Here is a 105,952-nt window from a genome sequence, read left to right as displayed (position 1 = left end):
CCCCTGCTCTGAAAGTTGTCCCCAGCTTCAGAACCAGCTTGGTGCTTGGGCTGCTGCTGCTTCAGCGGACTGCTGCCCTGCGTGGGAGCCCTGGCCCCACGGTGCGGAGCGGCTGCCTGCGTTGCCCCCATCAGGAGCACAAAGCTGCTATTCAACGGGCCTGTAATGCTGGGACTGACCTCACAGAGGCCCCAGAAAGCTGCCTTTTTTTTTTTTTTTTTTTTAATTTTTGAGTTGTGCCCCGCCCCCCCCCCCCGCCCGTTCATTTTGGGGGGGGGGGGGGGGTCACCTCTGTGAGTGCAGCTGCACAGGCTGAGCACTGCCCTCAGTCTGGGTGCCTGAGGACGCAGCGGTGGCTGGAGCCCTGCCGTTAGGGCTGTGGCCCTCTTCCTGCTGCTCCATTGCTTCTCCAGGTTGGTTTTGCGCTACAAACTGAATTTGATTTGTAAAATCTGCCACTTTTAGCCAGTATTTGCATGACATTATTGAACCTCAGACACGCCCTTCCCTCCTCCTCCCTACCCCAGCCACTAACACCTAAAATTGTACCACAGTAGTTGGAGAAAACAGAGTCCAGTAGTGGTGTCTGTGCCGCACGCAGCTGTCCTGTCCTCCCTGACTGCCAGCACCAGCTTCACCCTAGCTTCTCTTCATGACACAGAGCGAAGTGGCCAAAAAGAAAAGAAAGCTGGGGGTGAAGTTGAGCCAAATTTTAGTAGAAAAACACACTTTATTGCTTTTCAACAATAATACAATTTTTTACAACAGCTAGGAGCTGAGGAGAGATGCTTTTTTCCACCCAACTTCACTTGCATTGCTATACCCCCAGCTTGGTCCATTCGTACATGGCTTAGCCTCACCACTGTCCCCTCCCAGTCCGCTCCTAAGGCTGCAGCGACAGCAACAGCCCCATCCCAACGATGAAGTGCTTCCCTCGAGTCTCTAAGAAGTATTTCCTGCTGGAAACACTTGACTAGCAGCACCATCAGCACAGGCTGGAGCTGCCCGGAGGTTTCTGTCTTAAATTCAGTAGAGCTAGAAGAGAGCAGTAACAGCTGCTTGTGTGACAGCTAAGGACCTCCACCAGCTGTCTTACATCACAGCTCAGCAAACGCCCTTTTCTGTGGTGTCGAGACAAATCAGTCTGGTGTAGGGCTAATGTAGCCCATGGGACACAGTAGAGCCAAAGCTCCCAGCATCAGGTAGCTGGCTTGGGTGTTACCCCTACTGCAGCCATTCCGGGTGCATTACACCAGGTTCTGGTTCTGGTCTGCGTTCAGCTGATGATCCAATTTTCAAGTGAACAGGAGAACTCAAAGCCATGGTACTCAGCTTTGTAACAGTTACCAGTAAACAACCACCACCCTTCTCTGCTCAGAAGAAACAGTACTTTACCCTCACAAAGGGAAAGCTAGGACCAGGCCAGCAGTCAAGAGCACTTGGGGAGCGCCGGTGGGCTCAGAGCAGCCGCCCACGGCACTCAATAGCCCCGCAACAGCACAGCAGCTCTTTGCCTTCTACACTGCCCACTTCATAGTTGTAGTCCCATGTCAGCTCTGTGCCAGCTCGTATCCTCCTGGAAAGAATCAACAAACAAGTAAGTGCACAAGGAGGACAGGCTGGGGGAATAGGCTGTTCCAAACAGGAGGACCTCCTGCTAGCAGAGAGCAAAGCTTACATACAGCTTCTCCGGCCAGGGCAGGGCAGTCCAGCTTTACCCAGGGCAAGAGTGAAGCAGCCAGCAGAGCTGCATTTGGCTCCAGAGTGAACAAGGGACAAAGTTCCCTGATAAATCACTCCCATGGGGCTTCACTGAGGGGAGCTCATGCTTGTGGCGCCAGAGAGGCACACAGCAGGGGTTCACCCCTGCCCGGTGCTGCCTGTGAGGTGGCGGCTCATCCTGCTGCTGTTGGTGACTCAAACACCCCAGGCAGCCAACTACTCCGTGCTCACCTCTCCCCTTTGGAAAGGCCCCAAACTGATGCAAACCGCACCAGAATCTATCACAGGAAGAGAAGTCCTCACCCAACTCATCTCCAAGCCCATTCTCCCTGCTCAGGCTGGTATGAAACCAGGGCAGTGGTTACCAGGAGGAAACAGCCCACACTGGTCACGCAGCCCCAGCCAAGGGGCTGGATTCAACCAAGGCCCGCAAATTGTCAGTGGGCACTGTCCACCCGCCCTTCCCCAAGCGCTCTGACTTACTTGCTAGCAAAGAAGGCGACCCAGGGGAAGCGGAGGTCATGTGTGTCCACAAAAACATTCTGCACGAAGAGGTTTGGGCTGCAGCTATGCTGCAAAGGGACCAGAGACAAACACTAAGCAAGTTCCTGTGTCAGGAGGGATGCAGACCAGCCAGCGATAAATATAACCCTTTATAAACAAGCAGCATTCCTGATTTGACTGCTGTGTTCAGTGAAATCCTGATGAGACAGGGCACGCTCCTTCCCCTGCCTGCATGACTAGGGATGAGTCATTAGATCCAAGTAGGCAAAGGTAACGGTCATTGGAAGGACTGACTTGGCCATCCCACTTACCACACGTCATTGGGCTGGAACAGACTCCCCTGTTTCGCTCTGGGGGTGGGGAATCATCCTGTCAGCCCTGCTCTTTTCTCTTTTTGTTTGTGTTTATCTACTCCTGGGCAGGAAGAGGCCCGCTAAAAGCACAGGTTACCTCAGGTATGTCCCTTTCTCTTCTCAGATGCCAAGGGTGCTAAGAAAACCAGAGACATTCCCTCTTCATCCCCTATTTTCAGGGCTTCCATTGCCACCTTGAAGCAAGGGGCAAACAGGTTTGTCTGCTATCCACAATTCATCCAGGAACGGAGTGAAACCACTGTACTGGAGCAGCAGGGTTAGTTTCACCCCAAATACATCCAAAATCTTGCCCAAATCAGCAACAATCGTCCACTTGTACCCTTCGAGGAGGGGCCGGGGTGGCCAGGAGGTGGCTCAGCTCCTAACCAGCATCACACCACACAGTAGCAACCCAACACAACAGAGACTGGCAGGGACAACAAACCAAGGTTTAGGGTGGTTATCCAAGGTCAGATTAATTCAAATCCCACTCAAACAGCGCTCCCACAGAGCTGCTGAGGGCTGTGACTCACATTCAGGTAACGGCCCAGGTTCCCCTCCAGTTTGGCATCGATGATATAACAAGACTCCTCTCCATCGTAGAACTGCCGCGTGGTTCTGCGGACAGGTACGCTCTCCCCCTTGTCGGCCACTGCCATGTTGGTTGACTTGATGGCAATCCCATGAGTAGATTTCAGGGCAAAACCTCGGGTGGATTTCACTGCCACCTGCCTCTTAACAGGACCTGCCACAACAGAGGAGCAAAGGCTGCCACTTCCTCTCTCCACCTCTCAAAAGAGGAACCCCACAGTAGTGTTGCCAACCCAAGGTGCTCTGCTCTCACAAAGGGGTGATAAGCCTCTTAGAGACGCAGCTCAAATCTAAAACACAACCTTGGAATGGCTCCTGGAAATCTCCCAGCTCTCCACCCAACCCAGGAGAGACGGGAAACCCACCATAAAAAACATCACACAGTTGCTTTCTCTTATATATTCACTATTATGTAGAACTCGAAGACTGGCTTTTGCAGAGTTGTAGCACAAGCAGGGCACTGGGAAGCTTCCTGCCTTGGCTGTACCACTTAGCTCAGAGGCGTCTGGAGCAGGACATGAAATACAGCTGCTATGCCCTGCCAATGGGGGCAGCAACTATCAACCCTTCCCGGTGGTTTCTCGCCAGTATTTCTTGCTACACCTCTCATTTCTCAGTGTTCCGCACCCAGTGCGGTGCAGGTATCCTCACCTGAGCCGGAGGAGTTTTTCTTGTCATCCCCTTCTTCTTCCTCAGAGCCTGACGAAATGGTCTGGATGTCATCGCTGTCATTGGTGGTGCCCTGGGCCTGCCCTGCCGCTGTCTGCCCGTTCTCCCCCTCGCTGTCTGTGCTGCTTGACAGGGTCAGCACATCCTGCAAAAAGGCATTAGCATCTCGTGAGTGTAGCCTGGGTAGGGGAGAGCATTGGCCCAATGCTTTCCAAATGACATTCAAGGCTCCTTTTTCTCTAAATAGTATTTTACTCTTTTACTCCATACTCTAGGAAGCCCTTTTGCAAACACACGTGGACACTGAGCCACAAGGGGACAGAAACCCCACCTCACAGGCCAATCTGCAGTGGGGCTTCAGGGGGCTTCTTAGTCCTGTGGCACCAGTGCAGAGATGAGTCCTCTTTGGCCCATCAGGTGCTCTGGGTTTTGCAGGGAAGGGAGAATAACCCCAAAACAAAGGCCAGCGATGACTATCCCCCCAACAGATGGCTTCCTAACCCCAGCTCCTCTGAGCAATAGATCCCTGGGGTGCTGGGCATGCAAACCAAGGTGCTACATCCCATTCTAACATGAAGACCAAACACAAAAACTCTCCTAATTTTTGGGCTTTCAGAACCAAGAGAGATCCACACTGTCTGAAGGAAGTCAGAATTCTCCAAGAAATCACAACTAGGAACCAAAGGCACTGCTCCGGTACTCAGCTGGGAACAAAAGCAGCATACACAAAACCCTGAAGTTCGAGGCTTTCACCAAATCAGTTTGGGACTATAAGGCAGAACCAGGCTCACCCCTTGTAGCCCATGTCTGAAGCTTGAAGGGTCAGCGCTTACTTCTGTGGTGGGCTGCAGGGGGACAGAGTGTCGTCGGCTCTGCAGCAGGGCTGTTTTGCTCGTCGGTCTCCGGATTCCTTCTAGTTTGGGAGGGCTCGGGTTGTAGCCATACATCCTTCCCAAGTCGCTTAGCCTATGAGGTGAGGAGAAGAGCAGGTCATACTTCTGTCTCCACCAGGCCTGTCTGCAAGCCAGGTAGAGACCCAGCAGCTGAAAAAAGCAGAGCTGGGAGAGACCATCATCTCCAAGTGTTTAAATTTGCCAGTGCACACCAGGGCACAGCCCAGGCCGTCCCAGCCTCTCAGCTCCCTCTGGCAATGGCAGTAATAGAGTAGAACCCTAGAATTGCAGCAATTCATTCAGAGGGAAATTTGGAAATAAGAAGCAGGAAAATATGATTTAAGAAACCTTACCCAGGAAATTTGCTTGAATCTTCAGGTTCCTGCACAAGAGACAAACACAGAAGATTAAGATTTCTCCTTTTTGGAGCATTCTTCAACCCTTCTGGGGATATGCTTGCAAAATATCAGCCTGGGTGTCCCTACTGCTCAGAGCGACACCCTGTCCTTGGGGTGCTCCAGAAGAGCCAAGTTATCATTGTAGGTCCCCCGTCCTTAACACCCCATTGGTGGGGCTCTGGGTCCCCTTCTCCAGAGCAAGAGGATGGACAGAGACCACCTCCGTCTCCACACTGTCCCCAGCCCTGACTGAGCTCACCCCACACCAGCTCAGGCAGCCAGGCAGGGGCTGTGGTGGTTCCCTTTCTCGGGACTGCACACCCTCTGCCTAGGCACGCAGCACCCTGGGGCAGGAGTGGTGCTGAGCTGGGGCAAGCTCAGCCCAGCTCATGCCGAGTTACTTGTTCACAGCCTCTGTACCACCACGTGCCCAAGGAAGGGAAAGGGCACCTCCACATCCCCCATGGTGGCAAAAGCCAAGTAAATAGGGCAAGGGGACACACATCAAACAGCACCACAGTCGATCTAGTTGTGCTGAAAAGCCATTCAAGCAAGAGCACAGTTAAGGCACATCTGTGTCTTAGTTTCTACATCCATGCCTGCAAAGCAGGCTGCAATACGCATATTCCAGTCCCACAAACCTTCCTTACATCTTTCTTCAGTGCCTTTGACTCTCCATCCACATCGCCCAGGACAGGAGCAGATGCTTTCTCTCTCTCAACAGGGAGATCTGTTTTGCAGGCCTTGACTTCACCACCCTCGCTCATCTTGAAGGATGAGGCACTGTCATTGTCCTGGAAGCCATCGGACATGCTGTTGGAGCTTAGCCACGAGGCTACTTTGTTTTTGGAGGTCTCCTCCGACACTGGCAGCTTACAGGAGGCAGCTACTGCGATCTCATCGTGGCTGATTTGCCGGGTGAGCCCTGAGTCCTTGGAGGCTGTCTCCGACAGCCCGTTCTCTTTCTGGCCACGTGTCTGCCGTCGTGTCGCATAGCTGCGCCATACCGAGCTGGTGCTGAAGTCCTCATCCTTGCAGAAGTTGTCATCAGAGCTGTCCTCATTGGACTCCTCCTGCTCCTCAGTGCCTGTGTTTTCCTCCTCTTCTTCCTTGAGGTCAACTCCACTGCTGTCAGATGAGCATTTTGCATCACTCTCGTAGCCCTCCTTGAAGTTCTCCACGCTCTCAATGTGATCCAGGTTTGCAAAATATTCATCACCCATCTCTAATCCCTCTTTGTCAGCAAAGTCATCTGTGAGAATTTTCCCTGGCAGTGGTAAATAAAAAGCAAACTGAGTTTTCCACAGATTATATTCCTACCCCACCCATTTTGTCCTCTCCAAGGGCTCAGTGATGAACAAACAGGACTGATGGCACCTTATTCCAAAGCTGGGCTGAGAAAGGAAAACATATTATCCTAATACTTGAGGTAATAAAAATCTGAAGCACATGCCTGACCTGAAGTGGACCCTTGTTAACACACAGGCTTCCAGCAATGAAATCTCTGAACAGCAATTCAAACATGGTGACTGCCTTTTTCTCTGAAGGCTTTGGACTGGAGGTGAGGGTGTAGCACAGAAACAATATTAAGGGCAAGAAAACAAAACGCAGGAAGTCAGGCAATACACATGGTTAGTTTCTTTCCAGAGTTAATGCAACCATGCTGTGCAACTTCTGCATTTTATTGGTTGTGCCCATGTCTCAGGGACTGGTTCAATGTAAACAGGAAGCAGGTATATGTTGATTCACCCTCAGTGCACAGAGACAGCTCTGCGGATCTGATCTCTTCTCTTGACACTGGCGCTGCAGCCATACCAGTTTCTGCAGCATTTTGTTTCAGAGTTGGGCAAGGTAAGGGCATCAAAATGCTGCAAATTCAGCATCTAAGTTTTTACCTTCCTGTTTCTTTAACAAGCACAGGAAGAGCTTCACACCCATTCTAATGGGTTTTGCATTTTGAGATAAACAAAGCATACATCTCAGGCCTGACACAAACCGGACACAACCAGGTCTTTTCAGTACTTATTTTTTCCCTCCTGTTAAGCAACACAAACTAGTTTCGTATCTGCATACATATGACCACCTGGAAGAACACTGGCTCAGCAAAGGCTTTTCATTCACGGCATCTCTTTCAAACCTAAGAGGTTTCTAACTCCTTGTTCAGCGGGGTGAGATCCTACCTGCATAGATGCAGACAAAAGAGCCTTTAGCAATATCATCAAGGCAACGAATGCCCCAGCCTTTGTTCTGAGTCTTGAATAACTGTAGCCGGACTTGGAGCCCATGTTGGACCAAGCGATTGGTGCACATGTTAATGTTGCACTTGCATCTCTTGTTACACTCATAAACCCTGAAAGAAAGAGAACAGTGAAACCTCTCTCTGGGACCTTAATCATCTTCCCTGAGAAAGACATATCCCAAGATTTGACGCTATGCCAGGAATGACGCAAAGGGACCTGCAACAGCAGTGACTTAAAGCTCAGCAGAGTAGGGAGACTGTGAGACTGCAGTTGCCAGATACTGCAGCAATGCATAGACACCCTAGGCCACACGTTAACAGATGAATCAAGAACAGAGAGGCAGGTTTTCAGTATCTGCACTTAGCTTCAGGAAATACTGCCTCTTGATAGCATCAGCGGCCAAGTTTCTGGGGCTGGTATTCGTGAGGAGAAGAGATCGCACAGCTCTACTCACCCTGTTGGGAGGCATTCTTCCAGCCTTTTGTGTTGGTATCCTGAATTGGGGTTGATCTGCCCACCTGGAGTGCAGCCAGTTGCTTGGACTGTCAGCTGGTGACAAGCACATTTTGATCTAGAGACAGACACAGAAAAACCCACCCAGGCCCCAGAGGTTAGTTTTACACACCGATTTTGCAGGAATTAAAAAAAAAAAAAAAAAGTTGCATCTTTCTGCATGTATATACACAGAGTTGAGCGCCCAGGACTTAAACCTGTGGCCCACCAGGGCTGCATGGGCTTAAAGTCCACTGCAGGTCCACCTTGGACAGCCCCTGAGGAAGAACTTCTGCTCAGCACAACTTTAAAACAGCAGAATCAAATGCTGCATCACACAGCAGAGATCAGAAGCATAAATGCTGTAAAAGAAAAGACTACACAAACAGAGCATATTGAGAGCTCAGCTTTGCCACAATGGGACAAGAAGGTACGCTGATATTCATCACACATAGCTAAGGTTAATTGGGAGGCTGAAGACATCAATAATCTTTCCGAAGGTCACACCAAATGCTGCAGTTTGTTCAGCTGAGCCAGGAAAGGGTTGTTATCAGGGCAGGCAGCACAGTCCAGGTGCTGGCCCCCACCCACCAGGCCCAGCAGCAAACAAGGAGCCACCTACTTGTCTCTGCAGCCGTCTTTGCAGTCACAGCCCACGAGGAACTCCCAGCTGGTGTTGATGTACACCCCTTTGCCTGGGATGCGCTCTTTGCTGTAGGCCACCTGTGGTGGCGGGGTGTTATCAATCTCATTGACACAAGACAGTGGCACATCCTCCCTTCCCTTGGTAATGTCTGCAATGTAGTAGTAGGGTTTGTAGGGCTGGAACTTGCGATCTACCAGCACATATGGGTCCAAGCAGAACATCTCCAGGAAAAGGAAGTCACAGTCTGTCTCAAAAAGGTAGCGCTCAATTTCCTGCATGGTTCGCAGGCACAGCCCGCACGGTGTCTTGTAGATGACATGGAAGCCCATCTTGCGGTTAACCCGTCTGCGGGCTGTCATCCGCCTGAAGTCGTAGAGCAGCGGGATGAGCAGGGGATTCTTGCTGCGGTACTGATCGCTGCGGATGGGACGGACGCGGGACAGGCAGGTGTAGCTGCAGACATGCGGCAGGTAGAATAGTTTCTCCAGCGGGGCTCGGTAAGAGGGCTCATTGGGCACACGGTCCATCATGCCGTGGAAGGTCTGTGCTGTGCCAGCGCCTGCCTGGCCACTTGAGAACCTGTTACATTAAAAGGAACAACCTGAGTAACTGCAGCTTAAGGAAGAGCAGTGCTTGCTCCTAAATCTGCAAATGGATTTTAGACACTTAATTCCTAACAAAGCAGCTGCTAGTTATGCACTGGGACACCTCACTGGCTTTCCTACCTGGTTCAATTAGACACAAGCTCCAGCATTCCCTTACAGTAAGGCAGCGCATGTCCCAAAGGGATGGTTACCAGCCACGGTGAACACACACACAAAAAAAAAACAGAACTAAGGAAGCAGGAACAAGCCAGCTGTGATCTCAGAACAAGGATCAATGGCTTCTGTACTGTGACAAAGCCACCACTGTGGAAAAGCCACCTGCAGATATACATTAATACTGGCTCCACGCTCAAGCCCCAGAAAGCTTGTGGAAACAGGAGTCATTCAAAAACAAGCAGGTCAAAGCCTTTGGCCAGGGCCCTGCTGGGGTAATTGCTGGCCAGTGCTGAGAACAGACCCTCCAAGCTCAAGTCAATGACAAAATGTACCAAACGGCTGTCTGGGAGGGAAAATAAGGTAAGACGACAACAAATGCTCAGGACCAGACAATCTGGCAAAGGTTTCAGTCCATACCAAAAGACAGACCTGCACGAAAAGAAACAAGCCCCAAATGTGTATCAGCACCCCCAAACTCTGAGAAGGACCCAGGGATTCTGCTGCACGTGTACCCCGTGTGAACAAGCTTTGTTTACCGATGTTGCTGGGATGCGCCGGTCCTTCCGGCAGGAGGTGTATCACTTAGAACAGGTGAAGAAGGTGAAGACTGCCCAGAGCCCACAGAGCCAGGACGGAAGGAAGTGCTTTTCTTGGCCACTTGCTTTCTCGACTGGGCCAGCTGACTGTCAGAGCATCTGCACAAGGGAAGAAAAGAGGTGATTTGCAAGGTGCATACGTTCATACAACTGGTAGGATTCAGACAGGCAGGAGCAGCCAAAATAATCCTCACCCACTGAGGTTAACAGTGCCCAGCCAAAAGAAACTGAACAGGTTCTTCCTAACAACTGTGGAAATTAGCACACTTCCGATTACATGTGCTGTTTGCAATCCCACAATAATTCCAACCAAATGTCAGAATTCAGCCACTTTTAAAAGTGACTTCTGCTGTAAAGCTATTTATTTGAAAGTGAGGCATGAGGGTGAGAGGGAATGTAACGAGCACATCCAAGGCCTTCACTTCAGGAAGCTGGACAAACCAAGGCATGAAGAAACCCCTGCAACAGCAGAAATGACTTTATAGAGGCTCAGTCAGTGCTACAGTACTGAGCAGTGGGAGGAACAAGAAGTACAGAAGGCTTTTTTGTCCCTAACAAGCACTGAGATAAGACTGTACAAGGGAATGTAATAATATCACTGACAGAAGGGCTATGAGGGGCTCCCAAACACCTCTGCAGCCCAATACACAATATCAGGACAGTGGGAGTGATCTGGAAGACAGCAGTCCTCACACTCAGAGAAAACAACAGTGGAAATCTTCAGTCCATTTATACTGATAAAACAAAAGCCACCCCAAGCAAGGCACTAGTTTTTCCACAGGTGGAAAAACGCAGTTATGTTATCAGGGCATAAAAGGAAGAGAGAGTAAGAGCAGGAAGGGGTGACAACTTCAGCAAACATCTGCCTTACAAACAAGGTGTTAAACACACATTTAGAAACTCAAGAGCAAGAGAAAGATGCTTCTGTCAACAGGCTTTAGACAGCCAGAAATGGCTGACACTGGCAGCTCCCTGGCACTGTAAAAGAGCCTGAACAGAGGGAAGAGAACCAGGCCTTCCTCAGAGTAAACAAAACACTGGAGCAAAGAAATCAATCTCTCAGTTTTAATAACCTAAAACCAATGTTTAATTAACCCAAAAGTATCCTTCAAGACAGTAGTATGCTGCCTTCCTTCAGTGGTGTTAAAAAAAAAAAAAGTTGTCTTTGAAGCAGTTCAATACTTAGTGACAGGGTGGGGAAATGGCTGTAGTGTCTGCTTGTATTAAATCTGAAAACAAGATCCTAAAGTCAAAGCCACTGTGGGGAGAGAAAAAAAGTGTTTCTTGTAACCACTGCAAGGACTGTTAAACGGAAAAGGAGATTTGTCAGTCAGCAAGACTGCAGGATGGCAGATCCCAGCAGTACAACTTTATTGTCTTCATGTTGTGCTTTTGCACATCCTTCCTACACCCTCAACAGGGTGCCTTAGTGTTAGGGTGACAGCACAGCTCTTCTTCTGTTCACAGGTGGAGCCCTAGACTGAAGGTCTAGGAGCCAGCATTGCATTCCTCATGCTGGAGCAGACCTCCTTTGGCTCTGGGCCTCTCTTCTTGGTTATGAAAGAGATGAAGAACAGGACTGTGGCTTCAATTCTCAAGTCTAGGTCAGAACAGAACAGGAGGAGCACTTCCTAGTTAGTCCCCACATCCAGGGGCAGAATGAGTCATATTGCACTGGTATTTGGAGAGGAATCCAATTCTGAGAATGGAGGCTGGGGGCACACAGGGTTTCTGACACGCTGCTACACCTAAAGAGCATCTGGTGAGTAAAACTTCACTTGCTGCACAGGTTCCTTACAGTTGGGGCATCTCCTTTCTCCCTTTTGCCCATGTAGCAAGGCACAGTCACGACAGAAAACATGCTGGCAGGGAGCCAGGCGTCCATAAATTCGGATGGGAAATCCACACTGGTGACAAAAATGAACTGGGACAGCATCTCTCTCCCCTACAAAGTTATTAAAGTCCCAGAGCACATGCTCAGGTACCCTGGTGTTCTCAAACATGCTCCCTTCGTCACAAGGCTGAGTTCCTCCTTCATCCAGGCCTCCTTCAGCACAAACCCGCACCTCTGAGAACATCCCACTTGGGCCCCTGGTGGGAGGAGGCATGTGTGTGACTTGGCCGTAGCTTAGTTTTATCTGGTTTGGTTCGCGACCACCAAGACCAACCACTGATCCTGAGTTCTCAGTGCCTTGTAAGTCATTGAGGTCTGTGAGCAGGTCAGTCCAAGTGGAGGAATGCAAGGCAGCCGGAGACCAGTGCCTGGACGTGACACGAGGGAGCAATTCAGATTTTCAGAAGAGAAGCAGCAAATGTTCTAACTTGGAAATACATTAAGCGCGAAGCTTTAGCCCTGGGTAAGAACAAGGCATTTGGCTCAGGGGGTGCTGGGCTGTCAGCCCTCCCGCCCCCAGTTAGTCATCCAGCAGCCCTTATCTACAGTTTTCCCCAGAAGCACAACTGAAAACAGTTCGTATATCCAGGAAACAAGTCTAGCCATGGAGGAAACCTGCACCTGAGGATTCCTCTACACAGAAAGGGTAGTGCCTGAAAGAGCTGAGCACAGGACACAAAACAAAAAGGAGGTAGTGGCGGAAGCAGACAAATGACTCAAGTACTTACTCCATCTCAGCATGCTGTGGAGAATTGGACCGTGCAGCCAGCGAAGCTGCCTGCATTTGCTCTAGGGGTTTGTACTGAGTACCGGCTCCGGTTAAATCTTGTGTATATTGTACTACAGGCCCTTTGCTCCGGACAGCACCTAGTGGGGAAGGAGAAAAAGCAAAGTATCAACGAGGAAAGTCTCTGCATCGAACAAAGTTTGTTGCACTAGTCGCAAAACATTGACTTAGTTCATGAAGGCAACCAAAACACAAGCATTTGCAATTAACAATGGGACACTGGCTGATCTCTGAGTCACACCCAGTCACCACAAACAGATTCTGGCCATTTCACACAACTGCAGTCTGCTTTTGCTACATCCTTATGCCAGTAGATAAAGCCCTTTGTAGATCTCAGACTCCAGGAGTTCTACTAAAAAAAAGCAAAACAATAAAATGCACAAAAAAGCCCACAATGCATTCATTCAAATTCCAGGATACACATTAAACATACCGACATTGGGACGAGTTCTTGCTTGTCCACTTTGCTTCTTTTCTTGGGTAGAGGCTGTGGAAGTTTTCATGCTAAACATGGGCTCGAGGCGTGTGGAACCCCGGTAAATCCACTCACAGCGTTTGTCATCCTGCAAAAAGGAGAAGGCAGCACCACTCACAGAAAGCAAGAGCTTCCTAGATGAAGGATATAAACCCAGGAGACAGCAGTGATGCTTTTAAAGTCAGCAGAACTGAATTGAGAGGAGACAAAGCATCAAACTGAAGGACCATGAAAGACCATGCAGCCAAGGCAGTAAATACTTCTTCATGTCCAGGGGAACACTGACTACAAACCCGCTTTTGCCTCCAATCTAGAAAGAGGCCCTCCACCAAGACCTCAAACTTCACATGCAGCTCTCTTCTCAGTCCAACAACTGATCAGCAAGGCACTGTTGGAGGAATCAGACTACCCCAGGTGATACGCAAACTCCCCTGCATGAAAAGGAATCTGTTCTAGGACAGTGAGGTTAAAGTCTGAAAATACACATCTTTCTCAGCACCAGTGGCTACGCAGTTATTTCAGCAGAAAGGGACCCAAGCATGCACAGAAAAGTATCTTTTTCTGCAATTTGTAGAACTTGAGCAAGCAGAATATTGCAGATTCTGTTTCTTTCCTGCTTCTCAAACCAGCACTTGGACAGAACACATTGCTAGGAGCTTACATCAAGAAAGGACCAGGACAGAACATGTGCAGATGATAGGTTTTGTTTCTTGTTCATCTGTTAATTGCAGTTTGCTCTTAAAGTTTTACACGCAAAATACTTTAAAGAGCTTTTGAAGTTTTCATCAAAGTCTCACCTTCACATCTATACAGAGTAGAGATTAGCAGAGTAAGCAAAACACCTGCTTGGTCCAAAACTCTGTCTGACATTAGCAATGAAACTGGATTTGATCAGACCCACAGAGTCAGACCCCTCACTCAAATTTAAGCCCATCTTCCCCTTCTAACGGGAGAGGAGAAATTGCCATACCAGGAAAAGGATTTTGACCAGGCTGCCATCCACTTCTTCCACTCTGGATTTCCACCAGGTCCCCTCCCATTCTGTTTTGATCAGCTGGCCATTCTTCAGCAGCACCATGGGACGGTTGGGGTAGGCTGTGATGTACTCCTCAATGAAATCACGACAAGAAACATCTTCTATGTCTTCCCAAGTCTTTTTAACTGTTCGGAAACGGATGGACGGGAGAAAATGAAGATGATAAAAGACTTTTACAAAGAGGATCTTTGACTCTTTTTCAAAGAGATCCCGTACAGATTTTTACATAAGAACAATCAAGCAGCAATCTTGGTAGGGCATGTAGCCATGTTAAGGCACGTAGAGTGCAAGGAGTGCACTCACTGTGCGGGTAACAAACCATTATTTTCTCCCGCTTCATATGCAAAGCAAATCTCCACAGGCACAGCACTGGAAGGCGACATGCATAACCTCCACTTTTGAGTGAGGCTCCTTCACATGCCCAAAAGCCCTCCATAAAATTTCAGTGTTAGGACATAGGAGAGGCAGAGATCACTCACGTGGCCTGCAGATTGGGTACAGCTCCCACTCCTTGACATATGAAGCATAGCCATCATCAAAGAAGATCAGGAACCTAGAGAAAAGCAAAGAGAATGTGTGCTACAAGTTGGAAATTAGAAATGCAACTAAATAAAATGCAGCTACACATCATATAATGGAAGCGGAGAAACCCTCCTCTTTCTTCCACCTATCACAAAGGCCCTCAAATAGGTATGACAGATGAAGACAGAAAAAAAATTGTCATTTCTGCCAGGAGCTCACGAGCTTCCCAGTACTGCCACTCCCACTGTTTCCAAACAGCCCAGAGCTATGCCTGTGCTCCCAAAGACAACAAAAAGAGAAGCTGCCTAAAGGCTTCCCAGCAGCATAGCACAGCCAGGCCCTCTTCCCTCAACTCCAGACTCCTTCTGCGCCTCAGCCACAGGGAGGGAAAAGACAGTTTAATTGCTCTTAATTTCTGCAAGCAAAGATATTTTTGGAGTCTTTGGGACAGAGCAGCACATGAGGCTGCACGCCATGACTCAAAGAGCACCACAGGAAGAGAGCTGAGGGACACTGCCAAGGCTCCACCTGCAGACAGGAGATGAGCATGGAAGAGGTCTCAGTGCCTACAGGGGACCAGGAGCTCCCAGGATTATGCCCACAAGGCTGACACGGCACCAACTTAGTACTGCATGCCTCCAAACAACAACGTCAGAACACAGAGCCAGGTCAAGGCTGCATTACAAGAGATCAGTATTACAGCTAGTCTAGCCAGGAGGAGTGAATTTGCAATATGACTAATAAATGCAGTTCATTTTCAGTTATTAAACACTTATCAGATAGGACTTTACACAATTAGGCATTTATGGCAGAGCCACATTTGAACCAGGCAGGGTGATTACACCCTTTATGAATCTTCTTAGAAAGACCACAAGCCAAAACCACATCGAAGAAGCCCTGCTCCTTATTTATACGCAGCTGAAGAGACTGCTTTAAACATGCTGTTTCTTCTCCTCAAGTGTTTTGGCAACGTTGCTGGCAACAAACACTTCTAGGACTCATATTTGCTAATGCCGTATTATATGCCTTGAGCAGTGCAGAGTTACCTTTGTGTGATAATTTGAATGAATTACCAAATATAATTTCTGACTCAGGGACATGAGTAATAGAAGAGAAACTCCACCCAAAGCTTTCATAGATAAGAAAAACTGAAGAAAAAACATTGAGAACTAAGTCCCTGGAAAGGTCAGAAAAGAACGTTGCTTCCACTACAGAAAATTCCCTTCTAATTAGCGAAAAAGGGGAAAAAAAGAGGAAAAAAGAGAGGGGTACATGACTGTGGAGGAGAATTAATACCTGTCTTTATTCTTCATGTTTGGGGTTTCAGCCACAATGCCAGCGTACAGCCAAACCTGATTCCCATCTTTGTACTTTGCCACAACCCTGCTCCCAACGTAGTGTTTCTCCGGGGAGGGGTGATAGTCATAAGCAATATGATTGCCAGAAAGCAAACTCTTCCCTTTGTTGTCAAATTTTACTTTGTACTTCTTACCAGCACCTGAAAGACATTTCAACAGGGCAAGATCAATAAAAGCTATGTGATTTCATACATGAAGTCTAGCACCATATACCACTCTGACCACGCTCAGAACTTTTTTGGAAGCCTCTCACAAATGAATTTGGATAGCGGAAGGTCATTATGGTGATGTGTCACTTTCACAACATTGTATTAGCGTCCAGTGCTTTTCACTGCATCTTCTTTCAAGTGGCATTAGGTGCTCTGACACATAGGGAACTGCTCAAAGTGATTAGCAAACCAAAGCTTAGTGAAAGCCAGAAGACATCAGCAAGCACAGGACATACCGACAGACTGGATGGCAATCAGAGTTCCTTTGTGCCATGTTTTGGTTCTCTTCTTGCCCAGGATCCTCATGCCAATGTTCAGATCACCATCATTGCTGAGATCGCTCCCAGCTGCAGCAGGTCCAACAGACGGGAGAGTGGCAGGAGTTTGCTGAGGGGTCTGCACATCTACCCAAAGAAGAACAATCAGAAGAAAGCTAGAAACTGCCCAAAGACTCACTGTCTTACATATGCAATGGCAGAGTATTTGCGAGACCTGAGACAGGAAGCACTCCTGCTATTCTAGTAATTTTAAGTGCCTCTGGATGGAGTAATCAACAAGCGAGGGTTAAGTAGCACTAAAAAGCTCTCATGTTATGGGAACACCACCATTTGTAGTTGGTTTTGGAAAGGTCATAAAGAAACAAAACAGAAATTTGCAATCAGTATATCCTAATGGGTCTTTCCATCAGGGAAAACAGAAAAGAAAGAAACTGTAATTTTCTTTTTCAGGAAGAAAACAAACAGGCCCAAGATTCAGACAGGACCAAGGGTAGGGCACACACAGGTGTCAGCCAGTATCTGTCAGCTCCAGGAAGCTCTCACATGCTGACCTTTTAGTGCATCCTGGGCATTTGTTTTCTTGTTCACAGCATCCATAAATTTCTGAACATCCTGGGCAGATTTTCTCATTGCAGCCATGGCTTCACGCAGCTGAAGAGAAGGAAAGATAAAGAGAATAAGAAAAAGTATGCAACTTTTCTTTCCCCACCAAATACAACGATGTCCTAAGTGTTCCAGCAAAACTCAACTACAAAAGTAGACCATAGTCAAGTCTCTGCCAACTCACCAGAGTCTGATCCTTTACAATTTTGGGATTAGTATCACCTGTGTTTAGAGAGAAAAGAAGAAGTTTAAAACATCTTGGGGACGAAGAATCCATCCTACAAAGTCACTGAAAGAAAAGGGAACAGAGAAAAGCAACCGTTCAAAAGCTGCCTCTGTCCTTGGCAGGAGATCCACTCAAATAAGACATTTACTAAGTCATCAAGTCATCCTTTCTAGATGCATAACACGCTGCACTTGCACCTTCTCCACAGCAGAGGCAGCATTTGATGGGGACAATAACCAGGTAAGTGGAAAAAAGGGAAGGTCCCAGCTTGGCACCTGAACAAATCTAAACTCCAGGAACCATGGAACAGTTACAGGGGCCTTGGCAGACCACGCAAGTGGCAGTGTTCCTCACACAAACTGAAGGCATTTACCATTCAACCTTCTGCCTCAGGACCACTGTGGCTTATGGCCAGCTTTACGGCACCCTTATTCCTCTCATTCCGCCCCTGCTCCAAGACATGCCCCTATCTCCACCCCTTCCTTATTATCATGTGGCATGATGAGATACTGAACTGTTCTTCCAGCCCAAATCGATACTCATGACATCATCATCATCCTCATCTGGGATCTCAATCACTTCCGTAGGCTTGGCGGCCAAGTCCTCGTCTTCAGAACTGCTCTCGCGATACTGGAGGCCTAGCTTGGAGTACAGATCTTTTACCAGTATCTCACATTTATCAATGGCTCTGGGGGGAAAAAAAGAGACAGATACAGCAAAAGACAAGGTGAATCCAACTGTACATCTCACAATACTACAGAAAAAACACTGGGGAGCTACTAATTAAATACAACTGTCATGAGGTGAGGTAAGAATATTCACCTGAAGGATCCAAAGCCACAGGGGAATAATTTTAATTATCCCTCAATAACCACATAACAAATGAATCAATGCAGAACCAACCACAGTGTCAGTCTACGTGGAAGGGAAATGGGCAGCACTCAAAACACGGGACTCTGCCACCTGATCTGCCCCTCCTCTACTCTCTGAGGCCTCACTCAGACACAATTCCAGGGCTACAATTCCCAGCACACCCACCTCGAAGCATCATCAAAGAGCCGGTCAACATGAGCCACCTCTTCTTCCTTCTGTTTCACACACTTCTCCAGCTCCTCCAACTGCTGCTTCCTCTGCTTTACGCATTCAAACTTCTCCAGCTCCTCGTCGATGATGTCCTGGAGCTCTTCCATGGAGATCCCCAGTTCCTCCATCACTTCTTGCTGCAGCTCTTTGATCTCCTGGGAATCCATTTCTGCCGCACCCCTAAAACCACGGAGAGGTGAGAAAAGCCCAGTGAGACCCTATGGCTGTAGCACACCCTCCCTGAGGCACAGCCCTGGCAAAAGCACAAACCCCGTTTTTTGAAAGCTAGCGGTAAGGATCGTTATAACGTCCAGTCCCAGGGACGTGCAGACCTGCAGCCCCGTTTGATCCGGGCCTGGCAATAATGCAACCGGTCTTCGCGATTTTCTTCCTCTGCCCTACGGCTCCTGTTTCTCCCCCTGCTGCAGCCGGGACGCTCCGAGCCACAACCCCTCCCGCCAGCCCCGCGAACGCAAAGACCGCTTCTGTCGATGTGAGTGCCGGGTGCGAGAAGGGGGAGGCGGCAGGGCGGCGATGGGGACGCGACGTGCTGGGGAACGGGGGCTGCGGGAGGGTGCCTGGGGCAGAGCGCTGCCTCTGGAAGGCGCCTCCTCACCGGGGCTGCCGAGCAGCCGGGAGGCGCCGGGGGGCGGCAGCTCCAAGCGCACGGCGCCCCGGCCCGGGGCCTCCGCGAGGCCCCTGCAGCCCCAGGCCCGCCCCCTCCCCTCGCCCCACAGCTCCCCGCTCCCCTCGCCCCGACTCCGCCGCCCCGCGGCCGCCTCGCGGGCTCCCCCCGCCCCCACCTCGGCGCCCAGGCCCGCCCCGACCCCGGTTACCGAGGAGGAGGCTGGGGGGGGGGGGGGGAGGGGGCCGCGGCGGCAAACAGGAAGCAGCAGGACGTCACTTCCGGTAACGGCAAGGCGAGGAGCCCAATTCTCCCCCTCTCGCCTGCGCGGCGGGGAGCCGCGGCACTGCGCACGCGCGAGGGGCGCGCCGCCACACGCCAGGCCCTGGCGGCAGGGCGAACCAAGGCGCGTGCGCGAAAGGAGGGACCGGGGGGGGGGGGCGTTAAAGGGGCCGCGGCCCGGGAAAGGCACGGTGCTGCCACCTAGGGGACGGCGGGGGGTAGGGCCCCGGGGGGCCCGGCGGGGGTCTGGGGGCCTGGGACGCTGGGTGGGCCTGAGGGATGGAGGCTGGCTGGGGGCCCCAACGAGAGAGAGGGCCCTGAGAGGCCGGGTGGGCCTGGTGGTGCTGGGGGCCCTGGGGGCGATGGAGGGCCCTGGGGTGCTGGAGCGCAGCAGGGCCCCGGGAGCCCCAGAGCAGGCAGTGGTGAGGGGGGGCTGCGGGACCTGGCACCAGGGGACGCGGGGGCCAGCGCACACCGGCTCAGTTGATCTACTCCTCTTCCCAGGTGGAGGCCGAGAAGGCGCTGTAGGGGTCCGCGACGAGCTTGGCGCACCGCATCACCACGGCCAGGAGGAAGAGGCACATGAGCACCACAGAGGCCATGGCGAAGCCCTCGTCCACGTCAACAGCTGGCGGCGCCGCAGTGTTCTCCATGCGGGTGGCCCTCAGGTGCTTGGCCCCGAGTTCCAGGCTGCCGGGGGCATCTCTGCGGGACAGAGGCAGGTGAGATTCATGGAGGGTGAGTGAGATGCGGTGCAGAGGAGGTACAGGGGCCCTCCTCACTTCCCAGGAAAATGCAGGTTAAAATATCCCATTACACTTTTTTTTTTCACAGCTGCATTGCCCAGGCGTCGGGACTGCGCAATCCCTGCAGTCTTAGGTGCAACAGGGACACCGGGACTTGGCAGACCCTTCACAGAAAGGACGGTGGCTTGGGTTAGAAGTGGGCCGGGAGTTTTTGTGGGCTGGGAAAAAACACCGGTAAGCAAACAGGGGTGGTAACGGAGGGTGTTCTGATTGCTTAAGAGACCTTTGTAGCAGTGGACGGATAGATTTATACAAGGTTGGAGAGAAGTGGAGGCTTGTTCAGACTAGTGCCAGGAAAGCCACATGGACTGAGCTGTGTGTATACAGGTCTATCTATACATATATTTATGTGTTTATAAAGCTAACGTATGCTCCAGGAGCAAGTGAGCACAGCCTGGACTATACCAAGGATGGCACGTGATGCAAGAGGATCTGCCCAGTGCTGCAGTGCCCAGAGATTGCTGGAAGTCCCCCAGGTCTGAGTCTAGTCCCATGTGTGCTGTTTGGGGCTGTTCCTTACCTCCCCACGGATGGATGGACAGATGGGCTGGTTGCTGTGCCCCGCTCGCTGCCCCGCTGTCTGCGGCCCTAGCGTTGTCCCTGACCGTGGCTGCCTTCTGTCACCAGGGCTTCATGAATACTGCAGGAATGTGGCGACATCACCTTTCAGGCACTCCCAGTAATGGGATCCTGTGGATTAAATTCTAACCCCCTTGAGCTGAAAGTATTTCCAGTACCTTCTTTGCCTCGCGGTTGAGGATTTGTGGGTTGCTTTGTGGGTCTTGCAGGGCCTGACAGGGGCACAGTACAAACTGGGGAGTGTCAAGGAGGACAAAGGTGGCTTGTTCCCAAAATACAGCAAGCGCTAGGTCCCTAGGCTCCCTCTTGGGAGATAATTTGGAGATGGTACTTGGCTGGCTTCAAAAAACGGTGACAACTTTTTGGAACAGCAACGCTTTGGGCTTTGAACTGAGCCACCCACTTGGCTCTTGTTAAACAGCCTTGCAACACGGCCCAGAAACAGCGTAAACACAGCAGAAGCGTTTGTCCCCGCAACAATCTCTCTGTATTTTTTTTCATTTTAAGAGGAGAAGGCATCACCCTGACAAGGAGGAGGGGTTTAGGGCAAAGCCTCGCCCCTGCCACGGGTGCCCCCCCGTCAGCGCAAAGCGTTTTGCCGAGCGCCTTTCGGCAGGGGGCCGGGTTTGGGGATCGTGCGGGTGCTGAGGCAGCGGCGCCGGGCGGGGGGGGGCGGTTGGGAGGACTCGGCCCGGCCCGCCCCGGGTTCCTGCCCTCCGACAGAAACCCCCCCCAAACAAACAAGCCCCCCCCGTGACGTCACTGCCCTGGCCTTTAACTGGCCGCGCTCGCCAGTCCCCCCCACGCCCCCCTCGTGGCCTCGCCCCCCCCGTGGCCACGAGGCCCGCCCCCTTCCCCCACCGCCGGGCTCATCCCAGCCTGCTCGTTGGGCCGTTGGGCGCGCTCGGCCCGCCCCTGCCGCGGCTGGGCCAATAGGAGCGCAGCGCTGCGCGGCTCGCCCCGCCCCCCGGGGCGGGCGGGTGAGGCTGCGCGGCGGCACGGAGGGTTTTCCTGCGCCGCCATCTTGGCGGGGGGCGGCTGCCAGCCCGCGCGAGCCATGGCCGCCACCGCCGCCAACCCGGGTGAGCCGCGGGGCCCCGTGGGGCCGAGCCGGGGACGTCGCGCCCGGGGGGGGCCTGGGCTGGGCGAGGGGGCTGCCTGGGGGCGGCGGCGCCGTGAGGGGGCGGTAGCTTTGGCTGGCAGCGCCGTTAGCGGGGTCGGGGCTGGGCCCGGGGTGGGCTGAGGGAGGCTGTGGGCGGGCAGGGCCCCGTGAGGTCGGGGCCGGGGACAGCTGCGAGGCTCGGCCGGGGGAGGCCCCGAGGGGGAGCCGGGGGGTGAAGGGGGAGGCCGAGGGGCTCGGAGCTGAGCCCGGAGGCTTGGGACTGGCTCGGGGCGGCGTGGAGGCTGGGAGGAGGGAGGAGGGGAGCCCGCGCGGGGAGGAGGGTGCTGGGGGCTCCGGCTCGGGGAGGGTTTGGAGAACGGGGCCGGTGGGGAGGCGATCTGAGCCCAGAAATCCAGCCGATGGCCCTGGGCTGAGCAGGCGGTTCTTTGGAGGTGCTGGGGTGGAGAGGGGAATGTCATCGCGTCGCGGTGTGGAGGAAGGCGTCCGTGCTCGGCTTTACTGCCTCAGCGTGAATGGTTTGCGTGGGCCCTGCGGATGCCCCGTCTGGTGGCTTTGGTGCTGGGGTCTGGCTTCTGTCATTCCCCTTCTGGTTGGGAGCGAGTCCAATACTTGCTGTCCTTAACGGCTGACGTTGCTTTTAGACCCTTTCTTGCTGTGTGCTTCCTTAAGTTTCTTTTCTTAATTAGCAGCAGACAAAAGTTGATGTGTTGTTTTGAGAAGCCTTTTTTCATAAATTTCCTCTCCATCTCTTTAAACAACTGAGCTGAAGTGAGCACCTGCGGGCAAAAAGCAGGATATTCTTTCAACGTTTGCTCTCTCAGGTTAGTAACCAAGGGGTAGCCCCCTGTTTGGAGGAAGCTGGAAGTTGGTGATATCTGAAGCTTGATGGAAAAAAGAATAAACGAATCCTTCAGGCTTTCTTCAAATTTCTGGCTAAACTGGTCTGAAATCAGCACTTATCTGGAATAACCCGATGTCTGTGAAGTTTGCTGTGAGTTTACAACGTGGTGACTGAGATCAGAATTTGAGCTTCAATGTCTCTTTTTTTTTTGTTGTTGGTTTGTGGTTTCCGACTATTCTTGCATGTGGCTTGAGGCTGAGGAGGTCTTGGGCCACGTGACTTGTTCAGGTTTATCGAGCACTGTTCAATGCAACTTGTAAGGTTTGATTTTTTTCATCCTAACTTGGTATAGGAAGCTTTTGTGGCTTTAAATATTGAGAAAACACATTGGGTCGTTTGTCTGTGGTGATTTTGAGGCAAAGGTGCAGAACTGGTGTCTGGAAATGCTTGGCTGTGGTGTCACATAATGAGCTGAAATTCTTCAGCAATCAGAAGGTAGAAATCGCTTTAGAAGAAGCAAACGTTCCTGATCCCGCTTAGCAAAAACATATCTGAAATGGAAACTGTCAAACTTGTGTTCTAGTCTTGTGGTAAAACGTTCTTTTGGCTCACAACAGCATCCCATTGAAACAGTGAAATCATTCCAAGTAGTAAAATCTTAGTCGTATGCATTTGTGGTGGTGTGGAGTTGATCAGGAAGCTCGCTTCTCCTGCTAGTGTAGTGCTGATCGAGGTTCTGCAGATTGGCAGACAAAGGATATGTAGCTAAATTTAAAGCCAGAAAAAAAAAAAAAGCTGTTGCCTGGGGTAAGAATGGAAAATGTATGTTATGGGCCAACTGTGTAAGAATTCAGTGAATGAAGAAAGGAAGATACACACTGCTTTAAACTGTTCCTGTATTAAGAAGTGTTTACACAACTGCAGTCTTCAGAGTTGCATGACATTTTGGATAATGGAAAAGTTTTAAACAAATTCACAAGGAAAAGAGAGGGAACTTTCAACGTTTGTGTTTAGTATTTGTAACTATCAGTAAACAGACTGACCAATGCTAACCTAGTCCTTCTAAACAGAGAGGCCATTAAAATACTTAGTCTGCATAAGCATTATATACATGGAGATTATTAGTTTGATAAATTACTTGTGAAGAGTATTCTTTAGAATGCTTTCCTTGATCTTGAAAAGTAGACTGTAGAGCTCCAGTGAGTACTGCATAATGCCCGAAAAGACACAAAACGTCCTCGCAGGTTGAGCAGGCCGTGGTGAAAGATGAAGAAGCTGACTGCAAAATAAGTTAGAACTCCTTTTAAGTGTTCAAAGCGTGGTTTGTGTTCGGTCTGGTGCCGTCCTGGGCCTTCTGTCCTTCCTCTAACTGCTACACGGGCAAAGCAGATCACCTCAGAAACCTGTGAGAGATGGGTGAACACTTCTGCATTTTCAGGTAAAGCAAACTGAGAAATAAATCTGCCAAACTGTTCGACTCATCTTCTCAAGGGCGAGGTGAGTCACCACACAGACTGTTCGTCTTATTTAACTGAGAAAGACTTAAGTTGTGAAGTGTTATTCAGTTGTGCCTATTTAAACAAGCTTTATGTTGTTAAAATTTCCTGACTAGGAGTGAAAAGAAAATAGCATTCGCTACCTAGGGGGAAGTATGAGAGAGGGTGGGGTGGGGGGAAAAAGGGGCTTGTTTTACTTGAATTAACGTGGAGATTTTAATGTTAAGATTATTAGAGCCCTGCTGACTGGATAAATATATGGTTTATCAGCTTCGTTTCAAACATTTTGCTTTTCTGAATGTAGACTTTCAAACACTTGAAGGTGGAAGATGTATTTGTGTTTGTTTTCTGCATTGATTTCTATAATGCTTCCTGGGGAGGGTTCCCATGCGTTGAGCTGGCATAGTGGTCCTCAGGTGACAAAGCGGATCCTTTACTTCATGTGCAGTAAGCCAATTCCCACACAGCGTTGCATGGGAATTTCAAACAACTGAAAACACCTCAACCAACTGAAAAAATAAGTCTTAACAAACCAGAGATGCAGAAACTGAGACACGTGAATACAAAGCCATGCGTGTTGTTCAGGCTGAAGCCTTATAGTGAGCGAATTGCAAGCGTTTGTTACTTAACGTATGCTGTTTTATCCGAGCAGCTATTAACTGCTCACAGACCTGCTCTGAAGCTCCTTGGCTTTTGGGGGAGCTAACTGATGATTAAATTTAACTAATCTTGTTAAGCAAAAAAGAGCTGATGGGTGCCAGGCCTGGGAAGCAAGCAGATGCTGCTCAGGTTAGAAATTGCAGTAGCAACTGCCTTTTTTTTGCTGTGCCTTGTGCAGTGCCTGGTTGTAGCAGGCAAAGTGGTACAGTAACAATGCGTTTCAGAGCTACAACAGGCCTGTCTCGTAAATCACAGTTCTGAATATTTTCAGTGACTTTTTTTTGAAGTTTTTCACTGTTGAGATGCCAGTAGTTGCAATAGAGCCCTTCCCAGGGGAGCTGGGGTGGAAGTCTGGCTCTCGAGATTACATTCCCTTAGCTGTTCTCCAGCCTACTCTATTCTGGGTCGTAATTGTTGGCTGAATTGTGGTTGTGCTTGCACATTTGTATTCAGTTACAAATAAGGATCCTTAATTTTTCTGCTGCCTCTGCTTATCTCTTCTGGCCTTAATTAGATGTAGCATGTGCTAAAGGCAAGCGGGGATTGATTCTGGAAAGGCTTGGAACAGAGACCTAACAGGAATATTGCTTGTTGCAGCAGTGGCCATATAAAACACACCCTGTTCCCAGAAGGACTGCCTGGGACTCCTGGTGACACATTGGATTTTTGAAGAAACCACTTTCAAACTGAAAATGAATGTTTGTCCTGTTGCTTGCTCTCAACATTTATTGTTTCAAAGGAGTGTATCCATTGCCTTTTTTTTTGTTATTCTGGAGAATTTGAAAGATGCTGTTCTTACCGCCTTGTGTACTGGTGTGTTGAGTCAGAGCTAAGCACCCTGGAACCTGTGACCTGCTGATCGCTTTGGGTTGGCAGCTTTCCCAGGGCCTGTAGTTTTGAATGAAATCAGCCTTTACAGATAATGACGACCCAGCTTTTCTCCTGAGAATCGTTTGAGTCTGGTAACTGGGACTTTTGCTCTGCTTGCTCCTGCCTAGCCATGGCTTGCCTTTTATGCTCAGACCCAGGGACTCTCATGTGCAGCTGCGGAGGGATTTCTGTTAAGCGCCTCCGTTTCTCAGGACAGACATCTGGGCCGCTGAACTTAGCGTATGTGGCCACTTCAGACCCCCTCACCACAACCCTCATTGCCATGTACGAAGTTGGAGCTTGTATTAACAGTTAGAGCACGTTTGTGTTCTACCAGGTCTTCTCTGATCCCCACGTAAAATTGTTATATGACCTGTGTTTGGACTGGGGAAAAATTGCGAGGGTGAGGGAGGAGTTAAGACTTGAGCTTAATGTTTGCTTAATGTTTTGAAAGGAAGCTTTGCATTCATGTGAGTGCCTAACTTAGAAATACTGAAGGATGAAAAAGCTGGAATGTCCTGCCATCCCATCGGCCTGCCCCATGAGCTCCTTTCTTGGGGTGAGGATGTGGTGGGTCGTGTGAAGGAGTACAGAACCATTTTGATGCTCTTTTAGTGTGCAGAGCAACATATTGTCGGTTTACATTATCAAATGTCGAGATACTTTGTGTTCTTTCGTTTGTGAAAGGGCACGTTGTACCCTGAGAGGCAAATGTTTTGGAGTAGGAAGCTGAAGCATGAGGCAGAGGGATTTAATGTGAGATGCTAGTCCATGCAGTAGGTTCCTTGGAAGTAAAGTAGCAAAGACTCAGGTGAGGCCTTCAAAAACAGACAGACGCCTTCCCCCGACTCTAGTTAGAAGTTGATTTGCAGAGGAACAGTACAGTGTCACTTCCTTCCCCTGCCCTAAGCCGGAAATTCCTATCTTCTTAATAATAATAAAAAAAAATCTGCAGTGCTCCAGAAACTTTATTTCTGTTCAAATTGTGGTATTTGCATGCATATGTTGAAAAGCCACAGACTCCTTGGGAAGCTGCCTGTTAAAAAGGAATAAAGCATCTGACCTGGTTTGCTTGCACTCAGGGCTGTGCTCCGCTAAATGAAGACCTTTGATATCGGCGCTCTCTGCACCTCAGGGTTTCCCCTGGGAATAAGGGAAGCAGCACAGAGGACAGCCATCGGTAGCAGTGCCCAAGCAACCCCAAATCAAATAGGAAGAGGGTAAGGAGATGGGAACCTCTCTGGGCCCAGCTTGGAGGATGGGTGTAAGGAAGGCCAGCTTCCAGTTATTTCAAGTGCATCACATCAGCTGGCTTGAGCTTATCGTGTAGGGACTGATTTCCTGGCAGAGACCTCATGTATTCACATGTTGAAAACCACTAACCCTGCATGGTGGAAGTCTCTGTATCCATACCTGACTTTATTCTCAGTTTTCTTTTTGGAAACTTTGCAGAGCTGTTTGTATTTTGTTGCTGCGGCTAGTGCTGAGGTTGTGTGCTCGTGCTCTTTGGATCTGTCTGTTGGCCCCTTGAACTGCCAAGTGCTGAGCTGGGTATTTGTTCCATGGTTCAGTCACCCTTAGGAAGTTATAAGGACTGGAAAGGAAGAAACTTTCTCTGCAACGCCGGTTGCTTAGAAGGAAGCAAATCAGTACAAGTGATCCTGCATCTATCTGTGTAAGTACTGCTTAGATTAAACTGCTGTTGGATTGAAAGCCGACTTCAGTAACAGTAAAAAAATAATAAATAAAAATAAAAACTTGTTAAAGCCTGATCTGTCTACGATGCTGAAAGTAGTTTTGTGTTGTTCTTTTCTGGGGAGGGTGGGGGGTGGGTGCCGAAGGTTGTGTTTTGTTTGATGTGGGAAGTAAAAATGGGCATTGCTGCAGAGTTGCTCTCCACACTGTGGTTCTCCTTTACTTGTCTAGGAATATTTTAGTGGCCTGGGCTCAGCTGAGATTTGACCTCACCAGAGCTTCAGGCTCGATTTGTTGCTGTATTTGTTAAACCCAACTTTGATTGTTTTGTCCCTCCGGTTCTGGCAGCAGTTGCTGTGTAAGCTCTCAGTGTCAGTGTACCACTTTGCTGTGGTCTGGGAACCTCAGCAATAGGCTTTTAGGGGTGTGTGTGTCCCTTCCACTTTGATAAAGCAGAATTGTTTTTTCTACCTTCAAGGCACTCCGCGCAGTGCAGTTTGCAAAGATTGTGGGGGAGATGCTCTGGCTGAAATGAGTGTTTTGGTTGCAGTCTAGCAGTTGGTTAGCAGCAAACTGCGAAGAACCACAGCCGTTCAGACGAATAGAGTTGGCTTATTTCGGAAACATGATCAAATGCCTTTTAACCTGTGTTTGAAAAGCTCTGGATCTGTTGCAGATCAAATTGCGTTAATGTAGAAGAATGTTGAACGCAGCTCTTGTGGTAATATCCGATGATGAGGTTTCAGTTGAAAGCATGCCGAGCCAGCTATAACACTACAGAGCTGGTTTCTGTGTGCTCCTGAATTCTAAATTGGGAGTAAGGAAAAAAAAATCCTGCTGGAGAGTCAGAAGTCAGGCTCTGTGCTATCGAACGCTGCTTTCTAATGTCAGGTCTTGGCTTGTGGGGAACTGAGGAAGTCAGCGTTGGCTTTGGTGAGAGCTGGGAGCCGCTGGCTGGGCGCACGGGGAGGAACGGGCGGCATCTGTACTGCTGGGTCTGGGCACGGACTGGGAGCCAGGCTGCCCACGCCACCATGGGAGGGTTTCAGTGTGTGCTAGCGTAGAGAGCCGGGGCTTTTGGCTTTCGTTGTGGGGGAAAAAGTGTAATGTGTAATCTTGGGCCTGCCATCTGGCTTGTGAGGAGGGCAGCACGTTCAGCTTCTCCCTTACAGACTTCTCTCTTTCCCATACCCTGGAAGGGGTGTATTTTCACCTCTTTAAGCATCCCTTTCCACAGATCTTGTGTCCGTGTGGAACCTCTTCTATACGTTACGCTGTGGTATTAGCGGTGTATCTTAGGATTCATCAGTTCTGCGCTTTTTGCAAGGGTTACCTGCCTGTTCCATCTCTTAAAGAATTCATTAAGTTTCTTGCTGCTTGTGGAACTTTTCTGTGCATAAACCACAAGGTTTCTAGCTCCAAGAGAGCCTGCTGGGGTACCTAATAGAGGCCGTGTTGTTTGGGGGCAGAACGACTGCTCTGCCCTGGGTGTGTGGCCGGTCGTGGAGGAGCACAGTCAGAGCCTGGCAATCTCGCCCCTTCTGCCCGCAGGTCTGGACTGCTGAACAACAGCCATGTCCATCTGAAAGACCATCGTTTTCAAGGTGCCTTACAGGCACCTTGGTTAACTTTTTGTCTCTTACGCTGGAAAATGCACCCTCTTAAGGAGGTGGTGGTAAAGTCGTTCAGGCGAACCCATGACTCTTCTCCCCTTCTGCATGCTTATGCAGCTCGCATATGAGAGTTGTTTCAGCCCCAACCCGTGATCACATCAGACTCCTCCCCTGTCTAAAGAGGAGACCACATCTTTTGGTTTAATGAGCTAAGCCTTTGAGCTTATGGAAACAGCATGTAGTCAAAGCTTGAAATGGACCCTGAGCGCAGGCCGTGGAGCAGCAGTAGATAAAAGGACTAGAAGCATGCTGCACAAAATCTCTCTACTTCAGACACTGAAATGCCATCGCTCTCAATGAGAGCTCTGTGTTGAGACTGCTCTGTCTGAACTAGAGGAGGATTTGATGTAACACACTCTTACGGTGTTTCTGACCCTCCTGTTTAGAAATGGCATCAGATGTTTCCTCGCTGAATGCAGCTGTCAGCTCTGGGAACCCTGGGCCGGGTGCACAAGCTGGAGGAGCCATCGTTCAGAGAGCCAACAAGAGGCGTCCTGGGTGAGTGTGTACTCCGTGGGTGGTTTTTTTACTTCTTTTCTGGATGTGTGTGAAGTGTGCTTTTGAGGAAACTGCTCTCCTGAAGAGCGGTTGGACTTGTGATGAGGGAACTTGTCTACTTTTAAGGAGTTGCCAGATTCCTTCAGGTGCACTGTATGAAGTCCTTTTCCTGTGGAGTGGTATGCTTTGTGCCAGTCGTATCCAATAAAACCAGGGTTCTGCGTTGCATACAAAAACAGAGGGTTAGAAAGTAGAGTTAAAACTCAGAGGATAATGGGAGTTATTTGCCAAGGATTGAGACGGGAGTCACAGAAGCAGTGAGACAAGCCAGTTGCTGCAGGAGCGGTAGAGGAACGGGGAAAGTCTGTGCCTTGCTCAGACCTTTACAACTGCGCCCTCTTTGGGATGGGGTGGGGGGGAAGCCGCAATGTGCTTGTGGTAGGCTTTTTGTTTGCTAAAAATGCCTTTGCAAATTAAAAGGATATTGAGTGGCTTCTTTTAACACAAAAAAAACTTCCTCTTAACTTTCAAGCTAATTAAAATCTCTCTGCGCTCTCCCTGTCACTCACTCTTTCCTTCACCTCCGTTTGCTGATTGATGCTCCCACTCCCCTGCAGCTCCTCCCATGCTGTCTGCTGCTTGTTCCTTCACTTCGTTTACAAACATGCATGCTGCTGTGCTGTCTCTACATACCAGTGTTCCATCCTGAAAGGAAGCGTAGTGAAAAGCTTTTCCTCTGCCATCCCACATACACTTGTAACAGGGACAAAACATGCTTCTAACAGCACTGTGACATTGTCATTGCTGAACTAAGGATGGCCGTGCAGGTCACCAGACTGAACTGTAACTCTTGAAATGTTGTGCCCTCCTCTTTTTTTCTCTCTTAACGCAACTGGTCCAAACTTTTGAGTTGCAAATGCTCTATTTGTAGGTTGTTGATCAGTCACTTGAGCAACAAGAAGCAGTTGTGGCAGCCTGTTGTGCTTCAGATTGCTGCTGTGAGATCCAGAGCATTTGGAGTAGGAGTTTGATGCAACGGGTGCTCAGTGGCCTGTCTTTTGAACTGTTTCCTTGCTCTGTGTCTGTTAGACACATAAAAGAAGCCCCATTCTAAACCTTGGGGATTGTTTCATGTTAATATTTGGGATTACTTAAATCTTCCTTTCAGGAATCATCTGCATCCCTGCAAGGACAGAGGAAAAAATATCCTGTAAAGGAGAAACTGCTTGGTTAATAATTCTCTTATTGCTTCTGTTTTTCAGGCTTGATTTTGATGATGATGGAGAAGGGAACAGTAAATTCCTCAGGTGAGGGAGAACATCACATCCAGAAGTTTCTGTTGTGTGATCTAAAGTGTCTCTGCATTCCCCTCAGAGTAGGAGCTTGCTGCTTCTGTGGCTTTTCCTGTCCAGCAGTGCCGAGTAAAAGAAATGGCTGTGAAGGAGAGGAGGCAGCAATCCACTTCCTTAAGCTCTTCCCTTTCTCTTAGTAAGCAGTATTTCTCCATCTCTGCAGCTGATGCCAAATCAAAGCTGCTGTGCATATGGGGTCTGTGAGTCTGGAGAAGGGACTGTGGTTGGGAGGAGATCCTGTTACTGCCTGGGATATTGTCTCTACCTCAAAACTCCCAGGGCCAGCCCCACAATGCAGTGAGGTCAGCTGTAGAGGTGAGCCTTCTGAGCTCACAGCAAGGGCGGTAGCAGTGTTGCAGAACTCAGTGATGATGATAGTGTTCAATACCAGCACTGCGGAAGATTAAATATTTTCCGTGAATGCTCCCAGCAATCTGTTGTTTGTTTCAGCACAGCACTGTAGGAACACTGCTGCTGGCCCAAGCCGCTGTTTATTGTAGAGAAGAATCTTCTGCCAAATAGTTTGTCAGCACTACAGTGAGATGCTGAGCTTTTGTTAGGGCCTTAGATATGTATCACTTAATTCTCATCTGTTGTGAGGATGTTCCAATTACAGAGACCTCCTTGTTCCTGAGGAGTTGGCAAGCCTGCAAGTATCTCCTCTCACGACCCATATGGAATGCAGAAGAGTTGGAAGATCTCATGTAACTTATTTGTAGTCTCACTACATGGTTTGGGATTGGACAACTAATGTACGTCAATCTGCTAGAGGTGACTTCAGGATGGCTTCAAGATAATTATGGTCCTGATGATCGTAGGATTTACCTATGAGATCTTTTTGGATGAAGGTGTTGGTCTGGACTAATTGCATCTTCAAAGCTCAGTTGAACCTATTGCTTTGTGTGCGTTCACTTAAATTACTGAGTGAAACGCCATTGTCTCTGATAGGAATGTGATGCGGAAGACATCTATGTTATAAAAGTCTACACTCTATTTTAATTAGATAAAGGAAGAGTATGGTTCTGGATTGCCTAAGCTCAGCAGAGTTTACATTTTCTGCATGTTTTGTTAAACCTTGTTGTTCTCTTTGTCTTTGGGAAATAAGTGTAAACACTTTTTTTATCTTCCTCTCCCCTTTCTCCTAGGTGTGATGATGACCCAATGCCAAATGATAAGGAGAGATTTGCCAGGTAAGAATTTGTTGTGTTGCAGTTTTGGAAGATTGTGGTGCCAAACCACCGTAATGTAAGAGATCCTGCAGCAGCCTTCTAATTAGCAGCTAGGTTTTTCTCTTCTTTGAAGGAAGGTGCATCTTGCACCAAAGGACCGAGATATTTTCCTTTTTTTTTTTTTTTTGGACCAGTTCATTATGAGTATGATAACTTTGTCTTCTTTCTTAATATCTATTTCAGCTGTTGCCTTGGACTCTCATGCTTTTCTCCTGCCAAGAAACTTGCAGAGACAAGTTTCATGCTTAGCTTAGGTTTTATTCGAACAGGGTTTTCTGGCAATTTTTGTGCTTACCTGTGTGTGTGTGTGGCTTGTGTGTTCTGTGGGGGAGTAAGTTAGGCAGAAGCTTCCCTTAAATAAGGGATTTCCTAGACACTAGAGTGTACAGTAACATTATAGGCAGTATTTTGGTGCTGATTTTCTACTTGGTGGTGTCTGAGACCAGCTCTATACTGTCTAGTAACTTCATGGTATTTTTCAGTTTTCTGAAGCCCATGAAACTAAATTTAAGTATTTTATGGGTTTCATTTATGTTGCAGTATAACGTTTTTGTCAAATTAAGCTTCTTTTGTGTATATTGAGTATTATAAATTTCAGATTGTCCCCTTAGTGCAAAGGCTCATCATCTTACGTCTTGCTAGGAGGAAAAGTGAGCAAATACACAGTAATGGTCAAGATACTATGCTTAGTCGTGTGTCCTAAGGAGAGATCAGACTTCAGAAGTTCCTGAAACTGGAGTTAAAATAAAAGTGCTTGAGAACAAGGGGGAGTGGACTGCCCAGCATGTTGTGTCAAGGACCCTGAGGATCAGCAGGGCGTTATGTTGATTGTGGGGGCCTCTTTCTGCAATTTCCTGGAGGTGATGCAATGAAACTACTGGTGTAGAAATAAAGGCTTTATAAAATGTCTATCCATGTTTCAGCCAGAGCAGTAAACTTCTGTCAAAGTTTTAGTGCACAGAGGGAAATACTGCAAAGCCAAAATTTCAGGTCACAGTTACGCTGATCGTCTGCCAAATATCTAGGAGTGACTTCTAAGCTGAGGCTCTCTAGCTTTTAAGTGGTTTGACTTGATCTGAAATTAAGCAAATTGGAAATGTATTTGCCAGCCCACACCAAATAACTTTATTCCCTAGTGCAAGTCATAAACTCTGGAAACTTAAGGCATAGCAGACCCCGATAATTTAAGTGGTAGGATAATGCAAAATACCAAAAAGGCATATTCTGTAGGTAGGAATTGCGATGTTGAATGGTTTCATAGTCTCTAAAGTTAGAAGACCTACTTGTTAACTGTACACCGGTACCATAGCTGGAGTGGGGTCTCAGTTTCCTGTGACTCCTGTTGTGGTGTGCCCTTTGATTACCTTGGTTAATATGCACGAGGTTGGAGAAGAAAGGAGGAACACACAACATGACAACCAAAGAACAAAACCCCAACCAACCAAAAAAAAACATCACAACCCCAGAACTGAATGTTATACACCCAAAGTTGCTAAGGCCCAGACCCGTTGTCTGCAGCATTTAGGACGTCTGCAGTACCTGTGCACTTTAATGTAGAGGTTATCACTTGCAGTTGCTGACTTGGGCAACTCGCTAAAGGACAGTAGCAGGAGGTGAAGAGTACTGACAAAGTCTTCAGCATTCTGACACCCTGAATGCAGGTGTAAGAAAAGGGTGCCACAGATCCTCTCTGCATCTGTCCCCCTTGGCCTGCTCACAGATCTCTTTTCCATGACTGCTGGTATCATATGCTCTTCGTAACTTTCTGGTAGCCTACGTCTTTCAGTACATTCTTCATCCATCCTCAGATGATGTGAAGCAAAACAGAGCATAAAGGAGAACATCACTTTTTAAGTGCTGTATTAGAACCTGTATTAGAACCTGTTTGAAGTGGAAAAGCGTCACAGCTGGCTAATGCTAAAATACACCTATTAGACTCCAGAAATGCACATTATATGTCTTAGATGCTCAGCAATTGAGTGATTGCCCGCATGCCTCACTGAGAACACATGGTTACCTTCACCTTTCCTGGCAGTAGCTCTTGAACGATTATTTGTTATCCAAGGCAGCCGAGCCTCAAGTGGAAAAACTTACTAGCCTTTTCAAAACATGGTTTGCAGATTCCTCTTCCCTGAAAACTGAAAGTGCATGCAAGTTGGTGGGAATGTCTGCCTGCCTTTTTGTAAATGATGTGCGTAACATCTGTGTGTGTGTAACTTGTCGTGTAGCCATCTTGACTGTGTTGTCCCGAATGGTGTTTATGTAACAGCATTACAAAAATGTGTTATCTGTGAATCTTACACTCTTTAGATTTTTTAAATCTGCTTTTCTGATTTCTTAACCTCAAACAGGCTGTTGATTTTTTTATTCCTCTTTAAAGAAAGAGCAGTTTAATGTAGTCTAGACCCTCTTCTTAGTTTTGCCATTAACCTTTTAATCTCGCACAGAATGATCTGCACCTCAGTTACATGTAAAATCTACTCCTTACCTATTTTATGATTCTGATAAGCATTCTAAAACTTTAAAGCAATGTAGATTAGTTTAATGTGTAATAATGCAAACTGACTGCTTTGTTTTATGGAATTAATCTTCTGCAAAACAGGCATATCTGTAGGCTGGGTTTCCTAGTACATCTTCCCATTTTTCATTTCTTTAAACTTTTTTCCATTTTAGCTTAGCTCGCTGATTTTATTTTTAGGTCTGATGATGAACAGAGTTCAGCGGATAAGGAGAGACTTGCCAGGTAGGAGAACGGAGATTTCAAGCATGGACAAGCAGAGTATTTCCTTTCCTTTATATATCTCTAGGCATCCCTTCTCCTTTTTTTTCCCCCCTCCTTCCCTCATCTGCTGCAGTAGAGGACTTGAAAGTGAACAGACTTCTGGAAATCGCTGTGTAATGCAAATTAGGAGGGGAAAGGCATCTAGTTCCCTTGTAAGAATGTCTTTGGGGAATACACAAAAGGATTTGTTTGCTGAAGGCTACAGGGAAGAACATGGTTGGACCACTGCTTTCACTGAGTATTGTAGCTTTGCTAACCTGTGCTAAATACAGTTTCTCTTGTGCTGGATCAAGGTGGCAAATGCCTTGTTCTGGCCTTGGTAAGGTTTTCTCATGGGAATGCTATTATACTGTCAAAACAGGCATTAAAAAGTGTACTATTTATTTTTTTCTATTTCTTAATTTCACGGCCCCTTAAAAGCTTCCAGGAAAGTTGAAGAACAATTTAGGCTTACTGAAAACAGGATTTTTTCTTGAGTTTCCTGCTTGGAGTTTCTTAGGAACCATGACTCTCGCTGAAATGACTGCTTCAGTCATTGTGAATTCTGTACCATTAATATAGAAATGTGCCCTGAGAACATGTGTTCCCAGCTGCAGGTGGTAGAGATGGTGTGTTGTCAGGACTGCATTTCTCCAACAGCAAAACACTGACCCTGAACGTATCCTTCCCTGTTCTGAACTGCAAAAACAGCTTAACTGCCAGGGTTTCTGTTGCTTGCCACTCACGGCTTGTTACTGCTGCAGAGCTGAGGGTTAATTCATGAATTAATGGCTTGTATTGTGGTTTGCCGTCCTGCAAACTTACCTTGTAACTTTTTTCGATTGTTTCACCCTAGATTGATTCTTAAACAGTGTGCAGGACTAAAAGACTGTTCTGAGTGTTGAGAATGCCATGGTTCTGGTCAATTTACTGCCTACTTTCTGGTTTTAAGCCAAAAAATAACCCTCAGACACAGTCTTTCCTAACTGCGGTATTGCGTAGCTTAAATATTTGAGGAGGTAGGGAAGCCTTATAGGTGAGGCTTGTGACTACAGCAAACAGCAGTGTCTTTCGGGAATTTCTCTTCCAATGAAATAGTGGCTCTCTCCCCAGTAGTCATTTCTTGCTGTCATGCAAGAGCCTGAAGTAAAGAACATTTGGCAGTGGGGCAAGTAAAATGTCTAGTGATTTCCCAATAGCCTTTGTAGTGGAGGTTGTTTAATTTTCACAATTGAGCATGCAAGTTTGGAGAAACTGAATTAAAGGTGAGTGTGATAATTGAAGCACTTTTTCTCAGTATCAGTTTCTTGCAGCAAGGAGCAAGGTCACTGAATGATTGCACGCACCTGGGTGTTGATAAATGCTTCATTTTTTATCCTCTTTCCCTTGCCTGTCTGTTCCTTCAAATGCTCATGTCATTTACATTTTTCATGTGCTTCCGTGCATCTGATCCATCCTTTTGTATAGGAAACCTGGCTTTTAAGTTCTGTTTTGAAAAACCTGTGTTAGTGCTGCAGTGAAATTACATGTACTAGATAAAAAGAATTGAATACAGAAATTATATTCTGACTTCTGGGGACTTGATGAGGAATGTGCCTTGTGAGCACACTTGCAAAAGGCATGTGAAGAACATCTGTAAGGACAGTAAATGGGCAGCATTGTTGTACTGCCTCAATGGAAATGTGTGTGCACCACCCAGGTCCTTACCTGGTAGGTGGGTTGTCTGTGTTGGCCTTGATCTGTAGAGAAATGAGGTGTACATCTCCCCTCCTCGGAAGTTTTCCCTTCTGCCATATTGCCAGCTTTCAATGTAACCGAGAAGTATCTTCATAAAGGCACTGTAAGGTGAGGCCCCTTTGTTGTAATTTAGGTGTCCAAGTCTTAATTGCAACCCTGGCCTCCTTGTATGGTTATTGGAGATGAGTGAGTGTCTACAAGGGTGGGGGGTAGCATTTGTTTAATCCTCAAACAGGGGCTGGGATGAGTATTCTTAGCCTGTCTGAACCAGTGCTGATGGGGCCTAGCTGCTTAAAGGCAAGCTTCCTCCCTCAAGTCTGATGAATCCCACCTTGAGAACAGAGGCCATGGTAAAGGAGGAAATCCTCTGGCTTGCTGAAGTGGTATGGAAATGGTGGAAAAGCTTCTCTCTGTTTTAAAATAGCTTAGCCTAGCTCATAGATTTCATGAGGTACCAGAGAATCAACGTGATTTAAAATGAGGCTCTCTTGTCTGCAGCGAAGGAGGTCCAACTGTAGACTCTTCTCCTTGCACTTGTTCCTGCGTTCCTTTGTGCACGACCAGCATGCGAGATGCTTGTAGTCCTCCTAACTCCTGATGACCCTGGTGAATCTCTGTATTTTGCACCTTGGCCTTGTGGAAGCATTGCCATAGGAAAATGTCTGAGCTTTCTGGCCTGTTAGTAACTTTGTCTTCCTCCTTTTCCCCCCTGGCCTTTTTAGGGAAAATCACAGCGAGATTGAACGTAGGCGAAGAAACAAGATGACTGCCTACATCACAGAGCTGTCAGACATGGTGCCCACCTGCAGTGCCCTGGCCCGTAAACCAGACAAGCTTACCATCTTGCGCATGGCTGTCTCTCACATGAAGTCTCTGCGTGGCACAGGCAACACCTCCACTGATGGCACCTACAAACCCTCCTTTCTCACTGACCAGGTCTTGCCTTAATGCTGCTTTATGGGAAATACTGCAATTACAGGGGGAGAGGGGGGGAATTAAATTGTGGGTGGGGGAGTTAGGTGCCTGGGGTGGGTTTAGAGGGTGTCACCTGCTTGTCTGTGGAGTTAAGAGCATGTCTGTCTGTTGTGAATGCAGGAGCTCAAACACCTGATCCTAGAGGCAGCCGACGGCTTTCTGTTCATAGTGTCCTGTGAGACTGGGAGGGTGGTGTACGTCTCTGATTCTGTGACTCCTGTCCTGAACCAGCCCCAGTCTGAATGGTTTGGCAGCACCCTATACGACCAGGTGCACCCAGATGACGTGGGCAAGCTGAGGGAGCAGCTTTCCACATCAGAGAATGCACTGACAGGTAAAGCAGCCTGAGAGAGGATTGGCAGGGGTGGGCAGCGTGAAAGCCAGCAAAGGACTTGGTTGGATTAAAACCTTCCCTTTGTAGAAGGAACCAAACCCTGGTGCCTTTCTAACAAGGATCCTGCAGCCCCCCCTGAGAATGCATCTAAAGGTACCATTGGTGACACTTATATCTCACTAGTTTCCTAATGCGTTACCTGGTGCCTGTGTTGGGGAAAGGACTCAAATTGCGATAGCATCTTGTTTTTACTACTTTCTTTAGGTCGCATCCTAGATTTAAAGACAGGTACTGTCAAGAAGGAAGGCCAGCAGTCCATGAGAATGTGCATGGGTTCACGAAGATCTTTTATCTGCCGAATGAGGTAATGGAGAGAGTCCTTGGAAGTCTCATTTGAGCCTGAAGCTGAACTTGCCAATGTCCCCTTCATGCCTTTATTCCAGCACTTTTTGCTTATTCTGCCAGACAAGATATAACATGGGCTGAGCTTTCCACACAGAGCTAGCAGTTGAGTTGTAGAGGTTTTTCTTTGCCCTGTGGTAAAATAGCTCTCAGCTGTTGATGTAGGAGACCCAGTTTCAAGTAACAATTTATTTTGCCCCGATGTGTCATCACAGTTCTAGAAGTCTGTAGAATGAGTGCTTTTAACTTGTGTGATGGAGCTTCAAAGGTTTATCCCCATTTATAGAGTACTTTGTCTTATTCGAGGTTGTTAGATTGTTTTGATGGTGACCAGGAAAGACAAAAGCCTTTCCCCTCTCACTTCTAATTCTGGTACAGGTGTGGCAACAGCTCAGTGGATCCGGTTTCTGTAAATCGTCTCAGCTTTATGAGGAATCGCTGCAGGTAAATAACACAAGGGTTAAGCCCTTTGCATTGCTAGGAACAAAAGAAATGGCAGCTCTGACAGTGGTGGGGACACACTGTGGTTGGTGACTGTATAGGGTGCGCTAATACAGCTCATAGAGTTTGGAGACAACTGCTGGAAGATGAACCAAAGTACCAGTATGTTGATGAAGATAATCCTGAGAAATGTTAGTTCTTCTTTACTCCATACTTGGGTTTGAAGTCAGTCTAAAATGTGTTCTTCAAAACTTGTTGTTGTTGGGTTCTGGTGTATGTTATCCCAGTGTTAATTTGAAGCTGAGACAGATTCTCAACTACTGGGGGCCACCCAGATGGAAAGCAGTTCTTCAGGAAAGGACCTAGGAGTCCTGGTGGGCACCAAGCTGAACATGAGCCAGCATTGTGCCCTTGCTGCTAAGACAACTGATGGTGTTCTTGGCTGCATTAGGCAAAGTATTGCCAGCAGGTCAAGAGAGGTGATCCTTCTCCTCTACTCAGCATTGTTGAAGCTGCCTCTGGAGTACTAGCCTCTTTTTGTACAGGACACAGACATACTGGAAAGAGTCCCATAGGGGGCCACCAAGATGTCCAAGGGATTGGAGCACCTTTCTTATAAGAGGCTGAGTGTTGGGACTGTTCAGCCTGGAGAAGAGGAAGCTTGGGGGGATCTTACCAATGTGTCAAAGGGAGGGTGCAAAGAGGGTGGAGCCAGGCTCTTTTCAGTGGTGCCCAGTGCCAGAACGAGAGGCAGTGGGCACAAACTGTAACATGGGAGGTGCCCTCTGAACATCAGGAAGCACATCTTTACTGTGCAGGTAACAGTGCTGGAACAGATTGCCCAGGGATGTTGTGGAGTCTCCCTCAAAAGCCACCTAGACTTGGGCAACCTGCTCTGGGTGGCTGTGTGTGAGCAGGGGGGTTGGACACAGATGGCCTCCAGAGGTCCCTTTCTCCCTTAGTGATTCTGTGAGTTTTGTCTTTACACCGCTTGGGTTTGTGTCAAGTCTCTTCTTTACCCTGAAGATGTTGCGTGGATTTTTTTTAAATACGAGTATAAAACTTGTCTCAGCCAGTTTAATATATAGCACAACCAGAACTGTTTCTCTCTCCCAAGGAATGGCTTAGGTGCAGCAAAAGATGGTGAACCTCACTACGTTGTGGTGCACTGCACAGGTTACATAAAAGCCTGGCCCCCTGCAGGTAATGACTTAGTGAAAACATTCAGCTATGTCCGTTTCTAAAAACGTGGTCTGAAATCATCCATTCTCTGAAGTGAATGTGCAAGCAAATACTTTCTAAATGTATCTATCACTTTGTCATTTTAGGATTGAACTAATTTTTGCAGATGCTGGAACAGAAGTGTGTGTCTAAACAGTATTCTCTGTAGAGGATGAAAATTACATTAGGCTGTAATTTACTAGCTAATTCTGAAAGTTACAGAGATCTTGAACTTTTCTGGCAAGAAAAGGGAGGGGGGAGGCAGCTTAATTTACTGAATTCCTTCATGGGAAAGGATATTGAATTACAAAACAGGGTGGAGAGATGTATTGAAGTCAGAACTGCATGCCTTTTTCCTCTGAAATCAGCAGTTCTTCCTGTATTGACCTTGCTGGAATTTTTGGCACTCCCCTCTCAGGTGTTTCACTGCCTGATGATGACCCGGACGCTGGCCAGGGCAGCAAGTTTTGCCTCGTGGCTATTGGCAGACTCCAGGTGTGTAGCATCTTTCAATGGTTCAACATTGCCTTGTCCTAAAAGTCCGCAGAGTTGAACTGTTCTGTCTGAAGGTGTTCCCTGATTGCCACAAATCTGACTGCAGGGCTGGCAGGCCAGGAGAAAGCAGCTCTCGCAAGATCTGATAACAATGTATGTGTCTTACCTTGCAGGTCACTAGCTCGCCCAACTGTACAGACATGAACAATGTTTGTCAGCCAACAGAGTTCATCTCCCGACACAACACCGAAGGCATTTTCACCTTCATAGATCACCGCTGTGTGGCTACTGTTGGCTACCAGCCACAGGTGAGAAAATGACAGGGGCTTTCTAAGAAAGAACTGCTGTTCAAACTTGCTTTTTCCTACTCCCTCTTTCGTAACATCATGGTTCTGCTTGTCTTAACAAATTTGATTAAAACAGTGCCCAGGCACTGAACCAGGCCTGTGTTTCTTCTCCACCAGTTGCTTTTTCATCTGCTTTTAAAAGTGCTTTGATCATTTGCAGGGTGGGTGGCTCTGGGTTATGTCAAATGTCAATTAAGATTGTTTTTTCCTACTTTTGAGTTAGAGATCAAATGTTAGTCAAATACTGTTGTGCTTCTCTCTAAAATACAGCACGCCAGTTCCTGCACTTGGTTTGTGTAACAATGATTAGGAAAGGGGGAACAGTAACTACCTGTCAAAAATAGAATTAATGGGGCAGACCTGAAAGAGGAAGCGTGCCTGCCAGATGAAAACTGGTTTGATCTCTCTCCCAATTCCTTTAAAATTAGGAACTTCTGGGGAAAGACATTGTGGATTTCTGCCACCCAGAAGACCAACAGCTTTTGCGGGACAGCTTTCAGCAGGTAAAAAACTTAAACTACCAATTTGCATGCATAGTGGTATCCAAATTGGAATCTGTCTTGTTGCTTGCAAAGCAACAAGACATAACTGGAAAACCAAAAGAATAAACCTTAGTTACTTCTTCTTTGTCCAATGGCAAGTGGTTACAGATAGTCACGTAACTGCAAATGTGCAAAACAAAGCAGAAGCATCTGATATCTAACTCTTGAATTCATCCTCTGGCTGCTGATCCAGTCTGCTTTTAGGGCCAGAGACATGGCTACAAAGTGCATACCTGAATGCCATGCTTCTGTGGCTGAAACACTGGTTCATCTCTAGGGCCCAGCCAAGTGGTGCAGAACTCGAAATGGATGTGGTTTGTTTGTCCTGTTGTGGTTACTCTTATTTCTGAGGGCGTTGGACTTGTGGCAGGGCAGGTAAGACTGCCCATGTGCTTTCATGACTCCAAAAACAGCTGCTCATATCCATTTGTCCAAATAGCTGGAATCAGAAGCAACAGCGTGCGCTTCATTTGCTGGAGGTTTTCTCATACATCTCACCAGTGCAAAGAGATAAATAAAATATAAGCCAAAATGGTGATATTAGATTTAATACCCCACCACCACCACCATCATTCGGGATTCAAGATAGCATAAGGGAATGGTAGCAGTGCTGTTTAGCTGGGAAAAAAGTGAGATGTGGTCTTGTAGGCTTTCAGGGAAAGGGCCATCAAGTTTTTAATGGGGGGTGGCTTGTGCTCAGAAGCAAGTTGCTCTTCAACACCTTCTTTTATCAGGTACTACTGATGGCATTACGTTTTTTTAGGTGGTGAAGTTAAAAGGCCAGGTTCTGTCAGTCATGTTCCGATTCCGATCCAAAAACCGGGAATGGCTCTGGATGAGAACCAGCTCCTTTACCTTCCAGAACCCCTACTCGGATGAAATTGAGTACATCATCTGTACCAACACCAACGTCAAGTATGTACATGGAAATGACTTGCCAACCATCAGTGATAGCACATGAACCTGATGGGATCTTGTCCCAGAAAAATCAGCAACGCAGAGCCACAGGAGCTTTGGCCTCTATTTCTCACCAAGCTTCCCATCAATTTGTGCTTAGGCCCTGGAGAAATCACTAAGTCCCTTGAGTACTCTTTTCCTGGGCCATGGCAGGCACTAGAGGACTATGGAGTGCAAGAAATTTAATTCCTTTGGCTGTCTCAGTTGTATAGCTTAGCAAGCTGGCAAAGTTCAGCTGTACCAGTGCCTTGTCTAACTCTGTTTACTGGAGCAAGTTTCCTGTCTGTTTGCATTCAGAGCTAATATTAGTGAATATGAGTGAAGTCCAGATTTGAATGCAGCTCTTGTCTTCCTGTGACAGTCCAGGAGGGCGGCTGGTCCAGAGTGGTTTTTCATGTGAGCAGAGCTGTCTGTAGTTGATGGCAGAAAGTAAACACTTTTTTTTTTCCTCCACTGCTGTAGTTTGACCTTGGACTCAGAAATGAGCTCATGAGTGATGCTCTGGTCAAGCTGCCCTCATTTCTGCTCCCTTCTTTCTCCTCTTGACTATTTTAGTAGGTTGGTAGTGCACATTGCTCTACAGCTGCGTCTCCCTTGGGAGTGATCAGAGCTGCTGTCTTTTCCCATGAGTGAGCTCCAGGCACATTACACAAGAGCAGCAACTGAAATGAAGAAAAAAATTGCCTGTACGTTGTTCATAGCTTCAGACCTGGTGGGTGCCCCAAATGGAATCTTTCCAAACCAGGCAAGCAGAAGGCTAGATTGCTTGTGCCTGTGGGCAGGTGAAAAGCCTGGATTTTTTTTTCTTTTTCAGTGAGGAAAGGTCCTGGAGTGCAGGTAGCACTTCTTCCCTTCCTCCAATTAGCAAGGTGATGCTCTCTGATAAGAGTATTAAGAGTTGAGCACTTTGGCTTTAAAGAGCTGCAATCTGAGTGCAGGGCTGAAGTCTGATGCAGATCTGATACAGGCCTTAGTTCCTGTCCTAGCGTTAGAGATATCTCTTTGAATTCATTTGTTCCACGCACATCCATTCTCACATCCGTATACAACTTTGAAATACACGGCGCAAATTCAGACCAGATAAGCACTGATCTGTGTCTGATTGGTTGTGATGCAGTTTATCTATGTGCATCTTTGGTAGGGTATTTGTATAAAGTTGTTTCATCTTTGGGATGGGGTACTACTTCAGAATCAGCAGCTTACAAAAGAACTCTTGAGAAAATGCTATATTTCTCTCCCTTTCTTGTGGGAGGAAAATGTGTTTAACTAAATTCTGACAGTTAACAGAAGAACATAAAGAACTGCACCAGTGTCTTGGGCTTAAAAGCTGAAACTGCTGGTGGTTCCTGCAGGCTCCAGCTTTGGAGTGTCTGATGTAGATCTGAATAGAAAGCTTTGGGGGTTTTTAGCCCCCCCCAACCTGTGCTTGTGCTTTAACAGTGATGCAGAACTGGCCAAGCTTCTGGCATAGGTTATTAATTGTTCCCCTGCTCAGTGACTGAGTTGAAGGGGGCAGACAGCCATCTGGCTCACAGCCGTTAGCATTGTATTACATGATCACCACCACCCCTTTCAGAGACAATGGAAGTTGAGTGGAAGGATCCTTCACTTGAATAGGTTTTGCAAAAATGGCTTCCAGTCCTGTCTGAGACAGACAAGTTCTCCTACAAGCAGTAGCCAGCTGTTTGCTTTCATTTGGTATTTTTTAAATATATATGTTTTTCTCCTTTGCTTTAAGGAACTCAAGCCAGGAATCTCGGCCTGCCCTTTCAAACTCAATGCAGAGGCCCCAGCTGGGGCAGAGCGTCAGTCTTCCCCTGGAGATGGGCACAGCACAGCTGCCCTCAAGGTCAGGAGGTGCTCAGCTCCTTTTACCGTGCCTCTCTTGCTGGTTCTGCCCTCCTGTCAAATAGCCTTCCTACCCAAACTTTCCTCTCTGCAGCAATGAACTCCTCTGGGCTATTGAATCATTGGTGTAACCACAGAGTATCTGTTTCCTTGGCAATCGTTTTTAGCAGACACTATTCTCCTGTTACAGACACTTTCTATTTTAGGCAGCAGCAGCCGCCACAACAGACAGAGTTGGAGGTGGTCCCAGGAAGAGAGAGTCTGTCTGGTTACGACCACTCACAGGTAAATCTATAGGGGTTTCAGTTACTCCTTATATTTTTTGTCCTGCATATTTAAATTGCATTTCGCTGGGGCTTTAAAGGTGGCCACATAAGACTGATTTGAGATTGCTGGAAACTTGGATAGGAAAATATTCTGACCTGAGTTCTGCAGATCTGCTTGCTCAATTTTCATCTACCCTTGTTGGACCCTCCTCACTATTGTCTGTGTCAGTTCTCTGCCAGCCTGAAACGGCCGTGCTGTCCTGATAAAAACACCTAGGAGTCAGGAGAGCAGCGTGGCCTCCTGCATGTGAGGTCTTTGTGTACAGAGCCCTCAGCTGTTCTCCTTGCTTGCTGACTTTCTTTGTGCCTGATGTACTAATGGCTCACACTTGTACCTGCTTCCAGGTTCCTGTTCAGCCTGTGACTGCTGCTGGCCCAGAACACAGCAAGCCGTTGGAGAAAGCAGAGAGCCTTTTTAATCAGGAGAGGGACCCAAGGTTCAGTGAAATCTACAGCAGTATCAATACAGGTAGGGAATGCTGGGCTTGTGAGATGTGTCTGGGGGCATGTTGCATGTTTATCCAATTTCAGTTCTGATTCAAGTGCTCTTTGCTGTCACGCAGAGCAGTTCTGGAGGCAGAGGTTCAGCATGACTCTGTTGTGGCAGCCCAGGTCTTGCAGAACAGTGGTGACTTCGATACTGAGTGAATAACTCCTGTGTACCCGAACGTGCTGTTGTGACACTGTTGTCCTGCAGCCAGTTTGTTGCTGGAGAGGTGTGGGAAGGGGGTGGGTGATAAATTGTTTCCAGCTGTGTATCAGACTGCTTGCCTTAGCCTGATCTTTTATGTTTGTCCCCAGAGATAATTCCTAGTCTGAACATAGAATATAGTGGATGCTTTATCCCCAGCAGGCCTTAATACTAAGTTTATTAGAAAATGGAGAGGAAATCAAATTAAATGGGATTTTATAAAAGCATCTGGAGTCCGTGTCTGGATAAGGAACAGTCACATACGACGCTTTGGCTCAAAACAGTCTTCCTTCACATAGGCATGTCTCTTGCTGGCTCATTCTCTGTCCCTGTTCCTACTGGTGACTCTCTTGACTTCTCTCCACAGACCAGAACAAAGCCATTCCTGCCAGCACAGTCCCTGCCAACCAGCCCATCTTTCCACAGGGAAACACTTTTACTCCATCACGGCCTGCCGAGAACTTCAGGTGAGGCTTCCTGTGCTGTGCATTGAATGGCCTCGAGTTAACTTTATCTTGTCCTGCAGTTGTTGCAGTTCAGTTTGTGCCTCCCTCCGCAAAAGATGCGGACTCTCAGCCCCAGTCTGCATGGCAGTGATTGTCCATACATTCCTACATAGTGTGCACAGAAAATACAGGGGGAGCCCATCCAGGCCTCTTTCCCTGTGAGGGGTGGGGAGACGGGCTTCTGCACCCCTGCTCTACTGTCTGGTGCCACTTGGCTCTTGGTCAGAGGTCCAGGAGCTTTGAGGGGGCCCTCCTCAGTTGGCCCAGCGTCTCCTCTGCTGTACAAGTCCTCACCTCATCATCACCTCCTCAGACTTTTTTCTTGATATCCCTCTGCTGTTCTGCTTACTGAAGTTTACCTGTGGGGTAGCTATACCTCTTGGACGTGCCTAGGCTGTAGTCTAAGAATTGAACTGGGTGAGAGTAGTCATGCTCACAAACCCAGCAGCTCCTGCCAGCTGTCTGCAGCAGGGCAACATGTTGAACACTGGCATGTGAGCAAAGTTACTCCATGTTACTGGGCTCACTTTCCCCTACCAGTAACTTGCATGGATAGCGTTTTTGCTTGCTTGTCCTGTATGTGATACCTAGCATCCTTCTGAGTGCCTCTTCCTTCTTCCAGGAGCAGCAGCATGGTACCTCCTGTGAACATTATTCAGCAACAGCCCTCATCAGCAGGCCGGATCTTAGCACAGATTTCACGCCACTCCAACCCTGCTCAGGTCAGCGGAACCAACTGGGCTCCGGGGACTCGGCCACCGTTCACACCCCAGGTAGCAAAGTCTGAACCCTCAGTGCAAGCCCTGAGCTCCCGCTATGCCACAGGCCCTTCTCATCAGCATGAATCAACCTGCTTTAACTCGCTAGCAGCGCAGTGCTGTATGTTGAGCACTTCTTACTGCCCACATTGGTATTTGAATGGCTTGAAGAGTTGCAGTGTCAATGGCTGTTGGGGTGAATTGCTGGGCTACGCTGTGCTCTCCACTTTGCCCCACACCTCACCGTAGTTGTTGGTTTTAATTAGCTCCTTTCTAGTATTTTCTCAGTGGAAATATTAAAGGAAGGAGAGATGAGAGGGAATGTGTTTGCTGCTTTGAGTGCTTGAAGTACTCTTCAAGACCCTTCTTCTCCTTTCCCATCATTGTCAGCTTCTTGTTGCATTAGGTGCTGTGCAAATGCAGGCAAAGATAAGCACTTTGCATTGAAGAGCTCTTTGGCACAGTTTAGGGCATATGGGCAAGAATGGAAGGGGACATACTCTGTGCATGTACTTTCTCCTTTGGAGACAGGTCATTAGGTGTGAAGCTAGGCCAGTCCAGCAACTTCTCACCATAGTTAAGATCAGGGTGAAAATAACAGGATCTCTCCTTCCTCTCCCATTTCTCGTTGTCTTTCAGCAAGTGGCATCCCAAACAGTGAAGACTCGACCCCCTTCATTCAGCATGGGGGCTTTCCAAGGCACCCCGTCCTCCTTCAGCCCAATGACAGCACCTGGCTCTACAGCTTCCCCCAGCGGGACCGCTTACCCAAACCTTGCTAGCCGTGGCACTGGCTTCAGTGAGTACAGCTTGTGGGGCTGGGGAGGTTGGTGGAGTACCAACAAAATCTCATCAGAATAGAGCTGGGTGCATCAGTCAGATACCGTCTTGATGTGATAGTGCTCTACAGCATTTGTTGTACGTTCAGAAAGCCCAGATGTTAAGAGCACAGCTAAATTCTTGCTTTGGCAGATGCTGCCCTTAACAGAATTAACAGTAGGCATAGTGTGAGGGTCCTGGGCAGATGATTTTCGATTTTAAGGCTAAGTGTGAGAAAACAAACCCTTCCTGGACACCTGCATCTGTTGTTCTGCCCCGTAGACGGGCAGAAGCAGACAAATGCTTTAATGCATCTGACAGTTTAGTGGCTCTCCCTAGAGGGGAGATCTCACCCTGTTCCCAGTGTAACAGCTAGACACCACAAATGAGTTGCACACTTTGAAATACTAAAAACCCCAGGTTGCACCTAGAAATACTTGCTGGCTTGTTCCCTCTTGAACAGCAACAGAGGCAGCGCAGACCCCCACTCCATTCCAGACACGGGCAACAGAAGGTGTGGGAATGTGGCCGCAGTGGCAAGGACAGCACCATGGCCCGCCATCTGGGGAGCAGCACGTGCAGCAGCCGCAGCCAAGCCAGCCTGAGGTCTTCTCAGTAAGATGGTGCTTTTTTTTAACCTCCTGCGTGAGGACTGGTGAAGGCCAAAGTTGTGGGGATGAATGGTGTTTGCTTAAGTGTGGGCTGAAGTGCTGGCATCTTGTCCCTGTTCAATATCTGGTGAGGTCTCAAACTTCTGAGTAACCTGGTGGAGTTGGAACCAGGAAGCAGAGGGCAGAGATGCCTTGGCTGGACTGGCTTTGTGTTTTGATGTGTTACAGAATCAGCGCAAAGCTCTGCCAGTTTTGCAGCTGAATTAATCCTTCTAGCTATAACTTACAAAAACCAAAACCACCACCAACGGAAAGAATACAAAAATCTGCAAAACCACATAAAGTGAAGATAACTCTGGAGTTCGTACTCTTCCTGAGAGATGGTGCTCCCTGTTTTCAAAAGGGAGTCAGTACAGTCAGTGCTTGTGATTTAAATTCACTGTTCTCCTGCAACCTCGGGCACAAGCCTTATGTGCCCTTGAGAGGGAAGTCGACATCTTTGTCTGCAGTACCTCCTCTAACAAACTCATCTGTGACTAAATTACCAATGTGCTGTCCTAGTCCAGATATAACTCTGTTCTTATATCCTCACAGGACATGCTGACAATGCTGGGAGACCAAGGACCCAACTACAACAATGAAGAGTTCCCAGAATTGAATATATTCCCTTCTTTTTCAGAATAAAACAAGTCCTGGGGAAAGCAAACTATAGCTATATATAATATCCATGTGTAAAGGAAAACACCTAAGTCTTTTTTTCAAAGACTGCTGAACTTTCTAAACACTTCCAACCTTCTGGAGGCAAAGCTCTGCCTGACAGCCTGGAGGATGGATGGCCTGTGCAGGAAGACGATGCTGTGGTTTCGGGCATCTCCTCTGTGCGGTGCTGGCAGTGAGGACTGTTTGCCAGGAGGATTGAGGAGCACTAGAGTTCTGTGAGAGCAGCTGTGCTCATTGACTGATGGCCCCACGTTTCTGGAGCTGCTTGTGAGCAGGTTTTGTTCAGCATACTGGGTTGCTAGGGGGGATTCCAGTCTGGATTGCAGACAGCCTGCCCCTTACCCCAGAACTCATAAGGTGGCTCATACCGTTTTATTTCAACCTTCTATATCGTGCCTCTTTTCTATAAAACACAAAACAAAGTATTGTAACTTTTTAAATATTGTAAGAAACTCTTCCAAGTGTTATCTCTGTATAACACAAGTCTGGAGGACGCTTGGGTAAGAATCTTTGTCAAAAGCAAGCTTTCTTGTCAGGAGTCATCTACTGGAGGAAGTTTTGATGTCTCTGGAAGGTTGTTACAGTGTCTCCAGTCCGGGGTGCTTTATTTGGATTCCCACGTTCGCAGGCATGTTGGTGTGTGTTTGGACACCGTCTTTTCTGTGAACTGTGCAATCAGTATGGGCCTCTGTTGCCAGTGTGACCCGTAAACTCTCGGGGCCCAGTCATTCATGTGAATGACAGGATAGTTACGAGCCATAAAAATATTATGTATGTAGCTTTTTTCTTGATGCATCAGTTTTGCAGCTGATGGTTTCATGCTGTCATGAACTAATGTTTCAATTTTTTTTTGTTGTTGAGGTGGGGTGGAGGGATGGGATGGATTGGACTGCTCTGCACTTTCCATGCAACTTTACCACTTCTAGATCAAGTTTCTCACCTTTATTTTGGAGCTGGATGTCTGGTTCCCTGCACAGAGGCCCTGGATTCATTCAGGAACTGGCTGGGAAACTGCATTTTTCACTACATGCTCTGAACAGCAGTGTTCACTCTTACATTCACAGTCTTAAAGAAAAATTCCTGCTATGTAGTGACACTGTTGCCAAATCACAAAATGGAGGAGAGCAGGAGAACAGGGATCAGAATGATTTAAAAATAATAATAATAAATCTTGACTTTGTATCTGCTGGCTTCTTCAGCAGAAAAACTTGTGGCAAGTCTTGCTCTCCTCAGGGTGTGTAGGGTCTGGAAGAACAGTTTGATTCCCCCTGTGATGGCAAGTCGTGCTTAAATTTCAACTGGAGAATTTGTTCATTGTGGAGTTTGACTTGGAAGGAAACAGCGTAACTGCAGTGGGGAAAGAACATGAATATTTCCCGGAAACCTGGTTCTGTTTTGGATGAAGTCTGCTGGGCATTTCTCCCTCCTCCCTGCATGTTGGTGAGACCCCCCTGTGGAATGGCATCCTCTTTGGTGTGGTGCAAGGAAGGGTTGTGGTGACTGTCAGGTCTCAGTGGTGAGGAGAGAACCTCCAAAAAGCAGATTTTGGAGACTTACCTAGCAGATAACGTCCATATGGGGAAGGCTTTGAGTGAAACATTTGTGTTACGGTAAAGTAAAAATGAATTTCAGTATTTGCAAAGAGACAGAAAAGTTCCTCTTGGTAGTAGAGCAGAACCTTTTTTTTCCCTCCTGCCTTTGTTGGGAAAGAAAGACTTGAATTTTTGCTTCAAAATTACCTATGAAAAATGCAAACCTCCTATTACGGAGCTGGGAAACCTCCCTTGATCCATCCCCATCCTTTTTTTTTTACCCAGGAAAACTCTTACCAGCAATAACTGTGTTGGGTCCCTCTTTGCCTGCAGCAGCCCATCGTGCCCCATGCTGTCTCTCTTGCCGGTTCCCTGGCTGTTAGGCTGCAGTTTCCTCAGGCTTAGAGGAGGTCTGTTTTGTGAAGTAGTGTGGTGTGAACTGTCCCAAATGTTTGTACTTGAGCTCGTGGTGCGTGTTGCAGTGCAGAGGGGGTCTGTGAAGGACCAGCATTGAACCACACCGTCCTCCAGTGGTGAAGCTGTTCTGACCTGACCAGATGGAGAATGGATCAGCACTTTCCTGCCAAAAGAGAAGGAAAATTCTTGTTTCTACGTCAATCAAGCCCTGTGTATTGGAGGGGAACTTGACCTTTTGTGAAGCTACAGCTCTGATACTTTCCAGACTGATTTCCAGCTGTTGAGCTCTGTCCCAGGGCAGCAGTGGGGGCTGAACTTGCTGCTGGTGCTTTGAACCCACCCCTGAACACATCAGGAGGTTGGGGGCTGCATGGAGAAAAAGCCAAAACTGTCAGGTCTGTATCTCCCCAGGCTGAGAGCGTGTCTCTCCCTTCACTCCTGCCCATGGGCATCTAAGCTCCAGTGGTGACACTGCTGCAGACACCTGGTTTCAGGTCCTGCCATGGACAATTTGAGCAGCTGGGGAAAATAGGCTGAGCAGCCAGCAAATGCCAAGCCTGCTGGGGAAAAAAATGCCAAGTCTGTTGGGAAATGTTGGCCTGGCTGTGGTGCTGGCAGCAGCTCAGGACCAGGAGTGGCAAGGGGCTGGTTGGGTTTTGGCACCTGTGCCCTTCCCCATGCTGCTCGAGGGACAGAGCCGGGGAGGGCAGGGGGCATGGTGGGACAGCTGGGGGAGAGGTGGTTCCATCATGTCCTGTTTTGATAATTGTATTATTTCTCAGTGTGTGTGGGGGGGTGTTTTGTCATACAATTGCTTGGGGCAGGCAGGAGCCAAATCTCTCTGGGGGCTTGTTTTGGGCCCAGGGCTCTGTGTTGGTGCAGGGGTTGCAGATGATTATATGTAGCAGAGATTTTACAACAAGATATTTTCCCTTTTTTCAGAGCTCTGTGTTATTGCTGCCTCCTTGCTTGCCTCCCCTCTACCACCTCCAGCTTTTGCCCTGGGGCTGTGCCCCTGTCAGGGTTGCCCCAAATCCCCTTCCTGAGCCTAGCCGCAGTGCCAGGCCAGTGCGGAGGAATCGGGCACCTACCTGCTGCCTTTCCCTGAGCTCTTCCCTTCCTTGCCCTCCCCCCTCTTTAATTGCTTGCAGATCGTGGTCTGGAACCCATTAGCAGCCCTTGTGATCTGCTGGCTCGTGTTGGAGCCTGGCTGTGGCCTGCGAGGATCGGATCGTCTTGCCCTTCCTGCAGCTGGGGAGGGTGCCCCCCCCCGTTAGCCCTCCTTGCCCCTGACCCATCTGCAGCCCCTGCCTGGCGGAGGTTGGGGCAGGGGAGCGCGGCCCCGAGTGTGCTGGGGCTGTGGGGTTGGGCTCCTCGGCTGGTTCGTGGCTCGATCACATGTGGACGAGTCAAGGCCCCGTGCTTGGGGCTGCCTGCGGGGAGGGGGGGGGTGAATGCGTGGCAGAGCTCTGGTCTGATTCAGCCCCCGCTTCTCAGCGGCTGGGGAGGGTGCACTTGGGGGGGGGCAGGGGCGGTGGCGGAGGATGCGGGTCCCTCCCTCTGGGGACCCTGGGGGGAGCCTTGGGGGACGGGTGGCATGGATGCAGTGCAGCCCCCGTCCTCACAGTGCCCACTGCTCCTAGCGTGGCCCTGGGATGGTTCGTCCCTGTTTGGGTGAAGCTGTCCCTGTGGGGGCCTGTGGGGACAGGGGTGGTGAATGCAGGCACAGGGGATGGTGGCGTCACAGCAGGGCCCTCTGGAATGTGAATAAGGAGGGTTTTCTGACTCGTCCCCATGGGAGCCACATGATGGGGTGACAGTCACGGCAGAAAGCACCGTCTGGCCCTGCTTCCCCATGGCTGTGCTGCCTGGATGCTAGGCTGGGCCATGGGGCCGCAGCTCTCCCAGACCTGTCCCCCCCAGCGGGGGCTGGGTGCTCGGGGTGGCCCAAATCCTGCTGCAGCAGGAGGTCCCAGGGAGAACAGCCACAGGCAGAGCTGGGGCCCTGTGCTGCATGCTCCAGGCACTGCACAGTGACCCCGAACTGCTCAGGCCTAACGCCGCTCCTGGAGCAAGCGGGTGCTCAGCCCTCCCTGGGGTGCTGGACTGGCTCAGGGGTCTCCAGCGGGGCAGCAGGGTGCCCCTAGGGACGGATCCAGAGCTGCCGGTCCCCAGGCTGGGGCTGACTCAGCTCTGCCCTACAGCATCACGTGAAGCCAGGAGAGAGCTTTTGCCATAACCCCCCTTCTCCCCCCCCCGTTTCCTCCTTCTCTCCAACGCTGTGCAGACCCAGGGCGACTGCCAAAATTTTCCAGCTGCCTCCAACTTCCTCAATCCAGCGGCATAAAAGAGCCGTGGATGCGGCAGCTGCATCCCCAGCGCAGGCTGCAGCACGCTCCCACTGACAGCAGGACAGGATGCTGGGGTAAGTGGGTGAGGGTCCCGCAGGCGGCCCAGGGCCTGTCAGGGTGCTGCTGGGACACTTGGGTGGCTCCTGCCCTCCAGGGAAAGGGAGCCCAGCAGGGACGGGTGGAAATGTTGCCCTACGTGGCAACCTCAGGACCCTCCCTGTTAGGGTTACAAAACGGGAAACTGAGGCACGGAGCAGGGAGTGGGGGTGGGGGCTGCACTCGGGCTGGTGTCCCCTGCTCTGCCTTGGGGGCCTGGCAAGAAAGAGGACTTGAGGGTGTTAATGGTTAAAGCAACCAGGGGGGCAGGGCTCCTGGTTTCCTCCAGCCTGCACCCCCGGACCCGGGTTCCCTGGGGTCTGGGGAGCCCTGGTGGAGCTGGAGGTTGTGGGGAAGGCTTCAGCAGGGCTGTAATGGGAACCAGCTGCCCCCGCTCATGTGATGCCTGCATGCAGCCAGCGCTGCCTGCGGCAGGGCCCTGGCCTGGAAAACAGGGCGGGCACTGGGTCCTGGTCCCCCACGGCCTGACAGCAGCATGGCCTGGGGGTCCTGGTCCCCATGGGGACGGTGCTGGTCTCCCACCACTCCTTAACAGGGTGGTCGCAGGGTCCCAGTCCCCTACAGCCTGACGCTGCTGTGGCCACAGGGTTTGGGTCCCTTCCAGCACCATCACAGGGACTATTGCCTGGAACTGGGATATGCGCAGGGTCCTGTCCTCCCCTTCCAGCACTGCCAGACTCAGGTGGCCTCTGTCCCCATCCCACAGTGTCTGTCTCTCCCCCAGGATGTGGTGGCCCACACTGCTGGCCCTGTTTGTCCCCACGGTGGTGGCCCAGCTGCACCCTGAGCGGGCGTTGGATATCCAGTGGGACCTGTGGAAGAAAACCTACCGCAAGCAGTACAATGGTGAGGTACGGCGGAGCCCCACAGGAGGGGACTGGACCCTGGAGGTTACTGGGGCTACGTGGGGAACGGGGTGACAGATCCTTAGGGAGGTGACATTGCATGGGGTTGGGGTGTGAAGCAGTGGAGTGAGTCCCCATGGTGGCAGGGGGACATGGGCAGGACCCATTCATCCTGTGCTGTGTCCCAACACCGTCTCACCCCACGGCGCAGGCGGATGAGGTGGCACGGAGGCTGATCTGGGAGAAGAACCTCAAGTATATCAACACTCACAACCTGGAGCATACACTGGGTGTCCATACCTTTGAGCTGGCCATGAACCACCTGGGTGACATGGTGAGTCACTGAGGGGCCAGTGATGGGGTGGGAGAGAGGGGGCAGTCAGAGCGCCCTTGGGTGCTCTGCCCAGCAGCCCTACGGCTGCACCCACCTGCTTCGGCTCCTTCCCCAGACCAGCGAGGAGGTGGTGAGGACAATGACGGGCCTGAAGGTTCCCCAGAGCCGCCCACACCGCAATGAGACGCTCTACATCCCTGACTGGACTGACAGAGCCCCTGCTGCTGTGGACTGGAGGAGGAAGGGCTACGTGACTCCTGTCAAGAACCAGGTGAGTGGGGTGCCCCTGGGGGTGCTGGGGTGCCCAGCGTGCGTCAGCTCCCTGCCGTTACCCATTGCGTCCCCATAGGGTCAGTGCGGCTCGTGCTGGGCCTTCAGCTCGGTGGGCGCGCTGGAGGGGCAGCTGAAGCGGAAGACGGGGAAGCTGCTCTCGCTCAGCCCTCAAAACCTGGTGGACTGCGTGGCCAACAACAACGGCTGCGGTGGTGGCTACATGACCAACGCCTTTGAATACGTCCGGCAGAACCGCGGCATAGACTCGGAGGATGCCTACCCCTACATTGGCCAGGTCAGGGTCTGGGAGGCTGGGTTGGGTCACCCCCACCCCTCCAGGCTGCCCTCCCCATCCCCTTCTCACCTGGCCCCTGCTGGTTCTGTGCAGGATGAGAGCTGCATGTACAGCCCCACCGGAAAGGCGGCCAAGTGCCGTGGCTATCGGGAAATTCCTGAAGGCAATGAGAAAGCTTTGAAGAGGGCTGTAGCCAGGATTGGACCTGTCTCTGTGGGCATCGACGCCAGCCTGCCCTCCTTCCAGTTCTACAGCCGGGGTGAGAGTCGGGGGAACCCCTGCTCTGTTGGGGGCCAGATCGTTATCAGCCTGGGGAAACTGAGGCAGAGCCAGGTGGTTTGTCCCAAGTGTGATCACCGGTCCTGTCCCCTAGGTGTGTATTATGATGAGAGTTGTAATGCTGAAAACATCAACCATGCGGTGCTAGCGGTGGGCTATGGCACGCAGAAGGGCACCAAGCACTGGATCATCAAGAACAGGTATGATGGGACAGATTTTCTGGGTCAGGGTTTGCCTAGTCTTTGCTGGTGGCTCAGGCTGTTCCTTCTCGTGCTGCAGCTGGGGTGAGGAGTGGGGCAACAAAGGCTACGTGCTCCTGGCACGCAACATGAACAACGCCTGTGGCATCGCCAATCTTGCCAGCTTCCCCAAGATGTGAGAGCTCCCAGCCCGCTCCCTTCCTGCGCCCATCAGGCTGCCCTGCCCTGCTTCTGTCTTCAGACTCACACCTTTCGTTCTCGGTCTGCGAAGCTGCTGTCGCTCCAGGGGAGTTGCTGCTTCCCCATGAGAAATCTCACCCAGGTGAGGGGCAAGTCCCCAGCCACAGAGAAGCGCTGCCATCAGCTCACCCCAGGCCCCATCAGCATGATGTGTGCCCGATGCCACCTTCCTGGAGCAGTGGATGCTTGGGGCCAGGCTTGGTCAGCTCCAGGGAGGCTGATCTGTCTGGAGACAATTGTGCAAACTGGCCTGGTGCCGGTCTCTGCCTCTGTGAGCCAGACATGGACCTCCCTGTGCCGAGGGTGTGGATCTGGCCCTCCTGTCCATCTCCCCCTGCATCCCAGGGGGCTGTGGAAAATATGATTATATTTTTAAAATAAACACTGTTGGGAATAAAGCTCAGTCTGATTTGCTCTGTGCTGCCTTGGCACAGTGGTGAGAAGGGGCTGCTGGGGGGGGGGGAGCCCTTCCCTCCCGGAGTGGTTGGGGTTGGAGCTGGCTGGGATGGAGCAGGACAGAAGGGGCTGCTGCCACCAAGGGGACCATGAAATGCTGGTGGCCTTAGAACAGGAAAAAGCAGTGCCTGGTTCCTCTGTTGGCTGGAGATGGGAAAGATCTCCTCTGTTTTTGCAGGACTCCTGCAGCAGGCTGAAGAAATGGGGGGAGACCAAAGGAGCGGAAAGAAAGCAGAATTAGAAATAAGCAGCTGGTGCAGGCTGCAGCGCCTTGGCTTCAGGGTGAACGTCCATGCCAGGACTGGGCGGTGTTTTGCAGCCCAAACCCCACATCACCCCCCCCCCCCCCCCCCCCCAAATGAAACCCAAGTGCTCCTGAATGAAATGAAACAAATTGCAAAAATGGCTGCAGCAAAGCTCACGGTGAGCCCTAACAGGATGGCAAGGTGATATTTGCTTTAGAAATTTACACAAAAAATAGACATTTAAAAATGAGCTTTTTTTTCTTGTTTTTGTGGTATGCTCCTCTGATGTACAAAGCAAACCTCAGCATATGGTGAATGCAGGTGTGCTGCTTTCCCCCCAGACCAGCAGGGAAGTGGCTGCTCTGCTAACTGGGCTGGTTGTGCCCACAAGGGACTTGCAGCCGTAGTGTCTGAACCTCACCAGGTCTCTTGCAGGGATGTTGTACAGTATCTCGTGCGTTTTCCCCTTTCCTGCCTTAGCCAGGATGGTGTGTGTTGCCTATGACCTAGTGGCGTGGGCAGCTCCTGCTCCAGGTACGTCAGGCTGATCAAGCTGTGCTGCAGGACACCGGTGCCAGTGTAGGGACGGTCCCTGCCTGCATGGGTGCCAGCCCGCCCGCCCACCTTCCTCCTGCACCAAGTGGGTGCATCTTCCAGGGAAGCACAACAAAGGGCTGTGCTTCCCTTCTCGCAGCCTGCCTTTACTGAATGTATATTTTTTGCAGCTTTGACTTTCACTTGCGTTTAACTTACGTTGCCTTCATTCCTGGTGACAGGCATCGGTGGCATCAGTAATGCCCCTGGAGAGTGAATGTAATTCCTTTTGGGGCAGGTGAGTGCGCAGCTGCTCTGGGCAGCTCTCTGACCTCCTTATACCGTCCTGCTGGAATAAAACAGCTTATAAGTGCATGGCAGCTTTCTTTAGGTGTGTTTAAGGGCCCAACTCCATCGCAAAAGCATTGTGATGGGCCCTTGATTAAGACCTATAAACCACAATGGACGTACCTCAGTGAAAATGCTTCTGTGTAGCTCGTTGTTCTGGAGCCATAGCACGAGGGATCGCTGTAGCTGGACTGCTGCTTGTCTGAAAGTACCTTTCGGTGCATCTCTGGATGTTTTTTCACTGTTTAAAATGTGGAAGAAGAAAACAACAACAAAAAAAGTGCTGAAATGCAACAGTCCTGCTCACATAGCTGCATCTCTAGAAAAACTTGTGATGTCAGCGAAGCTATGTTCAGCAACTAAAAAACAAACAAAATGTGGGTAGTTCTCTGAACAGCACTCCCTTGCTCTCATGTCAGAGCTGGGCTAAAAAAGCATTGGCTTCCTCCTGCAGGTCTCATTTCTGGCCTTGGTAGGCCTTTTTCAAAATGCGTATTTTTAGAATACAAAAAACAATTCATGTACCTTTGCCTGGTATTTTCCTGGTGGCTTTGACACGCTCCAGGGTGTAGGAAAAAAAAAATCATTTCCCTCTGCTTCCCCCACCAAGAAGAGTTAGGGGCAGCAACATCTGGCAGTGAGAAGGTGGCAGTCAAAGTTCAGCCTCCCTTTTTGCCAGAAGATGCAAGTTTGGCAAAACCTGTGACTGTTGGGGAGGGAATATGAGCTGGGTTGTAGCAGAGATTGGGTTCAGTATTAACAACAACAATAAAAACCCAGCGGGAGTGATGGAGGGATGGCACGGGAAAGAAGCAGTTACTTCCTGTTGTCTAATTTTATTTTTTTCCTTCTTCCAAAAGTTCAGGTGTGTGTTTTGGCAGTGAGGGCTACGTCGGATTGGTGAGGAACTGTGGGATCTGATGTGGGGTCGCTAGCTATGGAACCTGTCCGCAGATTTAGATGGGCCTCCAGCTCTGGGACCAGCTCTTGAGATGCCACTGCTCACCCTGCAGATCAAGCACGTGTGGATCTGGCGCTAGCCTTACCTTTCTTAGGAACCCAGGTGTATTTCTACAGATGAGCAGCGGAAATTGTGAGCGATTGCAGTTGGTTTGCCCAAGTGTCTCATCAAGTATGACCATTTCATTCCCCCTCCCCAGCAACATCCACCAGTAAGGGGAAATCTTTTGGGAATTACTTAAAGTATTTAGGTGGAGGGCTCTCTGTCGTTGCTCTCTCGCAGTCTCCAGCAGATGCAGCTGTCTCTCAGAAAATGACTCAGCTGAATCTTGAAGCTCCCGTGATGCTGTGCTGCTTCCTCCTCCTCTCGCAGAAGATGGTTTCTTGCAGCCATTTTACGTCCCATGGTGCAGAGGAATGTGCCCTCCTGCCTCGCTCTCATCTGGGGGGGGCCGGTGAAGCTCCAAGCTGGAGCCCTGCTTCCAGGACACTCACTGCTGTGTTTCCAGACCGATTGTGCTGCCTGCAAGTTAATGCGCATTAAATGCGGTTCTCTCTGCAGTGCAGCAGGGACCAGCCACAGATGCATCAGGTTCAGCTCTGGAATGTGGCCATGTTTAAACCACATCTTCCGGTCTGAGAAGGAAAAAAAAAAAAGGGCGATTTTTTTTTGTTATTGTTGTTGCTTGCTTTGGTTGAGCTGATGTATGGCCTGGGCAGAGCACGGCGGGGCAGCTCCTAGCTTGTGGAAATGCAAAAAGCCCCTTGAGGGGGTGTGGGGAGGGTACAACCATCCCTGCTCCCCCCCCCCCCCCCCCAACCCGTGGTGCAGCTCTGCACCGACATTTGGGTGCTGGGGTCAGGTCCTTCACTTGGCTGCAATCCTGTCAGGAGTGGAGGGGCTGGGTCAGGCGCCACGGGCACAGTCTCAGCTAAGTGAAAACGAAATCAGAGCATTTCCTCATTTCTCAGCTCATGTGATTTGATCGGCGAGTCGCAGCTGCAGTCACTGGATGTGTGAGCCCCTGCACGTCCCAGCCGTGGGGTAACAGTGGGGACGCTGGACGGGCCCCTGGTATCCCTCCACTGGTGCCTGTGCTCCCTGAGCTGGCAGAAGGCTGCCCAGGTACGTGGGTTGCATTTGTGTCTTACAACTCTGGGAGAACTGAGCATTGAGGAAGTAAAACTGAAGAAATGTTTGTACGTGGGGCTTTGCCTCCATCTCATCTCTTCCAAGCACCCCTCTGCAGGTGTTTGAATTGCAGCAGCCCCTCTTTGAGAGCTGGCAGGTATCAGTTGCATGAAAATAGTTGTTTTGTTTTGTTTTTAGGTGCTGTAAAACACAGGTTTGTGAAAGCAGCCGCCTGGCCAGGGGATGGATAGGGTTTCTCAGGGTGGAAGCACCAGCTGGCGCATGTCTGGATATGTCCCTGCCTGCTGGTGTGCGTATGGGCACGGGTTGTGTCCAGCTTTCCCCAAGGGCACTTCGAGTCCTGGTGGGATTCCTCTTCCCAGCTCGCAGGGTGGCAGGTGCAGGGCTGTGGGCAGGATGGGGCAGTCGGCATCACCTAGTGTGGAAACCCTGCCAGGGGCATGCCAGGGAGCCCGGTGATGACACCTTGACCTGCTCTGCCTCCCTTACCAAACCGGCTTTGTCACACAGCGGTCAAGCACGGCCCCGCTCCAGCTCTGAGCCCGTGGCTGCCAGTGCGTGTGCGGCATTGCGCCAGCTCCCTGGACCCGGCCGTGCAGGATGGGGCTGCTCGCGTACGTTGCCTTCCTGGCCGTGCTGGCAGCGGTGCTGGGACAGCCTGACCCCACGCTGGACTGGCACTGGCAGCTCTGGAAGAAAGCCCATGGTAAAGAGTACCGTCACCAGGTAGGGGCAGTATGGGGGGCACGGTTTGTTGGGGGGGGTGTGGGGGGCAGCAACCTTCCAGGGGAGGGGCGAAATAGCTTTGGGGGGCCTCTGCTGCCCACCACAGCGCTGCCGGGTTGGGTTTGGTTTCAGAAAGAGGAAGGGGAGCGACGCATGACGTGGGAGAGGAACCTGCGCCTCGTGACGCTGCACAACCTGGAGCACTCCCTGGGGCTGCACTCCTATCAGCTGGGCATGAATCACCTGGCTGACATGGTGGGTGACACCCCAAGGTGGTCAGCCGCTTCGCGAGTTACCTGGGGGGGGACACGGACAGATGGATAAACAGGATGTATAAGTGGGTTGGGGTAGAGAAGCTCCTGACAGCCCTTCTTGGTCCATCCTCTCCTTGTGGCCTCCAGTAGGCACGGCCCCGACGCTGCCACTTTCAGCCTGCCCGCGTGAGGCAATCAGGTGTGAGGAAATCTCCCCATTACCATAGTGTTTGTGGTGTGTGAACTTGGTCCTGGTCATTATGTGTATGTGCAAATTGTACCCCTTCCATACCCCAAGACTGTAGTGTTGGTTAATGAGACATACTGGCTTCTAGGGATTTCTGGGGCTGGAGTCAAGTTTTGTATTTTCTTTTTCTTGCCCTTGCCAATGAGCAGCTAGAACTCAAATGTAAAATAAATAAAAAGCCAGGGATCTCCCCAAAATCTCTAACTCCTTCAGCTTGAGAGAAACCCATTGCCACCTCCCATGTGCCCCATGTAAGCCTTATCAGACGTAGGGGCATCACGAACTGGTGCTTCTACCCCCAGACCAGTGAGGAAGTGTCTGCTCTGCTGACTGGGCTGAAAGTTCTCCATGGACACAACCGGACCTCCACGTACCAACCGCAGCCAGGCGGCAGCATCCCAGACACCATGGACTGGCGGGAGAAGGGCTGTGTCACGGAGGTGAAGAACCAGGTGCGAAGCTCTCCCCATCCTGGTCTGTGCTGGGGCAGCACGGGACAGCGCCTGAGCCTCGCTGGGGCTTTTATAGGGTGCCTGCGGGTCGTGCTGGGCCTTCAGTGCTGTGGGAGCCCTTGAAGCCCAAGTGAAGCTGAAAACGGGCAAGTTGGTGTCCCTGAGTGCACAGAACCTGGTTGACTGCTCCATGATGTATGGGAACAAGGGCTGCAGTGGAGGTTTTATGACCAGAGCTTTCCAGTACATCATAGACAACAATGGGATTGACTCGGATGAATCCTACCCATACATGGCTCAGGTAGGCATCATACCGAAACAGTATGTGAAATCCTCAGAGAAATACCTGGGTGTTAAAAGGAGTGAGGAAGCAATGTGGTAATTTGTTTTGCTCTCTTGCGTAGCTGCCCCCTCCCTCCTCCAATGTTGGTTTCCCTCTGTCTTGGTTTTCACCAGTCTCCTGTGTAGTCGTAGACTTTGCAGATGGTTCTTCCAATCCTAGGAATCCTGGGGAAGAGTACTTCAGCTTTTTTTTTTTTCCATCATGGGTGAATGAAGTCTTGGAGCCAGAATTTCTACAAGTTCATTTCTGTCCTACATAAATTATGAGGCATCACAACACATAGAAGAGAAAAATGGGACAGCACTCCTGGGCCCTGTTCTGAGCTCTCTGTATTATTCCATCTTCTGTAGTTTAAAAATGGGATATTCGCATTTCTACCATTTCAGCAGGCAGAGGTTTCCAGTGAACTACATTTAGACCGTTTTTTGAAAAGCCACCTGTAACAGATGCTGTGTAAGTACTGCAGCATGCTGTTCCTGATGTTGTTTCACATTGTTGAGCCATGAGCAAATAAATATCCTCCTGCTAAGTGTCTTGATGGCCAGAGACAAAAAAAAAAAAAAAAAGAGATGCCCTGCTGTCTTGAAAACATGGCGTGTGATAGAAGTCAAAGGAACAGCTTCTTAGTTCAAGGAGGAAAAATGAAATACAAGCCTTAAAACGTGCATAAGGCAGCTACAGGGATGAAAGATGCTGTTATCTGTGTCTAGAGAGAGAATGAGGAGCCACAGGCTTAATTTACAGTAGAGGAGATTTAGGTTAAATGTGAGGTTAACCTTCTGATGGGAAGGGTGAGGAAGCAATGACAGTTGCTCTAGCAAAACGGTAGAAGTATTATCATTGGAGGTTTATAGAAAAAAAGGGCAGAGAATACTATTAAAACGGTTTAGCTGCTCTTGCTGTGGGGAAGTGAGATGGACAGCACAACCTCTTCAGGTCCTTTCTGCCATCCGCTCTGTAATTCTGTGTACAGAAAAATGGTGGTCAAAGAAAAGTGAATAATAGGGTAGCATAAAGTAAAAGGGGGCTGGCAGAAAACGTGCCTGAAAGACTTAAGATGCTCCTGGTAGATTCCACGTGTTCCTCTTCTTACCTCCTGCCCGTATCTACCAGAACGGGACATGTCAATATAATGTTTCCACACGAGCTGCCACTTGCTCCAAGTACGTTGAGCTCCCATATGCTGATGAAGCAGCCCTGAAAGATGCTGTAGCCAATATTGGACCAGTCTCTGTTGCCATCGACGCAACCCAGCCCACGTTCTTCTTGTACAAGTCAGGTACGTCCTTTTTACCCCGGAGGCCACGCAGATCTGTGGCCATGTTTTGTCTTCTGTCTCTCTCTCTACCTGTAAAGCTTATGAAACTTAAATATAGGTTGAATTTGGCAAGTCAGGCCTTCAGTTCCTAGATGAGGCACCAATATGACAAAACCGAAGATAGTAGCATTAGCTGCTATCAGCCTCTAGCACAGACGCTGTTGAATTTAGGCCTGCTTTGCTGATGGGGTCTGGTGGGCTGATGGCATGCTTTCTTCAAACTCTGTTGCTTTGCAGGTGTGTATGATGACCCACGGTGCACACAGGAGGTGAATCATGGAGTACTCGTGGTTGGTTATGGCACCCTAAATGATAAGGATTACTGGCTTGTGAAAAACAGGTAAAGGCACTGCACTAAGTCACCAAACTCTACATGCGCACTATCTACGGTGGTAGGCTTCTCATAGGTCGTCTCCCTTTGTTCACACTGGCAGCCTCAGACTACAGATTTTATAACAACTGACATTTATATAGATTAGAGGAAGGTCAGTTGGATGCCTATGTGATGGGAGTTGTTATAGAGTTGAACACCGATATTGGGCCTTAAACTGTTCTCTAGGGATTCATGCTTAACCACACCAAAGAAATCTTTATGTCCTCCTAGCAATGTGAAGGAACTTAGTGTGTATAAGTATTTTAAATGCATTTAAAGTTCCCTTTATGTTGATGTGTTCCATTGAAACTTAATCTGGAATTTGAAGTTCCGTGAAGCAGTTGATCAAAACACTTCATCACAGGCACAAGGAAGTCTGAATGGTTTTATTCCGTCACTTGCTTGTAAAAAGCTCTGTGACAGAGACCTCAAAAACATTGGAATGTTGATAAAGCTGCTGCTTTACAGAAAAAGGATTTATTTTTTTCTAATGTCTAATAGATTGTTTCTTCTCCCAAAAGTTGGGGTGTGCGTTTTGGTGACGATGGCTATATCCGCATGTCAAGAAACCATGCAAACCACTGCGGGATTGCCAGTTATGCCTCTTACCCACAAATATAGAGGGACCTTGCGCTTTGGAGAGGACTCCTGTGGCTTCAGTTAAACTGCTGATGCTATGCTTGCACGAATCTACTGACTTCAGGAACCATTTTCTGTCTCTATGGGCAAAATCCTTCTGTTAGGTCAGCTTGTGCTACAGACTGAGAGGGGGTCCTTTGTGTGGATCTGGTGGGAGGATTTTGGAGTATGATTTACAGACACCAAGTGACTTCTTTTTGGGGGAAAAAAAGTATTTTTTTCAGAGTTAAATTGTGATACCTACAGTTATAATGTAGATCTTGTTTTCCTCTCTCCAGTTCAGCACTGAGTACTACTGTCATGACGTGGATATGATTTTAGCTTTGTGTGATGATGTCAATGAGATTGCAGGCTTTGTTTGAAAAATAAAAGATCAGTTTCACCATCCCAAAATCCTACATATTGTATATGGAGGCACAAATATGCGCCAGAAGGAACTTCATCTAGGCAGGCTCTAGCTGGCACCTTCTTTTCTGGTGCTGCTAAAGCTCCGTTTTCCTACAGCTGAGCCAGGTGATGCTTGAATTTGCCCACTTGCTGTCTTTGGCAGCAATGCCATAATTTGCTTGTCCTTGGTTTGGCAGATTAACAACACTTTCTGTTTAAAAGTCAAAAACAAAAAAATAGCAGGACAGTGTCATTTCCTTGGGAAATGGATGGTATTTCCAGGGCTTTGCCGAGAGGAAAGTCTCTCCACATGATGTCTGTGATTTGGGAGTGGAGGATGGGGACCACTGCCAAAGGCATGGAGAGAGGAAAGCAGCTGCTGTCAGTGGTTTTGTATTGATGTGAATTTTTGTGATAATGACACTGAAATATAAATGCTGGCACTTCAGTTGCCACTGCACCCACATGACAGAACCTGTGCTCAAACACAGCATTCATTTCCAACAGAGACGACAAAAAAAAAAATGTTCTGAAGAAAAAGGTTCGTCCTGTTAAAAGTTTTAGTTGAGACTGAAACTTCACTCAACCCTTTGCTTTAGATTTATTCACTATAGGCCTACATGTTGTCTTTAAACAAATTTTCTTTTTTTTTTCAGTGAAAAACTTCTGTTGTGAATCGTTTTTACATTTATTTGGGCTAAAGAGTTTAGAGAGGAAATGCATTGCTTTAACTCATATGCGTAGGTTAAGTAAAGACAGCTTAAATGCTGAACTCACAGCCCAAGTACCTTTGGGAACCAGTGCAAAGGAACCAATAATAGATATGAAATTTAACAAGAGCAAGTGACAGATTCTGCACCCTGGCTATATGTACAGATGGGTGATGAGAAGCTGGAGAGCAGCCCTGCAGAAAGGAAGCTTGTTAAACTTCGTATGGTTAGTGATTGCCCAGCCCTCTACTTTTTCAGGATGTCTCCACAAGGCCTCTCTATGCTCAAGGGTGTCAAGAGCTCCTCCCAATTTAGTGTCATCTGCAAACTTAGTATACATTGGATATATGCTGGAAATATAACACTGCACAAAGGAACCAGTCCAGGAGGTTTCTAGGCTGTGTGGAAGATAGCAGCTGTGTCAGGAAGCTATGAGAGCCTACTGGGGAGGTGCCCCACTAGACCTGCTCTTCACTAACAGAGAAGGACTGGTGGGAGATGTGAAAGCTGGGGATTGTCTTGGGCAGAGTGACCATGAAATTGTAGTTTTCTATTCTGGGTGTTGTCAGAAGGATAACTAGCAAAACTGCTGTCTTGAACTTCTGGAGGGCGGACTTGTACCCGGTTCAGGACACTTGTTGCAGGGGTGTCCCTTGGGAGTCACTCCTGAAGGACAAAGGGGTCCAGGAAACCTGGACGCTCCTCAAGACGGAAATCTTCAAGGCACAGGCGCAGGCTGTTCCTGAGTCCCATAAGGTGAGCCGGAGGGGAAGGCCGGTGTGGATGAACTGGGAACTTTTGTTGAGACTCCAGGAGAAAAAGAGTCTACATCCTCTGGCTATTAGGAAAAACTTACTTACTGAAAGGGTTGTTAGGCAGTGGAATGGGCTCCCCAGGGAAGTGGCTGAGTCACCATCCCTGGAGGCATTTAAAAGCCATTTAGATGTAGACCTTAGTGATATGGTTTAGTGGCGGACTTGTGTTAGGTCAGAGGTTGGACTACGTAATCTTGGAGGTCTCTTCCAACCTAAACGAGTCTGTGAAATGAAAAAACTCTCAGCACCCACAGGTCACCTGGGGCGAGTCGTCATTGTGCCACTACCTCCTCCAGAGGAAAAGCACAAATCCATGCCCCACACAAAGACACAGTGAAATTTGTTTTATAACTGAAGTGAAATATTACTCTTGAGCTTGGGGCTGCCAGGAAAGCTGGTGCAAACTACCAGCCCTGCAGGGACAGAGGAATGAACCTGGCAAAGTGACTTCTGCTTCCCACGTGTTTCCACTGCTTTTATTCTTCATTTTACTGATGGAATAGTGTACTGATTTAGTCTCCTGTCTGCCCACCCTTTAGCTGCATCTTAAGCCAGCCAGGCACTTCCAGAACCTCCCAGTAAAAGAAAAGCAGGCTTCTTTCATGGTGTGATTTATTACAAAAAAACCTTACTACCTCAACCCTCACCAGAGCAACAAGAGCAAGAAGGAAAAAAAAAAACAGAAACACATCAACTCCTCACCAAAATACAAGGGGGCTTCCCGTGCCCCACCCCAAGAAGCAGCTCTAACAAGCCTCTGTCAAAAGGAGGTCTATTATCATCACTAGATAGAGCTCCTTTCCACAGCTGTTCTGGCAAGTTGAGCAGCACCTGGAAGAGATGGACACTAAGATTTACAAGGTTCAAGAGGGCTGCAGCAGGCAAAGATCCACTTGGTTGAAGGGAGTCAGGAAGGCAACACAGAGGCCAGAAATGCTGCAGAGCTGCACACCCACAAACAAGCGTCTCTAGGTGTTAACACTGATGTCACAGCCGCACCGGCACTAAATCTGCAACAAAGCAAGGCGTCTCTACTCCAAATACACAGAGAAGGGGGTTTGGCTGGGCAGTTTTGGGATTTGGTGTTGGGGTTTGCCTTTTTTTTTTATTATTAGAGGTAGACAACACATCACTGCCACTGAAGTGATTGGTGACTCCCTCTTGCAGACAGGGCTGAAGCCCAGGCAGTGCTCTGCAGGAGTGACTGTTGCTGATCCAACACACCCACTGTTCTGTGTGGGTTAATGTTTGCTCTCTCCTAAGCTCTGGGGTGATGGTTAGATTTAGCTTTGCTCAGTTCTTTTTGGTCTTGGGGGTGTCGTACTTTCTCTTGCTCGAGTACCACAGCAGCAGCGGGATCCCAATGGAAGGCAGAGTCATCACACCGAAAGCTGCCCAGTCCAGCTGAAGAGAGAAACAGTTATAAGTCAAAACAAACCACGCATAGCTGAGTCTTATAACCATGAGGTCCTTTCAGATCTTCCACCCTCACGGCTCCAAGGCCAAATCCTACAGAGCCAGCTCCTTTAGGTAGCTGGGATGAAGCCTCTTCTCCAGATCTGTGACACTCTTCTGGACAACTGATGCAGATTAATTGCAATCCATGCTGGAGTTTTCCAGGTGACTGTAGTGCAAACCAAACACACCACAACCTAGCACTGCACTGGGCTGCATGGTAACTGCAATTCAATTGCCAATTGAAAGATACTTACAAAGTGAGGGGAGAACCTCCTGTCGAATTCACGCTGAGCCAAGATTCCTCCTTGCCCAGGAGCACTTGTGAAACCAACCTGAAAAAGGCAGAGGGGGAACAGTATTTGCCCCATTTCCATCTTGCAGCAGAGCACGTGCAGTATAAGAGAGTAGGCAAATGCGTCATCCCTAACAACCACCTCAAAGAACACCGTCAGGCATATCTGCTGTTCTATTTGTGTGAGGATCCTATGAAGGGTCAAGCCACTCACCACAACCTGTCCACCCTCCTGTGCCAGATACGTGATGGTAGCAGACGTGAAATTGAAATATCCAGCTTTGAGAGGCCGCAGAACCACAGTGTGGGACACATTGCTTGCTCTGAGAGATGGAAGTTACAGAAAATGGTTTCATTTCATCAAAGGAAAGAACGTAAGGAAATAGGTAAGAGTCCTCTGTAGTTACAGACAGCAGACCCATCGGACACTGATCCAGCCAACTCCTTTTCCCGAGACAGATGAATTGCATGGTGATTTTGCCCTGTTTGCAAGTAGCTTATTTTAAAAGGCAACAAAGCCACAAAACCCAGCACCCTCAAGGACAGAAGTTTGCATTCAGCACCTTGCCCAGGGTCTGATACGGTGTGATTTCAGTGACACTGAAGACAGACAAGTGAACTACAGGATTCTTAGGGGTAAAACTGAGCGTTGGAGAAAAGATTTCAAAACATGAAAGGATACGGAGCGATCCTGTCCCACTTGACATTGAGCATCCCAGAGACAATGCCAAAATCCTCCGGAGGAAAAGAATCATCTGACAGCTCCACATCTAAAGCAGCACTAAAATGCAACAACAAAAAAACAAAAAGGGGGATGAGAAGCAAGTCAGACTTGGTATTCTGTTCACTGGAGGCTGCACCAAAGAGGAATGACAGTCCAATATTGACAATTCCACTGTTTGCAGAACTGATTTTTTGAAACAAAAAGGCACAAATAGAAGATGGGGAGGATGGTCAAGGTGTATTACAGGGAGACTACAGAAAGAGGAAGGCAAAACTGAGAAGCTGCAAAAAGACAGGGATGCAGAAATGAAAAAGCTCACAAAGACAAGAAAGGGATTCTGTGTTTATGGGTAACAGAGTATCACAAGCTGCCATGAGAGTAACTGTGCCATGTTGGACAGAGAGCTAAAGCAGCCACAAGGTGAAAGCAAGGACAAGAGGACAGGAAGGAAAAAAGCAAATTCCAGGGTTCAACCTTCAAGAAGTGTGATGAGCGCTCACAGCTGGGGGAGCAAAGGTAACAGCACATTATGAAGCCTAGAAACAGTCATGAATCCTGAAGGCACATACGCGTAAGATTTGTTCCTGGTCAGTATTAGAAACCCAGAGAAGGCCTACCTAGAACCAACATTGTAGATGTTGTACTGCAGAGTCAAGTCTCTCCCCTCCACAGCATATCTGTTTAATAGAGATTTGGAGGCCAGGAGCCTGGCACCTTCTTCACAGTGGGCCACATAGAACAGGGCAAACACAGCAAGAATTGGGAGCTTCATCTAGAAATAAAAGAAAATGGAACGTCATTCATAATTTCACTGCAAAAAGAACACAAACGGGACAACTAAGCAAGACGACACATTCATGTGTAGTAAGACATGAGCAGCTGTATACTTCACAGCAATATCGTGAAAGGATGTCACAGGGCAGGGAGAAATGACCTTAGCTCCATACAGCTCTGCAATTGCTTCTGAAATATCTGTACGCTTCCCTGCAAGAATGCGAGTAACGACACAGCAGTGGCCTAGGCTGGAATGCATGGCAGCAAAGGTGGCAGTTTTCTCCCTTCTCAAAGCCCCAGCAAGTATTGTTCCTGCTCGTTAACTGGGAAAGATCTCAGATCACAAAACCTCTTTCAGTAACTTTCAGAGCAGAACTTCTGTCAATTAATGGTTTCACCAATTTTATCAGTTAACGGTTTTTTGCCATCGCAAAGCACTGCCTTACAAAAACCAGAGGTGGTTCTTCCCCCCCCCCCATCAAATCCTCTGTTGTTCTCAGAACGTGCTAGCTTCTCATTTCCAGACTGATTTTTTTTCTTCTACTTGCAGTGACTGAAGTAGCACCAACACCCTCCAGCAGCCTTCCAGTCCCCACAACTCCCCACTCCAAGCCACGTGCCCTTATTTCCCTGAGCCCAGTATCTCCCAGATCGGACGAGGAGACCGCAGCCGCTCCACACCCAACCTGTAACGGAGCTCGGTAGCTTTAGTTTCTATACCGAGACTGCTGCGGTGCCAGGTCCCCCACTCTGCAAGGGGGGATCCCCTCCATACCACCCCATACTCCCCTCCATACCACCCTGCCGCATTTCCACCCACATCAGCACTTCCCTACAAGCCCAACACAGCCCAGGAACACGAGGGCAAGCTCCCAGCCACTGCTCCCCCTAGGCCAGAGCGCCACTGACTGCTGCCTGCGGGAGACTCAGACCCCCCCCCCCTCCTTTTTTCTCCCCGAAATACCCCAGCAGCAGCACCAGAGGGGGGGGCCCAAAGCCCTCCCAGCCTCCCGCAGACCCTCCCCGGCTCCCCTTCCTCGCCCCGCCGACATCCCCGAGCCCCCGCTGCCGCCCACCCCAGCCCCTCACCCTCACCTCCCCGCCGCAGCCCGCGGAAGGCCGAGTCAGCAGCTGGAAGGGAGCGGAAGTGCCCGCAGGCCGTGACGTGTGGCCTCGCAGCGCCCCGAGGCATGCTGGGAAATGTAGTCCTGCTCCGCCAGCCCTCCCTCTCTCTGCCCCCAGGCTTGCCCTTTGGAGGAAGACGGTTTACTTGCACTCCCAAAAGCGCTTAAAAAACAGCAGCTTTTAGTTAAAAGATAGTACTTATAAAGACTCCCGGGAGGAGTCCTATTCAGGAATAGTGTAGCCAGCAGGACCGGGGTTGTGATTGTCTCCCTGTGCTCTGCTCTGGTGAGGCCACACCTTGAGTACCATATCTTGGGCCCCTCACTACCAGAAGGACATCGAGGCCCTGGAGCGTGTCCAGAGAAGGGCTACGAAGCTGGTGAAGGGCCTGGGACACAAGTCCTATGGGGAGCGGCTGAGGGACCTGGGGGGGTTTGGTCTGGAGAAGAGAAGACTCAGGAGAGACCTCATTGCTCTCTACAACTACCTGAAAGGAAGGTGTGGGGAGCTGGGGGTTGGCCTCTTCTCACAAATAACTAGTGATAGACTAGAGGGAATGGCCTCAAGCTGTGCCAGGGGATGTTCATGTTGGAAATGAGGAGACATTTCTGCTCAGAAAGCGCAGTCGGGCATTGGGACGGGTTGCCCAGGGAGGTGGTGGAGTCACCGTCCCTGGGGGTGTTCAAGGAAAGGCTGGACGTGGTGCTTAGGGACATGGTTTAGTGGGTGACAGTGGTGGTAGGGGGACGGTTGGACCAGATGAGCTTGGAGGGCTTTTCCAACCTTAATGATTTTCTGACTCTGTGACACCAACCCCTCAAAGACTACCACTCCCAGCATGCCCCGTGGCAGCCCGCCCCTCCCATAGCCCCCTTCGGTTGGCGCATGCGCCCTGAGCGCCGGACCCCTTCTCTTCCAGCCATGCTCTCGGGCCCGGCAGCCTGCGCATGCGCCATACCGCCGGGCCCCTCCCAACGCGCTGCCAGTCCGGTTGCTCCTCAACCGAACTTTATGAAAACGCCGAGGGGTGGGGACGGGAGGCGCAAACCCCGCCTTCTGCTCGATCCCGCCTTCTGATTGGACGCCGGGCCCGCCGCGCAGGCAGCGATTGGGCGCGGCGGGGCGGACCTCGGGGTAGGCTGTCGTGGCGGGGCGAGCGAGCGCCGATCTAGAAGCTTCCCCTCGGCCCCGCGCTTCGGGTCTCGCCGCCGTCGCCGCCATGATGGGCCCGCGCCCCGTGCTCGTTCTCAGTGAGTTCCCCCCTCGCCGCCATTTTGTGTCCCCTCAGGGCCCGGCGCCCCCCTCGTGGCCCCCGCGGGGCTGACGCGCCCCTGCTCCCCGTAGTCCCCGGGGTTAGCCGGGGTCCCGTGGCTCCAGGCTCCCTTCCCGTCCTCTCGGTGCTGCTTTTAGGCTTTTATCCTTTCCTATAAATCTGTGGGGAGTTCTTATGTGTAATTGTGACTTAAGCCTCTCTTCGCCCAGGCTAAATACGTAACACAAATCCCTCAATGTGCCTGTGAGCCTCTGCTACAGCCTGCTCAAACATACCAAAGGCTGAGATTTACTGATGTATAAAACTGAATCCTAAACCCTGGTCCTTCTTATCATACAGACTTTATAGACTGCAAGGTACTGTGCAGCAGCCTCTAGGATTTAGGGGGTCTTCCAGGTTTTTGTGAATCATTGCTGCTTGGTTTTGTGGGGAAAGAGGTTATACCTCAGGGGTGCGAGTTTTTCAGTTGAATGTGTTGCTAATCAGGTATCCTGCTATAATCAGGAATACTGTGTTTCATTGATACTCTTTTATGAGTATGCTTTCTTACACCAGATGTAATATTTATTGTAAATCCTTAATTTAGAACTGTGTGCATATTGTCTGTGTGTGACTGAGAGGGTGTCTTTGATCCATTGTCACCATCACCGTTTCAGTCTTGGGTTTTCTGGAAAGATTAGATGATGGTTATATTTGTGCTTTTTTTTTTTTTTTTTTTTGCTGCGTGCTTTAGGTCAGAATATGAAACGTGAGTCTGGAAGAAAAGTCCAGACTGGGAACATCACTGCTGCTAAGGTACCATATTCTGATGTCAATCAACTTTTTTATTATTTTTTGACGTGTGTGTGTGTATGTATGTAAAAACAGAGTAGAAGGACCATATAAAATGAATGTTCAGTGTTAAAACCAATATGTTCGATGTAACTGCACACGGAGGGGTTTAACCCATCAAAACCTCTTTCTCTGCCAAGTCTGAGAGTGTTTAATTTTTGGCATCTGTTTTAAGTACTAACTCAGTGTGATGCCAGTGCTCTAATAATCCCTGGGTTCTCATTTCCACACGAGTCCTGTTTTCTGCTGCATCTAAAAAATTGCGGAATCATGAGGTTGTTTAGATTCATTGCAGTGGCTGCTTGTTTCGTGTAGATTATGGGTTTATTCAAGGCTGTTTTAGGTGTTTTGGTGCCTTCATGTTTTGCCTAATTCCTTTTGTTCCTCCTAGACTATTGCTGACATTATTCGAACATGTTTGGGACCAAGAGCTATGATGAAGGTAAGAATGTTTGCTGAGATCCTTATGCTGCTGCTGACTAGAAACGCTGCACTTATTAAAGGTCAGTGCAAATATTGCTTCTCTTTTGGTTGCAGATGCTTTTGGACCCCATGGGTGGGATTGTGATGACCAATGATGGCAATGCTATCCTTAGAGAGGTGAGTTTCTCCTAAAGGATTGTCTTGCTTAACTTGTGAGTTAGTATGTTGTGGGATATGGTTAAATAGCTGCTAGTGGCATTATGTTATTTCGCCTTCTATCTTGAGAACCAAAAAATATTAAACATTACCAAGAAAAGGTGCTTATTGGAGAGGAATTAAATGCTTCTAGGTAGTGCTCTTCCTCGGAAAAGTGCATTTGATCCCAGGATGGTAATTTTTCATGGAGGTTTTATAAGACTGGTAGGAATTCACTGGTAATTGTAGTTACAATCGCTTGCATCAAAGCGTATTGAGTAGATGCTTAATTTTACCATGCTAAATGATTAGACCAAGAAATTGTTATTGCTTTTCTAGTGTGAGTATTGTGGAAATAGCATCACAAAAACTGTAATGCCTGGAAAACTGTGGGGATGCAATACTGTGAAATACAAATGCTTATTTTCCCCCTCAAAAAGGAAGAAATACCGGTGTTATAGTTGGGCAGAATACCTTTGATTATTTAAAATGCAAGGTATTTGTTCCGTTGAAAGAAGCTTCAGCTTTAGTATTGTGGAACCAAAACCATACCATTTGCATCCATACAGATTCAAGTCCAGCATCCAGCTGCAAAATCAATGATTGAGATTAGCCGTACTCAAGATGAAGAAGTTGGAGATGGGACCACATCTGTAATTATCCTTGGTAAGGAGCACAAATAAGACATGTACCTTTTATAGAAAGTTAATGCTGAAGCTTGTCTTGTTTGCTTATCAGATTCCAGTAAGTATGCATTACTGAGACAGACACTTGCTATTTCCCAACCCTAAAATTGGGTTTGTTGGTTGGTTGGTTTTTGTTGGGTTGTTTTTAGACCACGAAGAGTACTAGGTTCATTAGACCGTTTAGTGATCAGCTCCGTGCTTCAAAAAATTGTGTTCTTTCCCCCAGTTCAGCACAATCAAGTATAACAGAAGGTATAGATGATGTTAGAGCTCTCTGCATGAATAGCAGATACTTTTGGCTGGTATATTTTTCTCAAGTCTTGGCTGCCAATTGTTCTGCTAACTCATCTGGGGAATTTGTATGTATTTATTTTTCCCCTTAGCCGGAGAGATGCTTTCTGTTGCTGAACACTTCCTTGAACAGCAGATGCACCCAACTGTGATCATTGGGGCTTATCGTAAGGCTTTGGATGACATGATCAGTATTCTAAAGAAAATTGGGTAAGTGTGGGCTGGTGGGAGTCAGAGAGAAGGGATGTGGGGCTTTACTTAAAGATGATTCTTGAGGGAATCATGTTGGTAAAACAACAAAATTAGAGAGAGATGAACTGGGATTATGAATAGATTGTAGTTTGGAATAATGCTTAGTTTACTATTGACTTTATACTTTCTCTCAGCACTCCAGTGGATGTGAACAACAGAGAGATGATGCTTAAAATAATAAAGAGTGCTATAAACACCAAAGCAATAAACCGCTGGTCTGACTTGGCCTGTACCATTGCTCTTGATGCTGTTAAGACTGTGGAGTTTGAGGAAAATGGCAGAAAAGAAATTGATATAAAAAAATATGCAAAAGTAGAGAAGGTATGTCCTGAATGAATGTGTGTTTTTTTTAATTTAATTTTATTTTTTTTTAATCTGTGTGCTTCTTTCTCATTTTGAATTGTTTCTAGAATGCAGTGGGAAGAATTTTGTGCTATTGATCTGAAGTCTGCAAACATAACCCTGGGAGATATTTTACTTTGTGCTATCGGCCATTTAAACTATTTCAGTTTCCATCTTCCAACCACACGTTGCCACGCAATAGGTTTTTAAGCAGTTTCTCAAGTTCTTCAGTGGCTTTTCACTTGACCTAAGTTAGTGTGCTATTACCGTTAACTCAGGTTATCACCTGAGTTAAATCATACTTGCTCAGGAGAGCTTTCTTTTTTCAGTACATGGGATGGATAGTTTCAGGAGCATGGATATACAGATTTTTGTAGAGTAGACTAACTCATCTTCTTCCCCCTTTCTTATGTCTGTCAGATTCCAGGTGGCTTTAGTGAAGACTCTTGTGTTCTGCGTGGAATCATGGTGAATAAAGATGTAACTCATCCCAGGATGCGTCGCCTTATTAAGAATCCACGCATTGTCCTTCTGGATTGTTCACTAGAGTACAAGAAAGGAGAGAGCCAGGTAAAGCAAGTCCTGTTAGGGATGTCTGCAACTTCTCGTTTAAGACTAGCGAGGTGAACAAATCCAGATAGCTAGTTATCTGCATGAGGAGCAGAAGGCTCCATGTTTCTTGCCTTTCAGAGACCTTTTGCATGTATAGCTTAATTCTGCTGATTCTGGGATCAGTCAGTACCCTGGAGAAAAAGAGGGAAAATAACTGAGACTACAATGTTTAACTCACTGTGAAGTAGCTACAGTGATTTGTGTAATGCGAATGTCAAGAGTCAAATATCTGTCTTAATTAATGCTAGTGTTAAACTGACATGGTGTCAGTTCATCTGATCAGTATTTTTAGTTGTGCAGTTCCCTCTAACTCTTTCCTGTGAGAGTTGAGGTAGCTTAAGCCAGAGGATCTGTGTTTAACTCAGTGATGGGTTGGGATGAATACAGCAAGATATTTACACTTCTTTCTATACAGACTGATATTGAAATAACACGGGAGGAAGACTTTGCCCGCATCCTGCAGATGGAGGAAGAGTACATTCAGCAGATCTGTGAGGATCTTATGAGAGTGAAGCCAGATCTGGTCATCACAGAAAAAGGAATTTCTGGTAATAACACTCATGATCCTTCCTTTAGTTGAGTTCATCTTAATGTTCATACTGCGTTAAACACACTGTTCAATAATAAGAGAAAAAAATAATTTTGAACATGGCCTTATTGTAGTTTGTTTTTTTGTTTTTTGGTCATCTTTCTAGAAAATAGGTCTGAAATGCAGGTATTAGATTTCATTCTTTTGAACATGGGTGCTTATAATAATATTTTGCTTTTCCAGCATTTGGAAACTATATCAAAACATAAGTGAGGATGAGTTTAACAAACCATGGAGAGCTGCTCTGTAATTTTGCCTTGCAGATTGGTTTAAGACGCCACATTTAGGTTACTTCCTTTCCCTTATTGCTACTTTAAAGATACACAGAGTTTATAAACAAAAAAATAAAAATAAAAAATAAATACTGCTGATTCATCAATAAAATTGCACAAACCTGATTTCAGACTTGGCCCAACACTACCTGATGAGAGCCAACATCACAGCAATCCGCAGAGTGAGGAAGACTGACAACAACAGGATCGCCAGGTAAATGTTCTTTTCCTTGCCACAGTTCATTCTTGCTGTCTGTGGCACTGAGTTTTCATTCTTATCTCACTCTTTTTCCTCTGTTCTTATTTGTGAGCATCTGACTTAACTGTTGGTTGTGTGATAGGGCCTGCGGAGCTCGCATTGTGAGTCGCACTGATGAGTTGCGAGAGGAAGATGTGGGAACCGGAGCCAGGCTCTTTGAAGTCAAAAAAATAGGAGATGAGTATTTTGCCTTCATCACGGATTGCAAGGACCCCAAGGCTTGCACTATCATTCTGCGTGGAGCCAGCAAGGAAATCCTTGCAGTAAGTTATTACATGTTTTTCCCTCCTGTCCTGCCACCTTCTGAGTGTCGGTAAGTTGTTACTTCCTTGTGAGTTCCCTCTGGGTTCTGGAGTGAGAAAGACCACACAAGATGGGAATTCTACAAGGCAAAACGGTGGAGGGACAAGCCCAGCAGACTTGTGCTCATTTTCTACAACCAATAAATCATCTTGTGTGCCTGCTACAGGAGGTAGAACGCAACCTTCAGGATGCCATGCAGGTGTGTCGGAACGTCCTCATCGACCCACAGCTGGTGCCAGGAGGGGGAGCGACCGAAATGGCGGTTTCCCACGCACTGACAGAGAAGTCCAAAGGCATGACGGGTGTGGAGCAGTGGCCCTACCGGGCAGTAGCCCAAGCTCTGGAAGTCATTCCCCGAACGCTCATCCAGAACTGTGGTGCTAGTACCATCCGCGTGCTGACCTCGCTTAGGGTAAGGCATGCACCAGGGAGTTATCCCCAGAGGTTCGTCGTCATGCCCCTCAGATCCTTTCTTTTCAGTATCTCTTGAGGTGGCAGCTCCTCAGACTGTTGAGGTTGTAGCCCTACAGCAGTTGCAGTAGGCTTTTACAGTGAAGGAAGCCTTTGTTGAAGTAACCCATCCCCTCAAGGTGATTGAAAGACTATTTTTTTTTCTTGCATTAGCTGGGCTGCAAACATTTTTACTGAAGCCTTGCACCAGAACATGAAGTCATGAAAATGGAATTAAATGGTTGGTTTGAAGTACCAGAGTGTAAAATCAAAATAACAAAACCCTGAGGGTGAACAAAATCAAAATCTTCCTTTGTGGTCAGATTGAATGGCATGAGAGAGAGTCACCAAGTGTAATTTCTGATACAGTTGTTATAAGCTCGGTAATATGCTTTTGTGTAAATTCCAAAATTGAAGAAAAAAAAAAAAGACTACTTACTGTTTTCTTGAGCCTATGAATTTGAGTTTCTTGCAGGTGAATTGCTACTTGATTGGCAGTGACCTGTCGCTGTGCTTACAGGCAAAACACACCCAGGAGGGCAGCCAGACATGGGGAGTGAATGGTGAGACCGGAGCCTTAGTTGATATGAAGGACCTGGGGATCTGGGAGCCTTTAGCAGTCAAATTGCAGACCTACAAAACAGCAGTAGAGGTAAGAAGAGGAGTTAAAACTTTTTTTTTTTTTAAAAAAAAAAAAACAGTGAGCCTCTGTAGCTTGTCTTTTTGGAGCAGGGCATGTTGCTGCTTAGGCATTTGGATGCTTGGATAAGTGCTGCAAACTTTGCCAGCTCGCTAATGCAGAAGGCGTATGATGGGGATGCAGAAGGGATGCGACACCTGTGGGAGCTTGTATCGCTTTTGGAGGGGTTGCCTGAGCCTGGGATGTGCCCTTTTCCATCCTACCTGTTTCTCTAACTTAACTGTCTCACAAGAATGAGGGGTTCTGTGTGAGCCAGGGCTGAGAAATTTGGTGCCAGCAGTGTGCTGGAATCCAGTCAGCAGTCCCGGGAGCTTCTGTGCTTTGGTATCTGACCTTGAAAGGCTCCCCTTCTTCAAAAACACTGTGGGCACTCGGAAGGCAGATGGTTTGTTGTTGTGAAAGCTACGTGGATTGCGTTTTATTCTTTGTGATGGGCTCTTGGTTAGACCTGGATATGGTATTTTTCCGCAGACTGCAGTTCTCCTGCTCCGCATTGATGACATTGTTTCGGGGCACAAAAAGAAAGGTGACGAGCAAAGCAAGCAGCCTGCAGCAACGGAGGCCGCCCAGGAGTAGAGGCTGCGTTGCCACGACGAAGCACCGGGCAGCATGGTTCTGACACCAGAAGCAGCTCCCTGAAGCACTGTGGTTTCTCCCCAGTCCTGAGACGGAGCTGGGGCAAAGTCCAAGAATTTGTTTGTCTGAAGTTTGGGGGAGGGGTGGGGGGAAAAAGCCTGGAATATGGTGAAAAGGTCCGACACGTCCCATGAAGTGCCCATGTGGAGATACCACTGCTTAATTTAAGTCTACCCTGTACTTCCTCATTGCTCTTTGCCTCAACAATAAAAGACGTGATTTCACTGCTTGGGCAGTTTGTGCGTGGTGGGGAGGAAGCGGGTAGGGGCTGAGGGCCGCTCCCCCCCCCCGGTCCCCGCCGCACCCTTCCTTAAGCGGCGCCTTTAAGAGGGGGAGGGCTTTGAGCTGTCACGTGAGCGGCCGGGGCCCTCCCCTCCCCTCCCGGTCCCGGTCCCGGTCCCGGTTTCCGCGCCCGGAGGGAGCCATGCGGCGGCTGCTGCTGCTGGCCGGGCTGCTGGCGGCGGCCGGCGGCCGGGAGGTGACGGCGGCACCGGGGGGGAGCACGGGGACCGGGGGAGGGGGAGGGGGAACCGGGAGTGGGAAAGGGAGGGCACCGGGGCCCCGGGGCGTGGGTCACCGGGCTGAGCCGGGGCCGTGCCCTGGGCTCAGCTTGGGCCCGGGGGGAGCCTGCCCCGGTGGTCCCAAGCTTCCCCCTGGGACCCGGCTGCGAACAGCGAAGTTGCTCCAAAATGGGGAAGCTGCCCTGCAGCCGGCGGGCGCGCAGCGGGTGCGCAATGCTGACCGCGCTCCTTGGGCAGCGCCAGGGCTTCATCACCCGCTGGGTTCATGGGGAAGCTGGGGACAGCCCCGCGTGCCTTCTTCCAGCCAAGCAGAGGCTTTCAGGTCGGCCTCTGCTGGAGAACTGAGCCTCCCACTGAGGCCTCTTCTTCCTCCGCAGGTGTCCATGCAGTACAACCCTGGCTGGAACGGCTCCTCTGTCAACCTGCTGCACGTCCGGGCGGTGGGGCCCAACGACACCCTGCACTACGTGTGGAGCAGCATTGGGGCCCCCGCTGCGCTGCTGGTGGTCACCGAGGGCACGAGCAGCGCCCTGCGCATCAACTGGACCCAGCTGCTCTCGCCCGCTCCCGCCGGAGCCATTTGGATCGAGCCTGCCGGCAGTGTTGTGTACTCCACCGCTGTTGTCTTCACCAAGGTACTGCCCGGGGATGTAGCACTGCTCTGGGAGAGCAGCCCTGCAGTGCAAGAGGTGTAGGGTTGTGCCTACGGCAGAGCAGGTCAGTCAGCAGTTTTCCCAACTGCAGCTCAACGTTGCCTCGTGTGAACGCCCCTGATTGTCTCTGGCTTGCGATGCCACCTCAAGATGCTTTGCCAAGGCACCTCCTTTGTTGGTTCCCTCCTCTCTTTGCTGGCAGTGGCAGCTCTGTGCACCACAGCACAAAGCGACAATGTCCACGGCACCTGCTGGCAGCTTCCAGCCCCTCTCCCCTTCCTCCTCCCCAGGTGTTTGAGTACAGCAAGGCCAACGCGCTGGAGGAGGTCTTCTACCCCACCTACGACCTGTCGGACTTCTCCTGGGACAGCGTCAATCGGACCCTGAACCACACTGCCCTGACGGCCGACTTCGTGGGTGGCCCAGCTGCTGACCCCAGCGGCAGCTTCTCCAACGGCAGCCTGGCGTTTCGGGTAAGCACGCAGAGGGATGTACTGGGATGAACCCAGTGAATACCCTGTCCAAAAAACCTTCTTGAGAAGGAACGCTGCTCCTTGGTGTCCCAGCCCAGGATCATGCTGTCCCTCCAACGTATTTCTCCCGCAGGTGACAGCTTACGAGACCAGTGGCCGCGACGGGACGCTGCCTGGCCTTTTGCACACAACAAACAGCTCTAAAGTGGAGTTTGTCCTTGCTGGGGCGGCCCCACGGGGCAACAGCTCGTGGTTCGCCCTGGAGATGGCCACAGTGGAAGAGGCAGGAGTGGTGCAGAGGCTGCGCTCGGCACGCTCCATCGACGATGAGTACACTCCCACCATCTTTGAGGTGAGTGCCGGGAGAGCATTGGGGGCGGGTACATCCCCTGCTGCCTTGCTTGCCGCTATGGTCGCCCTGGCATAAAGACACTCTCCTGTTCTCCCCTCGCCAGACGTTCTCCCTGGTAGCTGAGTCCCGAAACGACAGCTCCGCGCTCAGTTTCCTGCAGTGGAAGGCGACAGCCTATGGCTCGCAGGCCCCCAAGCGTGAGGACAGCATCCAGTGCCGCTCCGGCAGCCTGAAAGCAGCCAACTGGACCCTGCCCAGGTCCAGCATTGTCCATGCCTACTTCGGGGAGGGTGTAGGCAGCACCTACACAATCAGTGCTGTCAACATCTCCTTTGGGGGTGAGGACGGAAATATTTATGAGGAAAAGCGCTACCTGAGCTGGTGAGTGCAGTCTCCTGGGCACCAAAGTGATGCTCTCCCTGCTACTGGTAGCTTGGATTTGGGGAATTTGCTAGGCTAGAGGGTTTCTGTGTTTAGCAACTATCTCCCTTTGACAGCCTGTTTTCCTATTATCCCGTGGCAAGGAGTCTTGCATTTTGACCCATTCCATCACCAGCCTCCTTCTACTGTTCCGTGCGGGATCCTGCCAAGAAATCCTTTTGGGGTAGAAAGCCCCAGATATTCCCCTCCATGGGGCAGAGCTGATCCCCATCTCTGTGGCTGATGTGTCTCATTCCTTCCTGCAGGTCTGTGCTGCTGGGCTTTGGGCAGCCCCCCAAGGACACCTTCTCTCCCCTGGTCATCTCCATCATGGCCGTGGCGCTGGGCACCCCCATGGTGCTGCTAGTGGTGGGCAGCTGCGTGGTTCTCTTTGCCCAGGGGAAACGCTACACTGAGTATGAGCCCATCAACTGAGTGGGGTGGGCTCTGGAGAGTCCTCCAGGCTCCTTCTTGTCCCCAGGGAAGCAACCACTGCTGCTACAGGGCCTCCAATGCCTGCAATCTTCTCCGTTTTCCACTCTCACCCTGCAGTTCAGGCTCAGAGGGGACACGGACAACATTTGCAGTACTTGCCCCTGTCACACGTCCCTCTGATGGGCTCCCTCCTACTGCCCAGATCCTGCATCGATTACACTTCTTCCTCTGTCTTTTCCTGATCCACCCAGCCAAGGACAGTGACTGGGGGGAGTTGGTCAGGGTTTTTCTGAGCCAGGGAAAGATCATCCCAAGGGATGAGACCACTGCTGTCCTGTTTGCAGCCAAGCAGCAGCAGGGATGGGCTGTGCCCTGTCCTGTGCCAATTCCAGAGTGCTCAAGGCGCTGCTTGGGTGGCTCCAGTCTAGGAGCAGGGCTGGAGGACAGGGCTGGGGACTGGTGCTACTCCTGACAGCATGCAAGGCGCCTTTCTGCTTCCCGCTGTGCTGGGGGCATCCCGGTGCCGCCCCCCCTGGCAGCTCAGCTGGGGATCACACACTGCTTGATCCCCACTTTGAATGGGAGCCTCGTGCTGTGCTGGCCTCGGTGAGGGCTGCTGGCACAAGAAGGAAACTCACTGCTGCTTTGCAGCAGCTGCTTGAGCTCAGGTCCAAGGCTGATCTGGCCTTGCCGTTGCTTAAACCCTGTCTGGGCTCTGCAGGACCAGCTTGGAGGTGCTCTCCGTGTGCTTGAAGCTGTGGGACCTGCGTGATCCGGGGCTGCTCGGTGGTTGTGGAGGCACCACATCACTTAGCAGTGTGCTTGGTTTTTGTGTTCACAGTCACTGACTTCTCTTTGACCAAATAAAAGGGATTTCTAAGAGTGGTTTCCTGGGGAAACACTGCACTATGGGAAAGTGGGATGAGTTCTGGGGCCCTGTGGGGATTAAAGGAAGGGTGCTGCAGCTCACAGCAGGAGCCAAGGCATGAAAGCACCTCTGAGAGGAGGGAGGCTCCTAATCTGTAGCGGTTCATGGTTGTTCCAGGGTGGTTTTGGCTATGAGCCATGGGGTCAGCATGAGCCCAGGCCCTAAGCCATATTCCTGTTCCAAAGCACATTTGAAAGAGTCAGGCTGTCCCCCTTTTCCAGCTTGGTAGGGCTGCACTGGGTGAATTGCTCCCATGATACTGCAGCTGGGGATGAGAGGCTGGAGAAATCAAATGCTTGGCAAGATCTAGAGCTGAAGGGGCTTTCCCTTTATTTGGGGGATTTTTATAGCTGTTTTTTTGGGTTATGTCTGAGAGTCAGAGAGCCACGACAACCAGGCTTATACAGGGATGGATGTGCAGGGGATGGATGCCTGCAAAGGGCTACAGGGTGGGGCTCAGCACTCAAGCCCCAGCGGGGTGCAGGCTGTAATCCCATCAGGGGGGTGGATTTGGCTGTTCCAGCCCAGGCAGCAGCACGCCTGTGGCTGCCTGACCCGTCCCAGCCTCTCACTGCGTCTGTCCCAGGGGCAGAGCTGTCTCCGACCCGGCAGACTGGTTTGTGAGCTGGGTGCTGAACCCCTGCCAGGAGGAAGAGGTGGAGGAGGAAGGAGTTGGGTGGGACTGGTCACGTCACTGTGCAGGGATGGGGCAGTCACAGTGTTGGGCAATGGACAGCAGGGGGAGGACCCCCCCCGCGTGGAATTTAACTCTCCCTCCCCAAAACAGGCACACACAGCTGCTCAGTTGAAGGGCTTTATTGGGCAAAGCCAGCTCCAGGAGGAAGTCCAGCAAATCCTGCCCCAACCATCCTCAAGGAACAGGTCCTTCTGCTCCCTGGGTCTTGCCCGGGGTGTCATTTGTCCACCTGCAGGAAACTCCCCACAAAGAAGGCTTTACAATTCAACCATATCAACCCCAGGGGCCTTACTAGGTCCAGGCAGGGAGCAGGGGCCCTGTCTGTCCCCCTACCTCCACCTTCAGGAAGGCTCAGCCCCTCCACACCTCAGGGACCTGGCACCTGGTCCCCTTGGGGCTCCCTCACCCCCAGTACCGGAGTTTGGCGCTGCTCTCCTTGGAGCGGTCCTCAGACTTCGGTGCTGCCACAGCAAGGAGGTTTTCAGGCTCTAGGACAAACATGCTGTACAGGTTCCAGAGCAGCATGGCCAGGAGGGGCAGGAAGGTCATGCTGAAGCCAAAGGCACGGAAGGAGCGCCCAATGGCATATGACAGCCAGTAGATCAGCCTGGAGAGGGCAGGTAGATGGGGGAACAGTGAGGGAGATGTCCTGGGGCCGGCACCTGGCTCAGGGTACCGGGCTCAGCAAGAGTTTGCCAGGTATGGCTGCTGTGGGAAGCAGGATGAGGGATGGAGCAGGGATGAAGCAACCCTTGCCCCACACAAGCTTTCCTGGCTGTCATCAGCCAGCTGAGGCATTGCTGAAGTGGGGGGGTTGCACGAGCCAAGCACCCCGTTTCCATGCTGGGAACTGCTGCAGCCCAGGGAGGAGAAAGGGGACACTTACCGGGAGATGGCAAAGAGCCCTGTGAGCAGGGGGATGAGCTTGAGGACCTCCTGCTGGAGGTAAGTGGCCAGCACAGCCATGTTGAAGAAGTAGAGGATGAAGAGGTGGACGGACTGGGAGACGTAAGTGCGGTGGATCTCCACCTCCTGCTGTAGCTCTCCGAAGGGCTCCAGTGCAGAGGAGCAGAGGCGGGAGATGCCGCTGACAATCATCCCTGGGGGGCAGAGAGAGGGGCTGAGCAGGCACCTGGTGAAGCCGTGTTGGGCCCAAGGGCTGCGGGGAGGACCAGGGAGATGCAGCAGGATGGGAAAGAGGGTAAGAAAAATGGTTGTCTGCTCCTGGCAAGAGCAATGGAGAGGCAAAGAGACCAGCCCCGACTCTACCCACCACCCCCTGTAGCCCTGCCCCCACCCGGGGCTAACACAGCCCAGCGCTGGGCACTTTGGCCCTGTGGCTCACCCAGGACAATGGGGAAGGTGGCAAAGGCAGCACAGCGGAGCGTGTAGACCAGGCGGGCGCTGACGGTGGGCAGGAGCGGAGCATCAAAGGGCAGGAAGACATAGGCCCCGTAGATGAGGCAGGGGCACAGGAACAGGGCCCCAACCACCGAGGCCATAGCCTTGAGTCCATCCGCACTGCAGTCCCTGATGCATGGGCACGATGACCTCTCGGCTGATGGCTTAGCCACTAGCCCCTCGAAGCCTGCTGGGTCCCTGTAGCGCAAGGGGCTGACGGGAAGGAAGACCTGCTTCTGTCGGAGGCCATTGGGTCCGTCCTCGTGGGGGACGCAGCCTCCCTTGCCCTCCTTCTGGGGCCACGGGGTGGGCTGCTTCTTCCGCTCAATGCACTGCGGGTTGATGGGCACGCAGACGTGGGCCGCCATCACAGGCAGCCCATGGGCTTCATCATCTTTAGATTCAGCTGGGGGGCACACAGGAGCAGCCTCCTCGGGATCCTCACGGCCCCCCTCAGGACTTGAGCGCCTCTTAGTCTCCGTAGGCTCCTTCTGGCCCCGGCCACCGTGCTGGCACTGGTCCCACAGCAGGGTGGCATTGGGATCCCCTGCGTGTTCATTTGGGGCTGGAGGCACCTTGTCAAGGGGGGTGGCCGGGGCCACCTTCCCCAGCTCCAGCAAAGCCACCTCCTCTGGGGGCAGTATGGGGTCGGCAGCAGCCATGAGGGGGGCTGGCTTGGTGCTACTGGAGATGCAGCTGGGGACTGGTGAGACGCTCTCCTTTGTTTTGGGGTGTCAGGAAGAGACTAGGCTCCCATCCCTTCTGGCTTTACCCTGTGCAAGAACGGAGACAGACAAAAAGACAACAGAACTGAGAGGTTTGGGGTCATTCACACAGCCCCAGTAACAACATGAGGCACAAACCCCATCTGCGAAGCAGGGACAGCCTGGGAACTGCCCTCCTCCCCCCAAAACACTCTAGGTTTCCTGGCTGGGGATGAGCCATGGGGCTTGGGGAAATGGGATCCTGCCTGGCCAATGCAACCACTTCCACCCACAGCTCCATCCCATGCCAGCATCAGCCAAGTACAGATATTTGGGGAGAGCCAACGGGGCCACATCTGGGAACCACAGCTAACGCCAGGATGGGCCAGATTTGCTGCCTCCCGTGGCTGAGACTGATCTGGGTTTTGGGGGGAAGCGCAGGAGGCGGGTCAGTTGCCACTTGCTGTGTGGTACCAGGAGATTCAGGCAGAACTCTTCCATTGTTCCCTCTGGGCAGGGGATCCCGGTCTCTTACCTGCTCCAGGCATTGCTGGCTGTGGGCACAGGAGCCTCCTGCCACGAAAAACCCCCTCTCCCTCTGACACATTCCCCTGTGCATGCCTGGAAAGAGTCCTGGCCTGGCCACAAGCATGGTGAAACGGAGGCATAGAGCAGTGAGGGGTTCAATCTGAGGACGGCTAAAGCAGCTCCCTGCTCACCTCCATCTCCCCTCTCCCAACCCCACTCACCCCCAGCCCTGTGGGACACCAGGCTCCCCTCACTTACTTGGAGAAGGGCAGGGGGCCGTGGGGTGCGGAGCTGCGCAGCGGCAGCTGCAGGGCAGCGAGCTTGCGAAATGCTTCTGATTTTTTTTTTCCGTCTGGACTTCAAACCTGTTTAACCAGCCAAGGTGGGGCTAGGCAGAAAGGAGCAGGCGCAGAAACGTCACCCAACATGGTGCCGAGCACGAGCACATGGGTGGGTGCATCCTCCCCATAGCGGGGCAGCCCCCATTTAGGGCTGTGCGCGGGACAGCGTCTCCCGCTCCACAGGGGCCCTTTTTTGTGCAGGGGCAGCCCTTTTGGCTCAGTGCTTTTGGCTCCGCACTTTTGCAACCCTCCCCCATGGGTTTTCAAGGCCCTGGAGCTCGTTTGCGATGGTGGGGACCTGTGATGGATTTGCAATGGGGCAGGATTTTGTCGCAGCTCATCACAGCTCTGTGCTGAGGGGGCTAAAAGGGTTGAGCCCAGAAGGGCCAAGGGTCAATCCCCCCAGGCAGCCCTCTTCTGTTTAGGAACACAACACCCAGAGCCGTTTATTCTTCCCCCACTACAGAATATGGGGATTTGTGCTACAGCATGAGGGCCCACAGTCCTGCCCCACAGGGCCTTCCCTCACAGGCTGCAGGAGGAGAGAACCTGGGGCAGACAAAGCCCAGAGAAGCTGCGAACCCCTGAAGGCCCCGAGGGGTTCCTAGAGTGCCCTGGAAGGCCTCTAGGGCATCCTAGACGACACAGGCGGTCACTGGGAGGCTTTCCGGGGGAGCTAGAGGGCCCTGGGTGGCCCTGCTAGACCTGCGGAGGATCTATAGCGCACGGGAGCTGGCGGTGGGGTCGCGGTGGCGCTGAAGCTCAGCGCCCCGGCTTGCAATAGCAGGACTGCCGCTTTACTGCCGCCCGATGACCAAAGAGGGGTGCTGCAGCGCCAGGTTGTGCGGATGCAGGGGTGCTGAATACGCAGCAACGCCGCCGGCCTCTCTACTGCCGCCCGACCCCGCCCCCCCCCCCATGTGGCTAATGAGGGTGGTGATTGGGGCAGCCCTTTCTTGTAAAGGGGCTGCACGTGGCTTTGGGTGGTGACTGTGGGAATGGTGGAGGAGGAAGACGATGAATAGACTGTAGCTGAAATTTGTCCCCCTTGCAGCCTCTTTGCTGCTTGGGGCAGTCAAGCTGGGTCCAGAAAGGTCTTAGAGAAATCTCGTAGTGTGGTGACGTAACTGGGCAGTGCTGGGGCTATGACAAGGAAGGAGGTGTGTGCAAGCAGGAGTTCCTGGGGTCGTGGAAGTCCTGGGCATGGTGATGCAAAGTGTATCGCAGGGACTCTGTTGGCCGTGGTGGCAGCTTTAGTATGTGCTGTGCAGCTGTCAGATCTGGAGCTTGTGTTTTTTGGGGGTTTGGGAATGGTATGGTATATGTCTTCTGTGGGGTCATACGTTACTAGGATTTTAGTTCCATGGGTATGCTGGTAGGTGTAGTCTTTGGCTGCCAGTGTTCCACTTGGCAATGTTTTTCTGTAATGTATGCTGGGGGTATAGTCCTTAACCGTCAGGCTTTTGTATGGCCCTGCTTGTGGCAGGGGCACAGTGGTAGATGCAGTCTTCGATTGCTGGACCTTTCCTATATTTTCTACTGAATATTTGCTCCCCAACCTTCTCTCTCTCACCTTCCTTTTCTGTCCCTCTCAGTGCATTAATGCCTGAAAGTGGGGAAAAAAGATGAAGTATGTAATAGTATGCATGGAAAAAATAAAGGAAAACAAGCATATATGAATAAGAGGGTGAAATGAATTCACCAATCTGTGAAAGAGTGCAATAAAGCAATGGTAAGAGTACAATAAAGGGGGAATAGACAGAGATGTACTTAGAGAAATAACAGGACACGGAGATGGAGAAAAATAAAGGTAGGGAGTGACAGGGAAGGTGAGTGACTGAAAAAGGAGAATGGAGAGTGAGAGAGTGACATAAGGGGAAACTGTGCAAATGCATGATTGAAAGAAGTTATAAGGGAACAGTTACTGGGAGTGAAAAAACAGGAACAGTATGGCAATTAACAAGTAATAGAAAGTAAGGGGCAATGCGAGAGAAATGAGCAAGTGACAAAGTGTTAATGGTACCACAGTGAGTGGGTGACAGGAATAAAAAGAGAACACAGACAGAATGAGGGAATGAAAGAAAAAAGGGGGGAAAACTGTTCATCAGTGTGTGAAAGTGAAATTAATAAAGGGGGAAATGAATATGAGAGATCTAAGTGGTGAACGGGGAGAGATTATTTATCGTCTTGCTGACATTAACTGATCAGAGAGAAGAAATTCTCTTAGCAAACGAAAAGGACTTAGAAGAAGCTGAAAATAAAGGTAATATTATGGGTCCTTTCATGGTACTCCTGTTGTAATGAGCTTACCTGGGCCTCAAAGGAAATGAGCAGAACTAGAATATTCTGTCACCTGCAATTGGATATTATGGCTGTCACAGGTTAGTGAGCCCAGGACTTTGAGAGCTTGTTGTTCTGTTTAGGGTCGTTAGGAAAGAGTGAAGACGCAGAGTCCTGTTGAGTGTGGGGTTGCGTAAAGGCTCCCCCAGGGAGTTCAGGTGTACCCAAAGGCTTCCGCTGAGAGCACTTTTTGATGGCAGAAAGTGGCACCGTACGTGTTTTTTCGGGTCTAACTCGGGTTCAGCTTCTTGTTGCGGTTAGGGTAATGTTTAGGGTTGTTAGGAAAGAGTGAAGACACAGAGTTCTGTTGAGTGTGGGGTTGCGTAAAGGCTCCCCCAGGGAGTACAGGTGTACCCAAAGGCTTCCGCTGAGGGCACTTTTTGATGGCAGAAAGAGGCACCGTACGTGTTTTTTCGGGTCTAACTCGGGTTCAGCTTCTTGTTGCGGTTAGGGTTATGTTTAGGGTTGTTAGGAAAGAGTGAAGACGCAGAGTCCTGTTGAGTGTGGGGTTGCGTAAAGGCTCCCCCAGGGAGTTCAGGTGTACCCAAAGGCTTCCGCTGAGAGCACTTTTTGATGGCAGAAAGTGGCACCGTACGTGTTTTTTCGGGTCTAACTCGGGTTCAGCTTCTTGTTGCGGTTAGGGTAATGTTTAGGGTTGTTAGGAAAGAGTGAAGACACAGAGTTCTGTTGAGTGTGGGGTTGCGTAAAGGCTCCCCCAGGGAGTACAGGTGTACCCAAAGGCTTCCGCTGAGAGCACTTTTTGATGGCAGAAAGAGGCACCGTACGTGTTTTTTCGGGTCTAACTCGGGTTGAGCTTCTTGTTGCGGTTAGGGTTATGTTTAGGGTTGTTAGGAAAGAGTGAAGACGCAGAGTCCTGTTGAGTGTGGGGTTGCGTAAAGGCTCCCCCAGGGAGTTCAGGTGTACCCAAAGGCTTCCGCTGAGAGCACTTTTTGATGGCAGAAAGTGGCACCGTGCGTGATTTTTCGGGTCTAACTCGGGTTCAGCTTCTTGTTGCGGTTAGGGTTCTGTTTAGGGTTGTTAGGAAAGAGTGAAGACGCAGAGTCCTGTTGAGTGTGGGGTTGCGTAAAGGCTCCCCCAGGGAGTTCAGGTGTACCCAAAGGCTTCCGCTGAGAGCACTTTTTGATGGCAGAAAGTGGCACCGTGCGTGATTTTTCGGGTCTAACTCGGGTTCAGCTTCTTGTTCCGGTTAGGGTTATGTTTAGGGTTGTTAGGAAAGAGTGAAGACGCAGAGTCCTGTTGAGTGTGGGGTTGCGTAAAGGCTCCCCCAGGGAGTTCAGGTGTACCCAAAGGCTTCCGCTGAGAGCACTTTTTGATGGCAGAAAGTGGCACCGTACGTGTTTTTTCGGGTCTAACTCGGGTTCAGCTTCTTGTTGCGGTTAGGGTTCTGTTTAGGGTTGTTAGGAAAGAGTGAAGACGCAGAGTCCTGTTGAGTGTGGGGTTGCGTAAAGGCTCCCCCAGGGAGTTCAGGTGTACCCAAAGGCTTCCGCTGAGAGCACTTTTTGATGGCAGAAAGTGGCACCGTACGTGTTTTTTCGGGTCTAACTCGGGTTCAGCTTCTTGTTGCGGTTAGGGTTCTGTTTAGGGTTGTTAGGAAAGAGTGAAGACGCAGAGTCCTGTTGAGTGTGGGGTTGCGTAAAGGCTCCCCCAGGGAGTTCAGGTGTACCCAAAGGCTTCCGCTGAGAGCACTTTTTGATGGCAGAAAGTGGCACCGTACGTGTTTTTTCGGGTCTAACTCGGGTTCAGCTTCTTGTTGCGGTTAGGGTTCTGTTTAGGGTTGTTAGGAAAGAGTGAAGACGCAGAGTCCTGTTGAGTGTGGGGTTGCGTAAAGGCTCCCCCAGGGAGTTCAGGTGTACCCAAAGGCTTCCGCTGAGAGCACTTTTTGATGGCAGAAAGTGGCACCGTACGTGTTTTTTCGGGTCTAACTCGGGTTCAGCTTCTTGTTGCGGTTAGGGTTATGTTTAGGGTTGTTAGGAAAGAGTGAAGACGCAGAGTCCTGTTGAGTGTGGGGTTGCGTAAAGGCTCCCCAAGGGAGTTCAGGTGTACCCAAAGGCTTCCGCTGAGAGCACTTTTTAATGGCAGAAAGTGGCACCGTACGTGTTTTTTCGGGTCTAACTCGGGTTCAGCTTCTTGTTGCGGTTAGGGTTATGCTTAGGGTTGTTAGGAAAGAGTGAAGACGCAGAGTCCTGTTGAGTGTGGGGTTGCGTAAAGGCTCCCCCAGGGAGTTCAGGTGTACCCAAAGGCTTCCGCTGAGAGCACTTTTTGATGGCAGAAAGTGGCACCGTACGTGCTTTTTCGGGTCTAACTCGGGTTCAGCTTCTTGTTGCGGTTAGGGTTCTGTTTAGGGTTGTTAGGAAAGAGTGAAGACGCAGAGTCCTGTTGAGTGTGGGGTTGCGTAAAGGCTCCCCCAGGGAGTTCAGGTGTACCCAAAGGCTTCCGCTGAGAGCACTTTTTGATGGCAGAAAGTGGCACCGTACGTGTTTTTTCGGGTCTAACTCGGGTTCAGCTTCTTGTTCCGGTTATGGTTATGTTTAGGGTTGTAAGGAAAGAGTGAAGACGCAGAGTCCTGTTGAGTGTGGGGTTGCGTAAAGGCTCCCCCAGGGAGTTCAGGTGTACCCAAAGGCTTCCGCTGAGAGCACTTTTTGATGGTAAAAAGTGGCACCGTACGTGTTTTTTCGGGTCTAACTCGGGTTCAGCTTCTTGTTGCGGTTAGGGTTCTGTTTAGGGTTGTTAGGAAAGAGTGAAGACGCAGAGTCCTGTTGAGTGTGGGGTTGCGTAAAGGCTCCCCCAGGGAGTTCAGGTGTACCCAAAGGCTTCCGCTGAGAGCACTTTTTGATGGCAGAAAGTGGCACCGTACGTGTTTTTTCGGGTCTAACTCGGGTTGAGCTTCTTGTTGCGGTTAGGGTAATGTTTAGGGTTGTTAGGAAAGAGTGAAGACGCAGAGTCCTGTTGAGTGTGGGGTTGCGTAAAGGCTCCCCCAGGGAGTACAGGTGTACCCAAAGGCTTCCGCTGAGGGCACTTTTTGATGGCAGAAAGTGGCACCGTACGTGTTTTTTCGGGTCTAACTCGGGTTCAGCTTCTTGTTGCGGTTAGGGTTATGTTTAGGGTTGTTAGGAAAGAGTGAAGACGCAGAGTCCTGTTGAGTGTGGGGTTGCGTAAAGGCTCCCCCAGGGAGTTCAGGTGTACCCAAAGGCTTCCGCTGAGAGCACTTTTTGATGGCAGAAAGTGGCACCGTGCGTGATTTTTCGGGTCTAACTCGGGTTCAGCTTCTTGTTCCGGTTAGGGTTATGTTTAGGGTTGTTAGGAAAGAGTGAAGACGCAGAGTCCTGTTGAGTGTGGGGTTGCGTAAAGGCTCCCCCAGGGAGTTCAGGTGTACCCAAAGGCTTCCGCTGAGAGCACTTTTTGATGGCAGAAAGTGGCACCGTACGTGTCTTTTCGGGTCTAACTCGGGTTCAGCTTCTTGTTGCGGTTAGGGTTATGTTTAGGGTTGTTAGGAAAGAGTGAAGACGCAGAGTCCTGTTGAGTGTGGGGTTGCGTAAAGGCTCCCCCAGGGAGTTCAGGTGTACCCAAAGGCTTCCGCTGAGAACACTTTTTGATGGCAGAAAGTGGCACCGTACGTGTTTTTTCGGGTCTAACTCGGGTTCAGCTTCTTGTTGCGGTTAGGGTTCTGTTTAGGGTTGTTAGGAAAGAGTGAAGACGCAGAGTCCTGTTGAGTGTGGGGTTGCGTAAAGGCTCCCCCAGGGAGTTCAGGTGTACCCAAAGGCTTCCGCTGAGAGCACTTTTTGATGGCAGAAAGTGGCACCGTACGTGTTTTTTCGGGTCTAACTCGGGTTCAGCTTCTTGTTCCGGTTAGGGTTCTGTTTAGGGTTGTTAGGAAAGAGTGAAGACGCAGAGTCCTGTTGAGTGTGGGGTTGCGTAAAGGCTCCCCCAGGGAGTTCAGGTGTACCCAAAGGCTTCCGCTGAGAGCACTTTTTGATGGCAGAAAGTGGCACCGTACGTGTTTTTTCGAGTCTAACTCGGGTTCAGCTTTTTGTTCAGGTTAGGGTTATGCTTAGGGCTGTTAGGAAAGAGTGAAGACGCAGAGTCCTGTTGAGTGTGGGGTTGCGTAAAGGCTCCCCCAGTGAGTTCAGGTGTACCCAAAGGCTTCTGCTGAGAGCACTTTTTGATGGCAGAAAGTGGCACCGTACGTGTTTTTTCGGGTCTAACTCGGGTTCAGCTTCTTGTTGCGGTTAGGGTTATGTTTAGGGTTGTTAGGAAAGAGTGAAGACGCAGAGTCCTGTTGAGTGTGGGGTTGCATAAAGGCTCCCCCAGGGAGTTCAGGTGTACCCAAAGGCTTCCGCTGAGAGCACTTTTTGATGGCAGAAAGTGGCACCGTACGTGTTTTTTCGGGTCTAACTCGGGTTCAGCTTCTTGTTGCGGTTAGGGTTATGTTTAGGGTTGTTAGGAAAGAGTGAAGACGCAGAGTCCTGTTGAGTGTGGGGTTGCATAAAGGCTCCCCCAGGGAGTTCAGGTGTACCCAAAGGCTTCTGCTGAGAGCACTTTTTGATGGCAGAAAGTGGCACCGTACGTGTTTTTTCGGGTCTAACTCGGGTTCAGCTTCTTGTTCCGGTTAGGGTTATGTTTAGGGTTGTTAGGAAAGAGTGAAGACGCAGAGTCCTGTTGAGTGTGGGGTTGCGTAAAGGCTCCCCCAGGGAGTTCAGGTGTACCCAAAGGCTTCCGCTGAGAGCACTTTTTGATGGCAGAAAGTGGCACCGTACGTGTTTTTTCGGGTCTAACTCGGGTTCAGCTTCTTGTTGCGGTTAGGGTTCTGTTTAGGGTTGTTAGGAAAGAGTGAAGACGCAGAGTCCTGTTGAGTGTGGGGTTGCGTAAAGGCTCCCCCAGGGAGTTCAGGTGTACCCAAAGGCTTCCGCTGAGAGCACTTTTTGATGGCAGAAAGTGGCACCGTACGTGATTTTTCGGGTCTAACTCGGGTTCAGCTTCTTGTTCAGGTTAGGGTTATGTTTAGGGTTGTTAGGAAAGAGTGAAGACGCAGAGTCCTGTTGAGTGTGGGGTTGCGTAAAGGCTCCCCCAGGGAGTTCAGGTGTACCCAAAGGCTTCCGCTGAGAGCACTTTTTGATGGCAGAAAGTGGCACCGTACGTGTTTTTTCGGGTCTAACTCGGGTTCAGCTTCTTGTTGCGGTTAGGGTTATGTTTAGGGTTGTAAGGAAAGAGTGAAGACGCAGAGTCCTGTTGAGTGTGGGGTTGCGTAAAGGCTCCCCCAGGGAGTTCAGGTGTACCCAAAGGCTTCCGCTGAGAGCACTTTTTGATGGCAGAAAGTGGCACCGTACGTGTTTTTTCGGGTCTAACTCGGGTTCAGCTTCTTGTTGCGGTTAGGGTTATGTTTAGGGTTGTTAGAAAAGAGTGAAGACGCAGAGTCCTGTTGAGTGTGGGGTTGCGTAAAGGCTCCCCCAGGGAGTTCAGGTGTACCCAAAGGCTTCCGCTGAGAGCACTTTTTGATGGCAGAAAGTGGCACCGTACGTGTTTTTTCGGGTCTAACTCGGGTTCAGCTTCTTGTTGCGGTTAGGGTTATGTTTAGGGTTGTTAGGAAAGAGTGAAGACGCAGAGTCCTGTTGAGTGTGGGGTTGCGTAAAGGCTCCCCCAGGGAGTTCAGGTGTACCCAAAGGCTTCCGCTGAGAGCACTTTTTGATGGCAGAAAGTGGCACCGTACGTGTTTTTTCGGGTCTAACTCGGGTTCAGCTTCTTGTTGCGGTTAGGGTTATGTTTAGGGTTGTTAGGAAAGAGTGAAGGCGCAGAGTCCTGTTGAGTGTGGGGTTGCATAAAGGCTCCCCCAGGGAGTTCAGGTGTACCCAAAGGCTTCCGCTGAGAGCACTTTTTGATGGCAGAAAGTGGCACCGTACGTGTTTTTTCGGGTCTAACTCGGGTTCAGCTTCTTGTTGCGGTTAGGGTTCTGTTTAGGGTTGTTAGGAAAGAGTGAAGACGCAGAGTCCTGTTGAGTGTGGGGTTGCGTAAAGGCTCCCCCAGGGAGTTCAGGTGTACCCAAAGGCTTCCGCTGAGAGCACTTTTTGGTGGCAGAAAGAGGCACCGTACGTGTTTTTTCGGGTCTAACTCGGGTTCAGCTTCTTGTTGCGGTTAGGGTTATGTTTAGGGTTGTTAGGAAAGAGTGAAGACGCAGAGTCCTGTTGAGTGTGGGGTTGCGTAAAGGCTCCCCCAGGGAGTTCAGGTGTACCCAAAGGCTTCCGCTGAGAGCACTTTTTGATGGCAGAAAGTGGCACCGTACGTGTTTTTTCGGGTCTAACTCGGGTTCAGCTTCTTGTTGCGGTTAGGGTTATGTTTAGGGTTGTTAGGAAAGAGTGAAGACGCAGAGTCCTGTTGAGTGTGGGGTTGCGTAAAGGCTCCCCCAGGGAGTTCAGGTGTACCCAAAGGCTTCCGCTGAGAGCACTTTTTGATGGCAGAAAGTGGCACCGTACGTGTTTTTTCGGGTCTAACTCGGGTTCAGCTTCTTGTTGCGGTTAGGGTTATGTTTAGGGTTGTTAGGAAAGAGTGAAGACGCAGAGTCCTGTTGAGTGTGGGGTTGCGTAAAGGCTCCCCCAGGGAGTTCAGGTGTACCCAAAGGCTTCCGCTGAGAGCACTTTTTGATGGCAGAAAGTGGCACCGTACGTGTTTTTTCGGGTCTAACTCGGGTTCAGCTTCTTGTTCCGGTTAGGGTTATGTTTAGGGTTGTTAGGAAAGAGTGAAGACGCAGAGTCCTGTTGAGTGTGGGGTTGCGTAAAGGCTCCCCCAGGGAGTTCAGGTGTACCCAAAGGCTTCCGCTGAGAGCACTTTTTGATGGCAGAAAGTGGCACCGTACGTGTTTTTTCGGGTCTAACTCGGGTTCAGCTTCTTGTTGCGGTTAGGGTTATGTTTAGGGTTGTTAGGAAAGAGTGAAGATGCAGAGTCCTGTTGAGTGTGGGGTTGCGTAAAGGCTCCCCCAGGGAGTTCAGGTGTACCCAAAGGCTTCCGCTGAGAGCACTTTTTGATGGCAGAAAGTGGCACCGTACGTGTTTTTTCGGGTCTAACTCGGGTTCAGCTTCTTGTTCCGGATAGGGTTATGTTTAGGGTTGTTAGGAAAGAGTGAAGACGCAGAGTCCTGTTGAGTGTGGGGTTGCGTAAAGGCTCCCCCAGGGAGTTCAGGTGTACCCAAAGGCTTCCGCTGAGAGCACTTTTTGATGGCAGAAAGTGGCACCGTACGTGTTTTTTCGGGTCTAACTCGGGTTCAGCTTCTTGTTGCGGTTAGGGTTATGTTTAGGGTTGTTAGGAAAGAGTGAAGACGCAGAGTCCTGTTGAGTGTGGGGTTGCGTAAAGGCTCCCCCAGGGAGTTCAGGTGTACCCAAAGGCTTCCGCTGAGAGCACTTTTTGATGGCAGAAAGTGGCACCGTACGTGCTTTTTCGGGTCTAACTCGGGTTCAGCTTCTTGTTGCGGTTAGGGTTCTGTTTAGGGTTGTTAGGAAAGAGTGAAGACGCAGAGTCCTGTTGAGTGTGGGGTTGCGTAAAGGCTCCCCCAGGGAGTTCAGGTGTACCCAAAGGCTTCCGCTGAGAGCACTTTTTGATGGCAGAAAGTGGCACCGTACGTGTTTTTTCGGGTCTAACTCGGGTTCAGCTAATTGTTGCGGTTAGGGTTCTGTTTAGGGTTGTTAGGAAAGAGTGAAGACGCAGAGTCCTGTTGAGTGTGGGGTTGCGTAAAGGCTCCCCCAGGGAGTTCAGGTGTACCCAAAGGCTTCCGCTGAGAGCACTTTTTGATGGCAAAAAGTGGCACCGTACGTGTTTTTTCGGGTCTAACTCGGGTTCAGCTTCTTGTTGCGGTTAGGGTTCTGTTTAGGGTTGTTAGGAAAGAGTGAAGACGCAGAGTCCTGTTGAGTGTGGGGTTGCGTAAAGGCTCCCCCAGGGAGTTCAGGTGTACCCAAAGGCTTCCGCTGAGAGCACTTTTTGATGGCAGAAAGTGGCACCGTACGTGTTTTTTCGGGTCTAACTCGGGTTCAGCTTCTTGTTGCGGTTAGGGTTATGTTTAGGGTTGTTAGGAAAGAGTGAAGACGCAGAGTCCTGTTGAGTGTGGGGTTGCGTAAAGGCTCCCCCAGGGAGTTCAGGTGTACCCAAAGGCTTCCGCTGAGAGCACTTTTTGATGGCAGAAAGTGGCACCGTACGTGTTTTTTCGGGTCTAACTCGGGTTCAGCTTCTTGTTGCGGTTAGGGTTATGTTTAGGGTTGTTAGGAAAGAGTGAAGACGCAGAGTCCTGTTGAGTGTGGGGTTGCGTAAAGGCTCCCCCAGGGAGTTCAGGTGTACCCAAAGGCTTCCGCTGAGAGCACTTTTTGATGGCAGAAAGTGGCACCGTACGTGTTTTTTCGGGTCTAACTCGGGTTCAGCTTCTTGTTGCGGTTAGGGTTATGTTTAGGGTTGTTAGGAAAGAGTGAAGACGCAGAGTCCTGTTGAGTGTGGGGTTGCGTAAAGGCTCCCCCAGGGAGTTCAGGTGTACCCAAAGGCTTCCGCTGAGAGCACTTTTTGATGGCAGAAAGTGGCACCGTACGTGCTTTTTCGGGTCTAACTCGGGTTCAGCTTCTTGTTGCGGTTAGGGTTCTGTTTAGGGTTGTTAGGAAAGAGTGAAGACGCAGAGTCCTGTTGAGTGTGGGGTTGCGTAAAGGCTCCCCCAGGGAGTTCAGGTGTACCCAAAGGCTTCCGCTGAGAGCACTTTTTGATGGCAGAAAGTGGCACCGTACGTGTTTTTTCGGGTCTAACTCGGGTTCAGCTTCTTGTTGCGGTTAGGGTTATGTTTAGGGTTGTTAGGAAAGAGTGAAGACGCAGAGTCCTGTTGAGTGTGGGGTTGCGTAAAGGCTCCCCCAGGGAGTTCAGGTGTACCCAAAGGCTTCCGCTGAGAGCACTTTTTGATGGCAGAAAGTGGCACCGTACGTGTTTTTTCGGGTCTAACTCGGGTTCAGCTTCTTGTTGCGGTTAGGGTTCTGTTTAGGGTTGTTAGGAAAGAGTGAAGACGCAGAGTCCTGTTGAGTGTGGGGTTGCGTAAAGGCTCCCCCAGGGAGTTCAGGTGTACCCAAAGGCTTCCGCTGAGAGCACTTTTTGATGGCAGAAAGTGGCACCGTACGTGTTTTTTCGGGTCTAACTCGGGTTCAGCTTCTTGTTGCGGTTAGGGTTATGTTTAGGGTTGTTAGGAAAGAGTGAAGACGCAGAGTCCTGTTGAGTGTGGGGTTGCGTAAAGGCTCCCCCAGGGAGTTCAGGTGTACCCAAAGGCTTCCGCTGAGAGCACTTTTTGATGGCAGAAAGTGGCACCGTACGTGTTTTTTCGGGTCTAACTCGGGTTCAGCTTCTTGTTGCGGTTAGGGTTATGTTTAGGGTTGTTAGGAAAGAGTGAAGACGCAGAGTCCTGTTGAGTGTGGGGTTGCGTAAAGGCTCCCCCAGGGAGTTCAGGTGTACCCAAAGGCTTCCGCTGAGAGCACTTTTTGATGGCAGAAAGTGGCACCGTACGTGTTTTTTCGGGTCTAACTCGGGTTGAGCTTCTTGTTGCGGTTAGGGTTATGTTTAGGGTTGTTAGGAAAGAGTGAAGACGCAGAGTCCTGTTGAGTGTGGGGTTGCGTAAAGGCTCCCCCAGGGAGTTCAGGTGTACCCAAAGGCTTCCGCTGAGAGCACTTTTTGATGGCAGAAAGTGGCACCGTACGTGTTTTTTCGGGTCTAACTCGGGTTCAGCTTCTTGTTGCGGTTAGGGTTCTGTTTAGGGTTGTTAGGAAAGAGTGAAGACGCAGAGTCCTGTTGAGTGTGGGGTTGCGTAAAGGCTCCCCCAGGGAGTTCAGGTGTACCCAAAGGCTTCCGCTGAGAGCACTTTTTGATGGCAGAAAGTGGCACCGTACGTGTTTTTTCGGGTCTAACTCGGGTTCAGCTTCTTGTTGCGGTTAGGGTTATGTTTAGGGTTGTTAGGAAAGAGTGAAGACGCAGAGTCCTGTTGAGTGTGGGGTTGCGTAAAGGCTCCCCCAGGGAGTTCAGGTGTACCCAAAGGCTTCCGCTGAGAGCACTTTTTGATGGCAGAAAGTGGCACCGTACGTGTTTTTTCGGGTCTAACTCGGGTTCAGCTTCTTGTTGCGGTTAGGGTTCTGTTTAGGGTTGTTAGGAAAGAGTGAAGACGCAGAGTCCTGTTGAGTGTGGGGTTGCGTAAAGGCTCCCCCAGGGAGTTCAGGTGTACCCAAAGGCTTCCGCTGAGAGCACTTTTTGATGGCAGAAAGTGGCACCGTACGTGTTTTTTCGGGTCTAACTCGGGTTCAGCTTCTTGTTGCGGTTAGGGTTATGTTTAGGGTTGTTAGGAAAGAGTGAAGACGCAGAGTCCTGTTGAGTGTGGGGTTGCGTAAAGGCTCCCCCAGGGAGTTCAGGTGTACCCAAAGGCTTCCGCTGAGAGCACTTTTTGATGGCAGAAAGTGGCACCGTACGTGTTTTTTCGGGTCTAACTCGGGTTCAGCTTCTTGTTGCGGTTAGGGTTATGTTTAGGGTTGTTAGGAAAGAGTGAAGACGCAGAGTCCTGTTGAGTGTGGGGTTGCGTAAAGGCTCCCCCAGGGAGTTCAGGTGTACCCAAAGGCTTCCGCTGAGAGCACTTTTTGATGGCAGAAAGTGGCACCGTACGTGTTTTTTCGGGTCTAACTCGGGTTCAGCTTCTTGTTGCGGTTAGGGTTATGTTTAGGGTTGTTAGGAAAGAGTGAAGACGCAGAGTCCTGTTGAGTGTGGGGTTGCGTAAAGGCTCCCCCAGGGAGTTCAGGTGTACCCAAAGGCTTCCGCTGAGAGCACTTTTTGATGGCAGAAAGTGGCACCGTACGTGTTTTTTCGGGTCTAACTCGGGTTCAGCTTCTTGTTGCGGTTAGGGTTATGTTTAGGGTTGTTAGGAAAGAGTGAAGACGCAGAGTCCTGTTGAGTGTGGGGTTGCGTAAAGGCTCCCCCAGGGAGTTCAGGTGTACCCAAAGGCTTCCGCTGAGAGCACTTTTTGATGGCAGAAAGTGGCACCGTACGTGTTTTTTCGGGTCTAACTCGGGTTCAGCTTCTTGTTGCGGTTAGGGTTCTGTTTAGGGTTGTTAGGAAAGAGTGAAGACGCAGAGTCCTGTTGAGTGTGGGGTTGCGTAAAGGCTCCCCCAGGGAGTTCAGGTGTACCCAAAGGCTTCCGCTGAGAGCACTTTTTGATGGCAGAAAGTGGCACCGTACGTGTTTTTTCGGGTCTAACTCGGGTTCAGCTTCTTGTTGCGGTTAGGGTTATGTTTAGGGTTGTTAGGAAAGAGTGAAGACGCAGAGTCCTGTTGAGTGTGGGGTTGCGTAAAGGCTCCCCCAGGGAGTTCAGGTGTACCCAAAGGCTTCCGCTGAGAGCACTTTTTGATGGCAGAAAGTGGCACCGTACGTGTTTTTTCGGGTCTAACTCGGGTTCAGCTTCTTGTTGCGGTTAGGGTTATGTTTAGGGTTGTAAGGAAAGAGTGAAGACGCAGAGTCCTGTTGAGTGTGGGGTTGCGTAAAGGCTCCCCCAGGGAGTTCAGGTGTACCCAAAGGCTTCCGCTGAGAGCACTTTTTGATGGCAGAAAGTGGCACCGTACGTGTTTTTTCGGGTCTAACTCGGGTTCAGCTTCTTGTTGCGGTTAGGGTTATGTTTAGGGTTGTTAGGAAAGAGTGAAGACGCAGAGTCCTGTTGAGTGTGGGGTTGCGTAAAGGCTCCCCCAGGGAGTTCAGGTGTACCCAAAGGCTTCCGCTGAGAGCACTTTTTGATGGCAGAAAGTGGCACCGTACGTGTTTTTTCGGGTCTAACTCGGGTTCAGCTTCTTGTTGCGGTTAGGGTTATGTTTAGGGTTGTTAGGAAAGAGTGAAGACGCAGAGTCCTGTTGAGTGTGGGGTTGCGTAAAGGCTCCCCCAGGGAGTTCAGGTGTACCCAAAGGCTTCCGCTGAGAGCACTTTTTGATGGCAGAAAGTGGCACCGTACGTGTTTTTTCGGGTCTAACTCGGGTTCAGCTTCTTGTTGCGGTTAGGGTTATGTTTAGGGTTGTTAGGAAAGAGTGAAGACGCAGAGTCCTGTTGAGTGTGGGGTTGCGTAAAGGCTCCCCCAGGGAGTTCAGGTGTACCCAAAGGCTTCCGCTGAGAGCACTTTTTGATGGCAGAAAGTGGCACCGTACGTGTTTTTTCGGGTCTAACTCGGGTTCAGCTTCTTGTTGCGGTTAGGGTTATGTTTAGGGTTGTTAGGAAAGAGTGAAGACGCAGAGTCCTGTTGAGTGTGGGGTTGCGTAAAGGCTCCCCCAGGGAGTTCAGGTGTACCCAAAGGCTTCCGCTGAGAGCACTTTTTGATGGCAGAAAGTGGCACCGTACGTGTTTTTTCGGGTCTAACTCGGGTTCAGCTTCTTGTTGCGGTTAGGGTTATGTTTAGGGTTGTTAGGAAAGAGTGAAGACGCAGAGTCCTGTTGAGTGTGGGGTTGCGTAAAGGCTCCCCCAGGGAGTTCAGGTGTACCCAAAGGCTTCCGCTGAGAGCACTTTTTGATGGCAGAAAGTGGCACCGTACGTGTTTTTTCGGGTCTAACTCGGGTTCAGCTTCTTGTTGCGGTTAGGGTTATGTTTAGGGTTGTTAGGAAAGAGTGAAGACGCAGAGTCCTGTTGAGTGTGGGGTTGCGTAAAGGCTCCCCCAGGGAGTTCAGGTGTACCCAAAGGCTTCCGCTGAGAGCACTTTTTGATGGCAGAAAGTGGCACCGTACGTGTTTTTTCGGGTCTAACTCGGGTTCAGCTTCTTGTTGCGGTTAGGGTTCTGTTTAGGGTTGTTAGGAAAGAGTGAAGACGCAGAGTCCTGTTGAGTGTGGGGTTGCGTAAAGGCTCCCCCAGGGAGTTCAGGTGTACCCAAAGGCTTCCGCTGAGAGCACTTTTTGATGGCAGAAAGTGGCACCGTACGTGTTTTTTCGGGTCTAACTCGGGTTCAGCTTCTTGTTGCGGTTAGGGTTCTGTTTAGGGTTGTTAGGAAAGAGTGAAGACGCAGAGTCCTGTTGAGTGTGGGGTTGCGTAAAGGCTCCCCCAGGGAGTTCAGGTGTACCCAAAGGCTTCCGCTGAGAGCACTTTTTGATGGCAGAAAGTGGCACCGTACGTGTTTTTTCGGGTCTAACTCGGGTTCAGCTTCTTGTTGCGGTTAGGGTTATGTTTAGGGTTGTTAGGAAAGAGTGAAGACGCAGAGTCCTGTTGAGTGTGGGGTTGCGTAAAGGCTCCCCCAGGGAGTTCAGGTGTACCCAAAGGCTTCCGCTGAGAGCACTTTTTGATGGCAGAAAGTGGCACCGTACGTGTTTTTTCGGGTCTAACTCGGGTTCAGCTTCTTGTTGCGGTTAGGGTTATGTTTAGGGTTGTTAGGAAAGAGTGAAGACGCAGAGTCCTGTTGAGTGTGGGGTTGCGTAAAGGCTCCCCCAGGGAGTTCAGGTGTACCCAAAGGCTTCCGCTGAGAGCACTTTTTGATGGCAGAAAGTGGCACCGTACGTGTTTTTTCGGGTCTAACTCGGGTTCAGCTTCTTGTTGCGGTTAGGGTTATGTTTAGGGTTGTTAGGAAAGAGTGAAGACGCAGAGTCCTGTTGAGTGTGGGGTTGCGTAAAGGCTCCCCCAGGGAGTTCAGGTGTACCCAAAGGCTTCCGCTGAGAGCACTTTTTGATGGCAGAAAGTGGCACCGTACGTGTTTTTTCGGGTCTAACTCGGGTTCAGCTTCTTGTTCCGGTTAGGGTTATGTTTAGGGTTGTTAGGAAAGAGTGAAGACGCAGAGTCCTGTTGAGTGTGGGGTTGCGTAAAGGCTCCCCCAGGGAGTTCAGGTGTACCCAAAGGCTTCCGCTGAGAGCACTTTTTGATGGCAGAAAGTGGCACCGTACGTGTTTTTTCGGGTCTAACTCGGGTTCAGCTTCTTGTTGCGGTTAGGGTTATGTTTAGGGTTGTTAGGAAAGAGTGAAGACGCAGAGTCCTGTTGAGTGTGGGGTTGCGTAAAGGCTCCCCCAGGGAGTTCAGGTGTACCCAAAGGCTTCCGCTGAGAGCACTTTTTGATGGCAGAAAGTGGCACCGTACGTGTTTTTTCGGGTCTAACTCGGGTTCAGCTTCTTGTTCCGGATAGGGTTCTGTTTAGGGTTGTTAGGAAAGAGTGAAGACGCAGAGTCCTGTTGAGTGTGGGGTTGCGTAAAGGCTCCCCCAGGGAGTTCAGGTGTACCCAAAGGCTTCCGCTGAGAGCACTTTTTGATGGCAGAAAGTGGCACCGTACGTGTTTTTTCGGGTCTAACTCGGGTTCAGCTTCTTGTTGCGGTTAGGGTTATGTTTAGGGTTGTTAGGAAAGAGTGAAGACGCAGAGTCCTGTTGAGTGTGGGGTTGCGTAAAGGCTCCCCCAGGGAGTTCAGGTGTACCCAAAGGCTTCCGCTGAGAGCACTTTTTGATGGCAGAAAGTGGCACCGTACGTGTTTTTTCGGGTCTAACTCGGGTTCAGCTTCTTGTTGCGGTTAGGGTTATGTTTAGGGTTGTTAGGAAAGAGTGAAGACGCAGAGTCCTGTTGAGTGTGGGGTTGCGTAAAGGCTCCCCCAGGGAGTTCAGGTGTACCCAAAGGCTTCCGCTGAGAGCACTTTTTGATGGCAGAAAGTGGCACCGTACGTGTTTTTTCGGGTCTAACTCGGGTTCAGCTTCTTGTTGCGGTTAGGGTTATGTTTAGGGTTGTTAGGAAAGAGTGAAGACGCAGAGTCCTGTTGAGTGTGGGGTTGCGTAAAGGCTCCCCCAGGGAGTTCAGGTGTACCCAAAGGCTTCCGCTGAGAGCACTTTTTGATGGCAGAAAGTGGCACCGTACGTGTTTTTTCGGGTCTAACTCGGGTTCAGCTTCTTGTTGCGGTTAGGGTTATGTTTAGGGTTGTTAGGAAAGAGTGAAGACGCAGAGTCCTGTTGAGTGTGGGGTTGCGTAAAGGCTCCCCCAGGGAGTTCAGGTGTACCCAAAGGCTTCCGCTGAGAGCACTTTTTGATGGCAGAAAGTGGCACCGTACGTGTTTTTTCGGGTCTAACTCGGGTTCAGCTTCTTGTTGCGGTTAGGGTTATGTTTAGGGTTGTTAGGAAAGAGTGAAGACGCAGAGTCCTGTTGAGTGTGGGGTTGCGTAAAGGCTCCCCCAGGGAGTTCAGGTGTACCCAAAGGCTTCCGCTGAGAGCACTTTTTGATGGCAGAAAGTGGCACCGTACGTGTTTTTTCGGGTCTAACTCGGGTTCAGCTTCTTGTTGCGGTTAGGGTTATGTTTAGGGTTGTTAGGAAAGAGTGAAGACGCAGAGTCCTGTTGAGTGTGGGGTTGCGTAAAGGCTCCCCCAGGGAGTTCAGGTGTACCCAAAGGCTTCCGCTGAGAGCACTTTTTGATGGCAGAAAGTGGCACCGTACGTGTTTTTTCGGGTCTAACTCGGGTTCAGCTTCTTGTTGCGGTTAGGGTTATGTTTAGGGTTGTTAGGAAAGAGTGAAGACGCAGAGTCCTGTTGAGTGTGGGGTTGCGTAAAGGCTCCCCCAGGGAGTTCAGGTGTACCCAAAGGCTTCCGCTGAGAGCACTTTTTGATGGCAGAAAGTGGCACCGTACGTGTTTTTTCGGGTCTAACTCGGGTTCAGCTTCTTGTTCGGTTAGGGTTATGTTTAGGGTTGTTAGGAAAGAGTGAAGACGCAGAGTCCTGTTGAGTGTGGGGTTGCGTAAAGGCTCCCCCAGGGAGTTCAGGTGTACCCAAAGGCTTCCGCTGAGAGCACTTTTTGATGGCAGAAAGTGGCACCGTACGTGTTTTTTCGGGTCTAACTCGGGTTCAGCTTCTTGTTGCGGTTAGGGTTATGTTTAGGGTTGTTAGGAAAGAGTGAAGACGCAGAGTCCTGTTGAGTGTGGGGTTGCGTAAAGGCTCCCCCAGGGAGTTCAGGTGTACCCAAAGGCTTCCGCTGAGAGCACTTTTTGATGGCAGAAAGTGGCACCGTACGTGTTTTTTCGGGTCTAACTCGGGTTCAGCTTCTTGTTGCGGTTAGGGTTCTGTTTAGGGTTGTTAGGAAAGAGTGAAGACGCAGAGTCCTGTTGAGTGTGGGGTTGCGTAAAGGCTCCCCCAGGGAGTTCAGGTGTACCCAAAGGCTTCCGCTGAGAGCACTTTTTGATGGCAGAAAGTGGCACCGTACGTGTTTTTTCGGGTCTAACTCGGGTTCAGCTTCTTGTTGCGGTTAGGGTTATGTTTAGGGTTGTTAGGAAAGAGTGAAGACGCAGAGTCCTGTTGAGTGTGGGGTTGCGTAAAGGCTCCCCCAGGGAGTTCAGGTGTACCCAAAGGCTTCCGCTGAGAGCACTTTTTGATGGCAGAAAGTGGCACCGTACGTGTTTTTTCGGGTCTAACTCGGGTTCAGCTTCTTGTTGCGGTTAGGGTTATGTTTAGGGTTGTTAGGAAAGAGTGAAGACGCAGAGTCCTGTTGAGTGTGGGGTTGCGTAAAGGCTCCCCCAGGGAGTTCAGGTGTACCCAAAGGCTTCCGCTGAGAGCACTTTTTGATGGCAGAAAGTGGCACCGTACGTGTTTTTTCGGGTCTAACTCGGGTTCAGCTTCTTGTTGCGGTTAGGGTTCTGTTTAGGGTTGTTAGGAAAGAGTGAAGACGCAGAGTCCTGTTGAGTGTGGGGTTGCGTAAAGGCTCCCCCAGGGAGTTCAGGTGTACCCAAAGGCTTCCGCTGAGAGCACTTTTTGATGGCAGAAAGTGGCACCGTACGTGTTTTTTCGGGTCTAACTCGGGTTCAGCTTCTTGTTGCGGTTAGGGTTCTGTTTAGGGTTGTTAGGAAAGAGTGAAGACGCAGAGTCCTGTTGAGTGTGGGGTTGCGTAAAGGCTCCCCCAGGGAGTTCAGGTGTACCCAAAGGCTTCCGCTGAGAGCACTTTTTGATGGCAGAAAGTGGCACCGTACGTGTTTTTTCGGGTCTAACTCGGGTTCAGCTTCTTGTTGCGGTTAGGGTTCTGTTTAGGGTTGTTAGGAAAGAGTGAAGACGCAGAGTCCTGTTGAGTGTGGGGTTGCGTAAAGGCTCCCCCAGGGAGTTCAGGTGTACCCAAAGGCTTCCGCTGAGAGCACTTTTTGATGGCAGAAAGTGGCACCGTACGTGTTTTTTCGGGTCTAACTCGGGTTCAGCTTCTTGTTGCGGTTAGGGTTATGTTTAGGGTTGTTAGGAAAGAGTGAAGACGCAGAGTCCTGTTGAGTGTGGGGTTGCGTAAAGGCTCCCCCAGGGAGTTCAGGTGTACCCAAAGGCTTCCGCTGAGAGCACTTTTTGATGGCAGAAAGTGGCACCGTACGTGTTTTTTCGGGTCTAACTCGGGTTCAGCTTCTTGTTGCGGTTAGGGTTCTGTTTAGGGTTGTTAGGAAAGAGTGAAGACGCAGAGTCCTGTTGAGTGTGGGGTTGCGTAAAGGCTCCCCCAGGGAGTTCAGGTGTACCCAAAGGCTTCCGCTGAGAGCACTTTTTGATGGCAGAAAGTGGCACCGTACGTGTTTTTTCGGGTCTAACTCGGGTTCAGCTTCTTGTTGCGGTTAGGGTTATGTTTAGGGTTGTTAGGAAAGAGTGAAGACGCAGAGTCCTGTTGAGTGTGGGGTTGCGTAAAGGCTCCCCCAGGGAGTTCAGGTGTACCCAAAGGCTTCCGCTGAGAGCACTTTTTGATGGCAGAAAGTGGCACCGTACGTGTTTTTTCGGGTCTAACTCGGGTTGAGCTTCTTGTTGCGGTTAGGGTTATGTTTAGGGTTGTTAGGAAAGAGTGAAGACGCAGAGTCCTGTTGAGTGTGGGGTTGCGTAAAGGCTCCCCCAGGGAGTTCAGGTGTACCCAAAGGCTTCCGCTGAGAGCACTTTTTGATGGCAGAAAGTGGCACCGTACGTGTTTTTTCGGGTCTAACTCGGGTTCAGCTTCTTGTTGCGGTTAGGGTTATGTTTAGGGTTGTTAGGAAAGAGTGAAGACGCAGAGTCCTGTTGAGTGTGGGGTTGCGTAAAGGCTCCCCCAGGGAGTTCAGGTGTACCCAAAGGCTTCCGCTGAGAGCACTTTTTGATGGCAGAAAGTGGCACCGTACGTGTTTTTTCGGGTCTAACTCGGGTTCAGCTTCTTGTTGCGGTTAGGGTTATGTTTAGGGTTGTTAGGAAAGAGTGAAGACGCAGAGTCCTGTTGAGTGTGGGGTTGCGTAAAGGCTCCCCCAGGGAGTTCAGGTGTACCCAAAGGCTTCCGCTGAGAGCACTTTTTGATGGCAGAAAGTGGCACCGTACGTGTTTTTT

The 105,952-nt window shown here is 50.0% G+C and overlaps 8 protein-coding genes and 1 long non-coding RNA gene across 24 annotated transcripts; 6 read left to right on the top strand and 3 right to left on the bottom strand.

The window, feature by feature from the left end:
- Positions 1-695: 695 nt before the first annotated feature.
- SETDB1 (SET domain bifurcated histone lysine methyltransferase 1) lies at positions 696-19,303 on the bottom strand. Of its 7 annotated transcripts, none has more exons than XM_066986195.1 (22): positions 19,173-19,303; positions 18,292-18,516; positions 17,769-17,941; positions 17,212-17,249; positions 16,976-17,075; positions 16,383-16,550; positions 15,876-16,077; positions 14,537-14,610; positions 13,992-14,182; positions 12,980-13,109; positions 12,488-12,626; positions 9,806-9,964; positions 8,485-9,087; positions 7,825-7,941; positions 7,311-7,480; positions 5,772-6,397; positions 5,086-5,114; positions 4,631-4,805; positions 3,822-3,984; positions 3,113-3,324; positions 2,206-2,294; positions 696-1,576 (listed from the first exon to the last, which is right to left on the bottom strand). In XM_066986195.1, exons 2-22 carry the CDS (start codon positions 18,501-18,503, stop codon positions 1,459-1,461), a joined length of 3,888 nt encoding a protein of 1,295 aa, XP_066842296.1. In that variant the 5' UTR covers positions 18,504-18,516; positions 19,173-19,303; the 3' UTR covers positions 696-1,458. The 7 variants fall into 7 exon arrangements, with proteins under 7 accessions (XP_066842296.1, XP_047910573.2, XP_066842297.1 ...); XM_048054616.2 differs by lacking the exon at positions 19,173-19,303 and adding an exon at positions 18,669-19,058 and having other exon boundaries at positions 4,673-4,805; positions 5,781-6,397; XM_066986196.1 differs by lacking the exon at positions 19,173-19,303 and adding an exon at positions 18,669-18,786.
- Positions 19,304-19,455: 152 nt separating this feature from the next.
- On the top strand, positions 19,456-20,773 carry LOC106049271 (uncharacterized). The gene is made up of 3 exons (XR_007160085.2): positions 19,456-19,665; positions 19,748-19,965; positions 20,078-20,773. It is a non-coding gene; the product is annotated as an uncharacterized lncRNA (long non-coding RNA).
- A 784-nt stretch (positions 20,774-21,557) lies between these two features.
- On the top strand, positions 21,558-51,448 carry ARNT (aryl hydrocarbon receptor nuclear translocator). 9 transcript variants are annotated; one of them, XM_048054587.2, is made up of 23 exons: positions 21,558-21,710; positions 29,373-29,484; positions 30,747-30,791; positions 31,982-32,026; positions 34,764-34,808; positions 37,286-37,499; positions 37,659-37,872; positions 37,960-38,025; positions 38,137-38,236; positions 38,653-38,718; positions 39,833-39,918; positions 40,355-40,431; positions 40,605-40,739; positions 41,207-41,281; positions 42,084-42,235; positions 44,016-44,126; positions 44,332-44,410; positions 44,797-44,920; positions 45,510-45,609; positions 46,271-46,370; positions 47,046-47,205; positions 47,689-47,840; positions 48,431-51,448. In XM_048054587.2, the coding sequence occupies exons 1-23, from the start codon at positions 21,686-21,688 to the stop codon at positions 48,518-48,520; spliced, it is 2,373 nt and encodes a 790-aa protein (XP_047910544.1). In that variant the 5' UTR covers positions 21,558-21,685; the 3' UTR covers positions 48,521-51,448. The 9 variants fall into 9 exon arrangements, with proteins under 9 accessions (XP_047910544.1, XP_047910542.1, XP_047910541.1 ...); XM_048054585.2 differs by having other exon boundaries at positions 46,271-46,421; positions 47,689-47,831; XM_048054584.2 differs by having other exon boundaries at positions 46,271-46,421.
- Positions 51,449-52,358: 910 nt separating this feature from the next.
- Positions 52,359-55,842, top strand: CTSK (cathepsin K). Its single transcript, XM_013201486.3, has 8 exons — positions 52,359-52,930; positions 53,698-53,824; positions 54,030-54,152; positions 54,268-54,423; positions 54,502-54,720; positions 54,814-54,979; positions 55,094-55,199; positions 55,279-55,842. The coding sequence occupies exons 1-8, from the start codon at positions 52,923-52,925 to the stop codon at positions 55,376-55,378; spliced, it is 1,005 nt and encodes a 334-aa protein (XP_013056940.1). The 5' UTR covers positions 52,359-52,922; the 3' UTR covers positions 55,379-55,842.
- A 3,006-nt stretch (positions 55,843-58,848) lies between these two features.
- CTSS (cathepsin S) lies at positions 58,849-63,885 on the top strand. Its single transcript, XM_013201503.3, has 8 exons — positions 58,849-59,108; positions 59,646-59,861; positions 59,994-60,116; positions 60,665-60,814; positions 60,891-61,115; positions 62,271-62,436; positions 62,713-62,815; positions 63,370-63,885. Exons 2-8 carry the CDS (start codon positions 59,736-59,738, stop codon positions 63,467-63,469), a joined length of 993 nt encoding a protein of 330 aa, XP_013056957.3. The 5' UTR covers positions 58,849-59,108; positions 59,646-59,735; the 3' UTR covers positions 63,470-63,885.
- A 2,109-nt stretch (positions 63,886-65,994) lies between these two features.
- Positions 65,995-69,854, bottom strand: SSR2 (signal sequence receptor subunit 2). Its single transcript, XM_048054631.2, has 6 exons — positions 69,743-69,854; positions 68,491-68,645; positions 67,832-67,930; positions 67,364-67,472; positions 67,112-67,189; positions 65,995-66,803 (listed from the first exon to the last, which is right to left on the bottom strand). The coding sequence occupies exons 2-6, from the start codon at positions 68,643-68,645 to the stop codon at positions 66,693-66,695; spliced, it is 552 nt and encodes a 183-aa protein (XP_047910588.1). The 5' UTR covers positions 69,743-69,854; the 3' UTR covers positions 65,995-66,692.
- A 1,014-nt stretch (positions 69,855-70,868) lies between these two features.
- On the top strand, positions 70,869-78,110 carry CCT3 (chaperonin containing TCP1 subunit 3). Its single transcript, XM_013201510.3, has 14 exons — positions 70,869-71,022; positions 71,779-71,840; positions 72,268-72,318; positions 72,414-72,476; positions 73,064-73,160; positions 73,564-73,681; positions 73,858-74,044; positions 74,486-74,635; positions 75,093-75,225; positions 75,671-75,752; positions 75,880-76,060; positions 76,267-76,512; positions 77,071-77,202; positions 77,722-78,110. Exons 1-14 carry the CDS (start codon positions 70,992-70,994, stop codon positions 77,824-77,826), a joined length of 1,638 nt encoding a protein of 545 aa, XP_013056964.1. The 5' UTR covers positions 70,869-70,991; the 3' UTR covers positions 77,827-78,110.
- Positions 78,111-78,214: 104 nt separating this feature from the next.
- On the top strand, positions 78,215-81,622 carry GLMP (glycosylated lysosomal membrane protein). Its single transcript, XM_048054621.2, has 6 exons — positions 78,215-78,364; positions 78,785-79,042; positions 79,351-79,533; positions 79,667-79,885; positions 79,989-80,266; positions 80,572-81,622. The coding sequence occupies exons 1-6, from the start codon at positions 78,311-78,313 to the stop codon at positions 80,738-80,740; spliced, it is 1,161 nt and encodes a 386-aa protein (XP_047910578.2). The 5' UTR covers positions 78,215-78,310; the 3' UTR covers positions 80,741-81,622.
- An 847-nt stretch (positions 81,623-82,469) lies between these two features.
- Positions 82,470-85,405, bottom strand: TMEM79 (transmembrane protein 79). Of its 2 annotated transcripts, none has more exons than XM_013201514.3 (4): positions 85,257-85,405; positions 83,711-84,539; positions 83,252-83,465; positions 82,470-82,972 (listed from the first exon to the last, which is right to left on the bottom strand). In XM_013201514.3, exons 2-4 carry the CDS (start codon positions 84,426-84,428, stop codon positions 82,768-82,770), a joined length of 1,137 nt encoding a protein of 378 aa, XP_013056968.1. In that variant the 5' UTR covers positions 84,429-84,539; positions 85,257-85,405; the 3' UTR covers positions 82,470-82,767. The 2 variants fall into 2 exon arrangements, with proteins under 2 accessions (XP_013056968.1, XP_047910579.1); XM_048054622.2 differs by lacking the exon at positions 85,257-85,405 and adding an exon at positions 85,006-85,143.
- Between the last annotated feature and the right edge of the window lie 20,547 nt (positions 85,406-105,952).

Source organism: Anser cygnoides, chromosome 33 (assembly GCF_040182565.1).
Source record: "Anser cygnoides isolate HZ-2024a breed goose chromosome 33, Taihu_goose_T2T_genome, whole genome shotgun sequence".
In the NCBI taxonomy this organism is placed as follows: domain Eukaryota; kingdom Metazoa; phylum Chordata; class Aves; order Anseriformes; family Anatidae; genus Anser; species Anser cygnoides.
The sequence above is the reverse complement of the archived record's forward strand: the minus strand, read 5'-3'. Positions and strand labels throughout refer to the sequence as shown.

Excerpts from the sequence above, each read along its gene's own strand:
- SETDB1 (XM_066986195.1), bottom strand. The coding sequence starts at position 18,503 with ATGGATTCCCAGGAGATCAAAGAGCTGCAGCAAGAAGTGATGGAGGAA. Across the intron at positions 17,250-17,768 it reads CGATTTGGGCTGGAAGAACA|GTGATACTAATCCCAAAATT; the intron begins GTTCAGTATCTC and ends CTCTAAACACAG. Across the intron at positions 9,088-9,805 it reads GGCGCATCCCAGCAACATCG|GTTCTCAAGTGGCCAGGCAG; the intron begins GTAAACAAAGCT and ends TTAATGTAACAG.
- ARNT (XM_048054584.2), top strand. The coding sequence starts at position 21,686 with ATGGCCGCCACCGCCGCCAACCCGG. Across the intron at positions 30,792-31,981 it reads GGGAACAGTAAATTCCTCAG|GTGTGATGATGACCCAATGC; the intron begins GTGAGGGAGAAC and ends CCTTTCTCCTAG. Across the intron at positions 40,432-40,604 it reads TGGCTATTGGCAGACTCCAG|GTCACTAGCTCGCCCAACTG; the intron begins GTGTGTAGCATC and ends CTTACCTTGCAG.
- CTSK (XM_013201486.3), top strand. Across the intron at positions 54,153-54,267 it reads TGAACCACCTGGGTGACATG|ACCAGCGAGGAGGTGGTGAG; the intron begins GTGAGTCACTGA and ends CTCCTTCCCCAG. Across the intron at positions 54,721-54,813 it reads CCTACCCCTACATTGGCCAG|GATGAGAGCTGCATGTACAG; the intron begins GTCAGGGTCTGG and ends GGTTCTGTGCAG.
- CTSS (XM_013201503.3), top strand. The coding sequence starts at position 59,736 with ATGGGGCTGCTCGCGTACGTTGCCTTCCTGGCCGTGCTGGCAGCGGTG. Across the intron at positions 60,117-60,664 it reads TGAATCACCTGGCTGACATG|ACCAGTGAGGAAGTGTCTGC; the intron begins GTGGGTGACACC and ends TTCTACCCCCAG. Across the intron at positions 62,816-63,369 it reads TACTGGCTTGTGAAAAACAG|TTGGGGTGTGCGTTTTGGTG; the intron begins GTAAAGGCACTG and ends TTCTCCCAAAAG.
- SSR2 (XM_048054631.2), bottom strand. The coding sequence starts at position 68,645 with ATGAAGCTCCCAATTCTTGCTGTGTTTGCCCTGTTCTATGTGGCCCAC. Across the intron at positions 67,931-68,490 it reads ATCTACAATGTTGGTTCTAG|TGCTGCTTTAGATGTGGAGC; the intron begins GTAGGCCTTCTC and ends GTTGCATTTTAG. Across the intron at positions 67,473-67,831 it reads AAGTGGGACAGGATCGCTCC|AGCAAGCAATGTGTCCCACA; the intron begins GTATCCTTTCAT and ends TCCATCTCTCAG.
- CCT3 (XM_013201510.3), top strand. The coding sequence starts at position 70,992 with ATGATGGGCCCGCGCCCCGTGCTCGTTCTCA. Across the intron at positions 75,753-75,879 it reads GACAACAACAGGATCGCCAG|GGCCTGCGGAGCTCGCATTG; the intron begins GTAAATGTTCTT and ends GTTGTGTGATAG. Across the intron at positions 77,203-77,721 it reads CCTACAAAACAGCAGTAGAG|ACTGCAGTTCTCCTGCTCCG; the intron begins GTAAGAAGAGGA and ends ATTTTTCCGCAG.
- GLMP (XM_048054621.2), top strand. The coding sequence starts at position 78,311 with ATGCGGCGGCTGCTGCTGCTGGCCGGGCTGCTGGCGGCGGCCGGCGGC. Across the intron at positions 78,365-78,784 it reads CGGCGGCCGGCGGCCGGGAG|GTGTCCATGCAGTACAACCC; the intron begins GTGACGGCGGCA and ends CTTCCTCCGCAG. Across the intron at positions 80,267-80,571 it reads GAAAAGCGCTACCTGAGCTG|GTCTGTGCTGCTGGGCTTTG; the intron begins GTGAGTGCAGTC and ends TCCTTCCTGCAG.
- TMEM79 (XM_013201514.3), bottom strand. The coding sequence starts at position 84,428 with ATGGCTGCTGCCGACCCCATACTGCCCCCAGAGGAGGTGGCTTTGCTG. Across the intron at positions 83,466-83,710 it reads CACCTTCCCCATTGTCCTGG|GGATGATTGTCAGCGGCATC; the intron begins GTGAGCCACAGG and ends TCTGCCCCCCAG. Across the intron at positions 82,973-83,251 it reads GGGCTCTTTGCCATCTCCCG|GCTGATCTACTGGCTGTCAT; the intron begins GTAAGTGTCCCC and ends TGCCCTCTCCAG.